General features: G+C 41.2%; 1 protein-coding gene and 3 long non-coding RNA genes across 5 annotated transcripts; 3 read left to right on the top strand and 1 right to left on the bottom strand.

Moving 5' to 3' along the window:
• Nucleotides 1-53601: 53601 nt before the first annotated feature.
• Nucleotides 53602-55566, bottom strand: LOC113972231. Of its 2 annotated transcripts, XM_027693083.1 has the most exons (3): nt 55030-55389; nt 54488-54919; nt 53602-54404 (listed from the first exon to the last, which is right to left on the bottom strand). In XM_027693083.1, the coding sequence occupies exons 1-3, from the start codon at nt 55181-55183 to the stop codon at nt 53707-53709; spliced, it is 1284 nt and encodes a 427-aa protein (XP_027548884.1). In that variant the 5' UTR covers nt 55184-55389; the 3' UTR covers nt 53602-53706. The 2 variants fall into 2 exon arrangements, with proteins under 2 accessions (XP_027548884.1, XP_027548885.1); XM_027693084.1 differs by lacking the exons at nt 54488-54919; nt 55030-55389 and adding an exon at nt 55407-55566.
• Nucleotides 55567-56420: 854 nt separating this feature from the next.
• Nucleotides 56421-92092, top strand: LOC113972232. The gene is made up of 3 exons (XR_003535813.1): nt 56421-56523; nt 87487-88127; nt 91985-92092. It is a non-coding gene; the product is annotated as an uncharacterized LOC113972232 (long non-coding RNA).
• A 1598-nt stretch (nt 92093-93690) lies between these two features.
• On the top strand, nt 93691-101324 carry LOC113972235. The gene is made up of 4 exons (XR_003535817.1): nt 93691-93975; nt 97447-97625; nt 98777-98885; nt 101172-101324. It is a non-coding gene; the product is annotated as an uncharacterized LOC113972235 (long non-coding RNA).
• A 15719-nt stretch (nt 101325-117043) lies between these two features.
• On the top strand, nt 117044-122669 carry LOC113972141. The gene is made up of 3 exons (XR_003535779.1): nt 117044-117155; nt 118511-118601; nt 122561-122669. It is a non-coding gene; the product is annotated as an uncharacterized LOC113972141 (long non-coding RNA).
• The last annotated feature ends 21510 nt before the right edge of the window (nt 122670-144179 follow it).

Genomic DNA, 144179 nt, shown 5'->3' with positions numbered 1-144179 from the left:
CTAACAAACACTGTTTCCCTGTCAATGCACATGGCAGTGCCAGCAGGCAGTGCCAGCCTGCTGCAGCTCCTCTACAGGGGTGTAGGATCAGACCAGGGCAGGCTGAAGGTCACTGCCAGTGATGAGTGGCAGATATTTTTCTTTCTGCTTACTGAAAAATGTGAGGTGGTAGCTTGAGGCCCTTAATACAGGTGGGGTTATTCTCCACACTGAAATTTGTGGGTCTGTGCAGTTGCCTTAAGATGAGGGACACTGGAGCATGTTGGGCACAGAAGCTGTGGAGAAGTGGCCTGAGGAGCACACAGTTGTCACCATTCTTTCCTTCTCCTGACTTTGTCCTTAATAGGCATTTTTTCTATTCTCACGACTATTTCCATTGTCTGTGGAGGTAAACACAGGATTTCACCAAAGGTGGCCTTGCAGCCAACTGGAGAGAAAGGCTACAGGAATAGACTGGAGGCTCAGGTGATCCCAAAAGTCATGGGATTAATCTTCATTCGTGATGACTGTGTGTGTGTGTAGTGTTAAAAAATGTAAGTGCTCCCAGGAAATTTATATCGTAGCTGTTTATTTTATTGGTCTTGTTCTTCAACTCTCTAAAGCTTCCTTGTTTTAACAGAGGCATTGCTTTTCCCACAGCTTCCTGCTTCTTCCTTAAAGCACCCTTAATGATAGGAAAAGGAGTTATAACATGGACAAAAAGAAAAAATGTTATGGTGGAGTATGTGAATAAACAGCATGTATCCACAACAAGTGGGTAGATGTGGATCTCAAGCAAAGACAGAATATTATGGGTAGACTATTGTGAAGCATATGAGAAGTTTCTCAGCAAATCAATTGGAATTTTTAAGTCATTAATTAGCGATTAAATAATTATTTTAAAGCAGAAGGCAAATTAAATTGTTTTATTTGCAATACAGCAAAATTTAGAAGATGAAATGCTTTTAAATGAGGCATTAAAGCTACAAAGGTAGCACTGGTTCTGCCCATTGCCTTGGGATCTTGAATATTAGATTCTGCTTTCCTTTCACAAGCTGCTGGGTTGAGTGTCAGATGCAATTTGGACTTTGTTTTGATGTTGGACACCACAGATGCTTTGAATACACAGTCATAAGTAGAACACAGAAGTAATGGAAGGACTCATTCATAACTTGATGTCACGAGGGAATACCTTGTGATGTACTAGCTGTGTTAGTAAGTCAAATGAAATCTGACTCATGAAAATTGCTGTGTAAACCCATAGAGAAAATTCAAATCAAACCTAAGTTTGAAATATCATATTTATTTTTCACTTCCTCTCTCATACAATCCTGAGACCAGAAAAACAAACTCTGATAGACAGAAGTTCTTCCCTAATTCTGGTTCATCAGAGCAATAGGAATCTTTCCAAAAAATCCTGTTCCTATGAGAATTTTAACACATTTTGCAGCCCTAGAAAGAATGAGGTGTTTCAAAAAAGGATTCAGCGAGCATCTAGCCAGCCAGGCAGCCTTCTGATTAGCAGCTCCAGTGGCTGATCTCTAAAACTTCTCAGCAGTACAGATGTAATAATCCTTATTTCATGACATGTATAAATACTTATTTCATGTCTCTTTGTAATTATTCTGGCTCTTTAGGAGATCCCAGCAAATGCTGCAAGTTAGGATATTATTGGAGGGAAAGGACCTTGTGGCTGCACAGCCTGCTTTAAGTTCTAGCATGTTTTACTGACATTTGCATAAACAACACTGACAGCCAAAATCAGAGTCCAAATTTGTAAACAGTGACCTACCTGCATCCCAAGTTAATTGTTTTATATGAAGAGCAGGTCCTATAATGATCACCTTCTTTTTTGTTTTTTTTTCTGCTAGTCATTCAAACCAGTCATGTTTGCAGACTAGTTTTGCTGTTGGTTTTATTGACTGCTCTTTCAGAATTTCTCCTTTGGCAAGTTTCTCATTGTTTCTTGTGTGCTTATCTATTAAAAACAGTGAGTGAAGTTGGAGGATGAGGATATGGCCTTGCATCCTGTTTTCTGGAGGTGGCAGCAGCCTTTGCCCCTGGCTTTACTGAGCACATGTCCTGAAGAGCTCCATCACAATGGCTCTGCATGGGTTGGCTCAGCAGTTCCAGCTTTTCAAACAGTACAGAGACGGGGTTGTAGTTTTCTGCTTTATATCACAACTCCCGCTGTAATAGCCAACAAAAAGAGAGAAAGAAATTTTGTTTTATTTGTCTAGAAAAAGTGGCTGAGCTACACCTTCTCTGTGCTGATATTCTGTCAATTGACTTAATAAAAATGACAGAAAATATTACCAGAGGAGAAAGTGAAAAGGTGTCATATAGGTTTAGTAGGAATAACTGTTTGCTCTGTGTAATCATAACTTAATCAACAGATCTGGAAAAATGTCCGTTTTGTGCGCAAGTTAAAGAACTGTGTGCTTTTAAACATCATTTTAAGTTTTCAATTAGTGTGCACAGATGGGAAGTGGATGTTTATTAGTGATAAAATAACACATTAATGGTTCTCTGGTGACACTGAGTAATCTCTTTGAGAGAGTAATACTCCAGTGAGTCATTCCACCAACACGGGAGTCAGAGATAGGTGGCTTTCTGGAGGCTCCTGTACCTCTCCATGGACAATTTAGAAAGTCAAAATATGTGACTGAGTCTTACTGGTTCATTTTTTTGATGGTGAAACTTAGGGAGGTAAGTTCTGTCAACTCCATGATGCAGGTCCTTAGATACTGTTAAGCTACCAAACAGATTTTAAAGTGTGCATTGAGTCCAAACTTCTTGCATCGGTGTTGGGGCATCTCTCGTGACTGCCTTGGGTATTCTGTGAACAGCCTGTTCCCTGCTGGGGTGTGGAGTTAAGCAGCCTTACTCTTTAGAATTCTTTGCACTTTTCCTGGGCTCAGTTTCAAGCTTTTATGGCTCTTTGCTTTCAACTTCTGCTTCCCTCATGTCTTGGTGATGGAGTTGTGCCACATCATTAACTGTAAGATGTATGGCTGTAAATGTTCAAAGAATGATGGATTTTATTACGCTGCCGCCACAGCCATGTTGAGGAGGCCGTCTTTAATACATTATTGATGCACTAAACCATTATTTTTAATAGCATTGTGCACTGGGAGAATGCTGCCAGTGGAATAGAAGCGTAGATGAAGATGAGTTCTGGAGCAATAATTTGGTAGGAAGTCAGTCTCTCTGAAGTGTCTCTGGCTGAGCATATGCACTCTTTTACTTTGAGCCATTAACTGTAGAGGAAGGATTTACTGCTGGAAATGCAGGATAATTTGACAACTATTAATTAATTCCCATATTGGAAGAAGTCACATGGATAGAACTTCACATGGTAAATGTTTGCTTCTTTGTCAGACTTACCTGAATGAATTCCCTGTGGCAGTCCAGCACTGGACATTGTAAGCACATGGCTTGCTTTGTTTGAAGCAGTTCATGCATGATTTCCTCCTTTGCCTCCATTCTTGGTTTGGATTTCAGTTTGATTTTCTTTTTCTCGCCCATTAAACTGAAAAATTAGTGTCTTTTCCAACTTAAGGTCTCTGTAGGCAATTGCAAATCTGGAGTTCGTTATGCCACCAAATATCTAAGCCTTATCTCCTAGGAATGAAGAATTTTCTCTCCAATTTTCTGTTCTCAAAAGTATAAATTTTCAAACATCTTCCTTGCCAGCATGAAGGTTTGAGTGGGTCTCACCTGCCCCCCAGGGGTGAGTGCACAAAATACGCTATTTCCACAATGACATCTCAAAGTCTGTGCCCAAAGGGGAGCAGGTAACCCCCTGAGATAGTGGAAAACTCATGAAAGAGATGTAAATTTTGGTTTAGTACCAAAATTAAGGCTTCTGCAGTCTTATTTAGCTCACCTCTTGCAAAGTGAAAACAGGGTCGGACATTGTTATTTACATGCATGTGTTGTAAATACGGTCAAAGAAACTGCAGCCTGACGTTACCCAGAGGAAATGAATCTGTTCCTCTTTTTTTGTGTTTTAAAGGAGAAATTCAGTGCTCTGTCTCGAGCTTTTCCCTTCAGAGGAGGTGTCTCTCAAAGGGCCCATAGCTGTCTGAGGCTCTGTGTCTGCACATGAAAGGCGAAGGGAGTGGGATATGACAGACTCCGCTGCTTGAGCCGGAAAGAAAAACCCAGTAAATTCCAGCAGTAAGAAGGGGGGCAGGAGGATAATTTCAGGCCAGGCTGGCGAATTTCACAGGCTCAGGTTTGATCGTATCTTCTGGCTGGTAAATTTAAAAGCCTGATGCATTACATGGGTATTAACACCTGTTCTGATCGGAGCCTGGTAAAGGCAGTCGGATAACTCACCCTGACATTAATGCTGGGATTTCACCACGTGCATTCCCACTTTTCTGCAACACTAACACAGGTCCTGAGATTGCAAAACATCTCGCTGATGTTTAAAAAAGTCAGAACTCCAATAACTCCTACAAACAGAGCATGACAGAACATGATAAAATAAGCAGGTGAATGTCCCTGTTAATGTTGCTTTTCTGTCAAATCAGCAAAGCCAAAGGCTGTTGGTAGCACAGGGGTGGATTACTTGGCTCAAGTTTGGGGTGTGTTTTCTTCAGGCTCTTTGCCTTGTGATTGCACTGTGACTCTTCCCAAAGCCTCAGTGTAAAACTGTCCTGCTTCCCACCACTGCTCTCCCTTAGTCTGTGCCAGCTCCTCCTGTGGGTAGAGAGATCCCAGCTCTGCTCCCTGGTTCCATCTCACCTTTCTCCATTAGGATTAATGATTTGGTCAAGGTTGAGGATTTTTCCTCCCTTGGTACAGATCAAGGAATTAGTACAGAACATGCTCAATTTCCAAAATAAAAAGATAAGTATTTTTTCTGGTGGTCACTGCAGCTGAAGGGCTAATTTTACCTTTATAAGTTCTACCATTCACCTGTAAATCTGCTGCTATTCCCTGGGCTCTGTTTAGTTGTTAATAGTATTTACACTTTATATTATACAATCTGTCTAAAATTTCTTTTTCCTTGTCCTTCAAAAAAAACCCAAACCAGCACAAAAATATTTTATAGGTATTTTATATATAAAATACAGAGTTCTAAACCGTGCTGCTACTCTTTTGTTTTCCATCCTTGTCAATAAGCACCGTATTTGTAATTTTTATTTTCTTTATTTCCCATCCTGAAATTCAGTCCCAGCAGCTCTGTTGTTAGATGAGAACTAGTGAAGTTAAAGCGAAGTTCTTGTTGGCTCAAAAGGAACAGAAAAGCTTGAAGATAATAGCTCCTCATTGACTGAAGTCGAAAGGCAATTTCGAGAGGTCTCTGATGTTCCTAATTAGCTTGTGTCCTTTAAAAAGCCGCCCCAGGAAGCTAAAACCAAACCATGTAAATGGAAAACAGCTGAAAATCCTTCTCCTCAAAAAGAAAGTAGCCTTCACTCCGTCAACACTGCAAACCCTGACCCACTGTTCTCCTTTTTTTCGGGCTTCTATGTAAAATTATGAAATATTAATTATTAGTCTTACCCACCAAGAGACTGATTTGTTCCCAAAATAATGAAATAAAGCATTCTTATTGAAACAAGCAAAGTATTTCCTGCTGATTGTTCTGCTGGTTTAAGTTTAGTGTTCTGTAAAAATGGCAAGAGTATATTCCAGGGTGTACCAAACAAAATCTGGAAGTGACAAATTTTTTCACAGAACTGAAATTCTCTCTTATGGTTAGCTCTCATCCTGAGAACCCTTAAAGGAAAGCCAACTGAGAAAGGAAAAGAAAGCACTGAAAAAAAAGCATGGATTGTATGGCATTTATTGTAAGTCTCAGGGTTTTTGTTAATGTACTGAATCTACTTAATTATAGGGAATTGAAGCTTTGGATTGGATTGTGTTTTTTGTGTGTTACATGTATTCCTTGCATGAAAGATGTTATGCAAATATATCATCAGCTTTGGCCTTGGCTCCTGTTTAAAAGTAAAATAATCTTTAAGCATGTTGGGATATGTGGAGAGAAAAACACACTTGCCAGCATGGTATTGGGACCAGCTCTCGAACTGGAGCACATGACTGTGTGTGCCAATAATCACTGTGGGTGATTAACGCTCTTCCTGCCCTCCCCTGCGGGGTCTTTAGCCTGTGAGGGGCTGATGGAACAGCTTTAACAGGGTGGCAGAGGCTGCAACCTGAGGAATTATCCTGCAGAAGGCTAAAAAATCCAAGAGGGAAGCTGAATCTTTTCTAATAAACTGCTCGCAGTTGCAGCATTGCGGCTTTCCTGCATTTGTATGGCCCATTGATCTTCTTCCAGGGGAATGACATTTTAATTGCTGTGTATTCATTTTCTTTTCCTGTCACCTCTCCAAAGGAAGCTGCTGCTGCTGCTTTGCCTGAGGAATTTCAGTCGTCTTTGTCAGCAGAGGCTCTTTGTTTTGTTGTTACAATTCTTTACCTGTCCGGTATCCGATACCGTTTCTCCTGGAATTAGTGGATAAGTGCCTCTGGTGTGCGTCATTAGTTCGGGGGCTGGTTGTGCTTAAGTGAATAAGCTCTGAGGGATCTCAGCTGAGCTGCAAGAAACCAGCTCAAATATTTGCATCCATGTCACGGTTAATCTGCAAATGTTAATTTGGATAAAAAGGAAAATGTATGCATGGAGAATGCGTCACCTGCCACGTTTGAAGTGACATTGGTGAAATGTCAGGGAAAGGGCAGTATTTTTGATTTAAGTGATCCATGTCTTTGAGTGAGGGTCTTCCTTCCAATATTACCTTCTTCTCTGTTACTCTGGACAAAGCCAACATAGAGTACTTCCTAGATGAACCAGAAAATCATAGCAAAAATCATGTTAGAAAAATATTTGTTAGGTTGATGAATTTCACTGAAAGTTCAGCCAAGTTTTAGGGATTTGAGTGGGTAACATCAGTCCTGAAACTTCTCCTTTATATGTTTTTAATTCTGAAATGTCTATTTTTTCTCCGCAGTTATCTTCTTTGTGTTTTTTTCCCCATTATTTTCTATTTCTATCCACGGCATGAAGTGTTGCTGTTAACCTTGTCACTTGTAAGCTGCTATACTACAGAGGTATATACTGAAATTTGTAGTGGAGGTGCAAGACTGTGGTGGATTTATACTCAGTCTCTTGCCCAAATTAGCTGGGTCAGTAAGAATCAGCTTGAGAGATGTAGATAATGTTTACTTTTCCTTTCCTTACAACTGTCCCTCCCGGGCTCAAGCCCTTACTGAAGAAGCTTTGCCTGAGAGGTGGAGTGGTCTTGAAGCACCTTCCTTGATTCACACCTGGAACTAGCAATAAATGAAATCTGAATATTTAAATTAATTTTTTGCCTTTAAAAAGGACATTAAGTTTGGAAAAATATTACTGGCATTTGGGCAAAACTGCTTCTCCTTCCATAAGTCCTTCGATGTGTGTAAGACAACAAATGGACAGAATATAGCCAAGGGAGCAGCTGCTCCTGTTACTCATTGTCTATCACAGCTTTTGTCTTTTTTTCCTTGAATTTAGTTGTTTGTCATTTCCTTTGAAAGATGGGTTAGTACAGCCCTTCCTCAGATTCAGAACTCTTAAGAATTATATGAAAATATACTAAATATCCCCTTTGTTTGATTACATAAAAGATATGTTTTAAAGCCAATAGTCTTTTGACAGTAAGACAGCAAACTAAAGCACATATTTTTGGGGGAAAACACCCTATTTACGTAGCTGTCATTAATCATTCAGGAAATAACGAGCTGTGAGGAACTAATGAAAAATGTTTTGGAGATGCTTTGTGTACAAATGAGACGGTGTGCATAATAACACAAAGATAAAGCTAATTTCATAAAGCATCTCACAGTCTGAATAAATAGTCATAAATCAGCTGCAGTAGTGAGCAAAGGCAATAACCACACAAACCCTTCTCATCAGATACTGAGACCTGTCTGCTGATTTCATTATTTGGCTTTTAGAATCTTAATATCTGTAATAAATTTGTGGAGTCATAGAAAAATACGTATGGAAAGGACTACAAGGTGTCTAGTCAATGAACTTAGGGCTTATGACCAAATAATTGAATGTAATTTTAAAAAGCAGTAGCAAAACCAAACCTAAAGAGAACAGGGGAAGAGGTTGGGACATGATGGCTGAGGTGCATGACCTTTCAAATCTAGGAAAGGAAGGATGAAAAGCCACCATTCATGAACTTCCATGAAGAGGAGTGTCTGAAGGGATTTTTCAGAAGTAGCTGTATATGTCATTGTTTCACTTAAGCATTGCAGTTGTACCTTATGCAATTTTAATTTCTGTTCTGAGGACGTTAATTGCATCTGGAGCTGCATCCAACACTGAGTTGTTACAGACTCATAAATATTCTGAAACTGCCAATGTTGCTGAGATGCTGCTGGAACCTTTTCAAGAATATCCATCTAATAACAATTTCCTTAGAAGGAAGTGCTTTCAGAAACCTGCCAGGGTCTGTTTAATGGGAAAGATTTAATAACATGCAGCAATTGGTGAGGCAGACAAATTAACAATGTGCATGAATTTGTATTTGCATGCTAAGTATGTGCCAGTGTTAAAATCCCTTAACAATAAGCTTGTTTTTCCACCTCCATAAAGCCAATTATTACCCACATTATGCTGCACTGAACTCTCTCAGTTCCCAGTCAGTCTTATACTTCACACTGAATGCCTATGTTATTTAAAGATCTGAAAATTTTTGATAATTTTGTGCCAGAAAAGAAAAGGGAAATATCTGACAATACACAAAACTTCTGAGTTTATGTAGTAATGAGCTTATGTAGTTTATGTATCTTCTGAGCAACGTAGTAACATTGTGTAATACATGAAAATAGTATCTGATAACTCCAAACACAAACGGTGTCTCTATGATCTTAACCAGGAGCAAAATTTCATCTCTTCTGGTCCTGTCGCAGTAACAAATTATCTTACAAAAAAAAAAAAAATGAAGCAAGTTCAGTATTGTAGATGCAATTATTTAAACTTGTTTGGCTGCTAAATTTTGGGATTAGGAATGCAGGGAGAACAGGTAGAGCATTAGGAAAGTAAACTCCTTTGAGCTGTTTGCCATGAGAGTAGAAGAGAGGTCACGAAACTGGGAAAGGTAAAGCATACAGAGTAGTTTTGTGCTCCCTTGTAAAAATGATGGTTTCAAAACCTAATAAATCCAACAATTGTTCCCATCTGCATGTGTATGACATTTTAATTAAGACAACACATTTGCTTGTATATTTAATGGTCCTTTACAGCGGTATTACATCACTAAGACGCTCTTGATTTTAAGGAGTTTCTTCCTACTCATCTATTTCCAGAAAAGTAAAGGGTTTAGCAGCTTGTGTTCAGGGCAGAAAGGTGAGTTCAGCCATTGGGCATGGTGATGCTTTGCAGGGAGATGGAAACAATCTTTGTGGCCTTTTTGTGTCTCACAGTTTCTAGGCACATCTGGACTCCAGCAGGTGTGCTGCTCTTGCTGGCCAAGAGCAACATGGGGCATTGACCCACCCCTCATTCCCAAGCACCACTGAAGCCTTCTTAGGTACCCTGGAGCAGAGCACTCCCTGTAGTGTCAGGTTTTAGAGAAACTCTTTTGGCAGGGCTGCCCTTGACAGAGCAATGCAAAGCACCTCTCTGCCCTCTGTCTGCTTCGTGCTTGGGGATGCGGCTGCTGCTGGACTTTGGGGATTGTGGCACAGTTAAGACGTGATCCCTTCAGGGCCAACTTGGCCCCTTTACTCTGTCATGGTCATACAGGGAATAAAGTCCTGCTTTTTGCTTTTGAATATGACATGAAATGCTGTGGTTTGTGGTTTCCGGGGCACATCAGCCTCATTCCTTCTGTGCCAGGGCTGCTTGTGGTGTCAGAGCGTCGTGGCTTAGGGTGCATGTGTGCAGTGGGGGTAGATTGGCACCTGAGTGGGCTCAGGGCAGGGCACTCGCTTCCCCTGCCCCAGCTCAGGTGTCTCCCTTGGCTTGGCAGGGCCCGTGTTTCTCTGCTGAACGCAGCCATGCAGTGGTGAAAGCATCTTCAAGTCATGACAGTGAACCCAGCCCCTGCTGCCTGACTGGGCATTTTGTTTAAACATTCTACTCCACATACTGCAGCAGTTGATGTCATTTCAAACTAAGAATGGCAACTGGTATCCAGCTCCTTAGCTGTGTCATGTTAGGACACCCCTGTGATATGCTTGAAGCAGCGAGGTGAAGCTTTTTTACTGCCTTTACATCAGACTTTCCTCATTTCTGTCATTTCCAGGAACTCTGATACAGCTGTGAGTGCTGATGTTGTATTTACCTGCTCCTAATTGAAACGCTTCTAGGAGGAAGCAGTCCCTGAAGCCCACTTTTCCTCTCTGTACTAAAACTGGATTAAAAACATGGGCAAATCAGGCTCCCTTGGCCTTTTTTCCCCAGTGGAAGCAAAGCCCAAACCCTAGTGCATGTCTACTGATGGTTTTACAGCTTAGAGCGATGGTTTTTTGTACTTCTCTACGGTTTTCTCTAGAATACTGACTTAATTTTTTGCCTTCTGCAGGCACTTCTGGTTATTTATTTGAACTCCACAGATCTTGTAACATTCACCCTATGGAAATGTGTTGATCTCTACTCTTAAGAATAGTGTCTGCTTGACTTCTTGTTGCTCACAAGGTGTTTTCACTATTTTGGACAGGCTGTTGCTTGTTTCAGAGGTGTCAGTGTAAAAATAAAAAACGCATCCTTAAAAAACAGTTTGCAGGGAGATTTTTTGGAACAAGTTTGTATGTGTTCAGCCATCTTATTCAATGCACTTTATTAACCTAAATAAGGAGTTTTGTGCCCACTCTGATAAATCCAAACTGGATGGGAACTTCTGTGTTCAGAACCAGCATGTTCAGTGGTAAAGTAACAGTAGAAAATCCTAAAGGATTTATGGATTTTGTAGTACTGAATGTGCAGCCAAAATTTAATCTGGTCTTCTAAAGCTGTGAATCATCAGAAGATATGGATAAAGTGGAAGAATCTTGAGTTGATGAATCATATTTGAAACTGAAATAAAGCTGAAACATCAGTTCCTTTATACCACCCATCTACCTTCACAAATACAGACACGCTTTAACTGGGAAGAACATCCAGGTCTTTGCTTCTGTTGCCAGAGAAAAGTAGTTTGCAGCTAATCCATATCTGGGCAAGCTCCTGAACCAAAGACAACCCTTGATATCTTTCACACTTGAGCATTTCTATTGCTCCTGTAATTCTCAATATATATTTCTTCCTTTATCTTTCTACAACAGTAATAATGATATTACATCTTCTATTATACCCTAACAACAAAAATTATCCTTATCTGGCTGATTTGGTAAGCTGATTTTCCACTTCTGCTTTAAGGGTTCTTGAACCTCTAAGTCAGGGAGGTTTTGCTCTCTGACAGTTTTAATGAGGGCTTACCAATGGCAACACATTGTCAGGTTTTGCAGCTACATTTAACTCTTAGTTTACTCCTCTCAGTAAGTTTTAGACACATTAGAAAGATATCTCTAGCATTTATTCGCATAAATGGGCAGATGTTCAGCTGCAGTAAATTGCCACATGGATTTACCCCATGTGAGTGTTGAGCTCTGATAATTAGCTTAAACAGTTTTTAAACCCTTGGATTTGTTTTCCTGAGGGAAAACTGAGTTTCTGTTAGATGAAATGTTAGTGGCAAAAGTGTTCTAAAGAGTATGAATATAAATGTGAATTTGAGTCTGCTTATTTCATAAATTCCTTATGTAAATTACGTCTATCTGCTAAGGGAGTAGATAAAATGCAGTGTGACCCTGAAGACAGTGCAGATGGCACATTACAGGCAGCAACTATTTGAAATATTAGTTCTGGTCAAAAAAATTGCAGGCAGAACATGTGCTGAGTTGTGTTCCTGTAAAATTCAAGCCTAATGAGAAAGTTTGCAAGTAGGCAAGGGACATAGCATATCTCCAGAATGGCCAGATCAGTCATTCATCCCAACTGGGAATGTGCCTGGAGAACACTTTTTCAGGGAGATTGTACAAGCAGAGGTGCTGCTGATGAATGCTGCTTCACATCCCACCAGAACTGAAAGGCAGTGGGGAAAGGAAGGAGCAGCCTCTGCTTGGTGTCCTTGACTGGGACAGGCTGTTGCAAATATAGGACTCCCTTGGACATAGGAACACATGTAGCTTAAGCAGGCTAGATATAATACCCTCTTTATTAATTGAAGAATTAATAAGTGTACAGCATGTCTCAACATCTCCTCAAACTTGTGAATGTCTGCAGGGAGACATTTGCTGATATTCTCTCATCCTCTTACAGCAGCAAGCTGAAAATCAAACCTTTAATTTACAATCTGAAGTGATACAGGTTAATAGGCACTAGAAAGATATCAAGCATACCAAGACTTTCAAAAACAGATTATCCAAAACACTAGGAAATGTAGCACTGATACACAATAGGAAAGGAGGAATGGATAAGCTTGCAGCCCAGAAAGACAACTGCAGCCCGGGCTGCATCCCCACAGTGTGGGCAGCAGGGTGAGGTAGGGGACTGTGCCCCTCTGCTACACTCAGGTGAGACCCCACCTGCAGTGCTGCCTCTAGCTCTGGGGCCCCCAGCACAGGAAGGTCATGGACCTGTTGGAGAAAGTCCAGAGAAGGCCACAGAGATGCTTTGAGGGCTGCAGCACCTCTGCCACACAAACAGGCTGGGAGAGCGGGAGGTGTTCATCTGGAGAAGAGAAGGCTCCAGGCAGACCTCAGAGCCCCTTCTGGTGCCTAAAGGGGCTCCAAGAGAGCTGGAGAGGGGCCTTGGACAAATGCCTGCAGAGACCAGACAAAGGGCAATGGCTTTAAACTGAAAGAAGGCAGGTTTAGATAAGATATTGGGAAGAAATTCTTCCCTGTGAGGTTGGGGAGGCCCTGGCACAGGTTGCCCAGAGAAGTTGTGGCTGCGCCATCCCTGGCAGTGTTCAAGTCCAGGTTGAATGGGGTTTGGAGCAATCTGGTCTAGTGGAAGGTGTTCCTGCCCACAGCAGGGGGTTGGATTTAGATAATCTTGAACGTCCCTTCAAACCCAAACTGTTCCATTATTTTGATATTGTCCACCCGATTTGGGTTTCCCTGACCTTCCCAGGAAAGCTGTCAAACAAAGCACCTGTCTAAGGGGAAATACTAACAGTGTGCTCTTTGGGTACTTTTAGCTCAGGCAAAGCTTTGGAACGTAGCCCAGGAGCCGTAGGCAAAAAGGCAAAGCTCTGTGGCAAATGTGTACATTTTCACCCGGCTGTAAAGCTCAGGTTTGCTTCACTGCAGTTCGTGCTACTGCTGCTCTGCCACCAGGGGAGCTAAAGGCGAGTCCTCTTCCTTGTGCTCCGGTGAAGAGCTCAGTTTAGGCAAGGGCCTGGACTTGCAGTTTAGTTCTGTGGAAGTCAAAGGACCTGTGGGACCTGCACGGAGCATCTATGAGTCTGCTCACGGAGCTCACTGCTGTGTGTTAGTGTCTCGTTTCCTTCCTCGTTGTACTGCCAGAAACTGCAGACCTTGAGGAGTTTATAGTATCTGAGGTTGTTTATAGTATCTGAAACTTTTACTGACCTAGTTATTTAGGATATATGACATAAGTTCTTGATGGAAGCAGCCAACAGTGAGACCACCAAGTTCAGTTTGTTTCTCTCTGATGGCAGCTCGGAAATGATGCACAGGTACAACTTCAGTAGGTATGAGGACTGCTATGATTTACTGTTTTAAGTAGATTGGGTACTTTTATGCAGCTAATGTCAAACTAAAAATGTGACTTCTGTGTTAAACGTGTCTCATAATATAGACATTGGATGCTATTTTGAATCCGCTAAGTAACAAAGAATCAGAACACCTACATGAGGTGGTTTTTCTAGTGCTTCCTTCTAATCCTTATTTTAAAAAAGTTCCTCCTTTGCAATTACTTTCAGCCTCCAACAGCTGCAACTTTTTCTGCTATTTTTAAATGGGAAGCTACCTAAAATCTTAAGTTGTTTTCCCATGGAACCTATCATAATGTGTTGTAAGCTGTTGTAAACCATAATCAAGTAATCTCTGTAACCTTTCTTGAATAAGCCAAAGTAGCCTGAGCTTCTCAGAAGTTTCACTGTGATGATTTCCAAAGGTTTTAATTTTTCATACACATACCTTTTTTATTTTTTTTTTATTTCTAAAGCACACACTGAAAAATAGGCACAGGACTTGGTTAATACTTTTTGCAGAAGTAATGGACTTTCTTTACCAATTTGATGTTCTTCTGGTTATATTTTAAACAATATCAGCTCTAGTGTTATTCTGGAAGGTAATTATTGATTCACACCTGGCAAGGCTCCTAAGAACTTGTTGGGGTATGGATTCTGTGTTATGGGGTATATGATCTTTCTTTTATTAGGACTCAGTGAAGTTAATCAATTCCTGGTACTCATTTAAGTGTTGACATTTGTTCTCTAACTTTTCCTCAAGATTGATTTCTGCTTTGTAAAAATTCCTTTTTAGAGATTTATGGGCCAGATTAATGACAACAACAAAATTAGGAGTGTGAGATCCTTAGAGCTCTGGGTTGTAGTGTGTAGGAGATCAACAGGGGCATGTTGTTCCTGAGTCAGGTGAGGTTGGGGTATCTAATACAGCACAGTTGGGAAACACAAGCAAGAAGGGAGCATGGAGGTGAAGCTTGGGTTAATAGGTGTGGGTCTTATACTTTAAAAGACTTGGGAGGAAATTCTGTATTTCCAAGTGATTTGAAAATAAATATAAAATAACAGGGTTGTCTACAATTTTGAACAAAGTTGCACAAAGTTGAGTCAGAATAATACCTGAGTCAGGGGAGCTTGCTTATTCTTGGTTCATGAAATAGTTCCAGCCCAAGGGAGAGGATAGACTGGGCTCCAGTGTGTCCCAGAGATGGGAGGGTGAGGAACTGAGGGTAATGAGTTTGCAACTTCCTGATCAGCTGAGAGAGTGCTGAAGTTGTGACTCTGGTGTATTCATGGAGGATGTTAGGAAGAGACCCAGGCAAGTTGTAGTGGCGGTCTGAAAAATAAAAGCTAGACACGATTCCAGTATGGGGAAACTGGAATGATTTATTGAACACGAGAACACAATTTTAAAGGCATCTGGGGCTGGACATGTTAATGAAGGGGACAACCTATGTTAATTGGGGAGTTACACAAGTTTTTACTGCAGTTTCCAAATAGTTAATTTTTCTTCTAGTAGGATTACATGGGGGATAGAGGGATTACAGGGGTTTAGACATCTCAAAAAGTCCTTTCTTAATTCTTCTTGGAGCCAGGTTTATATCTCCAGGTTGCACATTAACAGGTCTCAGGACAAGGGTCCAAACTTCTTGAATCACGAGATGTTTGTAGCCTTGTTTTCCTTTTGCTGAAAGCTGGGTTTGGGCTCCTACAACTTGTACTACAGAACTGCAGGTTGGCTGTCAGGGCTTCTGGATGCTACCAAGTCCAGGTCCATTTTCCAACTCCTGATCACTTTTACTGGTGTCAGTTTTCCACACTGGGGAAGTGCTTTACTGGGCAGAGGACTACACTCTTGTTTCCCCCAAACAGAATTGTCTACAAACTTCTTTTCTCTGGATTCTGGCTGGCTGGGAAGAATTTCCACCCTGCCTTTGCAGTCATAGGAAATATAACTTGTGCAACTTCATCTTTGGTGTGTTTACAACCTTTGGCTGTTTCCAGTAATAACACCTTCTTTTGTCAGTGTTTGGTTAAATCATACATAGTTGATTTCTTTGTTGCTGTTTTCTGAACTCCATCCAGTTTTTCTTTTTTGTTTCCTCCTCTTGGAAGTGTCAAGAAGTAATTATTCTGTCTTCTCAGGGACAATGGAGAACCCAGGAGGTAAATTGAAATATTAAAGTAAGAAAGAAGAATGGAAACAGGTTTAAATGTTGAGCTCTGCATGCATATTTCAAACCAGTATTTGTAAATTAGAAATAGAAATATTCTGCAGAGCTTTTATGGTACAGCTGCATCTATATCCTTTTCTAGACAGTATTTCTGCAAAAGGAGATGCAGGAACTGAGCACCACAGGGTCTCTGAGAAGCAAGGAAGGGGTACTGGGGCATCAACTAGAGTGAGGGAGGGAAGGGGGGTTTGGCTGGGTGAAGAAGAGGATTATGGCAATAAAGGTTCTTCTCAAATTGAATAACTTCATGCTGGCACTGGAGAAGTTTATGTGCAAGAGTTTTTTCTCATAGAAAGGGACCCATTTACTCATAGGTTACTGACAGGTATGGACACAAATATTTTCATGGTTTTTTGTTAAAAAAACCAAAAAGGTTTATATTTTGTAAGAGGTTTGTGTTTTTTAGTGAGGGCATTTGCTTCCCCAAGGAAATTAGTAATTGAAAGTAAAGGTGAGATAAGAAATTTCAGCTAAAAATTATTTTTGACAGATTTTCTTGGGATACTAAATAATTCTTTCATATCATCATTGGCTTCTCAGAGCAAAGATTAAGTACTATAAAAGGCTTGTAGAAACATAACTTTTTCACTACTTTTGGGGATTGCTTGTTAGCAAAAGAGTCCCTAGAATCATCAGATTCTTTGCCCTATAGTGTATTCTTACACAAAGTCAGCAGGACTGGGTAGACTCAGTGGTCCAGAAATGCTATTAGCCAAAGAAGATAGCTTGATTATCTTTTTTGGCTTCAGTACACTTCTGAAAAATGTTGGAAATGGAAGAAAACGGGATGTTTAGATTCTATGCATACAAGGATATATGTAGCTGTTGCTGGGTGTTATCTGCAGAGACAATTAGGAGAGAATGTCTGAAAAAAGAACCTTTGGGGCTTTCTGGAATACCTTTTACTAGCTAAAAAGTGTGTCATGTTGGCTGTCCCATGTGAAATCAATCGTAGGGGTCAGAGAGTGAGTGTCCACCATGAAAGCTTTCATTGGAATGTGTGTAAGCAGTCAGGGGCAGAGCAAGCTTGGTGTCTCAGTGCCCCAGGCAAAGACATGTAGAGCTCAGCCATTAAACAGAAGATAGGAGCCACATTCTCTGTGTGCTGGCACTGTGCCTATTCAAACAGAATGTATGAGAGTACCACACAAATATCCATGTTTTGTGGGCAGTCATTTAATCACAAAGTGAGGATTTCTGTGTTCATAAACAGGAAAAGCAGGAAAGCAGAAGGGGAGGGTTGAGGAGAAGAAGTCACCTTGTTTATCAGTTTTCAAATCAGAGGCCCAGCAGCATGTGCTTGTGCAGGGTGCCCTGCAGTCACCTCCACCCAGAAAAGGCAGTTCCTCCTGCCCAGAGCCCAGGTAATTTAGTGCTGCCCTGAACTGCCTGCTACCACAGTAGCAAACTCACTACCATAGCCCTGTCTGGGAATGAGGGTGATCCCAGTGTGATTTAGCAAGGTGGGGTGCACTGTCCCTGAGGAGCTGTTGGCTCAGTTCTGGTGGTGTATGGAAGTGTAACACTGCATTGTAACTCACCTGTGGTTTTCAGGTGTTAGATCTCAAGCAAGAAACTTCATATTTGCTCACCTGAATTTTATTTCTTCTTCTTTTTTTTTTTTTCTAGAGACTATACCAAAAACTCTGCTATACAGGTATCACTCTGTAGCCAGAGACATGAGCGTGGATGCACCTCTTCAACATGAAGATGCTTTGCTCTAGTGGAGTTTGTCTTGCTTGACAGGAGACATTGCCTCAAAAGATGTGGAATCTGTACCTGTGTGGTGGTTTTTCCCTGTTTGAGTCTATGTAAAGAAGTACAGTTTGACAGCACAGGTAAGCCATTTGTTGTGAGAATTCAGAGAGAGTGACTTTGTGTCTTCATAACACCGTGCTTCTCTAAAAATATACATGGACTGGTTAGAAATTGCTTCACTTCCTACTGCACCTCTCTGGAAGGAGCAGCTACTCAGTGATCCATCGTTCAGCACAAACCCATCGTGCCCTGACACTGTGCAGGATATGCCCCTACCAGGAAAGGCAGCGTAGCCCCCTACATATAGAGAAAACTGTGAAAATAGAAAAAATTGGGAGTATTTTATTTCAACATTTATCTTTATGTTTTCTAAAGCACAATAAGTTATATGTTTTTGGCAATCAAGTCATGTGGACCTAAAATGTATGACTGTTCTGAAAACTTAAATGTTCTGCTGTCACTGAACTTCAACTGACTTTTATTGTTCCTGTGATTGCCCTCAAAACATCAGTTTTGTCCAGCGCTAATTTTACATCTGTCCATCTCTGTGATTTCTTTAAGCTGTGAGGCAAACTGAGGCCAACACATGTATCATAAACAGCAAAGCATTTAATTCTGCTCTTCATTTGCATTCAGTTTCATATGCTTCTAAGCCCTCTGCAAGCACTCTGGTATCTATACATTTCAGAGAGGAAAATACAAATCTGCCGCGGACAATTTGTGGGAAACAAATCTTTGTAGAGCAATAACTCGACTGGAGATGTACCCAGAAGAAGCAATGTCACAGTAATTGTTAATGGCCAGAGCCTGGTAACAGTCGTGAGGAATGTTGTTCCAGTTTAAGAATGGATGAGAATATCATCAAGTAAATCAGATCTCAATAAACAAGAAGCCGGTTAAAAGCCTCATAAACAATTAATGAATGAGAAAAAGATTGTTGTGGAGCAAACAATTAACCAGAGACAGAGCTGAAAAGTAGTTAATGACACAGCCATAATAATCATGACTTCTAATGACAATAAATTTGGGAAGACAATGCTGTCTTGCATTCTAGCACGGAAACATTTAGAATTCATATTGTATTATTTTAATGCAGAACTTTTAGAACAGAATCTAGTCTTGCAAGGATATTTCTCTGTTGTTATGATAACAAAAAAAATCATGTTACAAATTTCTAAAGATGCAAAACAAAACATTCATTTGTCAGAACTGTGGAAAGCTAAATCCCTCGTGAGTGCCTTTCTCCTGACCCCCTCTTTGTCTAAAGTACTGGGTTTCTTACATATCCCCATAGTTATATTTTAGAAAATTAAATATAAATGAAAATATCCGAGCTTATTTGGAAACCTAGCTGAGGGGCAATTCATGAGCTAGAGCAGGGAGCTGGAACCTCAGTGGTTTACTTGCAATGGGCTTTAGGCTCCACTTCCACTGAAGGAGTATCTGGAAACCCAAGAAAACATGGATGAATCTTGGGCTTTATCTGTGGATCAAGACTACAGCTTTCTTATTTTTGGCTGTGGAACAGTGAGCAGCAAATGGAGTAAAACCAATTTCCAAGGCTTTTGCAGCTCTCTGGTTATTGGCATTTTCTTTTGATGTTATCAAGCAACCTGGTAGAAAACCTGACAGGTTTTTCATGGGAATTTAGAAGTCAGAATTAATCCTCACTACTGCATTTTGGGAACAGGGGGAAAAAAAATTCAGCAAAGCCAGTAAGTTGCCACAAAATGTTTTTGCTTCAGGTAAGTACTCTTTTTAACAAAACTGAGTTTGTTGGAGCATGCTCTGCCTTTAGGGTGACCAAAATTCCTCTTTTTTAGAAAATGAAATCACTGGTTACTATTGACTGCTAACACATACCCACTGAAGAAGGGATATTTTTACCAATTCAAATTTGTTTCAGTCTTGCTCTCTGTTTTGCTTATGCAGCCCCTCATTCATCTTTGCTCTTCCTTTTTATAAGGCACAGAGTAGAAGGCTCAAAATAAAGCTGTGCTTTGGTCTTTTGAGTTCTTAGGATACTCCTTAAGATGATGAGCTAGAAATAGAATTAATAAAGGTGATGACTAAAAATAATATTTAAGTGAAAAATTTGAGATGAGATCATAATGAGTACTAAAACCAGAGACCAGTGACATTGGGGCCCTGTGGACAGGTTTTTTGGCATGTAAAGAAAAGTGTTCTACAACTGCCCTCCCTTGAAGTTTCGTGTATTCCAGAGGGTAAAGTAAATGTATCTCCCCAGTAAAATACTGGACTCTTCTGTCAAGTCTGGAATGATGATGAACACCATGATGTAGCATCATTTTGTGTGTTTTCCTGAACTAAGAGCCAGAACAGAGCTGCTCATTCTGTGCACTGGGATGGGTCTGAGGAAATGGCTCTTGTGCTGCAACCTGCTGGTTTGAAGTGAGACTTCTGTTGCAGCCTGTGTGGCCACTTTGGGAAATACAGGAGAGATGGTTCATTGACTCATCACTTTCCTCTTGATGTAAACCTGTGTTTTTCAACCTTGTTTTTAGTAAAATGCAGATCAAGTTATAAATTCATATATATATATGTGTATATATAATATTAAAAAAATGATACCTCGAAATACTGCTTAACACTGGCTGCTGCTTCGAGCTGAAACATGAGAGAAGAATGCATGTCTGTTAAGAGGTTGACCTGCTTGTTGTTGACCTGTTTTGTGTCCCTTGCCACTTATAGAGGTCCCAGAATTTCATGAAATTAATTTTTTTGTAACCATTACCTAATGGGAGTTGGCTAGTCCCCAACGAGCAGTCCTGCTGAACTTTCCACAAAATTCTGTCCTGACTGTAACTCCTCTGTTTTCACTCGTTGCAGGAACTGTGCTGCCTTTGTTTCAGTCTATAATTGTAGGTTTTCACTGAAATCTTCTCCCACATTTGTGCTTGATCTGCAGGAGGAAAGTTTTCATTTATTTAACTGCACTATTTGGATATAACTGAATATATGGAGGGAGCTGCTCAAATGATGGCACTGAAACCACTTTCACATCGCTCCAGCTCAGAGAATATTGTTGCAAAATCTGCTAAATAGCAGCCTGAGTAAAACAGAGCACAATATTCATTTGAGGCCATTTCCAGAGCTTGCTGCTCTCAGGAACCTATGGATATTTACGGCAGAGTATATTTTGTTGCTCTTCATTGTGCTGTGCTCCCAGTCTCTTACCCTTTAGGAGAGAAATCGGTACCTCTGAGTGGATGAGGATCATGGGAAATTGTGGGAATTGCCAAGTCGGGGCAGTGCTCCTCCCTCTGGGGTGTGTGTTTGCTTTCTCAGCAGTAGTTTCTACAACAATAGTATATCAATACTTTATACTTCCAGAGCCATCTTCTGAAAGGTGAAACTAGAGTTTCCTACAAATTCTGTTAGAGCAATAAAAAGCTGTGGTGTTAGATCTGCTAATGAGAAAGTCTTATCTATTTAAACTAATTCTGGGGCTTTTCTCTGAAAAAACATTTTTGGTGTCTACCTCTTATTGAAAAATCTCCATTATAATCCATGGCTTAAATTATCAGTATTTTTAAAATTAGCTGGCTTGCTCCTCTCTTCCCATAAGGACAAATCCTATTTAATTTTTCCTAGTTTTCACACCAGGTGTGTTGAACTCAGAAGCTGGCTGTGTGCTGTATTTCCTTATTGATGGCTGTGATGGCACAGCTCACCCTGCTCACAGGAGGTGGCAATGCCACACAGTAGTGCCTGCAGATAAGGCTTTTTACCTCTTCTCCTGAAGCCTTTCCCTGTGGCTTCAAGGGGACTGGGTTTTGCATTTTGTATCCCAATGAAGGTTTTGTCCATTGTTAATCAAATGCAAGATGTTCAAACACTTGTCCACTTTTAAAATTTAGTTCATTTTTCTCCCCAGAAGGGGATGATTAAAAGTCACTGAATTTACACTAAATTTATGTGACACTGGCAATCTATTCTATTTTAAAAAAAAGAAACAACAAACAAAAGAACCAATACCCACCCCTGTTATTTCAGCCTTACATCGAAGTGTTGCCAAGTTCCTCCTTAGGGAGTTGGACCAATGCAGTGCTGTGTGCAGGCAGAGGAGAGGGATGGAGTCTAGAAGGAACAGATAGCAGGCTCATTGGACATGAATTTGTCATAATTCATTCTGGATTGAATCTGTCTTTCTGATTTGAATACTACGTGGGTGGGGGTTGGTTCATTTGTTTGTTTGTTTGTTTGTTTGTTTCCCACTGATGTGTCTAGAAGGAGAAAAGCTGCAAGGCATTCAAAACATGTTGGGGGAAAGAGTCTGTCAAGTTAAATACCATCAGGGCCATCTCAGCCATCAGGACTCATTTCCTACTTTGATTCACAGTGATTTTTGCTGTAGACATATGAGCAGAGGAGTGTTTAAATACTGGATCATTTCACTGTGTATCTGAGTATTTCTTGATTCTGTGATAGTGATCAGCTACCCTGTGGTCACTGCAAACACTAAGGCAGTTAATCCTTCACTCGGGTGTCTTAAGATAGATAAATAATATTTTCAAGAGTTGTAGCCCAGTTATTTAAGTGGGTTTTGCCAAAACCTTAATTTTATAGGCCATTATTAAGTTGAAATGGCCAGGTTGGATGGGGCTTGGAGTAACCTGGTCCAAGTGGAAGATGTCCCTGCCCATGAGAGGAGGTTGGAACAAGATGGTCTTTAAGGTCCCTCCCAACTCAAACTATTCTGTGGTTCTGTGAATATGTCTTGATTACTAAAGCTCAGGGGAAAAAGTAGTATTTATTAAAGAATATATTATAATTTATGTGTTTGAAGTACTTGCAACAAAGAAAAGGTTGAAAATATCTATGTGCCACAGCTGTGGCTACTGGGCAATGGGACTGGGAGAGGTCCAGGCTGAACCCGAGTGTTTTGCAGCTCTTTTGCAAACTGAGGTACAAAAAGGAGAAAGCTATCCTGTGACCACAAGGCCATGTGGGAGAGCTTTATTAAGCAACACTGCTAATGTGCTCTGCTTCACAGCTACTGGGTCAGCATGCAGGGGAATGCAGGTTAAAGAATTCAAGCTGTCTCTCAAGGCAGGGTGAGCTTGGAGGGAGCTGCAGTTTGAACAAATGTAGAGTTTCTGTGAATTCTTCATGAACGTCAATAAATACTGGAAGTAGGGGAATGCCTTAAAGGTTCTGTTTTAGTTCTTTTAAGGGATTTTTCCTTATCTTAATTCATGCAGAGGTAGAAATGCTAATGAAACCACTTCCCCGTTATGCTCAGTGGAGTGTAATGTGTCAGTGAGCATGTCTGTTAACTGAGCCATGGAGGAATGGCAGTGGAAGGGGCCCTGGCATGTCCAGTGATAACTTTCAGCTCATTGATCCAAATATTTGGCAGGTCAATTTGTAGGGTCCTGTCCCCTTTATTTTCAGCTGCCTACCCAATTTTGGATATTGTTAGCAATAATAGAAATCTTCATCTTTGATATATTCTTTGATAGCTCTATAGAAGAGCTGTTCTGGGTGGTCCTGACAATAACAACTTGATTTCTGGAAGAGAAATGTTGTGTTGAAGTTAGTCTACTCCCTCTGAAATCAGTGTCTCGCCTGGTTTGCACACAGCTCCAGCCTTTTCCTGGCCAGGGAATATCCAGCTGCCAATCTCTGCTTTAGGCTTCACTGGCTATGGAGCGTTGCCAGCATTCCCTGCCCAATACCTGGGATGTGACACATTCTAAACTGTACAGACTCCTCCACTCTGTCACATACTGCAGTGGCCAGGTGCAAAAGGTAAGAATCACTCCAGTTCCATAAATATCAATCCTGATTGAACCCTTTAATTCCATTTTTCAGCTAACTACTCCCTTTTCTCCACCTAAATGTTTCTAGTAGCTGTTTGATCCTTTTGAAGTCTTGTATTTTTAATTCAGTCCTTCTGAAGCTCATTAGAAGCAACTAGCAATCCTGGCCAAGCCCTCTCAAATAAACGAGTTTGAAAAGCATTTACTGTGCTCCTGGTAATGTTAAATTACTGTTTAAATAGGGCAAATTAGATCCAAGACTTAATCTCTCATCAATATCCTCTCATGTGACAGTGTCAGCTCAGGATTGCTTTAGTCATCGCAATTTCAATAACACTCGTATTTGGCAAGAAGGGCTCTGTTTCTGTTACAGAAGAGTTCATAGTGTTGGGCTGCCTTTATCAGTTGGTCTATTTGCATAGTAACTTGGTGCTCTTGGTAATTCTAAGCACCAGGGAAAGGTGGTTTGACAGCAAGATCAGATTTCCTGATAGGTGAGATCGTTTGTAGACACAACAAAATAAATGAGCCTTTAAAGAGAAGCGTTTTAAGTTTTGCCTGCCTAAAGAACTAGGGGGTATAAAATAAATTATGAAGATCCTTTAGAAAGGATTTTCCATTTTGAGTGTACTTCAGATTTCTCCCAATCTTTAAATAACCACTCTCCCATTCATAGTCACTGGCTGTATTTCTGAAATAGAGGACAGACATGAGTGTTGTGCCTTTGGTTACATCTTTAAGGCAGTGTGTTGGTCTTTGCTGGAGCCAGGGGATCAAAGAAAGCAGGCAGGTTGTGTGCTTATCCTGGCATTATTTTAGCAATGGTCCCATATTCTAGGAGTGTTGCAGCTCAGGGAAGGTCTGGAACACATAGAGGCAAATAGCTATGGGATAATTCATCCTAATGCATCCTTTGCTGTGAGCATTACCAGATCTTTTCTGACATTCTGGGGAGAATTTCAGGCAACAGCCAGAAATAAACTGAGTTCATGTGTGGGACCAGAGACTTCTGTAAATCACGGAGATAGGAAATCTCTAGGCTGATCCAATGGCAGCTCCTTAGGTCCTTTCTTCCATCATATGAGGACAGGCAACCATGAAGGAGAAATGGGAATCCAGCAATATGGATGCAAGCTTCATCTTGAACACCCGCTGTTGTGAAACACCCCCAAAGTCCTGCATAAAATCTGTTGTGCAAGAGCAGAAATCCCATTTGGATATTTGTGCCCTCCATGGGAAACAGAAGAGATAAAGGGCATCACTGATGTCAATGGGCAGCTGCACAGGCAAGGAATGTGTGAGGCAGGATTCCTGGATGATTCCCACGCAATGGAAGCGAATAAAATCCTTTCAGCATGTCTGACAATTCTTTATTCCACACTCCAGAGAACGAATCTATTCTTGGGAGCATGGGCAAGGTAGCCTACCCAAACACCTGAAGACTTGCCTACAGTGTGGAGTGGAAGCATATGTCACTCAGCCAGTCTCCTGGAAAGGAAAAATCAAGCAGTCCAGACCAGCCATGGCAATCAAGATACGTAGTGGAGGGGATGGTAGGAAGTAGGGGGTACATATGGAGAGGAAATAAACAGAATATCTCTAGCCTTTATTTGTCTAAGGACATTTTTCCTGATGATGAAGGAATGTATTTGGCTTGGATCAGAATGGTTTCCTGCTGCTTCTGCTTCTCTTCCACTCTGCTTCTTTTTGCAAGTTTGTGCCAGTTTTGTGTTACTTTTTTACGATGCCCTGGCAGCTACTGCTGTCATGTCAATAATCTGCTTCTGAACAGATGCACTTTGTGAAAGGGGCAAAATTCTACAGGAAGTGGATTTGCTTGAACCAAGTAAGCTGTCACCGAAAGATTGAGCGGAAGAGACAGAACTGGCAGGAAAGGAAAACATCTCTCAAACAGCAGCAGAAGGGACTGTTTCTGTCTCTTCTTAGTTTTGTGTCTTAAGGTCCTGTTTCTTCTGCTTTGTGTTTTAGCCCAGGTCTTTGTGTCTGCTGTCTGTAGTGCACAGCGTGGCCCTTTCCTGGGTCTGAGGCAGGAGCATGGGACCTGCTGCTGGGGTTTGTTGGCTGTCACTGTTGTGCTTTTGCTTTGCTACTCTGCTGAAACAAGGGTGGTGCTCTCTGAGTGGCCAAGCAGAGCAGTATGATACTCTGGCTGCTCTGTCAGATTATAAACTGGGCCTTTTTAAGCCCTAATTATTCTCTGTCAAGTTGTTTGTTTTTATTTTCTCCTTTCAGGGAAAACAAATGCCTCAGCTCCACAGGCAATAGCAGTGGTACAGCAGAGACAAGTTCTGATAAGGCATCTGCTGCAGCTTGCTGGGATCTTGCTGGATGATCACATGCACAGCTAATGGGTTTTCAAAGTACTAAATAAAGTTGTTCCTTTTAGTTGTTCCAAATAGGTGGGATCAATCATTTCATTCAGAAAGAGAAAAACATTTCACTGTAGTTTCTAACCAGTATAGTATAAATTTATGTAACTGAAACCAAGTGTTTGCGAAACATCTGTGTTGGACTCAGGCTGAAAAAATTAATGAATTTAAAGTATTCTGCCATTGGAGAACTTCAGTCACCGAACAAACAATTTGTTAACGAAAAACCTCTCTCAAGGCAAAATTCACTCACTAATTATTCACGGAGCTCTACTATAATGATGCTTCTGTGGGAAAAGTATGGCTGATGAATTGATCATGTGAGGCTTTTTTTCCATGATGTATCATCTAATGGGTTTTGCCCTGCAAGTTGTTGCACTCAAGGACTCACGAAAAGCAATAATGCTGGGCACTGAAATTTACAACCCAATTTACACCGCGGAAGGAAAAACAGATTTTCATTGAATTAATGGTTAATTATCTGAGATCTTTTCGTTGTTTCTTGTAACTGAATCGGTTTGTCACTTCTGTTAATTAATTAGACAAAAGAAAAAGCATCATCAAGCAACCTATTGCTCAAATTAGCATCAGCTGTGGGATTAGTACATGGTTTATTGCCCCATGAACACACATGGCCTGTGTTCTGCTGTCACCAAGGCCAGCATGGGCTCAAAAGCTGAACCCCTGCCAGCTCTGAGGAGAGAGGAAATGAGCCTTTTCATGCTTAGTCAGCTTAGGAATCTCTGGCTTTGTCTAGCTAGAGAGAAGCCCCGTTCCTTTAGCACAGTGAGCTTAAATACGTCAGCATTGGGAACTGTCTTGGCAGTCACTACCCTTGACTTTAAAGAGACTTATTTTGGGGCTTGCCATCGCTGCTGGCACCAGTGGTGATGTGAGGGTTGCCAAGGTTACCAGGAGGCCCTCAGTGATGTGCACTGACATTCTCATAGCAGCAAGCAACAAACTGAGTCAACAAAACAATTTTGGAAAATGGACTTTCAAATGATGATTTGCTCACCTTTCTTCCCTGACACCTGAGAGCTCCACATCAGCAATTTATGAAATTATTTCCCAAGGACACAGTAGGCTGGGGACGTGTCTTTCCTTCTGCTCTGCCTCACCTTCCTGTTGGGAGGGATGTTTAGCTGGGCAAAACATGGTGGAGTGCAGATAAGACATTGCTATATTTTAATCTACTCTGGAGGAAACATCTTGTCTAATGATATTTTTTTTCAAACTTCTTTTCCTTGAGCGATGAGTATGGAGAGCATGAGGTGGAGATGGGGGAACCTGTCCACACCTCCTCTCTCCACCCATCCTCAGTGTGTTCCCCCTTTGCCTCCAAATCCTGCTGGAAGAAGCCCTAAGGGGCAATGGGGAGAGATGGGCCTGCCTGGGCTCCACTCCATTCTCATTTGGGCTGTAAAACTGCCTGGCAGAGTTAAGTGAATTTACTATTTTCACTCTTTTTGGAAAGGAGGAACAGCTGAACTGGTTTGGGGAGAGTGTTTTGTACAGCTGTGATGGGAAGGCTCTAGAGGGATGGCAGCACTCCTTACATAAAGGAAACATCAACGCTATCCAGATCCCTATGAACTACCTAATTCCTGTTGATTTTATAGGATGTAAATGCCAAAAAAGGAGGCAGACACTTGCAGTCTCTTTCTACAGTGTGTCTGACTCTGCTCCCAAATGCTAATGGTGAGATTTTTTTAATGTATGAAAATAGCAGAGATAATTATTGGAAGGCAGCATGGAAGGGTTGGCTGGCAAGGCTTGTGTATAAACAGTATCTTGGGGTTTTGGGGAAGTTTTATAATCCCCTGATTTTCAGCTTCATTTCCTCACCTGCCAGTTTGTGTAATGCTGATGGTAAAAAACACTGGATTTACTTTTGTTTGTTTGTTTGTTTGGAAATATGAATGTTAGGAAAAATAATAGGGTGCTTCCCACTTTCTTAAGTGTTTGTTGTTTAATGAATGGGAGCATAAAACAGAAGCCCATGCACAATTCTCAGTAAATAAGTACCACTGTGGTGTGAATAGTACAGCGGTGGTTGAGCTCTGTACCTACCATTTAGAGAAATGATGGAAAATAGGAAAGTCTGAAATGTTAAATAAAACATGGGAATACATAGTAATGTTTAAGAAAGAAGATGAGAAAACCCGAAAGGAGAATCCCACTGAATCAAATAGCTTTTCTGAATAAGTATTCTGAAAAGACTACATTGCTGCTGTATTTAGAAATTTCTTAAAATTATCTTTAAAAGCCCTGTTCCAACATAGAATTGTGTGCATTTTAGGTCTCTGAATAAACCTCCCTGCTAGGATTCTGGATTATTCTCCTGGATACATAATATATTAGGATATTTCACATTTAAAAAGAAACCTCAGAATAAGCCTTTCATTGTCCTTCAAGTATTGCTGCTGCCACTCATCAAGAAACCATGGCTCTCCCTCCTGGTTTTGGTTCCACAGTTTTTCAGGAGGGTTTGTAGTGGTTTCAGGGTACACATGGAAAACAACAGCCTTGATTCTTAGGGAAGAATGTCAGACTAATTTGAGCCTGGCAGTCAGAAATACTCTTTTATCCTCCAGCAACTGGTGTCCCTTGGACTTGCTGAGGCTAAGATAGTTTCTTATGACTTAATATCAGTAGCTCAATTTGTATTAAATTTGTGTTTTCCCCTCCACCCTCTGCAGTTAATGCTGGTTAGGGTTCAAAACTCCTTGCACACGTCACTCCCAGTGACAGATGAGAGAGAGGAAGTGTCAATAGTGTGGTCCTGCCAACTGATTATCTAACTGGAGCCGAAAACTGAACTGGGATGGGTGGCCAGGCCTTTAAATGAAGGCAGGGAGAGCCTTGCTGCTCTGGAGGCACACCTGAATTGGGAGTTAGGGACTGTCAGTCTCTTTTCTAAACCAGGTGTAGGGTTGGAGAAGGATCCACGATGAGCAGGTAGCAAAGGTACTGAAGGTACTAAACTGGTGGAAACAGTTTGCTTTTTACTTGTGTATAATATTAGTTGCAAGTGCAAGTTTATGAGCTGTTCTCATACTTGGTGTGATGTTGTTCGCAGTCTCAGGGAGAAGGTGGCCAAGAAGGCTTTGCTTTCTGAGACAGACAAATAGACAGGCAGACTCATTTTGGGGAATAGGTATCACCTGCACTGCTCAGGTGCTACCTGTTCTCTTATGCCTGTTCTTTCTGCTGCAGCAGGAAGTTGGTAGAGCTTGGTACTTTGAAGAAAGGCAGGGGGGAGCCAGAAGCAGTTCATTCCTCCATTAAGTGTTTGCTGTCACAAGATCTGTACCAGACCACCCACCAGGATTTTTGTCTGTGTGATACCTGTGTTGTGGTGACGTGCCATGGAAAGCTTTGTGCACACTGCAGGTAAGCAAGCTGCAGGTTGGATCTTCCCTCCATGCCCTCCAAGTCCTTGAGGTGGAGGGTTTCCCCCTCAATTAATGTACCACTTTCACACAATTGTAATTTCTCAGACTTCAGTGGGTTTTCTTGTGACATGCTGGTGTCAAGTCAGATTCAGATCTCATAGATTTTGCAAATCCAAGTGGAAATAAAGTAAGAAAACAAGTTTTCTAACAACATTTGTAGTTTCTTATATGCAGCTTGGGAGTTAATACACCAGAAACCTTTTATCTTGTAATTTTCTTACTAGTGCTCTGATGATTCTGCAGAGAAAAACAAGGTGAAGAATTACACAGAAATGAAAATTGAGAAGCAAAATATATAGTCTCCATGCTCCTTTTGGGAGCTTTAGAGAGATGTCACTTTTTCAGTGGTTGGTGATGTGTGACTGTGTCTGTGTCCTAGTCTCAGCTGTGGTGCTGCAGGTGGCTTCAAAACCTGAAGGGCCCCAAATCCCTTCAGAGGTTATAGAAGTGTAAACCAGTATTATTAAGTTGGTGAAAAGTTGCATTCAAAGTATCTTGGATGTGGTTTTTGAGATGAAAGACTTGACAACAGCAGTGGCTGGTAAAATGAATCCAAAGTTCACGTATGCTGATAGTATCAGATTTTCATTTCTTGAATAATTCTGACAACAAAAGTAACATTTTGAATTGTAACTGAAATATGTATGTATTTTTAGGCACACATTAGCTGTCTGAAAAATGGCTTTTCTGTCTTCCACTAGCTAGATATTGAATGCCTTAGGGCATTTTAAATTGTGCTGGAAACCAGGTTGGCACAGCAGCGATTCAGGGATTTGCTGTGTTTTTCTGTCAGGGATATGCATAGCAACTTTTTTCAGATCACAAATAAAAATGTGTTTTTCAGGCTATTGTTGCAGCACAGGACTTGCTGGCTGAGAACTGAGCTGTGCTGCCTTTGCTCCCTCTGCTATCAGCATTGGGTAGACTGCAGTAACAGCCATGGCAAGTTTAGCCCAGCTGAAATCATTTCATGGCTTATTCAGCTGTTGTTGGCACAGCACCTATTGAGCTGGAGCAGCAGGGTCTGCACTGGGGATACCCATGCATGCCCTTGGTGGCATTCATGCAGCTTTTCCTCTTCCTACCAGGGCATGTGAGCAGTGTCCTCTGTTCTGCAGAGCCAAACCCGGGACCTGGGGATGTAAGGAGAGGCAGTACTGTGTGTGGAGGGTGACCACTCATATCTGGGGTGGATTACATGTGTCTGCAATAGAGGAAGAACAGTACAAAATGTGAACACCTACTCTGACTCTGAGGAGTGCATCTCTCCATTCATATGTACTCCTCTCATACTCCAAAATGCCCCTGCTGGGAAGAAGTGCTCCTCTTTGGGACAGTTTTTCCTTTTGGCAGATATCACACCATTAGCTGTTTGGGTGTTTGCTGTGATCTTTGGCACTGTATTTGTCAGCAGCAAAATCAATGCCCTGTCTGCCTTTTTAGGGCACCCATTGTCAAAAGTTTAGTTTCTCTCCAGCTCTCAGCTTGAGATGTCAGCACTGGCAGTCAGAAAAGTCAGCCTCTTCTATAGGAGCTGCTACGAGAAGAACAATAACATAAGCAAACAGGATGCTCTGATGTCATTTTAGATGCAGTTGCTGCTTCTGACTCCAGAGAGATGGGAATACCTTTGAAACAGAAATTCGAGACTGCCTTATTTTTTTTTATGGTTGCCTGTATTGTGTTGGACCTTTCAGCAGCAGTCATATAATATGCTATTTCCTGATCAGGTTTTGCCTCTGTCTGATAGACAGTATGTTAGTTTGAGGCTGCAGTAATGCAGTGCAGCAGCTTCTGGCTGCATTAAAATATGGGCATGGTAGCTCAGGTGTGCCCGCAAAAGGTGATGTTGGCATGCCACAAAGCAGAGTTTCTGCCAGGAAGAGATTTCACTCATTTGCACCCCTTGTATTGTATGGTAAATGCAATAAGCATAATAGTAGTTGAATTGTTAATAATATCACAGTGTTAATATGTTCACAATAGTAGTTGTCAGTATTATTAGGCATGAAACTCTCATGAGAATCCATTTAAGTGTCCTAGGACTGTCACTGCCTCCAAAGGTTTCCAGTCTAAGGGAGCAAGATACAGAAGCCAGTGGGTAAAGGGAGTACACATGGTCAGGTTTTCAGCTTCAGGAGTGAGGAAAGAGAGAGGTCTGAAGGGTCTCAGAGGTCATGAAAAGGTATAGGGATAAGTTAGAGTAGCAGAAAGTGGAGTACTGCAGGTTGGCTGGGTGAGGAGTACTGGAGTGATGGAAATAGAATGTATATAGATGTATTGGCCATTATACTGCCCAGACCTCTGAGTCATGGGACATGTTACATGGCTCAAAATGGGAATTATATGTTTGCTAGGACCTGCTGCTTCAGTTGATCAGTTGAGTTGTAATCCAAGCTGACAAAAACTCCACTGGCCAAAGATCCTGGAGAATCCCAGTCTGCCAGAGAGGCACAAACACCATCTGCAGACAGGTAGATATTTTAGAGCTAATGCTGTAATGCTTAGTTTGAAGAGCAGAATCAAAGATTAACCTCTGGGGTTAATACTCAAAGTGGTAAAAAAGAGGTTCTCTTTTGTATCGACAGGAAGATTTTACACAGTGCAAACTGTTCTTCTGTGATGGTCTAAATTATGCATTGGATGATGATTGTCTTGCACCACACATACAGATCATTCAACCATGAGATTGGAATCATGTTTGTAATAATTAAAAGTGTGTACTTGCTTTTGTGCTTGGATATCCTGTTCTGGCCTGTGATTAAAGTGTTTCAGTGTTAGGACATGAATTTTGACTCATTCTAGCAATCATTTGTGTAAAATCTTTCCTCTGGACGACGTACCTCCAGTTCCTCCTTACCTTGTGTAATGAGCAAAATCCATAACCTTCTTGGTGTTATATGAAAATAACACAATGAGATTGGAGGGTTTTATTTATGCTATAGTTCATTTTCTGTGACTGGTTGACATTTGCAGGAGCATTGAGACTTGAGACAGTTAGCTTTGTACTTCTTATAAATTTCAAGCAAGAAACTTCTTCCTACTGTAAGATATTTACTGGTGGGAATAGCCTCTGTCAAATCAGTCTTACGATGAGAGTGGCCAAGCACTAACTAGATGACCTCTGGATGTCCCTTTCAACCCACCTTTCCTGTGATTGTTTTTTTCTATTCTGGCTTCGAAAAGCCTCACCAGCATGGAAAGTCAGAAATCTGTCAGATTAAAACATCAACAGCAAAACAAACTGGGCCACTCAGAAGTCTGCAGCATTCCTAAATTTTACAGGACATGCAAAAATCTACTGAATAAGGAATTGTGTAGTAAAGGATACAAATTCCACAGAGAGACATGGCAAAGCCCAGAAGACTTAGGTTGGGCAGCTCACTGCCCATCATGTCCAGCCATGATGTTCTGATGGTCTGTAAGTGACTGGAAATGTATCATACTGTAGTATTTAAAAAGAACTGAAAAATCCCCTAAGAAATAATGTCACAGGGGATCTTAGAAGTGAGTTACAGAAGGCCCAGTGAAGTGGGATTTGCTGTATGTCACAAGCTCTAGCTGACTCCACTGAGTCAGTCTGTGACCCTGAAAGAGTTATTACATCATTCATACCAGAAAATGCAGAAATGGGCTTCCACTCTTCTTCCCCTCCTTGTTTTTTATTTTTGTTGGCAGGGAAAGCATTAGATGGGCAGCCTCTGTTCTAGTGCTCAGCATCTGCAGCAGCACTGAGCAAGGCTGAGCCTTGAGGGCAAAGTAATCGCGTTCGGGAAACTACTAAGTGAAAAGTTCCATTTCAGGACATGCACCCTGCATTATTTACATCCATCTCTCCAAGCCTGACACAGTGCATGGCACAGCTCAAAGTCTTGCTTGAAAATCAGAATGTAATTGCCAACTTAAATTGATACTCGCTCGTACTATCAAGGAGATGGTGACATACTCAGACACATCAAATGTATCTCATCTCCTTCCAAATATGTGTAACTTCCCACTTTTTTTTTCAGCTGATCTCAGGAAAATACACCTCTGAAGAGGGGTTTGGTTTATGGTCATTTCTTGAGTCCCTGCTGTTTGTGAATTGCTTCTCCTGAGAGTACCACATAGAGGTTTATATATATATTAAATTCAGGCAGAAATTCTGGGGCTGTGTGGTGTCTCCCAAGGAGTGGCCCTGGATGGACACAATGCCTTTCCACCCTGGGCTGGGGCGAGGAGGGGGCTGCAGCCCAGCTCTCTGGGTTTTGTTGTGTTGCTCTGCCACATATCCCATCTCCTCACTGACTGAAGACCTTGCCATGTTTGTTGGGATCTGGCAGTGAGCACACCCTGAGAAGTGCTGCCTGGCTGAGCTGGAGCTGCAGTTCCTGTGAACCACTGCTGTCACATGCAGCAAGTCCTTTGTACCTTGCCTAATCCTGTCGTGGTTATTAAAAACTTCTGTGACTGCTGCACCCATTTCCCTGGCCTCTGTCCTCTGCTCCCAAGCCCCTGGTTCCCTTGGGTACTGACTCTGTGTGTGTGGAGCACCAACAGCTTGCTGGCTGTTGTATTTTAGTCCAGTTTCTTGACAGAGGGTCTGCTGCCTCTGTGTAGGCCAATAAATCTCACTTATAAGACCTTTTTATTTTCAACTTGGTGTATTTTTGTGCAGTGTAGACTGCATTATTTTGGGGGGTGGTTTGGCACTTCTCTACCCCTGTATCAGTGGTATTTTATTGTTGTGCTCAGGGCTCCCCTGAGGAGCAGTTGGAGGGAAACCTGTGCCTGCAGCATCCTCTTACTGGGATGATACAATTTGATACCAGTTTGATAAAGTTACAGGTGGGCAATAGTGCACAAGCCTTCAAGGATTGTCTTTTTAAAGAACCTATAATTAACTTTTCTGATGAAACTCATCTTTCCACTGTCAACCTAAATGCTAACTTCATGGCAAAGTCTGATCTCCTAAATCCAATGAAGGACTAAAATAATTACCTGTAAACTTACAGGGATTTAGTTTTAACGTTTCAGCAGCAGAGTTTTTTGTTTTGGTTTGGTTTGGGTTTTTTCAATTCATTTATAATGCCTACATTTCTCTATGGATACAAAATTACAGCAGTAATTATTTTAGGATTCAACCCAGTTATTTTTTGGACTTGCCAAAAGACAGGGCTTTATTATACTATTGATTTTTTTTTTTTTTTACTTTTTTAATTAAAAAATTCCAAACTCTTGACAGATTATGTTCTATTTGAAAACCATGATATAATAACTCCTGGAATTTCTAAATCTGCAGCTAGAATTCTTAGATCCCCAGAGATGACACATTTGATTGTTCAAATATGTTCTTGTTGATCTTGTGCAACAATAGGTTTTCCCATGTGGTTTTAGAAAACATCAGATAAACCACAAGCAAGAGGGGAGGGTGTTAACAGGCATGAAAACTCAATGTTTCCTAGTTATAAGTAGTTATTAGTTTTGTTATTTTTAAGCAATAATAGTAGCTGCCATCATCCACAGGGTGATGTTCATCAGTTGAGTGAAACCAGAATTATTCAATAAAGCACAGAAGTAATTATGGGACTGAAAGAAAAATCAAAATATATGTTAACGTTGTTTTTTGCTTTAGTTGGTGGAGTGAAATCTTTGCAGAATATCCTGGGTTGTTAATAGGCATAAGATGTCTGTCATTGGAATTGCACTCCTTGGTGACCTAAGCATGGGCTCCTTTACTCTTTATTGCTGTACCTTTTGAGAGCAGAGCTGCCTTCCTTTTTATAAGCTGCTGTTCAGGCAGGGGGTTTTGGGGGGTTTTGGAGTGTCTTTTACACTGATATGTACTCAATGTAGTCCACTATCATGCCACATTGCATCATAAACCCCATCTTAGGTTCCAATGTAATTAATTCTTTGAATTTACTAATGCCTGCACTCTGAATGAGACGGTAAAGCAGAATGAATGTGCCATTACACTAGAACATCCTGGCCAGAATTGCCTCTTTTACAGGGTAAAAGATAACTATCTCTGTAATTAAATGTTCTCCTGCTTGCTTAATAGCTATAAACCAGCCACTTTGCTGGTGTAATTGCTGAGCAGTATTTAAGAATGCTCTGTGTTACCACCTGATGTGGACCTTTGGGAGAGTTGTAGTAGGAAGGAAAGCAAAAAGCAAGTTACTGTTTAAGAATGATAAATACAAGTATTAAGTATGTGGTTTTCTTTCTTGAAACTGTTTCCTACAAAATTAAAGCAAGGCTTCAGATATATTAATGTCAAATGCATGATGCTTCAAAAAAGATACAGCAGTAGGAAGAATTATGTTAATAAACTTACTTCTCATTTTTCCCCTTTCTGTGGTCACTTGCAAGCATCCAAACAGGTCATTCCTATCCATATATATGTAGTTTCATTTTTCTGAGGTGTAGACAATTGTATTTCTTTCCAAGATAACCATGATAGTTTGCCAATATGACCTTTTTTTGTGTTCAGTTTTCAAGTACAGATTTTATTGCATTGGCTGCTCTTGATTCCCGAGTGAAAGCAAAGATGCTGCTGCTTGTGTGGGTTGTCATATTGAAGGTTGCTTTATGCTACAATACATTTAATTGTGTAGTGCAGCAAATTGTTTATCTGTCCTTGCATAGTCATTTTACACAGTAAATATTCCTTCTTGTCTGATAAATGCTTCTTCTTCTGTATGATTTATGTTTCCTTGCAAGATTCTGTCTCTGCCTTTACTGACTGAATAGCAAAGCTTTGTTGATAACTGCTTTTGTCATTTTTGCCCTGGTTCTTTCCATTTTGAGTCAAAATAGTCTCTGTTAATATATATGTAGATCATTTTCTCAGCAGGCTGGTTCCTTTTTTGTTCCTTCTCTGATGTAAAATATTATGTTTTCCCATAAGTAATTCCCTTATCCTTTGATATTTTGTTAATCACTTTGAGGTAGTCTGTCAGTTGGTTTTGTTGGGTTTTTTTTCATTTGTTTGTTTTGGTTTTGTTTTTAATAGCTTCATATATTAAAGGTCTAATCCTGCTCCTGGTGGTGCTTTCACACATTTTTCCTTTGACTATAATGGTGGTATAAACATTAAGACTTTGGCATTCATACTCCTAGAATGTGTGGTATTTTCATGTGGGCCTAAATGCAGGTTGTATTTCAGAGTAGGATTATTCACTCACTAGGGCACAAAGACATAAAACAAGGGGAAGAGGGAAAAACTTTTGAGCACAAAACAAATACCTCACTTTTCTGAAATACGAGGGAAGAGGAAATCTGCCAGGGAAGCCAGAGAGTAAGGAGATGATTGTGGTACAAAACCAAACCAAGCTAATAAAACCCAGACCACCCCATCAATGATTTCTGCTCTTTGGTTCACTGTGGAGGAGTTTGAGGACAGTTGCTGTTCCGGAACCTTTCTTTTAGGACTCCTTATGAAAATCAGCATAGAAATAAATGGTAATTCTCCCCATAGAGAGATCATCAGTAGACAGAGAAGCCCAGTGGCCTGTGGTGATACGTGTGTTAAATGTGCCCCAAGTGACCCAAAAAGGAGCAGGGAGGGAGCAGGTTACACTGGAGCTATGGAGGTTTTTGAGTGAAGATGGGGACTGACTGGAGTGCTACATAAAAAAAATCCAGGTCTGAGGACCTGAGTGATAAAAGTGACAGATGAAACACAGGTAAGTGCAATGTGAGGTCCATGGAGGTGGTGAGGGGAGCAGTCCTGAGCTCTTCTTCTGAGCTGAGCATTATAACTCAAGAGCAAGGTTTGGGGATAAGAAAGATTAGCTGAATTCCCCACAGTCTTCAAGAAAACAACTTGCCTGCTTGGGTTGAGGAAGAGGAATGAAAATAAACCAGAAAGCATCATTATGACACTGCATGATGGTACTTCTGCATCTTGAATATTGCATGTAGCTCTGGCCCCATCTTCATAAAGGTACAACAGAATTGGAAAAGGCTCATAAAAGTGCAACCTAAATGATCAAATATACTGAGCAGGCTCTATAAAGGGAACAAATGGGATTCTCTTGCCTGAACAACAAATGCCTTAAGAGGTCTAGGAAACTGGGAGGTGAATATATCTTCCTGGGCAGAATCCAGCAGGAACCAAATGAAACTCAAGGGCTCTGGGTCAAAACAGTGAGGTTGTTCTTCACTGAGTTGGTGGTAAAACTCTGGAATACCACAAGATGTTATAGATGGCAGAAGTTTCCAATTGGGGAAAAAAAAGCTGAATATATTTGTAGCAAAAATTCCCTCATTAAACATTAAATAGAAATAGACTGTGTCTGGTTCAGGAGATTGCTACCAATCCCCCTTGTCCTGCTGGAGGCTGGTAGAGCACTTCAGTGAGGCAAAGATTTGGCAGATAAGCTCCTAAGCTGACCTGGAGATGTATGACTGGCAGTCAATCCCTTACTGCAAAACTCCAGTCCCGCTTTCATTTGGTAGGTTCTTCTAACATACGCCTTCTTGGGGTGTAGGTGTAGAGATTCCTCCCCTGAGCAGGGGTTGCCCCTCAAGGTTACTCCTTAAGGCTGAGTGAAAGAGAGATGCCCACGAGTGTTGGTATGGATGAGTTACATCAATCTCTGCTTAATAATTCTTTTTTTTTGCTAGCTTTGGTATAATTGCTTTAATGTAGTGCACTATATTAGTAGTTTTAGCTTCTATACTCTGTAGTAACTAGTTCTGATTAAGATCTTTTGTCTAATCATTTGTCATAATAAATAATTCATTTCATATAAATATACCTGGTTTGCCATCTTTAATCCTGTAGGACAAAGATGTACTTAAAACCATTGACCAAGTCTGGGGCTAAAATTGGATCCAGCACTGCCCAGGCTCCTCTCTGAGAAGGAGTTTAGAGAGCAAGGGGGACCTTTCAGCACCTCATGACTCAGCAGGAGGGCTTCTCTAATAACTTTGTCTGAAGCTCCCACTCCCATCTGTGACACCCTTCATCTCTTACAAAGCTGGAGGAAGGGTTGACTGGAGTGGTGGCATTTCAAGACAGCAGCTATCACAGCACTGGGGGGCACTTTTTGTCAGGTTTTTTAAAACTGTTGTATGGGGAAAGCTGGAGTTTTCCCAGAAGGAGTAATAAGGTTTAGGGAGAGAACTGATTATTAATTCTGTTAAATGTGGTCTGATTTCTTTTTAGGTTTTCAGGAAAAAAAATCCCAAAGCTCTTGTATGGTTTTTTTTTTCATCCCAGTGATTTATAATAATTTGGAGACAGTACTGTAGTCTCATGTGAGATTGAAATCTCACGCTGTGGAAAAGATTTTTTAAGCAAGTAAAAATCATTTCTTGAATGATGTGTGTTTCCAAATAGTAACTGTCATCACAGTTAGCTCCTTAGTGTGGCAGTGTGTGAGAGGAAGAATTACACAGGCTGTCAGCAGGCTTTCTTCAGTGCAGTAGCTGGGGACTCTTGCTGCTCATCCTTATCCAAACAGATCCAACACACCTACATTGCTCACCGTGGGGTTCTGTTCTGATGTGTGCAGAGAGCAGTTTTTGCGTCTGCAGACTCCTACACAGAAGGTGTGGTAATGTATGTATTTTCTTCTACCTGCCTGTCTTTTCTTTCCTGAAGATTTTTGTTGTTTCAAGGCTTAAAAAACCCCCCAGCAAAACACCTTACCTGGAGCCTCATGATTCTTCTGTATAAAGCCCAAACCACAGCTTCTCTATAGTAGTTGATCCCCTACATAAGTGCAGGAGGAGGGTACTTGCCGTTACATCTGTTCTCCCTCATGGTTTCAGCATAGATTTTACATCTATTTTACCTGCTCATGAACACACAAAAAGCCTCTTCTGACCTTCTTCTGCAGTGTTTGTGCTGTGAGTCAAGTAGGGGCTTCAGCACTGCAGAAGAAAAGTGGTATCATAGTTCTGTCACAAACTGTGGAGAGTTCTATCATGTAACGCACACCAGAGATCCCAGCTGTAATACCACACCAGTGCCACAATTTCTATTCTGTCTATTCAGAATTGCTTCTAATATAATACCTTTATCCTGTATTCAAGAATTGAGTAGTTGGTTGCTGTTGCTTATGCATAAACCAACCCCAATGTCAGCGAGGCGCCCTCTGTGCCGGTATCAAGGTAACCCATAAACCTGACAAGTACAGCTTTGTGCACAGCCTGCATTGGCATAGAGTTCCACCTAAAACCTGTTTAGAAAGAATAACTTTCTTGTTGAAACAGCTGGGCTGATGACAAACTGCATGTTCTGTAGACTTTGGGCAGTGCTTCCCCTCCAGAGTCGTCTCTTCCCAAGCAGGATGCAGCACATGCAGTGGAGTGATTGTTCTGCATGGCACTCACATCTGCCATGCTTATTCTTTCATTTTGTTTATTCACATAAACAAAAATTCCCAGGCTGAGCTAGCACACTGAATGCACAAAAGACTCTTTTTCCTTAATGAATACTTCTTTTTCAGTTAAAAAAGAAGCTATAAAAATGCATTCTTTTTTGGGGTGGAAAAATTAGAGGTGTTGCAGTCTCAGCATGGGAAAACCTGAGTTCTGTCCCCAGATCTCACACTGAGTGGGAGAGATCTTAATATTTTTGCTGCTTTCTCCACATTTAGTGGCTTCAACAATTGGTTTCCTCAGTGAAATTTCCCTGATCTTTCTTTTCTCATGTTACAATGCAAAAATGAGGTGTACCCTGATCTCGTATCACCAGGGTGGTGGGTGCAAGTTTCGATAAGACTTCACCACAATAAAAAAAATCTTGAAAAATTAAACAGATTTGTTGCACCATAGTTTGTAGTAGGAAATGGAGTTGTTAAGCAGATCAAAAGGAAATTTTATCACCCCAAGGAATAAGTAATTTTCAGTACAGCTTCTCTCATTCCCTCCTTTCAATAATTACTTCCTTCCTTTCTTTAATTACTTGTAAACCTATAACACTGGACATCACTGAAGGATGTGAAGCCCTCATGTTGTGTAGCTATAGCTGCATGTTTCGTGTTAGTGATTCAACAGGTTGGCATATCCCTACTTTAAAGTGAGATATTTGTATGTGTGAGGTACCCCAGGAGTGCCAATGCCCAGCAGTGTAGATAGGGCCTATAAATTCTTTCTCCTTCTATTTATTCTGTGGAAGGTCACTGCTGATAACACTGAAAGTGTCTCTCACACTGAAGCTGCAGTGGAATCCCACACAAATTACTGGGGAAAATCAAAACAGTGGGAGGGAGAGTGCTGTGCCCTGACATCCAAGTGCTGCAATACACTCTGCTCCTTGCATTAGGATGCTGTCATCTTACCTGGCAATGGAGCAGTACTTTGGAGTCCTTTGGAGCCTGGTGAGTTAAGACTTTAATGAAAAGATAAAATTTATATGATACTTGAAAGGGAAGGGGATAGTCTGACTTATGGACTAAAAGCATAGTTCTCCCTTCCTTTCAAGCACCTCTTTTAAAAGTACGATGGTAAAAGGAAAGGAGAACAAGGGAACACTAAGTTAAAAATAATCCAAATTATTACAGATTCTGGACTCCGCTGACTCTCCTGATGAGAAAGATGACCCACACGATTTGGTTCTTCCATGTGCTGCCAGGAGCCAGGCCCTGAAATAAGAAGCAGAGGTCTTTGATCTACATGTACAGAATAAGAAAAGATTGATGTAGAAAACTGAACCCACTGGACCTACATGGGGTTTTTGCTGGCTCTTGAAAGATGTGTAAGTCATTATAATAATGTTCCCACCTCTCTGCTGGTTTAAGCCAAAGACCTGTAGCCTGTTAACCTCTTTTTAATGCTGGCAAAGCGGTGGGGAAGAATAGGGAAACCATGCAGTGATGATTCCTTAAAATCCTGGATTATCTCCTGACAATCTGTACTTTGGGCACTTCTGAACCAAATATTGTGTCGCTGTACTCAATAGGCTTCAATGGATTTTCCTTTCTTTAATTTAATTTTGAAGCCCTGTCAATTTTTGACAGCCACAATGCTCTGTGCCATAGAACTTTGCATCTTCACTGTGCACAGCACAGAGAATTTTTTCCTGTGTTTTAATCCTGTGATTTAAAAATGTATTTTGATTGTACAGTGTCTCATTCTTTGAAAAGAGAGTGAACATTTCTGTTGGTAACTTAAAAATTGTTAGCATATAGTTGGTCAGCTTTTTCCTGAGGAGGAAAAGTTTGTCTGTTCAGTTATTCTTCATACAAAATCCGTTCTGTGCCTTTGATTGGACTTGTTGCTTGCCCCATGCCCTTTCCAAATCCATGGGAGGGTGTTGAGATAGCTGCTTTGGAATTGCAGGCAGCACTCAGGATGTAGGTGCACTGCATATTGATATGAGGAATCACAAGGTTTTCCGTGTTCTCTTCTGCTCCTTTCCTAATAACTTGGAGCACTCAATTCCCTTTTTATGACCTTTGCAGAGCATTGTGCTCAAGTTCTCATGGAGCAGCATATTCTAACTCCAGTATCTCAGAATCTACCACTATGTGTATAAATTTTAGATTATATTTCTTCGTGTGCACAATACTGCATTTATCTATGATGAATGTCAACTGTTCCTCCTTCCCACACTCACTCTATTGCAGGGCTATGGTGCTTGTGTTACCCAGGAGCTGATATTCCAGTGTTATCTGTGTCACTCACTGCTCTACTCACATGCATTTCCAAACCTGTTCACACACCAGGGCTGTGTTGCACAGGGTGTGGTGACCTTCCACCATGTACTTCCCAGTGTTCATCTTCCTGGCAGTTCCTTAGCTAGGTGAAAACCTTCAGTTCCATGCAGTGGTTACTCTGTGAGCTTTGGGGTAAAACATTTTAGTTGTGAAACTTTGTCATTGCGTGTGGTTATTTTTTATTAAGGGAAAGTCACTTAGTTTCATTGCTTACCCCAGTACCATTTTATTCACCATTAAGCATTGCATTAAAGGCACCTTAATCATTCCCTTCCCTTTTCCTGATCCCCTGCTTCCAGGTAGTGCTTTTGCCTTCTAGGAAGAAGTCTTGCAGGCTGCACCTTGTAACTTTCTGCCACTCATGGTCTCAGTGGACAAACCAGAAGTGTGCAGGTACAATGTGGGGCTCAGCACCACAGGAGGGGTCTACCTTACGTTGGCATTTTGCAATAGTTGCTCATAATCCTGGTCAGCTCTCCTATGTCTCTCTTGTCGTTGCAGTCAGAAAGTACTTGTCCTCTTGATAACAGTCACTAGATTGCAAAATTCAAAAATTAAGATAAACAGGACATGAGCTGTCAAACCAGTGGAAGGTTCCCAAAGTGGACTGCATACTGAAAAATTGGGCAGCAATGAACATGTTGTGATAACAGTTTTACTGTATGTCCATGCACTTGCTTTTTAGTATGCAGCAAAGGTCGATTGCAGTCTAGGAATTATATTGAAATGTTCATCACTAGAATGGCATCTGCAGGTTAGTGAATGTGGACTACATACAAAACTTTAACCCATGCAGTAAAACAGTACCTTCTGCCATCACCAATGGCAAGTGTGAGCAGAGCTGGAATTCGTGGTCTCCGTGCTCTTGGAAGAACTCTATATTCAAGAAGGAGATGGAGGAGGGGATCCATGACCAGGGTGTTCTTTGCAGCAGAATGTTCTGCAGGAGTGGCACCATATTCTGATCTGTGGTGGAGGACTTGGCAGGTGTTTTCAAACTGCACAGTTTACAGCTCAGTGGAATTTGGGAGTTGTTATTGCTCATTGCTCTCCATTTGAGATGAAATGAAGGCGGTGATGTAACAGACCCATTGCAGTTTATCATACGGACTGTGAGGCTGCCCCGACAGCCCTCACTGGAGCAGACTGGGGGGGTGTAACAGGGACATAACCGTGAAATGGAAACACTTCCAGAACTCACATAAGTTGAGCATGTGTGGTTTCACACAAAACCTCAGAGCCAAGGTGTGGGGACGTGCCCACGTGGGCCCTGTGCTCCGGGAGGGCAGGGATGGTCCCTGCCCCAGCCTCCGTGTCTGCAGGGAGCAGGGTCAGCACTGGACTGGGCTGCAGAGCCAGGAAGCAAAGGGCTGTTGCATTTCAGCTTTCCCAAGTCCCTCAACTAACATGTGCACAGCAGTGATGGAAGCAGGCAGATTCAGGCAGTGACTGTGAAGCACCAGGTGATTACTGTTGGACAGAAAAAGAACACTTCATTTCAGGATCACCGCCTGGGTTGGAGATGGATCTATCTATCTATCTATCTATCTGCTTTCATTGCCCCATGGGACTATGGGGGCATCAACTCTGCCTTCTCTTAAGACAGGTTTTTCTGAGCACAGAGCTGATACTGTAAGTTTATTTTCAGATAAACTTCAGGTGGTACTGAATGAGTAGGAAGGTAGTGGTTAGTTTTTAGCAAAGACATTTTTCATGTACGACATTCAAGGGAGAAAGGAAGTTGTCAGAGAAAATGTATCCCTGTACAATGAATATACAGGACAAGAAGGAATCTGCCATGCTAAGAATTTGGCAATAAGAATTTCCACCCTGTCTTTATATAACAGTTATACAACAGTTTTTATGGTCATTTACAGCTAGAACTCTGTAATATCAGGGAAGTTTTCTTGCCCAGTCCTGATGTTTACAAAATACTACATAGTTGTCCTACCCTATGATGTCTTTGCTCTGAATTACTCTCATAGTAAATATTTTTGTTAGTGAGAACCCTGCCCTGTGCTTAACTTTTAACTTAAAGACTTCATGAATTCTAATTAGAAGTTATATTGAAATTCTGAATGCTTGCTGGCAGGAGATGTTGATTTGAATAATTGCACTAGTATTAGATAACATTCCTTGAAAATATAAGGATCAAGGTTTCAAAAAGATTCTAATAAAACCCGAATTGAAAACCTGGAAATATCAGTGCTGGAGAAGTGTGGGAGATGGAAGACAGCCAAATAAACTGGAAGTTTCATTATTGTCCACTTTTATTATTTTAATACAGGTCTTAGACTATTTAGAGCTTTCTCTTAATGGTCCACTTCCTGGAATCCTGTAATTAGTAGAAAAGTAGATTTTAATTAAAAGTGTTTCAGGACCTCATTGACTGAAAATAATGAAATCACGGGAAAAAAATGGCAATAGCACACATTTAAACATAGAGGTGCTAGAAGGCAAATAATGTATTTTTTTTCAAAATGTGACTTGAAAGGTGTCACTTAATGCTTATTTTTAAATATATTTCAGACTTGTTTTGACTGAAAATTTTTTCTTAAAATTATGGTTTTCTCTGAGACACTCTTAATGTTTTCTTTAATTGAAGGTTTACAGTAACAGCCCTATAAATAACTGAACTCCCAAGTGCTTAGATTCTTTCATTGTGTTAAAGAAATTTTTACCAGTAAAACGAATACAAGAACACTCAGGCAATGTTCTATGAATGTTCACAGGTAGAAAGCATAAGCAAGTAAAGACTCATGAGATCACTGAACAAGTCCAAAGCCCAGTGACAGGACCTGTGTCCTCAAAGTTGTCACAGCCCTGAAGGAGCTGGGCCTTGCCTCAAAGGAATGAGCTGGCCAAGCTCAGGAGCAATATTGTTTTTTGCAGTGGGTGTTTTCAAGTGCCAGGTCCGTTACAATTTCCATTTTACTCATTCTCTGTTGGTTTAATCAAATGCAAACTCCAGTCCATCTTACTGTTAATTCATTAGTTGGTTATGGCTTTAGTTCAAACCTTGATTAGATTAACAGGGTTCAATGTCAGTCAGTCTAGTGTAACAATAACTTCATTTGCTTTCTTTTTATGCTCTTGCTGACTAATTTTCAGTAAAATTCACAAGGACATGCAAAACCTGACTTTCTCTGAGTCACAAGAACTGGCTATGCTGGGAAGGTAGGAGGGAATCCAAGGGAGACATCAGAGCTTCTGGCTCCCTACTCCTCTCTTATCATACACAACAGTTAATCTGTGGCTCAGAAAATCAGCATGTCATGTGGATGACTCACATAGAGGTGGAATATTTGACTTCAAGCTTGAAATGCAAACACGTTGCAGGTTCTGTACATACAGGTTTATCCTGTGTGAGAAAAAGTGATCATAATCCAAATATGGGGAGGAAAGAAAGGCCACCTTGGGCAAATCTATTCCTTCATTCTGCAGTTTTCTAATACCTCTGAGGATCTGGAAAGAGTGAGTTTATTTTCCTGTGAGCCGTTCTCCCTGTGCTGTTGCTTCCCAGTGTGCCAGCTGCATCAATTCTCACTGCAGCACAGGCAAAATAAACAGAGAAGTAAATAGCAAGATCTGCTGCAGGCAGATCCAAAGTCACAGATCCTATGCATGAAGTGTTTTCTCCTTTTAAGCAGTGGGAATTTTTCATTAACATGAATGGGGTCAGGAGTTAACTCTACAAATCTATACCTGCTTAACCTCCCAAATTTCCATTTGTTCAGAATGCTCCTATATAATTTTTCTAGAAGTGAATGAATGATCTGTAGTATTCTAAGGTCTCTTTGAGTGCAGTACAGCCCTGAGTAGTGCATAGCAGTGGGAATGGGTGGGGAAGATTGTCCTTCAGCAATGCTATTTCCCACTTGAATCAATGGGTTGTTGCAGTGAACTTGACAAGAAGCACCTTATTTCTTTAAATGCACAGAGTTTAAAGGAGCCAGGTTACTTTAGTCAGTCCAGGGAATATGTGTTGACCTTAGTGTTTTTAATTAAGGCAGAGGGGTTGTTCTGTGTAACGATTCAAGAGCCTGCCTCCTTCTTCCAGGGTTTCCCTGGATCTTGCATGTGTTGCCCAGAGTCACAGGTGGGAGAAAGGACAAAAGCCTTCACAGAATAAGCCTCTCTGTTATTTACATACGTTTTTGGTGTCACTCCAGAGGCTGCAATAGGCTGACACAGATGTCAGTGCTTGTGGAAGTGAGGGATTACGAAGGACAGGAAGGATCAGGCTGAAATTCAGAAGGGAAGGCTGCGGGGGAAGAATCAAGGGATTTCTGAGCAAAAAGGTCTGCTTGATTGCCCCTCTGAGGAGAGATGGAATAAAAAGGAGCAGGAGCAGAGGCTGGAAATGGCAGCAGGAGGAACATAGATGTGTTCCCCATATGTGCCTTTGAGGGGCCCACGAGGGTGAGGAACACATCTGGCTGCTGTAAGGGGAGATGGGGGTGAAGACACCTTGGTGAGATTGAGAAGAGGCTGAGGGGAGAATCGTGTTATGATTTAGTTTCTCACTGTTATAATGGAGAAGGCTGGATGTCCTTAGAGCAAAACCACTGCCTCGTGCACATTGACCTGGTGTGTAGTAGCAAACACATTAGCCCTGAGCAGACAAGGGAGTGCCTGTGCTTCCAGTCAGGGCTCTCAGTGAGGCAGCAGCCAAGAGCAAATGGAAAGCAAGCTTGCATTGAGATATTAATCTGCAAAAAGCTGTAATTCTGGAGCTTTGTGTGCTGCTCAGGCCGCAGAGTGTTTAAAGGCAAATGCAGAAGAATGGATGGAAGGCTTCCTGCCCCAGGAGAGGCTGTGTTCACACAGTGCTGGAAATTTGGAAGGAACTAAAAGCACTGGATGAAAACTCATCATCTACTGAGCACACAGGATTTCGTAACCAATGTAGTGCCTAAAACTTTAATTGGCATAATGATATTTCAATGTTAAATATGACATTTTCCTTTGTCTTCACTGGCAGAGTGTCTCTGATCATTAAGAAGAATGAAGGCAGTAGAAAAGAGGAAGGAATACCTACTTTGGGACCAACTGCAAACATTATCCCTTTCCATTCGCAGTATATTGCTACAGTAAAATATGAGCTTTTTTATATTTCATGAGTTTTTTTCAAGATTGATACTGTATATTTTACATCCCACGTCAACTTTTTTGTGATTAATGCTAGTCAGAAACTTTACAGAGGATAAAGCCTCTATCCTGTCATTTTATACTGTCACACTGGTCGGGGGAAACAGGATATCAATGTAACAGCTCAGGAGAGATACAATTAATATTCTTTCCAAATAGTTGAGATACTATGTAATAATTTGAGATATATATCTTTAACACCTCTGTTTACAAGAAAATAAAACCTTGGTAAAACAAAGGGATCTTGAAAATACTGGGGAAAAGAAAATGTGGAAATACTTGAAGACTTGCAAAACACAGATTTACTGATGAGATTAGAAATCTGAATATATGAACACTAATAAATGAAATAATTGAACCTTTGTACTGCTGAAAAAATACTGTAAAACTCAAAGACCTGATAGATTGATGAAAGGTAGGTACTATGTTAATTTTCAACAACAATTAAACAAATAAACCCAAGACAAAACACAAAAGAACCCCAAATGAAAAGCACAATAAATGCAGGAAGAAAATTAGACCTGAGAGTTGCTCTCTTACTAATGAAAAGGTTTTTTGGTACCAGGAAAATGTCATGAATGTTTCAAAGGCAAACCCAGCATAAATTGTTTATAAAGAATAAATACTGGAATTAACATACACGTTCTTATTAACAGAGTTGCCAAAATGCTTTTGAAGAATAAGCATATTAACTTGTTTTGTGCTGAATCAAAATTGATTTATTGGCTGTGGAAGAAATGCTTCTTTTTAGAATTTAAACAACTATAAACCTCCAGTAATAAAACTTGCTACAAGGACATGAGCTTGCTGACTTCTTAAAAATCTTTGAAATACTACATGGCACCAAGATGCAATTAAATGCAATGATGGTGTGGAGCAATGTTGTTCATCTATTTGATTTTTCTGTATTTTAGATAAAGGGAGAAAGACATTAAAAAAAGGCCAAGGTGACTTGTTGACTAACATAGAATTGTACATATGGACTGGAAAAGTCCCATGTATGATCAGGTTAACCTGTTTGTTTTTTTGTGCTATGGATAAATTATTCTCATTTCATAATGTATGAGGATTAATTTGAGGTTTTCCTCATGAATCCTTATAATATTTCAATGTCCAGCCTCAAAATTACCAGCCATGCTTTAACTGGCCATAAGAAAGTACTTGGGCCTGTTATTGAAATACTCATTAAACACAGAATATTCAGTATGGTCTTATGTAGTGGGCTCTGTGATAAGACACAAAGAGCATTATCTGACATTCATCAGAACTTGAGAGAAATATTGCTGGATATGGCAAAGAATTACCAAAACTGAAAAGGATTAACGTGGTACTGTAGAGAAAAGTCTCTTTACTTGGATTTAGAAATCACAGCACATATATAGCAAGCACCCACTTTTATATTCACTGCTGTGAGACCAAACTATACTATAAAGCATTTCCAAGAGAGGATTTTTTCACCTATTTTTTTTCTGACTACTTACATTTTGCCAGTATGCCAATCTCTCCTTGTTCTGGTATGATAAACACTCTGGGGTGAGCTATTAAAGATCTCATTTTTCTTTCTGTTTTTTTGCCTACCCACTGCCTGCTCCAACCTGAACATGATCCTTTTCTTCACTGTAGTGGTCAGTAATTTTTCTTGGTGTCTCTTGCCCTTCGTCCATTGGGAATTGTGTAATCTATGCCCTCTCTTAAAGAAATCTGGTGTGCTGTTCCAGCACAAACAAACAGAAACCCTCAAGCCACCCCATTTATACTGGTGAGCAGTTATTTCTCCAGGTAAGTGTGGCCAGTGGAATAATATTGGTGTTCTCCACACAGCAAGTTTTTCCTTCAGGTCTGGGACAGGTGAAACACCCTGTTGGGAGCCTTGTGAGTGAGGATGCAAAGGAAGGGAAATCCTGCCCCTGACTAAAGCCTTCCCTCTGCTCACTGTGTCCTGTGTCACTGCAGGTTCAGGAAACACTTTGCTTCCTAAAATAACAGGAGAAGCATCTTTCATATTTGGGTGTTGTGCCACAGTTCTTAAACCACAGTATAAGTAAAGAGCACCTTTTTTCCACAAGTTAGTGCAATGAGCTAATATTGATATTTATTTGGAGATGTGTGTAAAAGGCAGTTAATCAATATGTTTCGTGTACTGAGAGCAGAGCTGACAGTGTCAACTGGTGCTGTATGGAATATCTGATTTTATTTTAATTACTTATTTATTTCCTGTGTTCCATAAAACAGACTTTGCAGGCTTGCTTCCTTGGCTTAATTCCTTGTGGATGAAGAAAAATCAATATAAATGAAGGCTCAGCTTTGCAAATATCCATATTTGGGTTCAGTGTAGTTACTCAAATTCCTAATAATTTGGAAGAGCAGATCTTCATTTATAAAGTGAGAATGGATAATTTATTTCTATCTCAGCAAAAGCACACTAGGCGTCTTTGTCTATGAAAACCATGGCCATGATTAAGTATTAATTATACTGCTGGAGGTAACTGCAGGGGGTGAGAGGCTTGAAGTATCGGCTCTTTGGTAAAAGCAATGTTTTATATATGACATTATGAAGAAGATTCTTGTAGAACAAGCCCTTCAGAGAGGGACTGCTCCAAACCAAAGTGTCTTTACTTTGGTATTTTTAAAGGAAACCATGTTTTTTGGTCTGTATTTTTATTTTTTTCCCTTTATATTCTGGTATGCTGTTTTAGAAAGTGATATTTTAATGATTCAGAAATCGAATTGAGTCAACTCTTTGATTGTGACATGCAGACACAGGTGAGCTCTGGTCACTCTATTGCAAAACCTCTCTTTTTATTTTATAGGGTTACTGAGTGGGAACACCTGCAGAAGGTCAGGACCTGGTAAAGCTGTAGGCGCTTGGGGTGAAGTCAGGTGGGCTGTGATGAGTACTCAGCCATTTGTGTGGTTGTGGCTGCTCCTGAATGTTTTCAGCAGGATCACACTGCTCAGTGTATACCAGTAAAGAGATTTATCGGCCTGTTGAAAATAGGTGCTGATGTTTAAAGCTCTTTGGAAACATTACCTGTTTTTAAAAGCCCAGATCTAAGGAGAGGTAATTAGGCTTAAATAATACCTAGTGGTCAGATTATGGCCTCTTGGTTCATATCTGCATTACTAAAGGAAGTCTGAACACAGTTTTTGTTGTACCCTGTGTGTGCCCAGTGTTGTACTCGGTGATGAGGTGCCCTGTGCTTGCTTTTTGGTAGTGTTGGGATCATCCTGTACCTGGTGAGAAAGTTAATGGCAAAATAAATATAATGCCAAACCTGCTTATTTTGTGGCAGCTAATTTCGAAGGACTGCCTTGTTGTCTCTGAGGTCATAACCTCTACATAACAGGTAGGTAAGTGATTTCAGGAAGAGGAGAAGTGTGTCTAGTCTCTCAAGATCAGAGGAGGTTAAACTGCTACAAATTCAGGCTAAATGTAATTAATTGTTTTGATACAAAGTATTCAAGGAGAAGGTAACAAAGGAGGAAATTTCTGAGGGTTTAGGTAGGTTTGCAGTTGAAAATGACTTCTCTATCTTTACTCATTTTTCTTCTTTTAATCTCTTTCTTTACTGTTTCTTTAATATCTGGCATAACTTAAAACTGAGTGGGTTGGTTTTTGCTAAATTGTGTGGATTAGTGTGTGCTAAATAATAGCTTTGTGGAGTGCTCTATCTTGGTTGCATGTTACCCTTTTGAACTTTAGTGAAGATCCTTATTTTCTCCAGTATTTTAAAAGTAAAAGTGTCTCCTGAGAAAACATGTGCATCATGTTATCTTTACGCTACCCCCAGGTATTAAAGCACTGAAGGCTCTGCAAAAGTTTGGTGGGTGAAATTTTGGAGCCTTGTACATTTTTAAAAGTAAACCTCCTGGCTGAGGTTGTGGCTCCGTGGCTGGGGTCTTACAACGTGTGAGATCCTGCAGCCCTGAGTGCTGCAGCTGCTGGTGGCTTGTGTGTGACCAGTATTTCATTTGAAATGCAGAATTGATTATGTCAACAGGTTTGATATCCCAGTGTTCCAAGGAGGGGGATTAATTCACATGCTACCTCTATGGAACCATAGAAGCTGCTCTGAGTATTATTAATTTAGCTTTGAGGAATTCTCACTTGGATTAATAGCCTTTTGCAAGGTAAAAGAAGACACTTTTTTCTTTAAACTACCAAGCAGTATGTTTCATGTAGGCATTTGTGAGGATTTTAATGAGCTCAAACCATGCAGTGTTCTTCAATTAACTTTGATTATACTTGTGTATAATTTATTTTGACAATAACTGCAAAATTACTTTTCATTCAGGAAACAATTGGAGCTCACCACGTCTTGACCTCCTTTGCTCTCATGTAATTTTAATGAAGACAGAATTGAATTTTATTAGGGATGAGACCAATGCACTTGAGAACAGAATCTCTGTCTTTTCTACCCAAAAATGGCAATAAGAAGGGTGGTGATGAAAACAGACAATAACAATGGAAAATGAATCTTTTCATTATTATAAGATTTTATTTAAGATCGAGCATAAAGATATTAACAGCAATAGAAGTGTTTTATGTGCTTTATGTGACAATATTTTGAATAATAATGCCTGATAGAGAGCATTAGTTTCTGTGCTGCTGGGGAAGAGGAAGGACTGCTGGGATAACAAATAAGAAGGGATGGCATTTTCTGATGCTCAGTGCAGCACATTTGCTGCCACTGAGGTAATTCAGAGATATATGTAATAAAAGTCTATAGAACATGCACAGCTTTTAGCAGTTGTTTGCATTCACTGTTTTATTGCAATTACTGTTACTCCTGTTCTGTTTCTTAGTGATACTTTGGATTCTTCTTTGAGTTCCACCTCAGCTTCTCCATCTTGTTGGCACTGCAGGGTCTGATGTTCCTCACAGTCAGCTGCTGTTCTCACACACAGAACTGCTTCCCTTAAATACTCTTCTGTTTTTAATCTTTTTTCCTCTCATTAGGAAAGATTCTGGCATATAAGAAATGAACTTCTCGTCAGAGGCAGTATAAACCTCTAAAAGTATCTGAATGCTTTCTACCTGGAAAGCAACAGAATAGTGAACTAGATGTCATAGTGTGTTTGGTACGTGCACTTTGGGGACAAAATGTTTTGATAAGCTTTTTGTATTTTTGAGGGAATGGAGGAGACAAGACAGGTTGAAGAAAGATGCCTTGTGCAATTCCTGAGAGGGAGAGTGGTGTTCCTACAGTCTGTAAACTTACCATAGACCTTTGAATGCTCTTGTAACGGGAAAAACGTGCTTTTATTCAGAGATTTAAAAAAATCGTAAAACCCGTAACAACATATATTATCCCATCACAGATGCACATTTGCAGGAGAAGCTTTCTCACTACTGCATTATAAAGACACATTTTCAGCAAAATAATTTGTTCTGGATGTTGCATTGCTATTCTTTAACAGCAGTCTGTAAATTTAGTGGCCTCTGTCCTGGAATATAGGCTTCCTAGGCTGGAGGTCATTTGGGGTTTTTTGCAGTGACATATGTGGCTGCCTCGGGAACTTGCCTGCAGTGTATCAGATAAGTTAGAAGAAAATAAAATGTCCACTTGGAGAGCAGAGGTTAAATCTGGAGCTCATTGCTTATTTTGGCAGCATGCTGCTGTGATGTCTTTGTGGACACTTGATTTCTGTTGTTGGAAATTTATTGACTTAAAAAAATAATTAGGTGTCTGCTGTCAGCTTGGAAATGTCCCTAGCTGGGGAGGAGTGGTTATTACAGCACTTACTCTGAACAAAATCTGGATTTATCCAGTGATGGGAATGTGGTTTGCTCTTGCCTATATTCCATTCCTTCTACCTGCCTCTAAGGTATTGTCGCGACAAGGGAAGAATGAGACCCTTGATACGAGAATCAACAAGCTCCATTTATTATTTAAATAAGTCAACTTTTATACATTTTAGTTTGTTTTGGGTACATGCTTACAACAAGGTGATTGGATAGCTCAGTCTGTACACGTGTCTCATATCTCCAGTTCATTGGACCTGATGTTCTGTCCACGCGGCCTGACATCATTCTTGGCATGTAGAGGCTTTCATAATTAGGGGCTTTCTGAAATCTGCAGGTGTACTTTTATCTATACTTTCTCAAGGCTTTCTTGCTCTAAACATACTATGTTCTCAAACCTTATAATTAGACACGCGGCTAACAAGTATAAACATTACATATTTTCACATAGTCTATAAGTATAAACATTACAGCTTACAGCTTCTAAAGTCATGTCAAGCAAGGCCTACAGAAATGCAATAGAAATTGTTCACACAATTTGAATCCTGCCACAAGGTATAGCAGAGAAGTCAACTTTTTGCAACAGTTCTGTGTTCTCCCACAGGCACCCAGCACCTGGGGCGATGCTGAGCCATCCTCTGGGTCATCATGCCCAACCCAGCCCCTCATGGGGTGGGCAGAGGCTGCACTGAGGGACTGCCCCCCTCCCACTGCCCAAACGACCCAAGACAGAGAAAGGAACTGCAAAACCACTCTTTAATGAACTGAAGAAGAATGAGGGTGGGGCTGGGGGCCTGGATGCAGGTCACTGGCTCAGGGTGCCTTCTGGCCTGTGTGCTGTGTCACCGCTGTCGTCGTCTTTTTCTCGGCCGGGACGTGGATGTGGCCCTGCGGGAAGGTCCCTTGTTCCGTGGGGGTGCTGGCTGGCGCCGAACACGGGGTCTGGCTGCTGCCACCTCTCTCGTTTTGGGGTCCACCTGGGTGGTGGTGATGCCTGGTGGCAGCTGCAAGTGGTTCGTAACAACCTGGGGCTGCTTCTGCATTGTCTCCTCCCCCAGCTGGGCCACGCGGGGCGAGGGAGGCCGGGGGTCACTGAGTGGGCTGAGGGAGGGGGTCAAGTTGGGGATGGTGGGTACGGCATCCTCGCTGTTCCTTTGCTGTGCCTCCATTGCTGGCTCCTTGGGACAGTCGTCTTCCAGCAGGCATTCACAGAACTCGAGGAGCTCATCGAGGTCCTCAGCGGTCAGGCTGGGGGCGTTGGCGACCAAGGCGGTGTCCTCACTGTCCTCTTGAGCCACCTCCACTTGTCCCTCAGGGCAGCCACTGTCCGCCAGTAACTCAAAGAGGTCGTCCAGGAGCTCACTCAAGGTGGGGCTGTTGGGGGCATTGACGATGGTGTCCTCACCCGCCGGGGTTTCAGGCTGGGTGAGCAGGTGGTGGTTGGTGGTGTCCTCTGCCTGTTCAGGAATGACCTCTGTGCTGGTGGCTGGTCCCTCCTCGGGCAGATCCGTGGAGTTCCTTGGAGCGGGGGTAGTAACCACTGTTGAAAATGGAACCCCAAGAGATTGAAGTTTTCCTCAGCTAGACTGCCTACCCATGGGCTCTGCTACCCCCTAAACTCACCTTTGGGCTCCATCGTGGTTCTGCCTGCCAGGGCAGGTCGGTGGTGGACACACAACATACCAGAGCCCATGGGATACAGGGGCTCTCCCTGGACCACAGCCCTTGGCTGGTGGGGCAGAAGCGCCCCCATCACCAGCTGCTGTCCCCAGCCATAGGCAGAAGGCCAGGGAGGCAGTTGCACTGGCCAGGGAAGCTGCACCATGGGGAAAAGTGACAACACCTGCCCCGGGGCCCCCAGAGGCCCTGGGACCTCCTGCCTGACGGTGGCTGGGACCAACTGGTGGGTGCCGGTGTGGAGCTGGACAGGCCCAGAGCACAGTGGCAGCCCTGGGACAGAGGGCAGCTCCCAGGGAGCTCCCGGGGCTGGCCTGGCCAGGGCAGAGAAGCTCACGCTGGCCACCTTCAACACTGTCACCTGGAGAGGGAACCTCTCTGTTGGGGGAAGCAAAAAGGGGTGATGAGGTGAGATAGTGGGGGGTGTAGCTCGTTGGGGGTACCTGGAGGGCAGGACTCCCAGGAGGAGTGGGGGCCTGCTGCTGTACCTGCCATGGTGCTTGGCCAGTTTGGGGTTTGTTTGGGGCAGGCAAGCAACATTCTGGGGGTTCTGTCACCAAGGTAACTGTTTGGGACAAACAGGGTTCTGGGGATTCCATTGGGTTGGTTGGTGATCCCACCAACACTCACTCCAACCAGCATTGTGATGGAATGAAGAGCTGCCCACCACCTCTGGCATGAAGGTGCCCTCCGTTCCCTCCCCACTCTGTCCCCACTCCCAGCACCAAAGCTGTTGCCAGCTCAGGAACAGCAAACTGGGAATACCCTGTTGTTCCCAAAGGGAGCCGTTCTCCGTGGGACAGCCCAATCCCACCCAGACCCCCTCTGGGCACGGCACAGGGAGAGCTGCACCTTTCCCACTCACCTGCCGGGTCTCCATCAGCCGTTTTGGCAGTTGCCGGGTTCAGATGCCACATCCAAGGGCGGTTGCAGAGCTCTCGGCCCGGCCCAACTGCCCGCTGGCCCTGGCACTGCACCTCCACCCATTCCACAGCCCTGGGGTTCCTCATGGCCTGGCCACCCCACCCGAACATTAATGGTGCACACTGGGCACTGTTGATGCTCCACAACTGCTGTTCAGGAACATTACGGTGGCTCCAGGCCCAGTTCCACTGAAGTCAATTAGAAGCTTCCAAATCAATCCTTCCTTCCCCTCCTGGCGTTTGTGTGGGAAATGGAGTTGTTGGGTGGAACTGAAAGGGATGTGACCCTGGTCCAAAATTGTCTCTGTCATTTCGGGCCCAGTTTTCAGAGCTGCTGAACACAAGTCTGCTGAAGTTAAACGAAGGCTTTGGTGGTCAGTCACTCTGAAACCAACTCCAGAATTGGCAACAGCTCTCATTTTGTCTCACTCTGGTGTTATCCAAAATTAGGTTTCAAGCAGTGTGGAAGGGCATTTCAATATGTTCTTTCTGCAAATATTGCAGCAAAATGAACTGGTATGTTATAAAGTAGATTCCGTTTTATTTAGGTTTTATCTTCATGCCTTTAATGAAGTTAATTTTTAAATGAACCTCAAAGTTTAAATAACTCAAAGTGTCTTTCCTTGCAGCTAGAATATAGTAGGTCTTTAGTCTGATCTGCCATAAAAAAATTGAGGATAAGCTGTAAAATACCTTGGGAAATGTATTTTGGCTTTTCCTGTTCTGGGTGATGAATTGGGTAAATTCTGCTGTCGTTTGGTGCAGAAACCCAAGTTCAGATTTCCGTTGTACATCTGAACTTGCAGGAGGGTTTGTTTTATTTCATGACAGTAAAGAAAAACGAGTTTCATCTTTTTATGGGGTGGAGTTCGGTGTTTTGGTGGGGTTTTTTATTTATTTTTATTTTTATTATTAGTCTTTAAAACTCTTAAATCTTCGCTTCTTTACAAGTGTTTCAGCTGTGTGGTGCCAGCTGGCAGGGCAGAGCCCCTGCAATGACTGGAGTGCCTGGTGTCAGGGTACTGGTCTTATGTCAGCTCTGGGGTTTGTGTGACGTAGGTGGGTCATGGGAAACTGCTTTCAAGGCCTATCTTGGGGTGCTGCAGTGTCTGCTCAATGTTTCTTGTGTCTGAGGACTCCCTGACACTGGTGTCTGTGAGAGGAAGTATTGAGACTGTTTGTGTGCCCAGCAGATGGTGGGGCAGCGTGGGGGCAACCCAGCAGGGTCTGAGAGCAGCAGATCTCACCTCCAGGCTGTTACAAGCTCTGGACAGCAACAGAGCTGAATTCTTTGAAAATTGTGTCCACATCTTCTTTTATGACTAATAGGTGTCTGCTTAATAGCTACTAAGTGTCAGAACTTAGCTATTGAAGACTTACCTGGTATAAAGATAAATGCAGAGAATGTTTTGGAGTAGGCCATTCACAGCTGTGAATCTGTGGGTTTCCTATATTTTATTTTCTTGGGTTTTATTTCTGTTTTTTTCTTAGAGACAGAACTCTGTGAAAAGGGACTGGAGTGCAAATCCAATGAGGAGCAGCTCAGGGAGCTGGGGGGACTCACCCTGGAGAAAAGGAGGCTCAGGGGGGACCTTCTGGCTCTGCAAGTTCCTGAAAGGGGGGGGAACTGGGGGGTCGGGCTCTGCTCCCAGGGAACAAGGGACAGGAGGAGAGGAAACGACCTCCAGCTGTGCCAGGGGAGGCTCAGGTTGGATATTAGGGAAATTTTTTCATGACACATGTTGTAAAGCATTGGCACAGGCTGCCCAGGGCAGTGGTGGAGTCACCATCCCTGGAAATATTCACAAAATGTGTGGATATGGCATGTGAGGACATGGTTTACTGATGAACATGGTGGTGGCTGGGTTGATGGTTGGATTCAATGACCTTAAAGGTCTTTTCCAAGTTTAATGATTCTGTGATGATTCTAAAAAGATATAGAGTGCTGCCACTGTACCAAAGCAACGTTGGGATGGTTTATAAGTTATTCTTGGAAACACATCCTTTGATTTGCAAAGATGAGGTGGTCAAACATCTTTGAAAATCAAATCTGGTAGTTTGGATATCATCAGAAATTACTCTGATTTTCTGATGTCTGATAGTAAATTCACAGGATTTCATAACTGAAAATATTGTATGTTTAAAAGACTGTCATGAAAATACAACCGTGTAGGAATCCTCATCTATTGTTTCACTGAGTTGCATGTCAAAATTAGCAACTGTCAAAAGCTTAACTGTGAATCACAGAACTTACTCTGACATCAGGTAATGAGCCAAATTCCATCCAAATGCCATATACTTTCCCTGAGAATAAAAAAAAAAAGGCTGCCTGCAGCATTTTGCAAAGATCATGTCTGATGATGATGAGTGATGGTCATTTTTGATGATGGTGAGGTTGTGTGTGTGTATCTGAAATACTGGACTTTAGGATGTGTTTTACTAGCGTTGAAGGTTGTAACTCCAATGACAAAACTGAAGAGCTGCAAGTTTTAAAGGAAAACTGGTATTGTAAAGCAAGTTGATAAGGAAATTATGAAAATTTTGAACATCAGACCCTACAACACTATATTTAGATTGAGTTTATAACTGTTGGGATGTAGAAATAGGATCCTAGATCTCTGCCTTCTCTTTCATGTTGGAATTGGTTAGGAACCTCTAAAGATTGCAAAACATCTGTTTAAAGAGCTGACCTTCTGGGCCAACTCCAGGAAAAGACTTGGCTGTGAAGCCCCAAAAGGGATTGACTAAAATAAAGTCTTTCAAAAGGAACGAAATAGTCAAACAGACATGCAGCAGGAAGGGGTATTTAACAGCACCTCATCAAGTCTGGCAAACTAAGCATTTTATTCTTCTTTTCACCTCTACAGAAACTTTTTCCTTCCACTTTGTTTTCCTTCTCTGATCCTTCTAGTCCCAGAGTTTAATTCTTCATTCTTTGTGACAGCTTTGATTCCATGGTATGTGCCAGATCATCTCTGTAACACTAAGACAAACAATTCTAAATAGCACAGAACACAGCTTGTCTTATGTGAGTGGCCTTCACTGTGTTTTGGGAATTTAAAGTTCTGTAGACTTGTAACAGTTAGCAGAGTAAGGCCCTAAGTAAATACACTCGCAAATAGAAAAGGGATAAGGGAAATAAACTGACAGTGATAATACTGTGCACCACTCACAGATGGTTTCTTACAAAGAAAAAAGTGAGTAACTTAAAATTACAGCCTCCAGGTTTGCCTGCTCCTCATGAAAAGACAAATACAGTTGTGGTTCACTCAGCTGCAGATAGTTTTTTATTTGGTTAATAAACTGAAGTGTATCCAAAACTCTGGTTCAAACAGCAAGCAAGCCAAAAAAAAAAACCAAAAAAAACCAAACCCAAACAAACCAAGATATTCATGAACACTTGCCAGTAAAGCATTTATAATCTGATTTTTCATTCTATTCTGATTTCTGCAAATATTTTGATTATTGCAGAGCCTGGATACTAGTTTTCTAAATGTAAATTTTATGCATTAATTAGGCACCATTAAGCATTTCTCCCAAAACACATAGATTAAGCATTTCAATGTGCTTTTCTAATTACATTTAAAAAAAAATCAAGCTGTAAAATTGCCTGGAGTCAGTTTGTACCCACACATGCAGCTCTCATTAATGTCAGAGAGTGTTAAATGTAGAGGGAGAGAAAATTAGACTTGGGATAAACCTTATTAAAATGTGCGTAGGTGTTTAAACTTAAATCTGTATTGGTTAGTGGAGAAATGCCTAAATAATAGGGTCTGGTGTAGATCCAAGGCACAATAATAATTTCCCAAACTCGCCATGTGTGGGATTCATCCTACTTCACTTCAGGCATCTTCACTGGAGGCTGAACAAATGGCTTTCATTTCCCACTTTCATTTGGGGATGTGCCTCCCCCGGACCTGGCACAGGCAGTGTCCCCTGGGGTCCCTGGGGGTGGCTGCCCAGCCCAGTTTGGCTGGGATGCTCAAGAGGTGAGAGGGAGGTCAGGCAGGTAGGATGATGCCATGGGCCAACAACTTGTAGGATTGTAGGACTGACACCCCACACAGAGAAGAAAACCTGGGCAGATCCCAAGGCTCCTGGGCCTCTTCCTTGCCAGCCCTTTGCCCAAGGCCCCGAGGCAGAGGTGGGGCTCAGCCCCTGTGCAGGAATCAGGTACAGGCTGAGCCCCAGGGACACCAGATCCAGGCAGCCTGAGCTCTTCTTCCTGCAACATCTGCCTGGGGCAGCCCAGCCAGGCCTGAGTCTCTCCAGGAGGGGCCAAGCCCAGCCAGAGAGTCACCTCTGCCCCTTCCATCGTGCTCCCTGTCCTGGGCCTTCCAAGAGATAGGTCAGACACCCTCAGCATCTCCAGGGAGATGCTGCAGGGCAATTGCTCCTGCAAGAGCTTTCATTTGATCTGCCAGCTGAAGGAAATCCTGGTTTGGGGAAGAGCTGCCTGAGGCACCTGCCCCGCTGCTACCTGAAGAAGGACATTCTCCAGAAACAAGAGAAATAAAAAAATGTATGAAGACTTGGAAGAGGAGAATAATTTCTCCAGTAGACCATGAATCCACAGCTCCAGCAATGCTCTGGGTGTGCAGGACATAGCACAGCTGTCCTTGTGCACTGGAACATTCTCCTGCAACAAATGTTTTATATCAAACTGGCTTCATGAAATGAACATTCAAAGATAGGGAGGAGGTTGCAAAGTGTCTCCTAACCCAAGAGAAACCATATTCTGCCTGCTCTGGTGTCTTGATGCTATGGTGAAAAAGCCAATTGATTGCCAAGCCACTGATTTGTCATTCATGGCATGGCATATTTGGCTTTTTTTTGACTGTGGGAATAGTTGTGGGGTTTGTGGAGTGAAGCTGACCCACGTGTTTGTGTATTGCTGTGCTTAAACTGAATATGCTTTGTTCTGGAGTGTGATGTGGAAGTCTCAGCTCTGTAGCATTAGTGTTACCCAGGTTTTGCTTATCCTTCAGGAGCAGTAACCCCTGCTACCAACACCACAGGTACTGAAGAACCAACAGTATAATGTGCCTTCATCACACTTGCAGCTTTAGGCAGGTGAACTTATTTGTTTCCTAGCCAGATACATTACTCGTTGTGTTACTCAGATTGTGACCAGATTTGCCTGAGTATTGCTCAATGTCTCCCTCTTAAATTTGTACTCAAGTAGATGAAGTGCTGACTGTGCATTTCAGTAGGGGAAAGAAATCATCTACTTACATTCAGAAGCTCCAAAGCAAAAAGGGTGCTTCATCTCTGTCATCAGGGAGATTTGAGAACCCAAAATAGTTACTGGGCCTGAGCTGGTGGTGTAATTTTGTGAATGCAATGGGTATCGTGTGTCTTGTGTAATATCTCTTCCACTGGGGCTTCTGAATCCTCCCTAGATTCTTTGTAATAACAAGTAATACAGTTTATTAGACAGTATCAAGTTTGCAAATTCAAAATCAGGGGTTCTGTCTATTAGAATCAGACTTGCTGCAAACGCTGAGTGGGCTAACTAAAGGCCTGTAAGGAGCCTGTAACAGGATTGAGACTTGTGCCAAGACTTTTGGTTATTGGAAGAAAAAGAATTTTACCTTACCAAAGTGTTTAGAATTTGTCACATAAGAAAATAGGCAGCTCAGACAGAAGCTAATGAAAGGTAGATTTTCACAAAGAATGCAGAATTTCTCCTTTTCACAAGGAGTGTGGAATGCTGTCTGTCTTCCTCGGGCTTATTGGTGTAAGAGAAGGTAGGAGTTCACAGAAGATGACACCCAAGGCTCTTCAGTGAACAGATGCAATAAATATCCCAGCATCTTAATAAAGCTGTGCAGAGTGCAAAGGGTTGTGTGAAATACCTGACACAGCTTTTTATCAGAACATTCAAAAATACAGGCAAAGAGAATTAGGTTAGCATCAGGTGAAGGCTCGAAGGAAGAGGCTATCAGTTGGATGTTTGGGGATATTTTTTGTTATTATGGTTGTTATTCATTATTTTGTGTTGGCTGCTGCTGCCATCTACAAGGCTTCTGCAGCACTGGCAGTATCTGCACAGGAGGAAGGGAGTGTGGATAGAGGAGAAATACATGGAACTTGCAGCTCGTGGGCTCAACTTCAGGGAAAGAAGGGACATTTTCAGCGGAACAGAAAGCAATGGCTGAAAATCTGAGTTCCTTCAAGAAAGGCTTCTTAAGTGAAAAATAAAACTAGCAGTTGGGTGTGTTAAATTTGGCTGTTTCATGAACTAAGTGGGAGAACCAGCCAAATGGATTTACTCCCTCTTGTGAGTGGCAGGGAAAAGAAAGGAGCTTTTTGCTTTCATATGGAGGGGAAAAAAAAAGATAGAAAAAACACTTAGGTTGTTTAGCCAGCACTTCTTGCTGGCTACCAGAGAAGAAATGTTGAGAGATGTTGAGGACAACAATGTTTGGGTCAAGAAATCTGACAACTATCCTCAGAAAAGTGAAGCAAATCTTAATTTTTGTTCACTATCTGTACACAAGCTTTTATCTGAGCTGGAATGTTAGCGATGTCTATTAGGCTTTGTCCAGCACTTATATATGTCTCCAAATCACACCAGTTATGTTATGATGGAAATCTAGCCGTTCTAGTATCTGAGGAAATTGGGGAACAAGAGCAGTAACAAAGAAATTGGTGGATGACTCCAGTTAGTCCAGGGAAGAATTGCTGTTACTGAGTAAGAGAGTGGGTGAAACAAAAGCTGGAGAACTAACTAGAGAGGTTACTATGGTACTGCAGGTAGTTTCAGGTTAATAAGCTTACTCAGTAGTCAAGAAGGTGGCCAAAAATTTCTTCACTTGGTAAATTGAGTAGCATTTGTCTAGTGCAGGTTTGAATCTGCTGTGTGAAATATCATAATAGAGTTTTCTAAGAATCCAGGAATTTTTATTCAAGAAACCTCAGTCCTGAGGGCAAAAGAATCGAATCCTGCACAAAGCACAGTTTGGCAGGTGCTGGGTTACATCCAGAGAAAGTATGACCTGTGCTTCATATATCACTGAGTATCCAGCATCAGCCTAGCAGTGGCAGGGTTAGAAGGAACCTTTGTTCCATGTTGGTTCTGCATCAATCCCTGCAGAATATCAATATAGCCTGGGATAATGTGATTACCAGTAATAGTAATACTTGTGTCTTGGTGGAGAATATTCTAATGGGACAAAAGTTTAAGGCAGCTTTGCCAGCAAGTTCAGCTGATGTGTCAGATCTACGTGGTTCGCACGCTGTTATGAGTTAGGAGTGATGGCTGTGGTTCATCTGAAAGAGGCTGGGAAGAATAGCATAGTACCTGGAAATCCCTTTGGAGTGGTACCAGAATGATGTCTCATTCTATGTAAACACTGACACCTTGCCAATAGCATTAGAGATTGTCAGTGGCTGCTCTGGGGGTGGCAGTGCCAGGAGCTGCTCTGCTCTGCCCAGTGCTTGGCCAGGGGAGGGGTGGGAGGTGGAGGAGCCAGTTCTGAGAATCTGTTCCAGTGAAGGGAGTCCTGAATTGCTCCGTTGGATTTTGAAATGCAGGGGCTGAAAAGCTTCACAAGGCAGTTTTATTGTTTAATCAAATAAAGCTGTACCCTAAAAAAAAATGGAAGTGTAATTTTTAGTCCTTTTCTGTCTTGGAAAACCTAATTAGAGTTTCAAGAGACAGGGTTATTTCAGGAAGTTATAGGCAGGATCTTTTGTTAAAGAAAATGTTGTAAAAGATAAAATAGCATTGTGTAAGGACTGTGACCTCCTCCCCCCAGTTCTTCTGCTTGTTTGGAGCTGTGCTTTAATCAGAGTCAAAACACAGAGAATAAAGGAAGATTAAAACATACTGTCATAGAACAATGTGAATTTCACACTTTTATTAAGTGGAGTTAGCACAAAATCTGGATATTTCCAGCTCCAGGTTAAAAAAATATTTTTAAATCTTAGGTGGATATAAACAGCATCTAACTTTTTGTGTTGGACTTTGCTGAGGTGCCATAAACTGCTGCTGCCCTCTCCATTTGCTTTGCTTTTCACAAATACAAGGTGATACAAATGACAGAATTAGCAACCTGTTAAATTGCCACCTTTCAAATTTATTTAATTATTTTATTTTGGTATGGTGTTTCATGTTGATGCTTTAAATAGTAGTGGGGACATTTTGTATTCTTTCTCTGTAAGTCATTAACATTTAATCTAACTGCAAGTAGATACAGAACTGACATTTATTTGCCATGGTCAATTTAAATTGTCTGTAGCCCCATTGTTTCTTTTATTAACAAGGAACTAAAATAATCTTTAAAAAACCCTATAAACCGGTGAAGTTTACTGTTGGCAAAATCTCCCATGATCTTTGACTAGGATATTGTTATTTAAGAAGTAAAGTAACCCATCAAATAATTTTTTTCCCTTCAGTTTAAAGTGCAGTTAAGCAGCACAGTAAATATTAAATCCATTGATGTGTGCTTTATATTTTATCATATTCAAAGTGATCCATGCACAATTAGGTTTGCTTGAATTAAAGTCTAAGAATTATAGTGCTCATTTAAATGCAGTGCTGTCTATTAGGAAAAAAAAATCAGTGACAACCTAATGTTTTCTCATTCTTTCTATGTAGTTAATTTAATGCCTAATAAAAGTATATGTTTTTCTAATTTTTACAAATAGCAATTCATGACTTAGGCCCTGTGCTTGTTCACTGAGCTGAGCCAAGCCCTGAAATGAATCCCTGGAAGTAGAAAATGAGGTTTTTTTATAATTTTAAAATACTTTAAAACCACCAATTTATTTGTTTATTTTCTAAGCAATTACTTCAATTTGCTGAGTCAGATTTCTGTAAATTAACTTAGTAAAACAACTCACTGTGGTTTGCTGGAGGCTGATTTTTGGGAACATGGGACATGGCATTTGGGGGCGCTGTCAAACACGCCTTGTGACCCCAGCTGGTTTCTGAAGGCTGTGTTCTGCTGGGGTCACAAGCACTGAGGATCCTTGGGGCTCAGCAGGGACAAAGATGGACCAAGACTTGCCAGTGTGATGATTGGCAGATACCCAGGATGGATTCAAACCTCTGTCCTGCTCTAAAAGGATTGAATTCCAAACACAAGCCACTGTCTGGGAAGGCCTTTGCCGTGAGCATTATGCCAAAGAACCAAGCACGTGGTGGCTGAGGAGCCAGACTGGCTTGTCTAGACATGATTCCATGTGTAAATAATTCAAATTAATATGAATGTCTCATTCCATTCGTGATATGTATGTTTTTCAGAACACTATACAGGAGACACTATAATGCATCTTTGAACATAGTGCACAGGAGAGGAGGGGGAATATAGACATAGGTATTTCCATTTTTTTAATCACATGGATTGATCACCAATTCTGTTTCCTCCTCGGTTATTTAACAGTCACTTGTGAAATTGAAAAGGCTGGAGGGGACCTGCTGTGGGATCAAGGAATGTCCACACTGAGCGCACCAGTTTTGGGAACAATTTTAAGCAGAGCAACATGCTTTTACCTCTGAATTTTACCAAAATTCTTTTACCTCCGTTTTAACAGGAAACATTTTTCTGAGAACGGAATTAAGGAGTGTTTGGCAAAAATGTATTAAGTAGCTGTCTTCACCCCTCTTCCCAGAGTCAGTTTCCTGAGAAATTTCCCTGTTAGTCATGGGTCGAGACAATAAGATTTGCCCTTAATAAAAGCATAGACTTATTTCACAGTTCTGTTTGCATCTTCTCCACAGGCTTCATTTATTCTTTTTTCTGCAGAAACAAAATAACTGTGTTTTTCTGCTAAAATAAACTGACAAAATAGCTTTCCATAAATAGAATGGGTATTTAAAGCTGTTCATTTAAACTTATGCAGCAAAAAGTAGATGAATCCATTTAATCTTTTGGCAATTAAAAATGAATGTTAAATTAATTAGAAACACTGCTCAAATGAATTATTCTGAAATTGAAATAATGATCTGTACTAAAGTATTCCTTTTTAAAGTATTTATTTTTGATTATTTAATATTAATGCGTTTTTAATAGACTGCATGCTAAACAAAACAAAATAAAAAACCCCCATAGCATGTAAGTTCTGCAAGAATTCAAACATTTCCATTTCTTTCCATTTCTCTGCCACAGAATATATGTGGATTTGTGGGGTGCATTGTGCATTATTTACCCTGGTTTCAGTCACTGGGTGTTGATCATTTCTCTATCACTCAGTTCTGGTTGGTTCTGAAGGTTGTATCTAACAGGAGGTGGCAGCTGTAAGGTTTATTTCACAAGTGTTCTAGCAGGATGTGTGCAACTAGGAAGTCTGGGAAATGGCAGGTGATTTCCCTAAATCTCCTGGTACGAGGGTTTTGGTATCCATTAAGTTCAACTCAATATGGAAATGACACATCAGCTTGACTAAACCTCTTGACTAAGTCCTTTATTAAGAAAATGCATGATAAAAATAGCATGAATAACATAATAATTGGGACTTTCTGCCCACATTTCAGAGAAGGAGAAATATATGCATCTAATAGATCGTGACCTTTAGAAAGTACAAAATACTGCTTGAAGCAGCACTACTGTTCTTCTGAACCTTTTATTCAGCCTTTTTTTTTATTTTATGGATGGGTGCTTTGAGACAGGACACCCCAAAGGTCACCTCCTCAGTGTCTCTGGGTGGCCCATAGCAGGGTTTTGGGGCCAGGTGAGGAGTGGAGGCTGTGCCAGGTGCTGGCTGCTGATGGTCCCAGTACTGCAGCTGTCCCGATGAATGGCTGTGGGTGGATCTCTCCAGTGTCTAATTCCTTATGCACCCATTTGTGTTTCTGGCCTCCCTGACACGCTGTGACAAAGATTTTATGATTTTTGATGGTGTGGTATGAAAAAGTAGTTAATTTCATTTTTGCTCCCAGTAGTGTCTTAAAGCTCTTGTATCTTGAGAAAGAGTGAATAATGATTTCCTGTTCACCTTTTGATGGCTACAGTAATTTCATTGGCCTTTATAATATTCTTCATTGTCTTCCTTCATGTGTTTGGGTCAGAATTTATGGAGTTGCTTTAGGTCTGCACTTGTTCCTTACCTGTAGTTGTCCATATTGGTCGTCTCTACCTTTTCTTGCACTCTGCAATCTGTTCTGGTAAGAAGGCCAGAAAGCAATGCTGACTTCATACCTCTCACTGCAGTGAGAGGCTTTTCAAAGTTTTCCTCACTGGAATTGGGTCAGTTTTGTTCAGGCAAACGACAAGCTGGCTGCAAAATGAGCTTTCCATTTTACCAAGCAGCTTGTGGATTTAGATCAACATTACCGAAGGGCTTCATGTGGCAAAAAATAGTCTTTCCTGGACTAAACAATCCAGTTTTAAGTGATTTTTTTTCTTTTGTGACCCAAACGGGTGGAGAGGATGGACCACTAGACTCGGGTAGAGAGACCTAATATTGAGAAAAAAATAGGTTTATCTGAGTTTTTGGGAGAGGGCCTCTCATTTGCTAATGTTGAGGACCAGAATTGCAAATGGGGCCTAATTTTCTGCTTTGAGGGAAATGTTTGAACTAGTAGCATGTCTCTTCTGATCTTTAGGAGCAAAAAGCAGAGGGAGTTGGCTTCCAATTCTCAGTGGTATTTGCTGTAACTTTCTCTTAGGACAATTCTGCTGAGGTTAATCTAATCCACTAAGGTTCCATTCCTTTCTTTGTCAACTCTTTTTAACCCAGTCCCTGTGTTAACTTTAACAGTTCAAGGATCAACTCTTTTAGGAGATAATCCTGTGTGACTTCTGATAATCCTGTGTCAAAGCACACAGTAAATGCTTGTAGGAAAGTGGCATGGAACAATTACATTTGCTCTCTGGGATTATGTGCAATATGCTCTTAGAGTATGGGCTTTAAAATAGGAAGTCTTTAATGTTGAACAGCTCTTGTAAAAACAGTTTATAGTTCTGAAATTAGATTTTCTAAAAAATAACCACATAAAACCTTATTTCTATATCATTCTTCCCCCAAAAAAGGGAGGGGAAAAAGGCAATTTCTCCCCCTTCTGTATTTTGAATCAAATGATAAGTCACAAAGAACTTCATTAGCAGCAGTACATGCAAGACATGGACTATAGGCTCAATTTCCATAATTTCCAGATATCATTAACTGTATGGACAGGGGTAACATCACAGTCTTCAGTGGAGCTGGAGCAGAAAACAAGGCAAATTATTTTCTCCTTTTATTCCAACCCCAAGGTCCAGTGATCGTCCTCTAAACTCCATGAAATAACTTAATTTTAAAATACATATTTTTTAGTCACTTCCTACGTTACCTGCAGAAAAAAGTGATGTAAATAAAATACTTTTTAATTATTTTTTTTCAATTTAAATATTAATTTTGTGGAATGGCTTGACACTGTGTTGCGTCCCGACAGCAGTGCAAGGCAGTTGTCAGGCTGGCACAGCCACCTGTGTAATTCATGGGCAAGTGCATGGCCATGCAAAAAGTTTAAGAAGTTCCATGTGACCTGCAGGTGCAGACTTTTGAACTCCCATAAGCTTTTTGTATTAAACATACATGAAAGTACATATGAAACGTACGTAAGCTTTTTGTATTAAACATTTCAGCCTTAAATGCTGCACAGAGCATGCAGTGAGATGGAAAAGACTCCTCGGGGCACAGTGTAGACTCAATGGGACCTTTTAAAGTCTCCTCATTTAGATGAAAAATATTTTGAGATCTCAATAATCTGCTATTGCTGTAAATTTACCAGCAGCTGCTGTAATCTGTCATTCTAATGACACATAATCAATCTTCACTCTAAGATGGAAGAGCAGAATTACTGAGGTGTAAATGCCCATTATTTGTAAACAGCTCAGTGCCATCACAAACGTGTTCTCTTGCTTATTTAACACACTTTTGCATCTCAATGACTGTTGATCCCTCCACATTTGCTCATCCCACTCTCTTCTGGCCAGTGGTTTTTAGTGTTTTCTAGACTTAGGTAGTCTCAGCTAGCATTTCTGTTGTGATGGACATTCCCTATAATCTTCCTGTCAAACATGGTTGTGTCTTTGATCTATTCTAATAACATTTAATTAAAACCTGATGGGCATTCTCTTGCTGAATTTATCAACCTTTCCAACAAGTGACCATTTCCCTGTCATCTTTCTCCGTGCTGATGATTTGTGATTCTCAAAAGAATCAGAGTGTGTTTCATATAGATGCTGATCATATCTGCACGTGCATCCTGGTAGAGGATTAGATCTTGACAGGAACATTTGAAATTCTAAACATTCATATTTTCTCAAGTCCCAGCCTCTACTAATTTGTGGTCCAGGGACTCCCTGAGCCAGAGGCAGCAGTTTGATACCTACAAGTCCTGTGTGGGTTTTTATTGCATGACTCTTCTCATTCATATCTCCTGTGCTCCTGAGGTAAGGAGATCCACCTGGTGTGACATGGACACATATTTCCTTTGGTTTCTCCAAAACTCCAATTTTATTGGGTAGCTACAACTTCTTGCATTGGAAGAGACTGTGAGCAGTTGTTCCCTCATATTCTCCATAGTACTTGCAGTTTCTCAAATGTAATTAGAGATAACTGTAGATGTGGATTTTTTAGTTTGAATATTGTTGAATTTACCTCATTTCCGTAAGTTTATTAGAGACCTGTTCTCTAAAATTTGTAATATGTGCAAACTGAGTATTACATATACTTCAAAGGAAAGCAACTGTTTGTCTCAAAGTAGGAAACATGGTTTTTGTTGTGTAATGCTTCAGAAACAAGCACCCACTAGTTTTGTACAAATCTGCAAGAAAACTTAATGAGCAAAGTAAAATACTGTCATGTGATTAATGAGTCACAGGTGTGCATTCCTCTTATGCTGACATTACTAGATGAATTTCTCACTTAATGTTAGTCTTTATAATGATTATACTCTTTACTAAACTTCAGATATAATGGAAAAATCTCTTTTAGATTACAATTTTGGTCTCTCAAGTTGCTGACATGTATGAATTATTTTCTATTACATAAACAGTCCTCTGAAAAGTGAACTATGTAGCATATTCTCACTTCAGAATTCACATTCTGTTCTCTAGTTATTACACTCAGGCGTGATGTTTATGCTTTCTGATTACCCAAGTAGTTTTTAGGTAACTTCACTATTCCAATTACCATCTCTTTGTCATGTATTCAAATTCAAATGAGAAAAAAGCAGTCAGGGAAGAGGCAAGTGATGGCTGGAAGCTGACTAACTATCAGAGCTGGTTCCAAAATCTCTCTTTTCTTTATTTTGTTTATCTTTTTCATTGCTTACTCAGTAATGAAGAACTAGGCAAGCTAAAAGTGTTATCTTTTTTATGGGTATTAATTTATCTGATGGGGCTTTGTGTCTCATCTCCTTAATATATTTTACTTATGGCTCTTTTCTCACTTTTTTTTTTGCAGGTTTCTGCTGTATTTTTAACTTTGCATTCACTTTCTTATAAAAATTTTCTCTGCCTTGCCAGCAAAACACTAGGCAAAAAAAAGACTTTGTGGCTTTTCAAAATGGTAAAATCTTGGCAATCCAAAATGTGTGCCAAGTGAGCTGAACAATATTTTGCTCTTTAAAAAAACTGCGGAAAAAAGGACTATTTCTCTGAATTTATTTCAATACTTCCATTTTCTTAAGTGTGGACATTCCTTACAATTGGAAAGTGGCAGCTTTCTCACTGTTGGGTTTTTTTTAAAGTGTTATTTTATATGTTCTTCCTTCATAAAAAAACCACTTTTCTCTTTGCTGTTTCCAAATCCCTGATTTCAGAAGCGATGTTTGGGAACGGCGGAGTGCAGAGCTGACACAGGGAAACAGGGAGCTTCTTGGAGTCTTCTAGAAAAAGCAGCCCTTTAAGTGGCACTTAAATAATCCATCCTCACCAGCTGTGTATGCAGAGCCTGTCATCCCATATCAACACAGGGATCTGCCTGTGCTCCTTGGAATAAAGAAGTGTGTGTTTATTGAGGTGGTTTAGTACCGGGTTTGGCACCTTCTCTGTGAGCTGTGAACTGAGCGTGGTGTTTCTGTAGCATCTTGTAATTGATAGCACAGTTTATAGATTACATTATGCCAATTATAAGGACTGATATTTTTTCTTGGATCAAATAAAGTGAGCTACATATCATTCAAAAGCTGCAGAAAATTCCATTCCAGTACTAAACGATTAAAACTTGGTGCAGGCTGATCTTTAATCATTCATTTTTAGATAATCTTTGCCTTCAACTACCCAACCAATGGAAAATGATGGTATAAAAGAGAGCTACGATTATTGTGTAATAAAATGATTTTAAATTCTGGGGTTTCAAAGCTGGCAGCTGCAAGAACGATCAGAAAATAGTGAGGGCTGAGAGCAGCGGCGAAAACTTAGATAAGAATGAAAGTGACTCCTGACAGAGAGCAGATAACCAGGTGTGGTGGGGAAAAAAATGTGTTTTTCCCCCTGGAGTTAAAAAATGGTAACCCCTGAGGGAGTGGGGTCCCTTAGTGTTGAGCCTCGAATAACAGAGTCAGCAAATGCAATATGGGGAGTAAAGAAGTTATGGGATGTTGTAAATTGATTTATGTCCTGATTCTGCAGTAATTTACATGTGTTCTGTCTAATTTTGGAAGGGCAATTTTTTACAAAAACCTGATGGTAAGATAATCTACTTGGCTGAAAAGTTACTGGGAACAAGTTTGTCTCTGTTAGTGTTTATGAAAAAAAAGGGTACAAGGCAAAGCAGCATTGCCAAGTAAACAATATTACCTTTCTCATGGAGTATCTGTGTGCTCCTCATTTGCTCAGGACAGTTCAATCTCCAGTAAAATAGCTGAAGTGATTTTGAACTCATATTTGAGTATTACCCTTTGCCATGAGCTAATTCTCACAATGAAATCCAGGAACTTCAGATCCTGAAATAAGGTCAGAAGTTGAGGTAATTAAGTTAAAATACTCAATTCATTATGAAAGTAGCCTATTGCTTGTTCTTTTAATAATAGTGTTTTCTGTGACTGAGATGCTTTCACTGCACTTCAGGATGTTTTTACTGCAGTACAGAAAATTATATGCAATAGAGACATATTAGCAGTGATGCTTGTAAGTTGGGAATTTTAATAATTTTCAGATTTATTTTTAAATCTCTGATTTGTATTTAATTAGTGTTTCTTGTCTTTTACTCAGGCCATATGTAGCTTTAAAAGTATAAGCTCTGCAAGGGAGACAGTGGCAGGAAAAAGCCCTACTGTTTTTTTAAAGCAAGCAAGGACATCCATTCAACTGAAAATCAATATATGTTTTTCTTACTGCAGAATCTGTGTGTAATTGATGTGCATGCTGTAAAGTGGTAGCAATTGGAGTTAATATGCTTTAGAATTTGCTGCTAAAAGTTCCATGCAGAAAACACCTTTAATTTAGCAACAGGAAAACTAAGTTTTGCTGTATGAGAAAGAGAATTAAGTAGCTATAATAGCAAAAGAAAAAGCAGTACTGAGAAAACAAACACATTGTCAAATCTAAAAATTTAATTTACAGGAGTAACTTCCCAATTTTAAGTCTGTATTTAAGTCTCTAGAATATCTTATGCAAGGGCACTAATACCAAGCTTTGGCTTCTCCACATCTTTGCAAACTCCCCTTTTTGTGGTGGTTACTGTTAAGTCACAGTTTCCGAAACTATGAGTTCATCGCTGGGGAAATTCTCGTGTGGCCACCTGGGAAACAGCTGACAAACTGCTTTGGTGTTGGTTTAAGCAGAATGTTAGAGCCTCTGAATAAGCTTGTAAAAAGAGTATTTTATTTTTTTTCCTTGCTACATTTTCACATTTCTCCTGCTGACTTGTTGGGTTTTTTCCAAAGAATATTTACGTGGTACTGGTGCTTGCAAAACCAGGTCAGACTGGGAGCCGGATTCTGCTTACATGTAAAAATAAGTAAGAAAAAATCATTCTATGGAATGCTCATGATTTTCAGAATTGCTACTGGGAAATATTTCTTCTGCTTAGTACCATCCTCCAAAATAAGAAATACAAGTTCAGCAACATGTCATAGAGCAAACAAAATCAGGTCCAGAGCTATTGCTCACATCTGTTGTAATAATGACAGACATCCTTGGAGTTTCTTGGGCAAAGAGGATTTCCCAGTGGGAGGTCTGACAGTTCTGTACCAAAGGGGGAGAGTGTGAACACAACATTCCTGATTAGACCATGGCATTTTCAACTGTAACTTGGACTGGAGCAATACCTGTTTGGTTAAGTTTTTATCATCTTCAAAGCCTCATTATTTTTCTCCTAAGATGTTTCTGATTTAGTAGTTATTGCTAAGGAAAACAAAAAAGGGACCTTGGTATATGCAAAAGATTTGTCACAGCAAATGAATCAGAATTTGCAGAAACTATTTTAATTGAGGTTTTTTTTGTTTGGTTGAAAAGCAAACTGAGGTAAGAAAATATGAGGAGAAGCAAATGTGATTTCTTTGGGAATGGTGATTTCTCAGAGCCAGCTGCTCTTTAGGAGTCTATTCTGAGATGTCAGTGGTGAAAAGATCTGCTATTAAACAGTGATCCCAAGACTGAAAATATATTGATGCAAGATGAGTAGTGATAGAACAGCAGGATTAAAAGGTGACATCAAGGGTTCCTTGACTTAGAGTTGGGATCCATAGTATCATCTGGCTTCAGCATGAAATAATGTGCCATCATCCACTTATATGTGGTTTGTGTTCTGTGCATCTCCCAGAGGGTTTGCTTGAATGTCAGTTTAGCTAATCTTGGTTTAGTGTTACTGTGTTTCTTCTACAGTTTCTGACATTTTTCAAAAACAAAATTCCAAGTCCTATGTCTACTCTGATCAGAGACTGAGTTACTGATTTCTGTTTCACTGATGAAAATTAGGATTTCCTGCAACAATTCAGCTGTTGTTGTTTTTTGTTTATTTGGGTTTTTTTGTTCAACCAAACACTGTTTTGTGAAGTGCTTAAAAACCTGATTGATCTCAGTGTTGGGTCTTTAACAATATTTTTTGACATGTCATTGAAGTTTTGCTACATAAGCTGTCCTGATCTATGCAGAAGATAAATGTTTAAAAGTTACTTACTGCTAAATTTTAAAGAAGAGAAAGTAAAAGTAATAGCAATAAGTTCTTTTACCTGCTCAGTACTTCCTGAATTTTACAAATGTTATTTGAATCTTGGATAGATATGGGATACAATTGATGCTTTGATTTTACATTACCTGGCTGTTGAACTGTGCTTTGATTTCATAGCAATTATCTTCTATTAAAAATATTCCTTTGGGGATGGCTATCTTGCTTGGAACCAGCCCAAAGCATGTATTTATCCCTGAACACAGTGATGATGATGAGTTTTTTGTTTGTTTGGGCAGACACGAGAGGCTTGATTTTGGAAGTCTCCTTGTGTTTTGCAAACTGTTTCAGGACTTCAAACTAATGCTGTTCAACTCCACAGTAAAGAAAGTGATATTTAAACCTTGCAGGTGAAGGTAGCAGTGGTTGCCAACACCCTATTTTATTCCTCATGCACCAGGAATCACATTGGGTTGAACACATTGACTGTCAGCTGAGATTGTCTCCTGAGGAGAGGATTCATACTGGCTGCGTGGCTGAGCTAAATGCAAAGGGAAATGATTTTATGTAAAAATAAGGCTGTAATTTTCAGACAATAGAGTTCCTCTCTCTCTACATGATAAGAATGTAAGCATGGCTATCATACTGTCTTGAAGGAATTGATGACTGTAGACGTAAGAAACTACATGAAAAAGATGGGAAAGAGAAAAAAAAGAAAATAGGAATAAATTGAAGTGTAGGCACAACAAAGGAAAGTGAAATGTCCATCATGTTCAAGTACTATGAATATTTTTAAGATAAAAGAAATACTGCTATTCAAGAAAATGTGGTAAGTAAAAGCAGGGACAAAAGTTGGACTGTGTTATTATTTGTGTCAATCTGTTGGATGGGGCTTTTAGGTCCATCCTCCAAAAGTGGCATATATAATTTTTTCTGTCTAGATGAAGAGATTACATATCACAGGTTTGTGTGGGGAGATATTTCCAAGGGGAAGATAATCCCGAGGGTTAATGGCCTTAAACTGAAGTAGAGTAGGTTTAGATTAGAGATTACAAAGGGATTCTTCCCTGTGAGGGTGGGGAGGCCCTGGCACAGGTTGCCCAGAGAAGCTGTGGCTGCCCCATCCCTGGAAGTGTCCAAGGCCAGGTTGGACAGGGCTTGGAGCAACCTGGGCTAGTGGAAGGTGCCCCTGCCCATGGCAGGGGGTGGAACTGGGTGGGCTTTAAGATCCCTTCCAACCAAACCATTCTGGGATTCTGATAATACCGAAAATGTGGCTGCCAGAAGTGATCTTTTAACCGAGATCTGTGTGCCTGTGCATTACCAAATGTGATTTCAGATGGTGTAACATCACTGTTTTTAAACAGATTTTAGAAGGTCTTTTGGGCTCTGCAGAGTTAATTGCAAAATTATCAAAAAGATTCTCTGACAAGCTTAAACAGGCCAGGTCCATGCTCCTGTTTATACTGCTTGATTGCAGAGAAACTCTGATAAGGTTTCTGTACAGGACTGTCTGACTGGATAACCATCTTGCTAAAGTCAATCAAATTGTGAGTTCTCCCAAAAAAACCCACATCAGCAGAGGAGTTGACGAAGTGATCACAGTATTTGCAGTGTCTGTAGAAATTACTAAAGTGGGAATTAAAATTTCTGGGAGTTTCAGTATTCTGTGAGTCATGTTATATTCTTGTGAGGTGATTTCCGGTGAGAAGCATTATGCTAGATAGAACACAAAATAGCTTTGAATTGTCCCACAAATAATGAAAGATGGATTCTCTGTCAGAGTTATGGATGAAATAGGCTGTGGGGCAGCCAGAGGGTTGGATGGCATCAGAGGAAAGGACCAGCAGGTAGCAAATAAAATCATGGCCTGCTGGGAGCACTCACCCTTGCTGGCTGAGAGCAGCTGGGGTTCTGTATGATATTAATGATTTGATAACCTGGAACAACCATCAGTGAAGTACAAGAAGATCTTAAGTCCCATCTGCGAGAAGAACATTTTGGCATGAACCAGAAGGTATTTGGTAGTTGGCAGTGGCATCCTGGCAGAATGAGACAAGGAACTTCCTTATTCATTGGCATGTTAATTATCTCCTGAAATAATAAAAATTGCTTCTCCATTAGAAACTCTCCCTCATTTTTTATGTAGTTTATAGTCAAGAATACTCTAAACATTTGCTTCCAGAGCAGGGTGAGTGGTCCAGCAGCACATGCCATGTGAATTCCAGGTGTCCTGCTGTGAGGTGTTGAGGAGGAGGAGGAGAAGGGCTGCCTTATGCTGGCTTTTCCAAGGTGTCACTAAGCCTGAACAGGAGTTTTATCTTTAATAATGTGGGTAGTTTCCTTGAATTCATAAATACAAAGATGAAAGGTCAATTATGGAATAAATCCCTGCTGATCCAGGAAAAGTAACCTTTAATTTTATTATTATGTTCACACTTTCTCAAATCACCTGCCTCAATACCATGAATTTTTGAATCTCATTGTAAATTATTTCCCATGGAGAACCTGAGTAAAAATCTCAATTACAAAGCCAAATACTGCTTCTCCATGATGGAGCAAACCAGCCTAAATCATCTGTGAAAAATAAACATTTTGGTGAAGGACACACTCTATTTTCCTGAGTGTGATTATTCTTTTTTAAGTCACTGAGACCAGCCTTTAAATGAGCCCAGTATCTGTAACCAGAGACACTTCTTTCCCCCAGAAATAGTTTGGTTTCAGTAATATGAGAAGTAGCAAACCTAGTTGGATTTTGATGGGAGTTACAGGATTCAAAATTAGAAAAAGTACTTTCACTTTTAACACAAACTGTTTCTCAATGTTTAGGAGAGAAATATGGAATCTACCAGACCTCTGTCTCAAAAGTCAGTCTTTAGAGAAGAAACGCACTTTAAATAAGGAAAGAACCCCTGGTCTTGTTCTAATTATTACATAAATTGAAACATTTCCTATCTTGCCTACCCAACTGAGAAGCCAGCAGCAGTTAATAAGCTATATGTAGATGTAAATTAGTAATATAATTCAAATTAAATTGTATTTCTTTCATTTTTAATAGGCAATGTCATTTTTTGAAATAATCACCTTTTGTAGTTTTATGAATTGGAGACATGTCAGATTGAACATGCTGTAAAGTAATATTGAAACTAAGTATTCTCATTAAATATAGCAGTGGGGAGGTGGCTCAGGGTCTGAGGCGCTTTGTAAGGTAATGTCTAAGTTAACTCTTAGAAAAAGAAGTAAAGCACAAGTAAAGAACATTTCAATATTTTATGAAAACTTAATGTGGGAGCATGTATTTCGGATATATAAGAAATGCTCCTGAAGACTGCAGTTGCAATTAAGTTGAAATACACAGTTCCTTTCCAGTATTTCACAGATAAACAAAATTATTGTTCCACTGAACTAGAGCTGGATGAATGCAAGATAAAATTTGTGTCAATTGTATTATGCATTTATTCCATTATTTAGGGAGTCATTGGAATAGTGTGAAGTATACAATAGAATACATTATGGGATGTCATCAGTACACAGTGATGTTTGGCTATTGCTGTACTTCTGTGAGAGTGTGCTCCAACTTGTCCTTTTTGCTCCAGTTGGATTCTCTTGATGTAAAATCAGAAATCTGAGCTTGATACTGTTGGTTCTCATGCAGCTGCTCCAGGGAATGAGCAGGGGCAACCCTGCCCTCCCTTTTCTGTCCCCTCCACAGCTCTGTTTGGGTTTCATATGGATTATGTCTGGTTCCCAAAGGCTTTCAGCAGCACCAGCCTGCCCTGGGTGTAACAGGAAAACCTCATCAATGCAGGGTGTCATTTTGGTGCCCAGCAGGTGTCTCACCTTAGTGGTAGCTGTGACAGAGGTCTGAATCCAGGGAAGTTGAAGGAGTAATAAATTATTTTGGGGTTTTCAAGAGAATACTTTCCTTCCATTGGAAGCTGTCTCTTACCCTTGGCAGGGGTGTTGGAACCAGATGATTTCTGAGATCCCTTCCAACCCAAACCATCTTGTGATTCTGTGATTCTTCTGTGTCCTGTCTCCTGTCCCCAGCTGTAGCTGTCCCAAACACGTTGTCTTACAGTCACTACACACTTTGTCATGGTCCAGCCTTGTTAAAACAAGATTCAGTTTTGCAATTCCCTTGTCTTGGTGGCAGGAGGGCTGCATGTAATAGAACTCTGCACATACACATTATGTCCCTGGAGTGATTCCTGGATCCTACTCCTTCCAGCCTATCCCACACAGGTGGTTGCAGTAGTTCAGTGTTAAATGTAGATTCATGAAAAGGCAGAATACCAGAGTTTCGTTGGTAATGTCTTGAGGGTTGTGGGCTCTGTGTATTCCAAATGAATGCTCCAATGCTCCTCATATAATCTTAAAAAATGCTGTTATTGGATTGTTCTTTGGATATTTCTTTTTTAAAACCACACAGCTCCAGCTAGGAAACTACAATAAGATGTCCAGGTGAGGCAGGCCTATGTGTGGGACATATCCATCCATCCATCCATCCAATCCAATCCAAGGGTGCATCCACAATATTAGAGATTGAGTGATTACAAAAGACATGATCTCTCCATGAGCAAACACAGAATAATAATTACAGGCAACAGATTAATTGCAGAACTTACTGCAGGTTTTTATATTTGTCTTGTTTTGTGACTAGACCATTATTTAGACAGAGAGTAGGTGGGGCAGCTACAATTCAGTTTGAGATGGATTTTCCAGCCCTGAAATCATGACTGTCTTTAATGAGAGGGAGCAAGCATCACTTCAGGATATTAGGGCATTTGAGTCCTGTTTCTGTGGATTTGGTTACTGTTCCTTGTTCTGCTCTTGAGTGTGGGAGGGCTGTTGGTGTGCTCTGAAGCACTGCAACCAAATGTCCTGTTTTCAAAGTTTTAACTTTCAAGTTTCATTTGAAAAAGTTCTTGGAATCTCTAATTATCTTGTCCATTTTTTCCTTCTTCTCCTTTGTAGGATGAGGGAGAGGACAGCATTATAATTGGAGATTAAGGGCAGTGAGGCTGGCTTTGTTTGGAACAAATGAGTTTAAACTGTTTCTGTCATTGATGTAAACGCATAAAGTCTAAGATCTGTGTCACAGTGTAGCTGCTTAATGTACCTGATTCATACACCTACTGAAGCAACACCTTATTTTCAAGTCTTCTTTTTGCTGTGGCACCTGAGTTCACTTTTGTTTTCAAGTTTAATCAATGGCATTCAGTTTCTTGGGGTTTTTTTCCCTTGTCGGCAGACTTGCCAAGATCACTTTTAAAGTGTTAAATCATAGGGGCAATCTTAGAATTGGGGATCCAGAGCTGTGATGCACAATATATTGTAATATATGAAATAATCTAATGAATGCAAGTAGAAGCATGAATTCCTATTTCTTGTTTTAAATTATTACATTATAGCATTAACCTATAGTCCTCTCTTCTTTCTTCCTTCTTTTTCCTTCACTTCTTCAGCCAAGTGAATTAAGTGGGAGAGAATCTACAAATATTTTATTGATGATAAATATTTAGCTCCTTCTTTGGCTTCTTAAATTATTATTGTTAACCTTCAGTACTGGATACTCATACCACAGCTATGGAATTTTTGATTTTTGAGCCTTTCAATTACCTTCCTGAATTTAAGAGAGTGCTAAAGTGAATATCCTTTACACAGAACTTCCTGATGTCTCTTCTCTTAAAATGGTCAAAACACTGACAGTTTTTTAGAGGGATGGGTCACTCTGTGGTGGCAGCTGTGCTTGCCTTAATTTGGCTCAGTGAATAAGTCTATGCTAGCTCTTGTACCCCTGTGTTCTCCAGCTGAATTGCTCATTTTGAACAGATAAATTGCCTATTTTAAAGTAAGATCATGACATAGAACTTAGTGACTTACAGTGGGGAGTAGTTGGTCCCACATGGAAGATTCTGTAAAACTAAGCTGCCACGCTTAAATTATTTTCAACCTTGCACACTGGACAGAATTATTTTCCTCAGGAATTTGCATTTTTAAATCTTTGTGTTAACCAGGTGTACTTCCTGAAAATATTATAAAGCCTTCGAGATGGTTTTGAGTCTTCTTTGATTTTGTAATCCCCAGAGTGCTTTCAGTATCTGCATTAGGAGAGATGGTTTTCCAGAATTAATATAGGTTGTATTGAGCTTTGGTGGTAGAAAAGCCCCCGCTCAGAACGGGTGTTTTAGTGCAAAGGTAACCTTGGTCTGAGAAACAACCCTGCTTTGGATTGTGGAGAAGCAGAATATGCAGTAAATTGCTGTGGTACTCACCTCTTTGCAAAAAATTCATGTTGCAAAGACTTACACCATCATCAGACTGAAATACAGTTGGAGCAGGGGAAACATATTCAGAATTTAGTTAAAACCAAAAAAAAGAACCATTTTATGAGTTATTCTTACAAATATGAATTGGTAATCTCTGGTTCCCTTATGGTTAATGATCAGAAATAGATGTTTTGTGGACGTAATTTCCCATCCCACGCTCTCTATCCCATCAGCTAGAATATACTGGATTTAGGAGTGCCATCATCTATAGGTTACGAATTCAGATGTAAATGTCTCCATTGTAAGATCTTAATATCAGGAGAGATTAATCTCTAGGTCTGAACAGGGCCTGTTGTACCATCCTTTGCCCCACAGGTCTGTGCTGAGGCTCTGCTGGTGGAACCAATGCTGCCAGGGGTGATGGGGCACCTGGCTGTTCTTCCCACTAGCTGTGCTGAGCTGATTTTGTTGTATGCCATGGTTTTTGTTTGCCCTTAGGGAGTAAGAGATGGGCATTTAGTTTGTCCAACTGGATGATTATTTCTTGATATGCAAATATTTGCATTTGGTACCTTAAAGTGTAATTTTTAGCAGAGCCATAAGGACTAGACCTATAGTGTGACGTGATATTTTTATACAATTGTTTTAATAGCTCAAGAAAAACAGAAATTAATGCTTCCTATCGTGCATTTTCAAGTCTCTCATTAATTAAAAAAACTAATTACTTTTTCCATTACAGTAATGTTGATATTTTTGAATCAAAGGGCATTGCATTTAACATAATTATAATTATGTGAATCAAGACCAGAGAGGTTAAAGATTAGCTTGACATGTTTGCTAGGGCTTCTGTTGCATTTAAAATTTCTGTTTGTTTGGAAAATTTTTTCCATGAAAGCAGTATGTTTTAACATTATGACTTTTCTTACTTTCTGTCATCTTAGACCTTGCCAAGCTCTTACTCAGCTTGGAGCAATCATTTTTTGAGAATCAGTCACTCCTTGGGATGAGTGGACATCAATATCCACAGTTGCTATTATGAAATGGGGGTCTCAGTCCCTGCTTTTTTCCTGGTTGCAGCTGGGCTGGCTGACAAGGCTGGAGCTCCATTGCTGTTAATTATTTTAGTCAGGGGAAGACAGCCTCATTTCTCTTCCCCAAACATTCTGCAGGGGTGTTTTTCTCGTGAGGAAAATAATAAAGGCTAATATTTCACAGCCTGTAATTAAGTAGAGGGGAGCACATGATGTCTCGCCTGTCTCTGTCGGGATAAACCAGGGGAAAGAGGACAGTGTTTGAAGGGCCTCCCTCCTTTTAAAAGTGGCAAGATTCTGGAAGGAGAATGACTCCCAAGCCAGGAACACAGATAGGACTGTCTGACTGTGTCCATACTGGCATGTGGTAGGGTGCCACAGGATTATATCTGTTTTGGGAGGTTACTTAGGGCTACCACTGCTGTGGGCCCTTGAACTGAATTGACAGCAGCAGTGGGTGGAGCACACCTCGTTTAAGTTCCTCCAAAATAAGCCCAGTTCATGAGTTGTGAGACTTCTCCCTTGGGTGATCTGAGTGTGGTGAGTGGGGCACTTGTGGGGATTCCCCTCAACCCACAATCTTGTATGAACTAAAACAGTAATACAGATGCATTCTATCTATCTATCTATCTATCTGTCTATCTATCCATCCATCCAGACAAGGGAGAAGTTTTGAAACTCTCAATTGCTAGCAAAAATTTTGTGGCAGAAAGATTGCTTTTGAACTGCTTCCAAGGTTTCTTTTAAAGGTTTCTGCATTTAAGCAGCTGTGCTTTTAGCTGAGCTGGATGGAAGCAAGTCAACTGGCCTAGTGGGAAAAGCAGTGCAGGAATGCAGCCTGGAACACCGAGCAAGGCAAAGCCTGTGTCAAGTGAGATCACAGGAGCGACAGCTTTATTGCTGCCGGGTTTTAGTGTACAACAGACCTGAAAAACTGGACAAAAGAGAGATAAGGACAGACAAGTGTATCAGTTGTAGGCTCTGTAAAAGTCAATAGCTAACGAGGGTGTGCTGTGTGTTTGATCAGAGCTTAAACTCTGTCTTGAACTGAAGCCTAGCAAAGACATGGGTGGTGTCTTGTGAGTGCTGATTTCATAGAGTTGGCCTTTGCTGTTATCCTTTGAGTGTTTTTGTGGAGATAGAGTGTGTAAAGTGAAAGGCATTGCTGCTTCCTGTTTTCCTGCCTTTCTGTGAACCAAAGTACCCTAATATAGGAATGACACCATCCTGCATTCTCATTGGGATGGGAAAACAGGCTGAAAAAGGCCCTTTTCTCTTCTGGCCCACAGCTAGAAGTCCTAGAAGTGGTACTGCTTACTACTAAGTCACAACTTGCTTGGCATGAGAAGAATATGTTAGTATTGTAGCACTAAGCAATAAAGCAATTGCAGTAAAAGCATTTGCTGTGTGAATTTGGGTGTGGGACCCATCCGGGTGTCATAACAGTTGCCTGGTGCCTTGTTTACAAACTGTGTATGCTTCACTCAACCTGGCATGAATGTAGATTAATTAGAAGGGAAAAGTAATAGATGTTAACGCCTCTAGAAGAAGAAATAGAGTCAACCTGTACGTTAATTGACCTTTCTAAAAATTAACTGACATATTTTGTGTTTGTTCTTCCCTTGACTGGCACGCTGTTTTAGGACTCCATTAAGTGTAAGCTGGTCTGTGACAAAGAATGACAGTCTTTCCTGGCTGAGGGACAGCACTGGAGATTCAGAAATCATAGCCCTTCTTGGCCACAGAGTTCTACCTGGTTTCTGTCAGGATCCACTCTGTTTCAGTCAACAGCAATGGATATCACTTAACCACAGCAGTCTTAAAAGTTGGCTCCCTGACCTAAACTACCCATCTGGGTCCTCGTTATAGTCGACAGGGAGAGATTGGTACATGCAGAGAGTGATGAATCATGCTTGAAGACAGAATTGTGTTTGATTGTGGAGGTCTCTGCAGGTACCTTAGCCCAGACAACTTTTAAATCATTCCAGTTAGGAGAGATGAATGTTGCCCATAGTCTTTCTGTGGACTTCTGAGTGGCTCGGAGCAGGTATACACACTCTTCTCTCTGTATTTTCTATACCTGGGAAGATGAAGTTCTTTTTATCACATAAATTTACTCAGAGTAAACTAAAAAAATAAATACGAATTGTTCAGATAGGTTTGTTTTGGTTCGTAAAACAAATAGTAAATCAGAAAACGTGGGAAACAGCCAGCCTTGTTGGTGTACTGGTTACTTGTTGAAGTGCTATAATGTATGTGAGAGCACAAGAAAGTAAGAAAACAAACCTGGTTAGGGCTAATAAATACATGGGCTCATAACAGAACCTACCAGGTGCCTTTTGTACACAGTGTGCTCGAGACAGACATGCACCTCAGAATGTCTGTGCAAGCTTCGTTTTTCTTTTTTTGCTCAGTTCAGGATCAGTTTTCAGCATTAAGTTCCCCTGAGCTTGCATTTGAAACTATAACAATTTCACTCACATGCCCTGTTTCAGGTGCAAAATGGATTAAAGTCTCTGCAGAGCTTAGGCACAAGAACAGCAGCTCTGCAAGGAAATCTGCAGAGGATCCAAAAGAAGTTTCTCGGCTCAGTGGTTAACTGTTACTGACTTTGTGATCATGTCTCACAAATTCATCCTCATTAAATAAAGCCTATTTCTTGCTCCTGGCTTTTCCAACTTCTCCTCAAGTCAGTCATTCCATTATAAAAAACAAATGCTATCCAACTGATAGTTCTGAAAATAGTGGCTTAATTAGAAAGGAGAGACCATGATGAAACTTTTCCTTAAACTGCTTAGCAATGTTTGTATTCCATAAAACACTGAATTTAAGGGGTTTTTCAGTGAGTTTTGAAGAACTTGGTCCTGTTTCTCACTCTTGTCCTATTGGTCATATGCAGTACTGGCCTAGCTCAGAAAAGAATGCTTATGTTTTTTAATGGTATTTTAGACAAAATGAGGGAATTTAATTAGATTAATGTGCCAATAATACGTGTTTGATGGAATATACCAAAATACAGATGCCCAGAAACTTGCTGGCCCTAACTGGAAGAGAAGGAACAGCTTTATCAAAGCACATATTAGACTGCAGTGCACAGAGAAAACACTACTGTTAAATACTTCTACATGGATAGATAAGACATAAATACTCCATTTTTTGTCTGCAAATCCGTAGTTGTATTTACATCAAATCCATAGTCAGTAAAGATCGGAATAGGAATGATGGGGAGAGAAAGAATTATTTTTGCTTAGTAGCAATGGAGGAGTAGGGTAAAATAGATTGATTTAATCTTGCAATTTGTGCCCTGACATTTTCCTGGGGGAAAGAAGGGTATTGGATATCCAAAGGGGTTTTTTAATGGAATTGGAAGTCTTGATTTTGCAATGGAGAAAATGGGATCATGAAACAGATTGGACCATAAGGCACCACTCAGAGGAAACTCAGAGAAAACAGGGAATTTGAAAGCTCTTGTGGATTTCTTCATCTTTTTTTTTCCAAGTAAGATAGGAAATAAAGTAGATAGATTATTAGCTTACAGGCTGATAATAAAACAGCCAAAGCAGATGGTAAGAATGATAAAGGAAAAGAGAAGGTTTATGCATAGCTCGTTAACCACAGTTTGTACTTCGTTTGCAGATTTTTATGAGAAACTCTGCAACAAATAAAAGTCCAAGTTAAAAAATTAGACAAAATTAAAGGAGGCTAAAATCAGCCCAATTAAGACAAATATATAATACACAGTTGACTCAGAAAACTTAATTTTTTACAGTAAAAGTAAATGTTTATCAGTTTCTTGCAAGCCTTAAAGGTAGTTAAAAAATTGTAGTTGCTTGCTCTTTGATACATAAAACCCAGCGATGCTTTTAGAAAGTTTTCATGACAAAACTAAATGTGTGAACTTCAGGGAAAGTGATTTTATTTTACAGAATTTATTTGCCTCATTCTCATTCATTCTCACATCAGCATGATTTCCTAAAGCTCACAAACACTGGGACATATGTCCCCAGGTATCAGCCTGGGACTGTTTGGGACATAGAGAGGAAGGGATGCTGGAGCAGGTCCTAGTTATATCTCTGGAGTTCTTCTGGACTGGGAAAAATGGAATATTTCTTGTAAGTCAGTGGTTGATAGGAGATGGTGCTTTGCATCAGGGATTGGTTCTGGAGGAACTCTGCAGTTATCCTGGCTCTACACAGTTGCTTTTTCTTGGATTCAGTGATGCTGTCTCAATGGAGGAGAGGTCCCGGTTGGCTGGAGGCTGGTGAATGTTGTCCTGATTTTCAAGAAGGGCAAGAAGCAGGACCCTCAGGTGAGACCCCCCTGCAGAGCTGCTCCAGCCCTGGGAACAGCCCAGCAAGGACATGGAGCTGCTGGAGCCAGTCCAGAGGAGGCTCCAAGATGATCAGAGGGCTGGAGCAGCTCTGCTGGGAGGGAAGGCTGGAAGAGTTGGGATTGTTCAGCCTGGAGAGGAGAAACTTTGGGGTGACTGAATTGTGGCCCTCCAGTACATGAAGGGAGCCTGCAAGAGAGATGAAAAGAGACTATTTGCAAGGACCTGGAGTGCCAGGACAAGGGGGAATGGCTTCCCACTGCCAGAGGGTAGGGTTAGATGGGATACTGGGGAGAAATTCTTGGCTATGAGGGTGGGGAGGCCCTGGCACAGGTTGCCCAGAGAAGCTGTGGCTGCCCCTGGATCCCTGGAAGTGTCCAAGGCCAGGTTGGATGGGTCTTGGAGCAACCTAGACTAGTGAAAGGTGTCCCTGCCCATGGCAGGGGGTGGAATGGAGCGATCTTGAAGGTCCCTTCCAACTCAACCATTCTTTGATTCTATGATTTTGTAAGGATGTACAAAATAGGATAAAAGCCTAAGACTCTTCCCCGAGGAGAGGTGTTTCATTGTGTATTATCTTTGCTCAGCATAAATTTATCAAAAATTCCCTTCTAAGGCAAGAATTCTCATTTCTTTGCCAGAAGACTCTGTCCAGGCTTCCCTGTTACAACAAACATGTCGCATTGTACGATGTATTTTTGTTTGGATTCTGTTTACCAATTGCATCATGTAGGAGTTACTTCATAGAAGTTTCTGCAGCTGTTGTTACACTCTGATTTCCATCTAAAGGCCAAATCAAACACTGTAGGATTTTCTCTGCAGTTGGGGGATTTACCTGCAGTTCACTATAAAGCTGTGCAAACACCTGCTTTGGCAGCTCATCTGCTACATAGAGAAGCCTGAAGGGAAGTTAACTGCACTGTGCTGAGGCTGGCAGCTTTCCAGAGGCAGGTGGTGGATATTAATTAACCCAAATGAGAGGTGAAGTGTGCTGGTAGGAACCTATCACAAGCTCGGAGCTGCTGCCTTTCAGAAAGATGAGCTGTTGCTTGTGAGGTAACTGGTGATACCTGTGTTGGCTTGGAGCCCAGGGCCAAGCTCTCCCTGCCTTCCTGGGATGCTGTGCCTCCCCCTCAGCCCTGCACGGGCTCCACAATGGTCTGCCCTGGCTCTACAGTGTGCACTTCCAAATCTGCTCTTGAGCTCGTCCTACAACCTGGGTCACACAGAATCAGAGTCATCATGGTTGGAAGAGACCTTCAAGGTCATGCCACCACTTCCATAATCACCCCTAACCCATGTCCCAGGTGCCACATCCAGATGTCTCTTGATCACTTCCAGAGACAGTGACTCTACCACCTTCCTGGGCAGCTTATTCCAATGCCTGACCATTTATTCAGGGAATTATTTTTTTTTAATACCTAGTCTGAACCTCCCCTGCTACAATTTAAGGCCATTTCCTCTCATCCTCTCACTTGAGACATGGCAGAAGCGACCAACCCCCGTGCAATGGATAAAAGGAACACCCTGAAGTGACACTGCTATTTTTTGAACCTAGTTCTGATTATTTGTCCTCTCCCAGGTAAAATTATTCACTGTGTGTGAGCTCAGTGAGTTTATAGTTTGGGCATGACCAAACCTATATTTTACTCAATGCCTCACAAAAACCTTTGCCCCTTAAATTGCCCTGTGTAATGGTACCTGATGTGTCTGTTATGGAGTAGGAATCTTCCTGCTCTATTCAAATGGGTAGAAAACTTTTGGATCTCAATTTAAAGGCAGAGTTCTACTTTTTTCTTGTCTGGTTAGTGTTTTACTTGGAGGTCCCTCTGTGCAAAATGAAGGTCTTGTGATAAGCTATTCAGTTCAGTCTTAATTTAGAAGAAAATACTGGGACAGAATGTGCAACAATATGCACATTATGAGGAGAAGGGTTAATTTATGTGTCTGCAAAGAACAAGAAGGTGATGGGTATACTTGTGGCTTGCATTTCCAGTGCCTCTAATTGCTCACAGAGTCCCAAGTAAGGGGTTACAAAGATTAATTTGAATGAAGTGCTTGATTGAAATTGGAAAAAATTATGGTTAAATAGGCATGTGTAGGAATTAGTGTCAAAATTGGTTGGTTTGAAGCTCTCAAACTCATTATTAATGTCACAAAAGTGTTCTAAAAATTATGTGACTACCACGCAGAACACTGGAAGTAATAACCAAAATCTTCAACAAACCCAAAAGCCAGGAACTTCTGTAGAGTGAATTAAACAGCCAAATTATTCAGTACTATTTTTTTTCTGTAGATGAAGACAAAGTTGTAATCCTCTTTGTTATTTTTCTGTTGATAGCATCCTCCCTAGTTGTGATGGACTGAAACGTTGGTAATGTCTTAAACATTGTCAAAATCACAGAAAGACTTTTTGTCAAACTACAAGGAAGCCACTGCCTGTCTGGGACCACCGAAGCCTGACTGGAATTTGGACTGTGACTGGGGACTTGAGATAAGACTATTGTCTAATCATCTCACGTCTGAGGAGAAGTAAACAAGGCTCAGGAAAGAAGAATGTATCTGTGTTAAGAATCAGCCCCAGCTGGGCTCAGGGGGTGGTGGAGGAGAAAGGTTTTGGGTTTGTGATGGTGAAATCTTCCACACCAAATTGAAGGAGTAACACCCTGGCCCCCGAGAACACCACGTACACACAGGACATTTGTGTGAGAGGCAGCTGAGAAGGGTCATAAACCACCAAAGACCCCCAAAGCGCCCCCAGACTCATTCCTGAGGTCTTCCACTACCAGAGCACTGCATGTGATCCAACTGATCCAACAAATCCAGAGTCTGTTACAAGAGACTGGAAAGCTTCCCCCCTCTGCTCCATGGGAGGTGCCCGGGCATCTCCTGAATGCATATTAATCCATTGGATTCTGTGTTTTTTAGGAAACCCTCACCACCAAGGAGACCAGAAGAACCTGACCGAAGGGATGCAGCCAGGTTACACGGAGCAGTGATACTTTTTCTATTTTAATCTCTCTCTGTCACTCTCTTTCTTCTACCCCCTCTCCCCCCCGCCTCCTTTTTCCTGTTTCTTTCTTTCTCTCTCTGTCTCACATTTACCATTAAACAAAACCCATACTCTTGACTTTGGCATCTGGTCTCGTTTGTACCTTAATTCAGGTAGAGGCATTTCAAATAATTTTAATAACTGGATCATAACAATAGGAACACGATTATTGGGCAGGAGTGCCTAAGTTCCCAGCTTTCTGTGGTGAGGAACATCACAGGAGCATTGAAATGTGGTGGTGCAGGTGAAGGTGTCTTTCACTGTCACCCAATAAACCTTTTCATATTTACCATCAAAAAAACACAGGTTATTTAATACCAAAAGTATTTACTGTTGGCATTTTTAGCTGCTCTTGTTGTTTCTTAAGAGCAGATAAGTGTAAAAGATCTGCAGTATTTTGCATGAGAGGCTTACTGATATAAAAATATCAAATATTGATATAATCTTTGATAAGATTAGTGAGGACTGATGATTCCCTCTAGTGCTCTCTTAATTTTGCAGGAGAGAAAATATAATTTATTCTTGATGAAACTTGTCAAAAGTCCACAAGATGGTTGTTTAATCAAGATAACACAAAATCACGTTCAGAATTACCCTTGATTATAAGAGGTATCGTTGTCCTCCAGTAATGTTGTATTTTTTCCTCAAAACCACTTTTAAATTTTGACTACCTGCAGGATTTGTATCACATGGCTTAAATTCAGTAGCATACACAAAGTCAGATCACTAGACCATGGCTGTAACAGTGTATTTCTTAAACCAGTGCATCATTCCACAGTGATTAAAATAAAACTAGCCTTTCTAGGCTAGTGGTTTCTATAGTGCTATAGTGGTTTCTTCTTTGTTCTTCATCACACCTCTAAATATCTTGCCATTTCTAATTGCCAGAAGGTTTAGGTTCTGTGAAGAGTCATTCTGTCTCTCTTTTTATTTCCTTCTTTTTTCCTGAAGATATATTAAGCCTCCAGCTCTTGTAGTTGGCTTCAATTTACACTTTGGTTACTGAACCCGTGTTTGATAAATCATTGTCCACAGATGTTGTCTGCATTAATTGCTTAATTTTCCAACTGATGGATCAAAATGAGCAGATGTTTATTTTCTAACCAAGGCAGGGAAGAGAAAAAGTAGGCACAGGATAACTGAAGTCGGCTCGTGGCAGGATTGAGAGCACTCACCTTTCCTTTCTAATGAGTCTCTGCAGTTCACTGTGGGGTGAGGCATTGGGAGGGGTTTAGAAAGGCAAAATGTGAGCAGCAAAAGCTGGGGGCTGGGAAATGGTCAAGCAGAAGATGCTCAGTTCTAGAATAGGTTGAAAATTAACCTAATTGGAACTGGTGCTCAAACGGACCTGTGCAGAATGGGGCAGGTACCTCCTACCTGCAGGAGCACAGGTCCTGTGTCTGCAGCTCAAGGGGAGGAGACTGTGCTTGAGGAGTGGGGCAAGACACAGGAAAGCCCTACTTTGCTAAAAGCAGCAGGACCCCAAGGCAAAGTGTGAGCTGCAGACACAGGCATTAGCTGCTGGCAGTGAATTCCTTGCAAGGAGGTAATAGGACCGACTTCCTCCTCACTTTTTCTTCCTCTTGGTCTTTATCCACTGAGGGAGAGCAAACATCCAGCAGTGGCTTGGATCTACTGGGATTCAGGCAAAAGCACAATCTGCTGGCTGAGACCTCAGGAGATGATTTTTCTCTGAAGTGTAAATATGGAAATGCCAGCATGGGTTAAGTTTTGGCAAAAAAATCCAGTATTTTCAAAGCTATCAGAGGGAGCCCTGGACTTGAAATCCCAAATAAGAATTTATCACATCCACTGGGAAAAAACCCAACAACTGGGGCGGGGGATTTCTAAATAGAGTGGTTTGTTCCTGGTGAAAGCCCCAGGATGCATTTGCTGTAACTTCAGGGGCTTAAACCCAGTTTAACCTCTGACTAGTTATCCTGTAAACCTAGTCTGTAGTCTCTTTCCCTTAGCTTGTGCTCTTCATTCTGGCTCTTAAATTGCATGCCTAAAGTCAAAACACCCTGAACCCTTGGTGAGCACAGCTGGAGCCCTCCTGCAGTACCCTGAGTTAGTAGAGGCACTCCAGGAGCCCCTCTGATGGCCCACAATGTTTGCAGCTGTGTTTTCTTGCTTTATCTGCTGTTTTGCTAAAGCTCAAGGCTAAGTGGCCTGGTAGGTGTAATTTCCGGGGAAGAAATGGTCGTTCAGGCTGAGTTGTGTTAAAACTCATTGTCTCATATTTTGTTTGGGTTTTTGGGTATTATTTACCAATTTCTTAGCTTTGTCTTTCTTTCCTCACATTTTATGGGGCTTGGTCTATGTGAAAAATTCCCATTGCTGTTTTAGCAGGTGCTTGTCTCTTTCCTTGCTCACCTTTGTGGTAATCCTTGTTCAGGTGGTTGGCAATTAAAAATATTTTCTGAGGTTGCCAAAGCTGAAACATGAACTTCTGACAGCTTTCAGAGTGCATAGGAGAACTGAAGTCTTTCATGTTTTCTTTCTGCTTTCCTCTTGTCAAGTCTCATTGGAAAGCATCTAGTCACATGTGTTTGCTTAAAAATATTTTAAAGAGATTTGCATTTATCAGTGTAATCTAATTATGTCCTTTTATTAGGGTTGAACCTTTAAATGTTTGCAGAAATGTTGATTGACAGTTATCTTTTTTTATTCTAACACATTGTAATAGATATAATCTATTAAAGAGAACATTCCAGGTCATGTGTGTACTTCATCTCCTGGAGCAAATGATGTAATTGCTGTTCTTTTCCTTTTGTGATGAATCAAACTAGTAAATAGTCCTTTGCTGGTAATTTCTTTGACCTGTTTGTTTTTATTTTCTGGTCAAAAATTTTCCATGAACATTTCCATTTTATTGACTTTTTCCATTCCATAAAGCATTTCCCCAGTGATTTCTGCAAACAATATTTAGCTTCTAATTATTTCATATACAGTTGAGTGATTTCAATAACATGTTTTCCATGTGCTGCCAGATAGTGTGCCAGAGGGTTCAGGCTGCTCATCCTGAGCTACAGTTATCAAAGTGCAAGTTGTACTGTGATGTTACAGTCTTTGCAGTGAGACTGGGGGAAGGAGCCTTATTGTCCCTAAAATGAATTAATTTCCTAAAATCTGAGAATTTGGAAGTTTTTACTGCGTAAGTAAAAAAATATATAAAAAAGGAATTAGATGTTACTATGTAAAACAAATACTCTTTAGAGTTTGCATTCACAGTCAGGATGTGATCTGTAGGAAATCAGGTTAAAAAGGCCAGTTATTAAAATTATTTAAGAAAACAGAAGAAACTGAGGAGGTAAACAAGACAACTGCTGAACTGGGTTAACTCTACTGTCCTCTTACTCTTCAATTCCATTGAACCTTTGAATAATTTGAGTTTATTATTGCCATTTTTAACCAGAAAAAAAAACAGAGACCTTTCAAATTACCTTTAAGAGAATAAAAAAAAAAGTACTTTTTCCTAATTACTAAAACTTAGTTCATATCCATAACCCACTGAGAGCAACAGTACTTCTGATATATTTCTGTGACAAAAACTGTATTGAACAATACAAAAAAGAAATCAGTCCTTCAGAATTACAGTGTGTTTTTCATCAGCTGAGTGTATTTGCAGTTCCACTGGATTAGTCACAGAACAACACAATACTTTTTAAGTAATTTTTAGAACAAAAGGCTTGGAACAATTCCAGTGTTGAACCTCTGAAATAAGAAGAGCAATAGACATATACCTGTTTATAAGCACTTTTAACCTGGTTTTGTTTTTTTACAGTGGTTACCCCAATTGTTATTTCAGTATAAATACCAATATTTGTTGGGCTTCGTAGAGGAAGGGTAATGGAAGAATTAAGGTATAATTTCCACAAAATATACTCCTTTGGTGAAGTTTGTGTGCCTCAGCAAAGCTGAGTTTGTTCTCATTAGCCATATGTATCATTTGAGTATCACAGATTTCGCAGAATATTTTCACTTGGAAGGGACCCACAAGGATCATGGAGTCCAACTGTTAAGGGAATGGCCAATTTGGGGATTGAACCCACAACCTTGGTGTTATTAGCACCCTGCTCTAACCAACTGAGCCAATCTAATGTTCAACACACTTTTACTATAAAAGCAAGCAATAAATCCAGTCCTCAGGCATTCTGAAGGGTTTGTAACTGCTGCCTAAAATTGGTTCCCAGGAACCTGACTAGTGTTTTCAAGTTTGGATCCTATGAGATAAGCCTGTTGAATGGTATTAGTGTATTTGCATTGATAGATCAAGGTGGTAATTCTGCAGTTTCATGTGAAAGGATCTCTTTGGAACAAAAAGCAGATGTGGTGTCATGGCCTATGTTTGAGAGCTGTAAATCCTACTCTTGTCAGTTACTACCACTTGGGTGATTAAAATATCAAGAATGCTGGAAGAGATCATTGCTGTCAGTTTATTAAAAAACAAGCCATGTTGAGCACTTAGATTACTTGTAGAGGCTTGCATTATTTTCCAAGTATATCTGTACAGTTTTATTTTCTGCATGAAGAATATTGCGGTGCCTATGTGACCAGAGAGTTAAAAATAAAAGAATATCAAAAAGTAGATTATTAGGAATGCAGCTGAAGCACCAGTGAGATTGGGTTCATCGTGGTATGCTCTTTGTACATAGGTAATGCTGTCAAACAGACCAAAATAACTGTTATCTTTGGGAGGAAATTAAATTATTCAAGGGCTAGATGAATAGTGGTTAAAGATATAATTTTATAATATTTCTGAAAGAACATGCCCTTGCAATTTTGTTACTTTTTAAAATATGCATTATACTTAAAACAGGTGTTATGCAGAGCTCTGAGAAGATTCAGTTCCCAGTTTCAGTATTTACTTTTTTTTTTTTTTTGATGTACAACTATCTGTGAGAATATTGAACAGTGAATTTTCATTAAGTGGGAACAATTGGGAAGAAAGAAATATTAACCATAGAGGTATTTTTTTTAAATCTCATTCTCATTTAGTGTTTGCAACTGAAGAACTCTCACTTTTTCATTTTTTACTGCCTTTCATCCCATTTCCTTGTAACAGCAAAGATTTCCAGTACCTCCAAAGTATTCCTTAGAATACTAAGGATGACCTCTGAGTTTGTGTCATAGCAGATTTAATTAGCCCTCCTTTTAGACCATGGTAATTAATGAAAACACTTAGCAGGAGAAATTCAAGGACTCTTTAGGAAACTCTTTGATCAGCTTCTACCTATGTGACAGTTCCTAATTAAGCATGATTTTTTTTGTCTGCCATTTTATCACGTTTTTATGTTCTTGTGTTACACCTCATCTTTCTAGTTGTTGCAAAATTCCACAAGTCTCTGGGCAAACAAATCTGTTTATTTTTTAGTGATGAAAACTGTTAGATGAATGGAACTGAATAGGTGTTACCAAGAGCAATTTTACATATATCTCTATAAATATTTCCTTAAAAACATACATTTTATTCTTCCCTTCCTCAGTCTAAGGAAATTGAAAGCCACGTGTCCTGCTTGCTTGGAAGTTACAGGTAATACCAGCTTCTTGTGGGGCAAGGGCACTCAGGTTGGACTTCCAGAGCCAAGGTCCTGTCCCAGGGAGCACATGGTTGGTAACAGAGGAGGAGGTTCTAGGCAGGGCTTCCACCTGGAAAGCAAGGATAAGAGAGTCTTCCAGATAGCACTCCTGGTACATCTACCTGGAAAACTCAGCAGTCAACCTGGAAATAGTTGCTGGAATCCAATGCTCTGTCCTTTCTACAGACTTCTCCAGGTAAGAGCCCTGATCACAGCATAGTATTTTGGAAAAGAAGCTTTTCAAAGAGACTCCTGGGCTCTGGATCCGAGTGCTTGGAGGCCCTTGTGCCAGGCCAGGGGTGCTGCTGTGGGGCAGGGCCTGACGTGGCGTAGGTGGCTTCTGTCTCCTGGTCAGGGAGTTCAGGTCCTGCTTGCAAGGTTGTTTTGCAGTCTGGCTCTTCGAGTCTGTTCTACAAATGAGGCGTCTAATTTTCTTTGGTTTTCACTCATTTGATACCTTTAGATCACTGAGCTTGTTGGCGTGGTAGTGACAGGGGTCATGGGGTTTTTAACTGAACATCAACAACATGTTGTAGTACCTGACTGAGCAGATGAGACCTTTGAGCACAGGAAACAACCTGTAGAAACAGCAAGGTGGTATGATTTTTGAGCAACTGTTTATGATGCTGTTGGTGAAATACGTTACTTTGTTTTCAAATACATACTTTGAAAAGGCCTGCCAGAATGAGTAAACACTTGGGAAACTCAAGCTATGGAGTTCACTCAAAGTGAATATTGAAGTAATACAATCACTGCCTCACGTACCTTCCCTGTATATGGGAAAGGCTTCTGATAACAAAGGCTTGTTAGATAATGCCATAATGTGATCTGGAACTCTGGTAGCCAAATCCAGACAACTGGACACATCTTTTTATCATTGAGTGTACTAACAGAATCACAGAATCATTAAGGTTGGACAAGACCTCCAAGGTCATCGAATACAACCTTTGACTGATCCCCACCTTCTCACCCAGCCCAGAGCACTGAGTGCCATGTCCAGTCATTCCTTGCACACCTCCAGGGATGGGGACTCCACCACCTCCCTGGGCAGCCCCTGCCAAGGCCTCACCACCCTTTCCAGCAAGAAATTCCTCCTCCTGGCCAACCTGAGCCTCCCCTGGCACAGCTGGAGGCTGTTCCCTCTCCTCCTGTCCCTTGTTCCCTGGGAGCAGAGCCCGACCCCCCCCGGCTCCCCCCTCCTGTCAGGGACTTGCAGAGCCAGAAGGTCCCCCCTGAGCCTCCTTTTCTCCAGGCTGAGCCCCCCCAGCTCCCTCAGCTGCTCCTGCTGCTCCAGCCCCTTCCCAGCTCCGTTCCCTTCCCTGCACACGCTCCAGCCCCTCCGGGTCTCTCCTGTTGAGGGCCCAGCACTGGGCACAGCCCTCGAGGTCCCTCAGCGGTGCCAGCACAGGGAGGGCACTGCCCTGGGGCTGTGACACACCATGGCTGGCACAGCCCAGGGGCCCTCGGCCTTCTTGCCCCCCTGGGCACACCCGGACTCGTGTCCAGCCGCTGTCACCAGCACCCCCAGGGCCTTTCCCAGCTTTCCAGCCCCTCTGCCCCAGCCTGGAGCTGCAGGGGTTGGTGTGACCCAAGGGCAGGACCCGGCACTGGGCCTTGTTGAACCGACAGTTGCAGCTTCCCTGGGGAACGTGGCTGATTCTCCATCACTTGGAGTCTTTCAATCAAGCATGGATTTCTCTCTAGAGAGGGAGAGGCTTTTTCAACTAGTTGTAGTTCTGATACACAAATGAGTGGTGAAATTAACTTTTTTAAGACAAGACATGATTACATGTCCTAAATGATTACAATTGTCTCTTTTGGAAACAAGATAAAAGTCTGATTTATTAAAATTCAAACTTGTTTCGACAGGGAGGGCTTTCTTGGCTTGTATGACCTTTTGCAGTGCTGTTTTTCCACAGAAAGAAGAAAATCTGTAAAGAATCTATAATTAATGTTCACTTCTTTAGGCGCATGATTCCTTTCTACTGTTTGCAGGTGTTCTATATTTTGTCCTGCAGTTCTAGCTTCATGTTTTTTACATTTATTACTTAGCTTCATCCCAAAGTTTCCTGCTGCATATCTTTCTCTTAGCAGTTCTTGGGAAGTTGAGTTTACTATGAAGTGTTCTTTTCTCTCTCTGTGTATTGAGACACCTATTCCAAAGCTTGGGTGTCTTTCTCAGGATCAGATTATAATTTTTTTCTTACATCACTATTTCAGCCTCTGGGTGATTAGAAGTCCTTCTGCCTAGTGATTTTAACAGTAGAAAAGAATAGGCTCTTATCATGAAGCACTTTACATTAGTGCACCTGTGCAGCATTTGATCAAGCATATGGACTTCAGGATATAAAAAATTGTTCTACTCACTGACAATCACCGTGCCACTGTAGAAAACAAAGGCAACTTAATTAAGAGAAGAATTATCATCATATATATATTTGGAGGAAAGATTAGATATTTTTAACAGGTTTTTTCTGTGTGTTTTTTTTTATTTATTTTTAAGTGAGCTCTGTGTTATTTCTATGCTTAGTATGGTATAATATCTAACCGAGCCAATGAGATCCTTGAACACTAGAAACTGCAAGGTGGTACCTTACCTGCTGGCACAAACAACTAGTTGTCAAACGTATCTTTTTTTAGTTTTGTTTTCCTTTACTAGTAATCCCTCTCCTGCCTTGGCTTCATTAAGCAGCATTATGCTTTGTTGACTTGCACTTTGGTAAGTTTATTCCGCTTTCAAGAAAGTGCTGTGTTGGACATTACTACTTCCCTCAATTCTGTGTCAACATCTGCAGCTTCAGAAACTTGTTCTGACAGGACAGTAGCCCTCGCTACAGTAAAATAGTCATGTACTGCCCTGTCAGTGATGAGTACTTCTCAGAAGGTGGAAAGGTCATTTACCTTCTGCCAGCCTTTTCTGCTGTAAGGGAATTCTCTGTATTTAGTTATGGAACTTCCTGGAGTATCTCTGGGAAAACTGTGGAGCAGATAAAATCTCTCAACAGCTGTATTTCTGCATCAGCATTAACAACTTGTGAGACACTGGATTATTGTAATTAATCATTGGCTCGAACCAACTCAAGTGCGTGTGGTGGAAGGGACAGGTTGGATCTCACAGAGGTGGAGTGGTGCCCTGTCCCACACCCAGCCCCTGTGAGCCCCCTGGGGCAGCCTCGGAGCCGCTGTCAGTCCCTGCCCAGAGGGGGCACTGCCCACACCAGGCCCTGGAGCCCCTGACCCAGCCTGGGCTGTCTGGCACACGTAAATCCTCTCTGGGGGCGGGGGTGTGACCACAGGAGCCAAAACAAATCAAGGCAGAGCCACGTGCTCCCCGTGTGTTGGAACCCTGCTGCTTGGACACGGGGGATCTGGACTCTCACAGGATGCTGTTGGTAGCCATAATTTTCTCTTGTTTCTCTCTCTTTTCTTTACTTCTTCTCCTAACCTCCTTTCTTAGTATTTTGGATAGCTTGAGACCAGATAGGCTGGATTTTGCTGAATCATACAGGGTTAGCGTGTGCTAAGTCAATGCTTTGTGGAATGCTTTATTTTGCTTGCATGTTACCCTTTAAACTTTTGTCAAGTTTCTTTGTTTTCTGAAGTTTACCTCTAAAAGTATCTGTGGAAAAAACCTGTGCAGCTTTTCTCCTTTGCACTCTCTCTTAAGGTGTTAAAAGAACTGAAGGCTCTTCTAACAATCTGGAGGGCAGATGTTGTTGGAGCCTTGTATAATTTTAAAGTAAAACCCCCTCCGTGAGCTCGTCACTCGGGGCCCAGGGTCACAACTGGGACAAAGAAGTCATTCTCCTTTTCCAGTTTTAAAAGTGCAGCACTTTCCTGGCTCAGGTCAGTACCTCTAGTAGCTGAGATTCCTTATTGCTGGGTTCTTAACTCCTGTGGTTAACGTGGGGGCTGCAGGCAGTGGGGCTACACAGGTCTGGGGTATGGCATATGGTAGGTGCCCCCCTGTTGTGTGATGTGACATGTACCTGCTCATCAGTCCCTTGTCACAGGCACTAGGTGTTGATCAGGTAAGGGATTAATGTCTAAATGCATGCTGAGTACGGCTGGGTGGCTCTTGAGACCCTTAAGAGGAGTAGACACAACCATTTGTTGGTTGTTTCAGGGTACCAACCTCCTTTGCATACTAAAGCAAGCAGCCAAATATAATTGCATAAATAAATGAAGACAGCAGCTTCCTGGAGTGCTTGAGGAAGTTGCTGTATCCGGCGATGAAGGATACAGTAACGAAGGAAATGGATTCAAATGACTTTCTGATAGGGAACGTCCGTGAGCGAAATGCTGACAGCAGGCACATGCTTTGAGTCCTGCCTGCCTTAATGAGTTGCAGGCACATCTGAAGCCAGAGTTGAGTCTATATTTCTCATCGTAGTGTCTGTGCGAGCTTGTCACTGTTTATTACGTTAACCCTTTGGCCAGATGATTGCAGAAATACTGCGTACTGTCAATGCTTGACAGGATGCAGCCTTTGAATCATATATACGGAGTTAGCATTTGAACTTGTACCCTCTCTGATTTATTTGCTGCTGCCTCAGGAGTATCTGTCTGTCTTAAAATCATGCCTGAGTTATATTGGTACTGGGAGATGTATTATGGCTTAGTTGTTCTGTGGCTCCATGTTTCCTGTCCCTTATAGCTTGTCTTAATCACTCTTAGCTTAACTAATGTGCAGCTCACTGTTTTGGCTTCATTTCCATTAAACTTATGCCCATGTCATAAAAAAATCTGAAAATTTTCTGTGAAGCCAGATGCTGGGCAAAGTGAGCTGTACTTGTTTAGAATGAAACTGCAACATCATTAAATCATAACATTCATTTACTTACTGCCAGCTCAGACATGCAATGAGGAATACATCATCTGCTGTTCAACCACAGCCTTTGTATGGCTGATTTGTAAGTGCTTATGTGAAGTTCAAGACCAAATGAACATCAGTGAGCTCTTGCCAGAAGTATGAAATACGTCTGTTCACTATTCAGGCTCCATGATGTGATCACAAGTCAAACATCACCTGGCTCCTCTTTTGGTGTGGAACAGACTGGGCACTGGAACTGTTTCAAGCACAAGGACATAAATAGTCAAGTTAAGGTAAGACTAAGTATGGGTGAATTAGTTCAGCTGAAACCAAAAGTAGCTCATCCCCTAATTGGAGTTGACATTTTTAGTGCAGAAGAACATACGATTAAGAAGCAATGTTTGTGAAATATATTCTTGAGTGATGCTGAAGTTCAGAGCCTGATAGATGAGATATTCTGGTTTTCATCCTATTTCTTGAATGCTGGAAACACTGAGCCTCTTTTCAATGTTTCTCTGTACTCTTCCAAAGGAGGAAAGCCTTGGGGTACAGTGACTCTGACTTCCTGGGGTTTGAGACATAGAAAACGGCTACTGTTGGACTGCATTGTTTTAGCAAGAATAGTTGAGGTTCAAGTAGATTTTTTTAAACTGGGATCATGGATAGGATCACAGAGAGGTTTCTGAGCTGCAGGGAGCCTTTCGAGGACAGAATATAGGGGGGACTTGTGCCTCCTCTGTGCTGGGTTCCATAGGCTTTGTGTACCTGAAAACAAAACTATACCAAATATTGAAATTTTGGGTGTTCCCACACCTCTCATGGCACAGCTCTACTCGATAGTTACTAATTCTGCATATGTATCAATGATTGGAACCTAGTTTGTAACTGTGGCAGCTTCATAGCAGGGATCAAGATTAGGCAAGTCTTGGAGGTGCTGTGACACTAAGTTGGAGGCTGCAGACTTCCTGTGTCTGAGCTTTTACTTCAGGACAAAATCAGAACAAAGTTGACTGCTTATCTTTTTTGTAGCCTTTTTAAATTTTTTTTCCTCCAGCAGAGCTTCTTACAAAAATGTGAATCTCACAAATATAGAATCACAGAACCATTAAGGTTGGAAAAGACCTCCAAAGTCACCGAGTCCCCCCTGTGCCCCATCCCCACCTTGTGTCCCAGCCCAGAGCACTGAGTGCCATGTCCAGTCATTCCTTGCACCTCCAGGGATGGGGACTCCAAACCTCCCTGGGCAGCCCCTGCCAAGGCCTGACCACCCCTTCCAGCAACAAATTCCTCCTCCTGGCCAACCTGAGCCTCCCCTGGCACAGCCGGAGGCCGTTCCCTCTCCTCCTGTCCTTTTTCCCTGGGAGCAGAGCCCGACTCCCCCCGGCTCCCCCCTCCTGTCAGGGACTTGCAGAGCCAGAAGGTCCCCCCTGAGCCTCCTTTTCTCCAGGCTGAGCCCCCCCAGCTCCCTCAGCTGCTCCTGCTGCTCCAGCCCCTTCCCCAGCTCCATTCCCTTCCCTGCACACGCTCCAGCCCCTCCGGGTCTCTCCTGTTGAGGGCCCAGAACCGGGCACAGCCCTTGAGGGACCTTAGTGTTGCCAGCACAGTTGCAACAAAAAATGAAGCAGTTGCAGATGGGGAGAGTAAAGGAAAGGGGGCTGGTAACAGCATTTCCACATTAAAGCCATGAAAAAGGAGTATTGGGCAGTTTGTGGTATGCACAGCTACTATCCAAACGTATTTTGAGGTTTTATATGTATTATAAGAACAAGCAGGTGAAAATTACTGAAAGGAAGGAGAGGATGGGTATGATGTTGCTTAACTAGTCATAGCTCAGTTAGGAAGTGGTGACAACCTGAGGCCAGAAGGTCTATCACCAGGACACACAGCTTTCCTGTAATAATATGTCCCTAGTGAATAAGTAGGTGTCTTTTATCTTTTTTTATCCATGTTTATTCTTATTTACTTGAAAGGTAGGACTTTGTCAGAGGAAAGTGTCTTTGGGAAGACTAAACATGAGATAAATGGAATTAATGAGGAATAAAAGGAGTTAACTTTTGGCTATCACCTCTAGATTTTGCACAGTTTCTGTGAATAGTTTTAGTTGCTGTTACAAATTCATGGAGTCAAAAGAATTCCTTGGTCCTTCTACTCACTTCACAAAGTAAGAGGTTGAGGCTTTTGTGTATCCCTGTCTTCTGTTTCAGTTTCATCTGGTGCTGATGGTAAATTTATCAGTTCTTATCATTCCAGCATCTCCTCACTATTACTTTTGAGTGGCATTTTGCTGAACAGCTTTGCATAAAACGTCTTGTCCAATTGGAGTCCATATCTAGTAAGGAAACCAATTTGGCACGTGGAATGTATTGTGTTGTTTCTAAGCAAAACAGTGAAAAAGTGGATTACACACAGTATGTGTTAAAGACCACAGTGCCTAGCAAGTGAATGTAAAGGTGGTTGTTTTTTCTTAAAATTTTCTGTCATTATAATGAGTTAGAGTATTGGGTCCTGCAAATGTGGTTTTGTATTCCATGTGTCACTGTACAACTCTGTGGTGTACTTGCAGTGTTCTGGTCACCCAGGTCACAAGGCAGAAATAGGAAAGATGCAGAGAAGGCTGAGAAGAATATATAACAGCCTCTATACAGAAGAAAAACTACTCATCTGGATTGTCACTCTCAAAAACAAGGTAAGAGGAGAAATGAAAGTGGTCTAGAAAGTCATGAGGGGAGAAGGAGCAGATAATCTGAAAATGGTTTCTCACTGTTCCTTGGAGTTAAAGCATCAGGACAACCTTGTAAAATTATCAGGCATGTGGTTTAAAGCAAAGGAAACCCCACCCTATTTTGTCATGTCATACTTACATCATGTCCACGGAATGTTTTGGAGGCCTAAAAAATAAACATAAACAGAGGCCAAACATACTTCATGAAGGTGTGGGGGCAAGAGATGCTTGTAGAGAACACATGCAGTCAAATATTAAGCACAGGGCTCTGTACTTCCTATGACTTCAGCTTCAGAAACCCCCAGGCTACAGATTGCTGGCAGCAGGGAACAGTAATTCTGTATATTACTCACTTGTCTTTGTTTTGCCCTGGTTGTTCGCTGCTGGCCAGTGTCAGAGGTGACATTGGCCTGTGGTGGCCTGTGGCTTTACTCAGTGTGACATTTCTCATTGTACCAGTGTGGAAATGTACTGCTGCTCCAAGACCTTCCCATCTAAACAGGCAGCCCAAAAGGTGGGGGAGTGAAGCAGGTAAGGTGCTGTGGTCATGGCTCTGCAGGAAACAAGCCACATGTAGGTTTGGAGAAATATGTGTGAGTCTGTGAGACTTGTTTTCACTTTGGAGAGAGGAATCTGCTCTAACAAAAAGCCAGAATTTCTTACAAATCTGTGAGGTTTTATTTCTGCAGATGAAATGAGAATAATTTGAGACTGTTTTTCTTGTGAGAAATGACTCAATGAAGCAACTTTTCCTTTCAGTGATGAGTTTTCAGTTTAGATGAGTCCAGTCATTCGGGTATTACAACCGATGCTCTTTAATAAAATCAAGTCCCACTTCTCAAACTGATTATTCTACTTGGCTTTGGGATATAGAGCCTTTGGACAGATTAGTTTTAATGTTATACACCTTGCTAGGTTTGTGCCACCACATCACAGTGGTTATGAGTGGGGGTCTTAAGAGCTCTGCTATGCTGTTTGATTCAAATTAAATGCATTGGAAGAATTCTTCTTTCTTTCTGAAAAAAAGACTTGATTTCAGTGAATTGGGAATGTGAATTACCCACAGCTGGTGATGAAACAGTTTTCATTCTCATTTTAAAGATGATACAAACATAATCGTGCTGAGCACTGCAGACACCATTAATCCCACTGCAGTTTTTCCTCAATTTGATTACTTCCTAATCTTTTGGGTGAAAAATTGTAAAGACAATGACAGTAGGACATAATTAGGAGTCAGTGGGATTATTCATAATACTCCTGCTACAGTTTTCTGCCTACCTAAACCAATGGATTATTTCTCAGCTGTTACCAAACCAGAAAAGAACTGAGGTTCGTCAGCCAGTGGATGAATTTATAGAGTACAAAAATTATGGACATACATTTCTTGTATCTATGAGTTCACTATAAGAAGGTCTGCATGAGACTAGATGTTTTTATGTGGCAAACTCTCTCCTTCTGTTTAACTCTTAGTAATCTTATGATTCTTACAAGTACTGCAGCATGTAAAAAATGAAATAATGTTCTGTTGTACAACCTATTGGCTATTTGTTAATCATGTTACCTCTAAAATATTCAAGATTATGCATGTCACATGAAATTTCTCAGATTAAAGTCTAATTTTAGATCTAAAAATGAGTGCTAATGTTGTAATGGAAATGGCTTAATGGCAAGCTTCTTGATTTTGTGTGTGGTTTTGTTTGCTTGTTGTGTTGTGACCTCCACGTTTCCAGGAGAAAGCCCCTCGTACATTCTCTTTTCTGTCCTTTTGGAGAGGACAGGACTCTCATCTCTTCTATTGCCAGCTCTTTGAAATTACCTATTCAGTACAAGTTCTCTCCAAAATATTGCCAGATCAAAACAAGGAGAGTGCTGATAGGGCAAATAGAAATTATTTCCATGAGTAGCCTGAGCTGATGCTTTGCAAAGCCCAGTGCCATGAGAACCACAATTCTCTGGCCATTTACTGGGCAGCCTCTCCCTGCTAAGTAGCCAATGTTAATATGTGTGGTGAGCCTTAGCAAACTGCTGTAAATAGCATCAGGAGAGAGATGTTAATGTTCCCTCAGATGCAGTGTGGCTGCTGGATTTATGATGTGTTTAATCTCATCAGTTACCTGCAGGATAGACACAGGTGTCTGCTCTCTTAGTTTTCTTGCCCCTGGAAAGAACAGTGTATTTCAGAAGTGCGGGTGTAATAGAGGGGTTGGAATGTCTGGAGCTCACAGTTGGCCATGGCACAGTTGGGAATCTCTGGGACACGTGTCATTGTGGGAGTCTACTCTGGACCTCCCAGCCAGGATGATGACACTGATGAATTATTCTTTGAGGAACTGAGGAACACTTCCAAGTCAATTGTCCTTGTCCTCATGGGGGGCTTCAACTTGCCAGAAATTAACTGGGAGCATCACACAGCTGGAATAACCTGGGCCAGAAGATTGCTGAAAAACCTGGATGACAACTTTATGGAGCAGATCCTAAGGGAGCTGACTGGGAAAGATGCTCTCCTTGATCTGCTGCTTGTGAGCAGAGAGGGTCTTGTGAGTGGAGTGGAGATTGGGGCCGTCTTGGCCACAGGGACCACAAAGGGATCGAGCTTAAAATCTCTGTTGAGAGGAAGAAAAGTGCCAGGAAAACCTCAGCTCTGGCCATGAGGAGAGCAGACTTGAGGCTGCTCAGGGAAGGAACGAGGGAATAAGGTCCCCTGTGAAAATGTTTTTTGCAGGTGCTGGGGACCACCTGTGTTGGTCACTTCTCAAACCTCACCTCCTAAGGGCACAGGAGCAGCAATTCCCAAAAGTTGGAAGTCAAGCAGGCGAGGCAGAAGATGGCTTGGCTGAGCAGGGATTTTCTCTTGGAAATAAGGCAAAAAAGGAAAGTGTGTGCCCAGTGGAAGCAAGACCAGGTGATATGGGAAGAATTCAGAGATGCTGCTTGTCCCTGCAGGGAGAAAATTCATGTGGCTAAAGCTCAATTGCAGATGAAGCTGCCAGAAATGTGTGGGACAATAGGAAGAGATTTTTCAAATGTGTTAAGGGCAGAACAGAAATATCACTGGCCTGTTCCAGGATGGGGCTGGTCACTTCCCAAATAGGGACATGGACAAGGCAGAGGTGTTTAAAGCTTTCTTTGCCTCTGTCTTCAACAGGGGTGACAGACCAAGAGGGTCTCAGTGCCCTGAGCTGCAGGACCATGACTGTGAGAATGAGCAACTCCCAGCTGACTTTGAAATTGTGCAGGATCTGCTGCTCCAGCTGGATCCCTACAAATCTCTGGGCCCTGATGGGATTCATCTGAGAATCCTCAAAGAGCTGCTGATGTAATTGCAAAACCTCTCTCGATGATTTTTGAGCTCTCTTGGGAATCCAGAGAGGTCCAAGGTGACTGGAAGGTGAAGAATGTTGTCCTGCTTCTAGCAGGACCCTGGAAACTCCAGACCTGGTAAACTTCAGTGCCTGGTAAACTTATGGAGATTATTCTGGGAGGTATTGAAAAACACCTGAAAGACAACACTGTCACTGGTCACAGCCAGCTTCAGGAGAGGAAAGTCCTGCTTGTTGAACCTGATTTCCTTCTGTGACAGGGTGACCCACCTGGCTGATCAAGGGAAGCCAGTTGATGTGATCTTTCTGGGTTTCAGTGAAGCTTTCAATCCTGTCTCTTCCAGGATCCTTCTGGACAAACTGTCCATCCCACAGCTGGATAAACACATCCTGTGCTGGGTGAGCAGTTGGCTCTCGGGTTGGGCACAGAGGGTGACAGTGACTGGGGTGACATCAGGCTGTGACCTGTCACTGCTGGGATTCCACAGGGCTCCATCTGGGCCCTGTGCTCTCCAACATCTCCATCAATGACTTGGACACAGGACTGGAAGGGACACTGAGCAAGTTTGCAGATGACCCCAAACTGGGAGGAGCTGTTGAGTCCCTGGAAGGCAGGGAGGCCCTGCAGAGACAGCTCAACAAAACAGAGAACTGGACGATCACCAACCATATGAAGTTCAGCAAAATGTGAGAACATTTCCATTTTTTTAATTTATATCAAGAATATTAAATATTTCTTGGTATTTCCTGTTCAATTTTTGTTCAAATCAGTGAAAGAAAAAGCTCAGCTTCTCATACAGCACGGAGAAAGATTTAAATGAAAGATGTGGACACTGTAAATAAAACAAAATATTCCAAAACAATAATTTTTTTAGTCAGAATTAAGAACATTTCACTGATTTTGGTTGAATGAAAGCACACTTTTTTAACTCGAGTTCTGTGACACTGTTTGTATTGGTGACACAATTTTCTCTTTTCAGCTGACTCTGGAGATAGTATGAATTATTTTATTTTTTTTAATTAGGAAATGGAAATTTGTACTATCCAGGTCCACTTTTACACCTCCAATATAGGGTACTTTAAATATTCAGATTTTCAGTTGCTGTATGGCTTGTGCTTAAGGGTAGGCAGGTTTGAAAACTGAAATATGCCAAAGGGAAGTGCATGTAAAAAACCATATTGCATCCTCGATGTTGTAGGTTGGCATGAAAGACCAGGTTTATACATTAGGCTTTTGTATTATTTTGCCTTTCTAAAAGCAGGAATGCCTTTTCTCCAATTCATCTTAAATGTTGAGGGGGGGCAGGTGGAAATTTCAGTCACTTATGTTGTCAGAGCTGCTCTGGCCCAGTTTTATGTAGTGCTAAAGACAAATGATGGCTTTATCTCCCTTCTGCAACAAGACCATGAGCACACTGGGCTGAGTGTTCCAGGAAGGACCAACAGGGTAGTTTTGAAAGGTATGGATCTGGGCTCATTTTTGCCAGGCATGCCAGGGTTTTCTTACAGAAATGCTCGATAAAGAACGAGTTAGCTCATGAAAAATCACAGAAGAGTTTCCTCAGTCCTCATAATGCTGTAAATTACATTTGGCCAGTTGTGAAATACTGTCTGGGAGACACTGCAGGTCCTGATACACGTTTTCAATATGTTATTGATTCCTCCCTCTCCAAATGGTTTATCACCTTCAGTTATTTAACAGATAATCCTAACAGTAATTTAAATAATTGCCTTGAGGCTGTTGAAAGCTCACAGTGAGACAGCCACCACAGTGTGAGGTTTGTGTTGATCAGAGAGTATTGTCTGAAGCAAGACGACTTGAACTAAGAGGATTCTTTCTGGTAGAATGAATTCTCAAGAGTTATCTCTGATGTAAAGGGAGTACTTATTTTGGAATGTGGTTCAAGGCATTTTTCATGTTGGCAGTGAACCGTCTGTTGTGGGAATTAATGATTTTGATGGACTTAGCTTTCAGAAGACATCAGAAACCAAAATACTGGATTTGGGGCCTCTGTGTTTAAAAGAAACATGGTATCTTGCTTTAATTTCCAGATCAATTGTGTATTTCTGAGATGTATCTACTCTGGTGTATGGTTTAGTTATTATGTTTGAAAACTGCAGATTAAACTGGGACTGTGTATATGCAGTTGAGCCAGGTTAGCTGAGGACACTGTTTTTTTGCTCTCCTTCTTCATACTAGGGCAGATTGAGTTTGAGTGTAGCCCTTACATTTCTCAATTTTCATTTTGCTCTAATAAGTACAACAATTCTCACCTGCCTCTTTCAGTCCAGTCTGGAGTCTTTCAGCTCTAGCCGGGAGGTTTTTTTCCTTTTCCTTAAGAGTAAGCTCCCCCAAATCTGTAGGAAAGTTTTTTCCAGCAACAGAATTGAGAAACAGGTGGCAGAGTCTTCTTCAGGATGCTTTGGGGTGTACTGTGTCTCAGGATTTTAATGTGAAGGCCAGTGCAGAGAATCTTAGTGTTTCCCACTCAAGAGACGCCAACAGTTGTAGGAGAGAGGAACCAGATAATAATACTGGCTTCTTCCAGATCATCCCTGTCTGGTTAGAAAAAAAGAAATGTGTACACTTCAAGCCTCCTGCTGGTTCTGTAGTTCCCAGAGCATTTTGCAGTGAGGTGGTCAGTACAATCAGCAAAAATAACCCTGGAATTATTTGGTTTCTTCCACTATTGCTGTTTTCTAGCAGCAAAGGTCTGTTCCCCCAGGCTTCCATGGGCTTAGAGAGGCCATGTGTTATCTTGGAAGAGTAATCCAATCTGCTTGCCTGAAACAACCCCCAAAACATTACAACAGTCCCTTTTAATTGTTCTTTTTCACGTATTTGGTGTTGAGGCACTGTACCTGCTGTCCTACTCACCATGTTGCATCCTGCCTGTGCTCTTCTTTACCACCCTTTGGCACAGCAGGCAGTCATGGGAACAGCTCTCACATCACCACGTTGTTTCATTAGCTTGTTCTGAATGTGCTTTTAGCTGTGTTGGGGGAAAAAAACGAACATTATCCTTAGGTTCCAGTTTAAAGCTGGCAAAATAACGAGTTTCAGTTCTTCCTCATGAGCCTCGTACAACAACCTTAACAAGTGACACGACAACTACTTTGTATGCATAAGCCTAGAGGGTCTTGTTCACTGCAGCAGAAATTTGTGGTGAACAGATCTTTACAACACGAATTCTAATGTCATAGCAGCTTTACACTGAGTGGTTTAATTTCATGCCAGCTTTAGATAAGATTTTTTTTTTTTGTTTCATTCCTGTGGTGATTCAATAGCCTGTTGTTAAAAGTCAGCACTCGGGTAGGTGCCTGTTGCAAGCCAGAATCAGAAAACAATCCAGTAGTGCTACAGCAACGAAAAAGTTATCATAATCTAAATGCTACAACAAATAAGCACAATATTTGATGGGGACTCTGGTTATCTCTTTATGTCCTCTCAGCTTGTGCTCTTTGCTGTGACAGGAATTTATACATGAGGCTTAGAACCAATAAAAAATATTTAACTCTTCATAGTAATCCTTCTAGAGTCATACATTGCAGAGGATTAAGATTGTTAGTGTTTCTGTTTCCTTCCTCAGTGGTAATGTCTTAAAAGAGAGATTACTGTGGAAGTTTCCCTCCAACTAAGATAGTTTAGCTGCAGCTATGGTGATACTTTTCAAGAACATAGATCCTTTTTATTTGCTCAGTCTTTGTAATTTTCAGGAGCCCGTTTGTTGAAATAAAGACTATTTTGGAACCTGTCTACATATTATCAAACACAGATTTTGCTACCAAGTATACAAATAGGTGAATATTTACATACATAGTTTGTCCAGAAAAGAATCTTGCACATCTTTCTTATGCATGGATATTTTATCCTTGTTCCTTTTCTGAAGATTCCACCATTACCACTGGAGCTTTTTAATCCCTGTGCTTTGTGCACCTGCCTGGTGCTTGAGAAAGTCTGGAATGACTCGGTATGGAGAGCAAGGAGAAAATGTGGGGCTGTTTATACACCAGTCTGTGTGTTTACACATATATCAGCAAACACAGGAGGCTCAGAAAACTGAGGGAAGCAACAGGACTTGCTCTGAACCCATCGTTTGAGGCATGGTAGAGAAATAAGAAGTTTGGCCTTAAGATCTAAGATCTCTCCCCGGATGTAAGAGCCTGAGTACATCTTAAGAAGATTGGAGAGAGAGTCCTGATAAATGGAGCTGGAGGGGGAGTTTGGGAGGAAGAGATCAACTGAAGCTGACTCTGGTCAGCTCCCTGAGTGAGTAGTTGCCCAACCCCCAGGAGCTGGAGCTCACCTTCTTGTTAGGGACAGAGGATTGACTGCTAAGGATGGATTAATGAAGGGAGACACTGGGAGAGCAGGTGAGTCCCATAGGCCCTGGTGTGGTATCCTTCATACCTTCCACCCCTGGTCACCAACATCCTCCTGGAACTCTTGGCTAATAACAGCAATTACTATTTGCTTGTTACTATTCCAACAGAAGACAATTCAAAATTGCTTATGGCATAATGAATTTTGGGAGCCCTCCTAAAACACAGTGCAGTAGTTATCTGCCTATTACAAAGCTGTTTCAACACATTTCTTGGCTTTTCTTTTTTGCCTTGCCTGAAAGTTCAGACGGCCAGAATACTCAAAAGTGGGTTTCCTGTCTTGGATATGAAATGGCATTTGTAAAGCTTTGCTAAATGGTCGTCTTAAAAGGTTTGAGCCATAAGCTTTTCCTACTGTAAGGTACCATTTGGGAAATATGTCCTTTAGAATTTAGCTGGCATTTAATCCTAGAAACCTTTGTCATGTAAGAAATAGTGTTGGATTTATGGGGGGCTTTGGGTTCTCCCCCCCCCCCCCCCAAGGTGTATTAGCATTTTCACTTCAGTTAGCTTTAATTGGATGCTCCAGTGAATGGTGAAGTTGCTCAGTAGCAGTATGCTGGTGTAGTTGTAGTGAAGTTGTTCAGCTACATTAAAGTATTTTCCATTACTTACTTTATTCTCCTTAAAAGTTTCAATTTATCTGTATAACCTTCATTATAACTTTTATGTCTTTGGAAGCAGTCCCTTCAAATAGCTGTTAACCCTTCTTCACATCATGATTTTGAGTTTAAAAGTCCAGTTACTATTGTAAGATGCTAAGTACAGAAAATGGGGATCACAAATAATTTCATCTCTGTTCCTTCTTTTCTAATATATCCCTGCACATTCATTTGATTTCCGCCTCTCTGAATTTTCACAAAGTGTAAGTCAAGCCAGCACAGAGTGCTGCTGTTTATACTTTGCATTTAATCTGATAATAGGGCACTTTAGGTGTTAAGAAATTGAAACGACGTTCCTTCACCCAGCTCAAAGCTGAGCTAAAACACTCCACACCTTAAGCCAAGGTTGTGTGAGAAGTTGACCTTTAAAGCTTAAACTGCAGTGAAACTCTGCTTCTAAGCAGGTCTTAAAGTAGATGGGAAGAGATCAGAGACCTCCAGTTGGGATCCTTAATTTTCCTTCACCTTCTGCATCACAGAGGACTTTTTCCCTGTTCTAGGGCCTCAGTTTGCCATTTGAGGAGACATAACCTGTTGTGTTTGTGGTTTCCTTTCCTCACTGCATCTAGGGTCAGACAACAGAAGATAGTGAGTTTAATCTGTCAGGCCCATACATGAAGAAGTTCAGGTTGAATGCTCTGATTTTGGTATAGAGGCACTTCTGTGGCACGTATTGTAGCATTTTCAGAAATTTTCCTGTAGCTTTCTCTTCTTTTGGAGCAAGCTGTATATCCCAAATAGCCCAAATCCTGCAGGAAGCTTTACTTTCAGCAGATTAGTCCTTTGATGAAAGAATATTTAACTGAACTTTTCTCCTGGCTCTTCAGTGTTTTTACATCTTGGTGTGTGAGATGGAATAGTCAATGAGAAGTCCTTTGGAGGTTGTGCTGCTGGGAGTAGTTTGGCTTCTGCAAGGAGATCTGGTGTCAAAGGCTGGCTGTACCAGGTGGTTAAAGTACCTCAGTATTGCTGAGACTGCCACTTTCCTCCTCCTCCTGCAATTGGCTAGGCTTTTGGTGCTTTATATACAAAAATTTTATGAGAGTTGAACTTTGGGACAATTTTGATTGCCATACTGGAGACATATAATCTACCATCAAGCTGTTGAGATTTAAGAATTTAAAAATTTGGAAAAGTGTGAAAAATAAAGGTAAGTTCCCAGGAATTTAATTAATTTGCATCTTCTGCCTCTTTTCTTTCTTCTTGGGTTAAATGCCTATTAGAAGAACCAGGTGCCATTGTCTGGTTGTTGCCAGGTGCCACCAGAGGTAAGGAATGGCTGTTCCTAAAAATTACTATATTCTATGGGATAATTTGCATTAAGGGATACAGGGAGTTAACTGTATAGATCTCATCGATTTAAAATTGGAGTGATGATCTTCCACTCACTAACTCATCCTGCTGGAGTTTTTCAGACAACGTAATCAGGAATGGCATCTACTGTCATACTCTTAATATCCTCCAAATCACAAGAAAGAAGAGAAGGTGATCAGTGAGCACTATTTGCTGTGCCCAACATGATTTTAGAGCCATCTATCATTTCCCACTTCAGTTTCTTGTTCCCTGGCAGAAGGATGCTAATCAAATCATTCCATGGCCAGAAACAGTTTCTTTGATCATTCTAGTCACCCTCTCCATGATTTCCAACTCTGCTGTACTCCTTCGAGGTAAGGGAGTCAGAACCATATGTAGTGGCTTTATCATTTCTATTTGGGAAACCCTTCTTTGTCTAAGTTTCAAAACCTTAATTCATTTTGTATTGAATTGGTCTTGAACTTCATCAGCTCTCTCATAACTTGGCAGTAAGGAAGTGTCCAAGGCCAGGTTGGACAGGGCTTGGAGCAACCCGGGCTAGTGAAAGGTGTTCCTGCCCATGGTAGGGGTTTGGAATGAGATGGGCTTTAAGGTCCTTTCCAACCCAAACCCATCTGCTATTCTATGATAATTCCCTTTTGGAATAAGTGACATTGTGACTCAAGGATCAAGTCCATTGTTGACAGAGGAGGTATTACCTTCTGAAGAACTTGTGTGGGGAGGGAAGAACAGGAACAGAGAGGAGAAGAGGTAGGATCAGGCAAAAAAGCAGAGTGGCAACATTTGTGTTCACCATGTTCAGAAGCACGTGGAAGTTTCTGCAGTGCTGGGGGGTCCCAGGAGAGTCACTTCTTACACAGGAGCCCTACTGTGAGGGGCTGCTCTCATGCTCTGTGTGCAGCTACCTGTGAGGGGTCTGGCCATCCTGTTCTCTATCCCTAGCTTTGTAATGGAAACTCTATGGGATCCCATCAAAGCCAGGGTGTTGCAAGAAGCAGAAGAAAGAACAAAACAAAAAGCAGGTGGAGTCAAATAACTATTCCTAAATGCTGGAGGAAATAAATGCTGATGTCTGGCAACAAAATCTCAGTGAACAGCTCTCTGTAAGTTGTTTCCAAAAGGCAAGCTGAGCAGAATAAAACTATTTGTTGGCAGACAGTGATACAGACAACCTAGAGGTAATTGGATACACTTCCTGTTAGGAAATGCAGAGTGTGTTTTGCTGTATGAGATGGTCCAGCCAGTGATCCTTGTGGGTTTGCTTTGCTTTGCTAACAACACAACTGGACCAGTGGGAACTCAGCAGAAAGACACAGCAACAGAGAACAGTATTGCCCACGGCTTAAAATCTGTTCAAAAGAAGTAATGTCCAAATAAAAACCATCAAAAAACTTTATATTGCCTAGTTCCATTAGGGATAATTAGCAGCACTGGATAATAAAGTTTTGAAAGCCATGTTAGCCCACAGGAAGCACTTGACAGCTGGTGGTGTGCACGGGGAATATGGCAGGAGCTGTTCTCCCTTTCTGTGAGGGCTGGGAGTCTGCAAAGTTGAGGTGTTTGGTAATCAAGCACATTAATTATCTGCTACTTACTCCTGTAAGATCTTGGGATTATTTGATCTCTGAGGAGAAGAGCATTGACAAGTGAAGATTGTCTGGACAGTTGCAATTTTCTTATTTAAAGTTCTCCCCAATGTACAAATGCTTGGACAGCTGTGAATTTTCATCTGAGCTTTCCAGAGCGGACTTTCTAGCCCAATGTGTCCTGCAAGTCTGTGGGGAGATATGTGCAGCAGGGCTTGAGGCTTTTCACCTTCTCTGCACACACCAAAATAAAAGCTAAAACTTGTGTTAGTCCCACTTTATAACTCACACATTTGTTTCTTAGAAGCAATCTCATTACTTTCTGAATGTGACTTCTGGTAATCTATTTTTCTATGAACATGTACTTCAGATGTTTCTCCAAAACAGAGTGTGCCAGCACGCTGGTTAATTAAGCTTGTAAAGGTGAAAGCAGCCAGCCTTTTGCAGGAAAGCAAGTATTTCTGTCCAGCCACAGCTCGGGTGCTCTGTCTGTCTGCCACTGGGTGCAATAGTCTCCCAGCCAGCTGGAGAGGTACCATTTTACTCCGTGTTTGTTCACTGAATCTTTTCACTTTGTGGCTGTGGTTTACAAAAATGAAATAGGTTATTTAGTGTGTCAAGGAAAATCTACTCTCAACATAGATTTTGACTAGTTCCAAGGCAAGGCTGCACTGCAAAACTCATTAATCTTTCTTCAGGGCAGAGAATTTCTTCCCCTTTTTTTCGGATGTTTTGCCACTTCTCTGTCATTTTAAACTCTTTGGACCAGTGCATGACAGCTCTATATCTAAAAAAGAAATGTGTAAGGTGTTGCTATGACTCACATAAAATAGTAAAAAAAAAATTTGAATGCACAGTAACTGGCATCAATATCAGTCACTGTAGTCAAGGATCCTCTCTGTGCCAGTAGTCAAGTGTCAGATGTTTCAAATATATTAAAAAAAATAAATAACATTTTACTTATGCAATTATGTGAATTTTGCTGTAATTTTTCTTAGCCCAGATGCCTTGTTGATCTATTTTTTAATGTTCTTCATGGTTAGTATATTTAGAATAGCATAATAAGGAAATACCTTAGTGTTTTGAAGTTCTGCTCTGTTTTACATCTCGTTTGTAACTTGTGGCGTAGAATTTCAAAACTGAATCGTGCAACTCTATAAAGAAGATCTTTTTTTTATAAGCTGCATGTGGTGTTACATCTTAATTTTATCCATCACACCAGTGCTTTTGTTTGAAGGATAAGAACAGTTAATGAATTTCTCTAACTCACTATTGAAATTAAAAATTTCGAAATTAAACAGGTGCACACATGTGGAAAGGCTCTAAATATCTTTGAGGGTTTTGTTACCCTTCTGTGGACCTCTGCTATTTCTATTACATACCTTTCTTCTCTGGTGGTATCAGCAAGCTCTGGTCTTGATAGGTTGTCAGCTTCTCTAATAGCACAGTATTTCCAGTGCAGAAAACTGAATTTCTTTCTCAGCTACATTTTTTTTTTCCATTTGAATTGTCCTCTAGGTACAGTAGTTTAGGGTTATTTTTCCTTCTGTTTGCCTCCAGAGAACATGAGACAAACTGGCAAGCTTCCTTGTCCTTCCAATTTCAAACTGGTTGCTAATACCAGGAGTTCCAGGGCTGTCTGAAGGAGGGCATAGTTGGAGGGCACTACAGAGGTGTTCTGAACTTTGCTACAGCCTCACAACTCTTGTTTTAGCTGATGTTATTTGCTTATATTAGTCTGTGTTCAGTATAACAAACAATAGTAAATGATATTAGGCACTGATCTCTCTGTGAGCAGGGACAGGACCGAGGGAACAGCATGAAGCTGTGTCCAGGGTGGGTTAGGTTGGATATTAGAAAAAATTCTTCCCCCAGGGGGTGGTTGGGCACTGAAGAGTCTCCCCAGGTCAGTGGTCACAGCACCAAGCCTGACAGAGCTCAAGGAGCATTTGGACAACACTCTCAGGTGGAATTTTTGGGGTGTCCTGTGCAGGGCCAGGAGCTGTACTCGATAATCCTTGTGGATCCTTTCCAGCTCAGGATATTCTATGATTCTATTATCCTATATATGTGAGAAAACTCCCATCCTAAGAACATAGGGACTTCTCCAACAGAGATAAAGTGTGAACATGACGAGGCTTTCTGAGGGCCTCTGGAAACTGGAATCCTGGAAACAGGATGCTGACATGGAAGGAGAGCAGTAGGAGCTACAGGGCCTCACAGCCCAACCTGTTTGCAAAGCTGCAGTGCAGGTACTGCTCACACAAATTACCTCTCTTTCAGCAGCAGTTGCTTTTCTGTAGTTCTGAAGCCCAGGTGTTGTGAGGCTTCATTCAGGAGACACAAAAGGCACTGTGTGCCCAGTCACTGACAACAGTGCCTGAGGCATCTGGTCCCACAGTTAACATGTGAATGAGGTAACACAAATATTGCTGGGTGATGGAGAGCTCTGTGCAATGTGAATTTGAAGATACCAGCCACAGAGATGTCGGGAATGGCTGTTGATTCAGTATAGAAGCAGATAAAACCAGATATGGTAAATAAGCACTGCACCAGTTGCCTAGGATTTTTGAACTGTGTGGAATTGGCAAGAGTGCCTCATGGATGAAAAAGGACTATTAAAATGTCCAGATTGCAATGCAAATGCTCTAATTTTACACATAGTTTCTTTATTTTGGCTGGATATTTGATTGCAGATGCCCCTGCAGATACCTTTGAAAGCAAAGCTAACACTGCTCCTGAGAGTGGTGACAGGTCACCTGAAGTGTCTTAGAAGACCTTTGAACAAACTTTGTTTGCTGTGCAGGTGAGGACCTGTAGGAGAGCAACAATCTGAGAACAAGAATGACCTTCTCTTTTCCCAGTGCTCCAGAGTACCCAGCCATGTATTGAGTGTCTCCAGGTCACAGAAACAGAGAACAACCCAGGTAGGAAATATTATCTGGTCCAAACTTTAGTCACCACCAGGTCACTGGGGAAAAGGAATACTTTGATGAGGCTGTGGGTGGGCCAGAACAACAGTCAGTGCAGAAGGTGCCACATCTACCTCCAATTTCCCTTTGGTTCTCCTTGTTGTGTCCTTTTAGCATTCTCTTTGGTGTGTATACTCAACAAAGGAAATTATATGGTCTTACAACTGGCTTATATTTCCAGATTTAGGAACTTTACCTGGCAGCTTAGAAGGCCAGTGACAAAGTTTTTCTTTGCTTGCTGAGTCAGCCCAGAGGTCCCTCAGAGCAAAATTATATAGGTCTGCTAAATGAGATCTTAAAATGAGAATACAGAAACAACATTACAGCTTTCAAATCTTTCTGATTGAAAGCTCTAACTGTATATCCAGAGGGTGAATTATATTGCTTTCACACTATCAAGCTTTCAGGACCTATTTGAAAATTTGCTTGAAACAGGACCAGAATGACATCGTCTCTACCTCTTTTCAAAAGAAAGGAGGGGAATGCTGAGGTAGTTTAAAGTCACTGTGAGAAATAAAGTTAGGACTGGCAGGCCACAAAAGTGGGGGTTCATTATGCTCCCTTCTACTGTGCACAAGTCAGCAGCAGTCCCTGTGTGAGTGATGGGCTCCTGGGTTGGGAGTGCTCACCCTGCTCCAGGTGGCACCTGCTCTCCTCAAGAGCAGAGGCTGGAGCAGCTGCCTCCTACCTGAGGAACTGCAAATGAATGTCTTCAAGTGCTTTCTGAGCAGTGGCTTTCTTCTTACAGACTTCATGTGGTACTGCTGGAAGACAGGACTGTAACAGCATCAGCAGAAAACAGTGGGGCAGCACTCCTGTGTATTTAGATTCCAGCTGATCACACAATTCATAGAAATATTAGAAAAATAAGATAACCCTTGTGTAACTCTCTTTTTTAAAAAAGTGACAGTTCAAGTCAGACATGATGATTTGTATAACACAGCAGTTTTATGACCTTGGTCCTGATAAATACTGAAAATTACAGTCAGGGGGATGTTTCGTGCACAATTTTTTCCTTGATTTATTTAGGTTGGAAGAGACCTCTAAGGTCATCGAGTCCAACTGACTCATGGTGCTTCAGATGGCTGAGCACAAACCCAACTGATAGCTCCATTCTAAATGATGGATACCTGGATGAAAGACAGGAATTGTGTCTGTGGTTGCTTCAGGGAGCAGGAATGGTGAAGATCACATTCCTTTCCAGCATTGCCTGTGCTCCTTCAGCTATATTCATTATCCGAGTAAGAGAAAGAGAGTCAAGCCTTAGTGTGCTTACAGGGGAGAGCAATGCTTCCTCAAAAGGAGGGAAAGAGCTTGAACTAGTGCCTGGAGGGTGAGTGGGCTCCAAAATCTGTATTTAGTTGACCTTCAAAGTATGAATTTTCTTCGCTTCCCATGTGGGCAGGAAAGAGTTGTGTCTGTCATGCCATCAATTCTGCTGGTACCAAAAGCAGTCAGGTTTCTCCATCCAGCTGAGGATCTCTGTGTGGGTAAAAATGAGGAGAAGAGCAGAAAGGAAAAACAGTAGGGACCATATTTTCTGTCCCCCTGAATGACGAGATTAAAAGGGAAAATTATCTACAGGAATCTCCTGTCATGTTCTGGTAAGGCTGGTATTTCATGGGGAGGACATAATGCTTAAGGGTACACTATTAATGCTCTGTGTATTAGCAAATGGAAGAGAATTGCTCTGTCACTGCAGATAAAACAAATATTTGGAATTATGAATAATACAGATAGGCATTTTAGAGTCGGGTCCACCATGTACCAGAAGAAGCATCTCTTTTTGTAAATGACTGTGCTTCTTTTCAAACATTCACCCATAACTATTACCTTTCATTAGAGATTTGCTTTCTTTATAATATTCCATTTTTCCCAGCATTTTTGAAAGCCCAACCTCTTAATCTAATGGACTAAAAAAGCTACTTCCCTGAAGCAGCCCTTTTAGTTACTGTTTACTGCAGTCTTTTTATGCTTCAGTTTGCATTAGCTCTTTCTGTTCCATCCCCTGTGCCCCCATCTTTTTCTTTCCCAGCTTGCCACATTTTATTTCATGGGAAATAAAGTACATTTTTTGTTTTGGTTGGGCCCATTCAGAAGTTTTTAGGCCATCCTAGAATAAATTTTAAGTTGTGTCAAATAGAAAGTTCATGCTGAAGTGTTCAGCTTGGGTGCATTTTGCCATCGCTTTGTCTAAACCCATTAAATATACTGGAGGTTTAAAGCTTAAAATATCTTAATATAGGCTAGAGATGTAAGAGCTTAGAGCAAATCCTCTCCAACTTTATGAGCATAGAAAGAAGTTAATTAAAGCTAACCAAGAAAATACAAATGGTAGGGAAAAATCCACATTATGAAAAGCTACAAATTCAGAATCCGTAACTGTAAGTTTCCCACGAATGGTGTTGGAGCAGGTCCAAGTTAAAGTTTACATTTCAAAGTGAGTGTTTTTTGATCACAGAAATGATGTGCTATTGTGCCATGCCACAACTCCTCTTTGCCTTAGAACCCTTTTACTTTCAGCCCCACTCAGAATGTTTTACTGCCTGTCCAGTACACGGTGCTGTAAAGGGCCATTTGTATCAGCACAAGGCAGATGGAGCTTGGAGCTTTTGCTAAAGCAGAAGTATTCTGGCACACCTATTTTGCTGTTGTTTTATTTCTGTATATTATGTCTATTTTGTGTCTTCTGCCTTTGCAAATAGTTTTATTTCACTCTTGATACCTTCAGAAAAGGGGGTACTCTGAATTCCCAGAAAAATGGATGAGAATATGTAAAGCTGTGTGTGATACATCCCCAGTGTGATATATCCAGTTCTCTGTTTATTAATGTTATGTACTGTAAATGCAGTTTTTAAAAGAACAAACCTGGAAATTTTAACAGTAAATGTAAATATTCATTTTAATGTCTCCTTTTATCAGTTCATTGAAGTTACTAGCACTCATTATCCATGTCTAGGTGAATAAGGAGTCATTTGAGGTCTCTTAGCATCCCAGATTGGAGCCTAAGAAATTTGCAGAGCCAAAGCCTGGACGTTCAGCTGTGCAGAGTGAGTACAAGGCTCACAGAGTTTACTGTGGGGGATGCCAGGTGCTGGAACAGTAATGATTCCTTCTGTGCATCACAGGGAATCAAAATGGGAATAAGACATCTGTTGTAGTCCTAACTACAAATGTACTGATGTCATAAATTAGTACCTATGAACTTGACATCTAGGAACTGCTAATCTTCATGGTGAAGCTCTCTCAGAGAAGTCTTTTATAGCTCAGGCACAGAACCTCTGTGTCAAACTATGGAATCATAGAAATTTTTAGGCCTTTGTTATTGGTTGGGATGAAACTGCTCTAGGGACAAAAATGTAATGTTCATTTCAGAAACCTCCTCCCAAAGTTTACAATTTCAAAGTACTGTTTCTATGTTTTTTATCCTTTTTGGGACCAGTGACAGCACATAGAAATGTATCAAAAAAGGAACATGGTTTAAAAAAGGCAGTAAGTCTAGAAAAATATTTAGTACTACTTCAAACCAGTTGTAGCACATGCTGAAATACACTTGAGTGTGTGTGGACTGGCCCAGCAGCTGGATTGCATTAAATTGTCATGCCTGATGTCAGACAGGTTTGAAAGGGGGACAGACCATGTTTGAAATCTTCCCAAGCAGAGGTTGCTAAACCTGCCCATTTCTGAGTGGTTACAGCCTGTGTGAAAACTCCTACACCACTTAAAGGCAAAGTCAACCTGGAGAATTCCAAATAACATTTCATGTTTGACTCTGTGGTGGAGCTGCCTTCAAAAGTAGCCGAACAGTTGGAGTCAGGAAGCTTTTAGAAAATTGCTTGGTCACGTCTCACCTTGCGAATGACTTGAACTGAAATGGGCCAAAAGCAAATAGATGAGCTTAAGATTGCTGCTCTTTTTTCCCCCTTGTCTTTGCACTAAAACAGCAGCAGGTCTTAAATATTCAGGAGCTGCCAAAGGCAGCTTGGGAAGGCACAGTCCCTTTGCTGGTAATTACATCCCTCAACTGAGGCACTGTGACGCAGTGTTTGAGCACCCTCCTGAAAAATCAGAGAGTATGAGTCACTCACAAAGACCCAGTGCTGCAGCAGACTGAGTTATATTCAGTTTATGAAGGATTAGATTATTTTCTACAGAATTGCTGTCTGCCCAGTTGTTCTTGTCCCTGTATTTGCACCATGACTGTCCCAAGAGTAGCTCTCTCCCCTTATTCTTCCTGGAGTCCTTTCTTTTTGTCAGGATCTTTGAATGATTCGTGGTCTAAATCACGTGAGGCATTCCAGTGGTCTGCCATTGAATTAGATCTAATATGCAAGTGCATATTATAACACCAGTGCAGGGATACATAGACACTTGCTTCAAAATTTACCCTCTTGGGTGAAGTTATAGAGATTGTCTTCTAAATATCGTTTCAAAATCTTGGAGCTACGCTAGACAAGAAACAATTAGGAGTTGTTCCATTACCCAGAAAGGCCTTTTCTGTATTGCTAGGGTTTACCAGCTTCCTGGGATTTTGTACAGGGCAATGAGGAATAGAGTGAAGTTGCTATGGCCAGGATGACTAATAATAAAAAGTACCATACCAATGCAGTGTTTTGCTACTTTGAGGCTGACTGGCTTGGAAGGCAGATAGAGTGTTCCCTTTTCCCTCATTAAAGTTCTTCTCAATTAACTTTTCAACTAAGCAGTGGTTTATCAATGTCGATTGCCTGTCTAATTTTCTATTAATAGTGGAATTTTTTGCCTTTGGCTGAGGTTGGTTGTACTGAATACAAGCCTGTGCTTAGCTTCATATCGAGCGACTGTTTTACTTTTGTCATGGTTTGAGCAGCCTCAAAATCCAATTTTTGATTCCTAGCCCCCCTCCCACATCTCAACCCCATGTGAGATGGGTTTCCAGACAAAACCACAAGACTCAATATGGGGGGAAAGGAATTATATTACAAGACTGTACACATAAATAAATAGTATAATACATTACAAACAATCTTAATTCTATCTTTACCATGACAATAATATTTGCAATGGGCCAAATCTCTTCTCCTTCCAAATAAAAGTCCAGGAGAGAAGAAGAAGAAAAAGACCCCTTACAGTCTCTCAGCAGCAGGTCTCTCTATGCAGTAGGTCTCTTGTTCTTAGATGATCTTAGATGATGTCATTTTTCAGACCCCCAAAAATTCAGGTTCTGCACATGCCACAAAAGCATCTTGCAGCTGAGTTTAAAATTGATTGAAACAGTATCAGAAAATGGAGGAGGAGGGGAAATGATGTCCAGAGACTATGTGAAATGACGGAAAACTTCTGCTTTAGGATATATCAAATTAAGAATGATTTGGTATTAAAAACAGAAAAAGATGGGATGTGTATAAAATAACTTGAAATCCTTGTACATATACTGTCTCAGAGGAGCATAGTTTAGGATGAAGAGTTTTGAAAAACTTAGCAGGATAGTTCTAATCATAAATAAGAGTGCAGACATTCTCATTGTCCTTCTCAACAAAGAAGATGCTGAAGTCTTCTGATAAAATCCCAAGCCTTTCTATTAAACAGAATATATGAGTAGATGACATGATCAGTCTTTACTTTTCCACTAAGGTGTTGATTTTGAGTATTTGAATCTATCTTTAAAAATATGCTTCCTGGGACACTAGAAATGCCAGTCAGTCAGTGGATGTCCTGTGTATATAAACCATAAATTATTATGAAGGGATTAAACCATTTCCAATACAAAACATGAATCACTTGGCAGAAGGCACCAGCTCTCAAGACAATTGCATGAAAAGCCTTGAGAGATAGAAGAGACTAAATCCTTGGCATTTCAATTGAGTATGGCTGTAGTCTGGAATTTGATATAAGGGGAGATTGATATTTGAGATGGTTCCTCGAGCAGCCCAGGAAAAATACCTTTCAAAGCAGGTACAAAATGTGCCATGTTTGCCAGGGGTTGATGTACCTGATGCCACATCTTGAGAGAGAGCCTCTACTAAAATTATTGGGAGGAGCAGGTATTCAACAGTATTCAGCCCTGAGCATTTATTTTCTCCTGTAAAACAGAAAAGGCACATTGCCAGTGGGTGCTACCCTCATATCATTCCAAGATTCCAGCCTGCCCCCTGAATCCTCACGGCCTTGCAAAGTCAGCCTGGCAAGCCAAGCCTTGTGTCGGATTTCTGTGCAGCACAAATGGATTTGATGGGCTGATCTGAGGCTGTTTCATGTTTCCCTGGTTTTAGATCATTAGAGGCTGCTTTTGCACTTTCTCTGATTCCTTACAGCCACCACAGGATTTCTCATCCTTGCCAGGGCTCTGTTCCTGCTTCTCAAGTTGTCAAACTGACTACACAGGCAGTCAAAACTCATACATTCCTGACAAGATTTTAAATTATTTATTGTTAACCTCTCGCTGAAAATTAGGCTGCTTGTGTCTGTGCAGAAGAGAATAAAAATTAACACTTTACTGATTGCTAAAAAAGGCTTGAAATACAGACAGGAATTGCTCTTAGTTATGAGCAGAATAACATGATGCAATATAGACTTAATATTCCTTTTTTTCTTCCTAACCAATGCCATCTCCCTGGCTACCATTCTCTTCTCCCCACAGTTCCATAGTCTCTGACCCAGACATAGTCCTGCTTTACTGTTGCTACCAATGTAGTTCTCTTAGATTTCTCTACTTGAGAGATATAATTAATTATACATGACATAAACATACTCATAACGTACAATCATGGTCATGGACATTCTCTGCATGAAGAAGGTGGCAATACAGGAAAAGGGTTGTGCTGCAGTTTAAAGATCCATGGAACAAATCATAAAGGAAAATGTTGCTATAGTACTTCAGAAGTATTTAAGAGTAAGGAAAGGATTAAAAAAACTCATTTTAAATCAAATGGAAATTAGATGATATTATTTTTTGAAGTTGGTGGTATGAAGCAGATATGAAATAATCAATACCAGTTATATATGTGTCAGATTTCTTAACACACCACAGGTGTAAAATCATGGACATATATGCCACAGGATGCTGAGGAAATTTAGGAAACCACCTTCTGCCTCAGTGCTGCTGTGAACAGAAGCTGTTTTATTCCTCTGCAGTAGTCATGCAGGTACATGTAAAAATGAAATGGCTGATTTGTATTAAGGCTACATTACTAAGTATGTAAATTCATGTACTTACCTGTATTTGATTTACTTTATGTTTATATAGATGTAATAAAAATATTTATATATTTATTTATAAACATTTATATAAATATATTATTCATATAAATATATATTAGGTAATATATTTTGTACATAGCTTTACAGAAACCACTAAAATAACAGACAGAAATATAACAAGCATAAAGAATGTATGGTTAATCTTCTAAAATGCATGCATGCATGTTATGACTGTACCTGAGACTTGTGGGCCAGTGCAGAGACTGAGTGCTTGCATTTGATGCTTCTTGATTCCCAAAGACAGACCCTGTGTCTGTTTGCTCTGGGATGTGACTGCTGCCTGCATCCTGTTTAGGCCTGTCAACTGTTATTTCTAGGAAACAAAGAGTTTGCAGCTGAAAGAAAATACTACAGTGATCTGAATACTCCAAAAGTATGTCTAGAAGCTAGATTTTTATTTTTTTTGGAAGTTCACGAATACATTTTAATTAAACAGCAAAACGTAGGAAGATACAGAACCTGAAAACTGAATGCTAGGAACTTTAACAAATCACATGAACTTCTGTCTGTTGAGATTTCCTGTGAGCTGAGTCGTGATCTTCCTCTAGCTTCTGTGGAGTGGAATCCTCCAGAGGCCCCCTGGAGCAGTAAGTCTGTGTGGGCAGTGGCTGCAGAGACAAAAATCCGTCTTCCAAGAGGTCACTGTGTCCCGAGTGAACTATTCTGTTGGGAGAAATCATGTCAGAAGTTCCTGGGCTGACGATGCTTCTGCCTTGCAGGCTGCCACATAACACAGCTTCCTTCAGTTTTCAGTCCCCATCGTTACCCTTTGGATGGGAGATGCCAAAGCACTGAAGTGCAAGTTAAGGTTGTTCCCATGTACATCCTGGGTGCTGAGGTCCAGAAGAATTATTTTTCAGGGTCAGCAGTGTCAGCTTATTCCAGGTTATTCCTTCAGTGCTGCTGAAGTACCGGGAGCCCTAAAGCTCTGTGGCTGTGGTTTTATAGAGCCACAGCCCGAGTGCAAAGGCTGGATCAGAAAGCTGAGTAATTTAACTGCCTTTGGCCAAAGCTATTCCAAGTGCTTCCAGCGGACCTAGAAGTGAGCTTAGAGTGGCTGTGTGGGGACGATTTTGTCACAGGTCTGCTAGTACAGGACTAAGTGTTGTGTCAAGCCCTGGAGAGTTCAAAAAATGACATCTGTCAGGAACTTGGAATGTCAGATGGGAGAACGAGAGGAAGTTGAAAGGCAGACTGCTGCTTTTCTTCCCAAGATGTTCATTCTAGTGTATAGCTAGTTTTATATTTTCTATTTAATACAAATTAATATTTCAGCCTCTCAAGCTTCCTATTAAAATAAATTATATAGGCTTCCTTATTCATTCCTTTATGGAATTCAAGATATTCTGACATTGTCATAAGATAATATCTTTTAAAAGAAGGCTGCTTTTTTTGATACAGAAAGAAAGTGATTTTCTAAATCACAAGGTCAGTGAAAGTCCTGCACAAGACACACTTGGGAGCATGAACATTTCTCAAAGGGGTAGCTTAAAAAGAGATATTTTCAATAAGTACAGTCAGAGGATTTTAAAAAGCACAGAAAAAGAAGAAAATGAATTGCAAAGTACATTCTGTGTTAAATCATTTTGAATTCATGTAATAAGTACAGAGGAAAAAATATATGCATTAATCTCCTAATGGGTGTGGACGTGTCTTTTACTGGAAGGTTAAAAGTGGTTTACAGCTGCAGCTCTGGATCTGGGGAGACCTGTGACAGACTTACCAGTGACTTAAGCCAGATTAAATTGGTGATTATGATAGGCTGTCCAGAGGTTTGTGGTTTATTCTTGTGCAAGAGCCTCCCTGTGAAGGGACTCAAGCTAATTCCTTGGCAGCTCGTGGTATTAGGTGCAGAGAAACCTGAGGAAATCTCCAAATGAAAATACGGTAGAAACAAAAGTCTTCTGAAAATTCTTGTGTGAATGTGGCAGAACGATTGAGAAGTGTGCAAACAGCATTTGTTTCTTCATTAAAATGTAATAGCTTAAGAAAAATATTGGGAATTAGTTTATTTTTCTTTCTTGAGTGAGTTTTTCTTATCTTTTAATAGTTTTCAACTGACTGGGGGGGCAGCTCTGAAACTGTGTTGTAGTCCAGATGTAAGGAACACAATATTCAAACTAGAAACGAAACTGATGTTATTGGAGAGTTCAATTAAAAAGATGAAAATATAGATAATGTCTGATCTAAGACTGAGCAGACATTATTGCAATTTGTAATTGCTTGTGGAGGAGGACTTGGGAGCTTGCAGTTGACGTCAACAGCAAAACCCCAGAGATTTTGGAAAGAATCACAATTAACCTTTTTCAAAGTAATTTGAATTTTGAAAGCAAAGGAAGTTGTCTTGTCCGAACTGAAGCTACACAAACTTCAGAAGCTTTTTTGGCCTCTGGTTCCTTTTTCTACAGGTCTTTTTGTTTTCTGTAGTCTAGAGAACTATGTTTATTTTTTCCTTTTTTTTCCCTAAAATTAAAAATGCATGCAATTCCACAAGCCAAGAAAAGCTAAATTATACTTGGAGAGTGTTGCAAAGGTATAGCGAATCAGATCCTTTTGCTCTCAAATGTTTGTGTTGGTGTGAACAGAATACAGCTGTATTATCTGTAGCCTACAAACATTCTTCAGAGAGATGAAATACCTGTGGTAGGTAATGGGACACAGTTTGAGGGCACACTTTTAATTCATCTGTGTTGCCCTGCACGTTGAGACAAGGTTGTATTCTCTGGTTTTTGGCAGCAGGTGTCTGGCAGCTGGTTGATTTGTCATTTTCTAAGCCACTTCATCCTGATTTATGCTCCTAGAACAAGTTGCTGTGGTCCTGCACCCTTGGGAGTGCCCATAACTTAGAGGTGCTGTGACCTAAAATCAGCTCGCCCATGCAAACCACACCCAGGCATCTTGTGTAGAACTCATATCTTCAGTTAGTGGTGTATATGTGGATTTTAGAGTCTTCAGTATATTTATCCTCACCATTTTCCTCTCAAGTATATAAGGGAGAGGTGGTTTTATGTTAGAGCTGTAACAGGGACACAGGGATAGCAGTAGTCCCAGAATCACACAGAGGTGTGATGGGACACAACCTCTGACATGTCTGGAAGTCCCAGGCAAAGATCTCTACCAATGACTCATCTTTTATCTTCCAACTTTCCAGCAATTCTCGGAGAATCCCTGTTGTTTAATGTAAAGTATTAAAAATCAGACAGGATTTTTTCCCCTTTCTTTTTCATGATTTTTCTTTTTTTGGTAATCAAAGGATGCTCAGGGATCATCCAGGTCTCTGCTGTAAATTAGCACAAATACATTCAGTAAAGTTTAAACGAGCCTAGAGCTGTGTAATGTTTTTACAGGTCATGACAGTATAATTCCCTTTCCATCTGAGTACAGCAATGCTGAAGCCAGACTTGCTTAATGACATGATTATATCACCAGTTCTATTAACGTAAGTGAAAGGGGATCTGCCATTATTCTTGCTACGTCTGGTATGTGTAATTATAAATATCAAATTGCATTTTCCAGAACTATTATAAAATGTAAAGATTTGCAGGGTTTTTATATTGCTTCATGGAGTGGCTTTAAGCAAATGCTAAAAAGCAAAGCCACACACCAAGGGCACAGGAACTTTTCTGAGAGGGCATCATAAGCTTGTAACAGAAGGGTTTTTTTGGCTGCAGTTTTCAAATTACAGCATTCTGGGGACTCTTGCTCTGTCTGTCTCCCCATGACATGAATCCAAGCAAGATGAGAGTGGGGGCTGTGTCCTGCTAATATCCCTTGAGCTGGAGATCAGAGTGCAGGGGGGCTGGGTGAGGGATCCTCCTTTTCTCTTCCAAGTGGCTGTGGATGTGTTTGGAGGTGTGAGAGGGAAGTGCTGAGCTGGGTAGGGCAAATGGGAATGGGGTAACATTGTTCAGTAACCAGGCAGGTTGTGCCATGCAACCTCAATCTCCGAGAGCTGCTTTCCAGGGGAATGATCAAATTCTCTAACCCTTTGACAAAGGTGGATGTGAGTGGAAAGAAAATTCCTGTGTTTCAATTCTTCCTTCTGTGCCAGAGCCATAAATGACAAACCAGGTTGGCTTTAGCCATTTGATCAATCTGGTTTGGTTTGTTAAAGTATCAAGTAGTTTTATAGGTCTGTGCTTTTATTGCTGTGTGTGCTGAGTGGTTATTTTCATTGATTATTTTACTATAGAATTATTATATAACCATTTTGCACTGGATTGCGCTTTTTATAGTCATTTTAGGAAGCAGGGAATCAGATTGTATGTTTTTATTTATTATTGTACGATATTACAATGCTATCACTATAATTGTCTTGTTGAAATCTATTTTCCAGATATTCAACATTAGGAACTAATAAGAAAGTTATATAAGATAATGGGATCTTTTAGCAAAATTTCTGATTTTATATTTTAATTGTTGGTCCCTACTCTCCATTTATCTAAATTCATGTGTTTCATATGCTTGCTATTATCTCATTAAAATGAGAAGGAAAATTGTGAAGAAGGAAAATCTTTTGTTTGTAGTTCCGCTATACTACATCATCTATAATTTTCCTTCTGTGATTCTTTTTCCTTCATTGCCAATTTATCACCTGTATGATTTAGTCTTTTGAAAGTAAATTTTTAGTTCAGCTAAGCTATCATTAGAAGGCCCTTTTCCCAGGACTGGTGTGCTGAACAAATTTCAGCACATATATTATTGCTGGGGTTGTGGGTTTGGTTTTTTCTTTTGTTTCAGCACAGGTCTGAAATGCTGATTTTGTTAGCAAAATGCAAATCCCTCTCATAAACCAGAATCTTTATCTGTGTGCCTTAATATATTTAATAAATAGTCCAAAGTTAAACAGATCCAGATGCTTTCTGCTATTTTATGTGACAGTATTGCGACAATTGATACGTTCTGTTTTGTGAGAGCAGCCTTCTGCTCAGACATATCATCCTCCTCGCTGATTTTTAGTTGTGTCTAGGCTGAATTTCACTGTAGATGGAGCTGTATCACACATAAAACCAACTGAAAAATCTATTAAATTTGCCATTGGCAGTTAAGGGATCGAAATCAAAATGAAGAAAAATCTTTGATAATTGTCATCTTGCAGGCAGAATAGTGGAAAAGGCAAAGCCAAGAAATCATGTGAGTGGCCCCAGGAGGCTCTTCTGTGAAGGAATGCTGGTGTTGGGAATGCCCAGTAAGCAGATGTTATAGTGCCAATGCCACCAAATCTGCCTTTCCTGCTCAGAAACAGAGGGAATTGTGGAGCATCCTCTCACAGAAAAGAGACTGTGTTGTTGGGAGAGGTGAAAGTCACTGCAAATTACAGGCTGCCAAACCTTGTGTCATTTTAAAACCACTGGTAGATTACCTTCTTTGCCTTTTGGATAACAGGTGAAGTTGGGAGACTGTTAGAAGGAGGACTGCGTTTTCCTTTGGTTTATTCCTTTCAAGTTGGCCACTTACATGAGCACGTGTCAAGTTAAACATTGGCTGTTCTGATTTCATATTGCATTTACACTCCCTTGGCAGTGGTGAAATACCCACTTGAATTGGTGACACCAGATCAATCAGCAGCAAGAAAAGCTGGTTATGCCTCTCAGAAGTGGGGAGTGAAACAGAGGAAACATGGAATCCCTGCATGGCTGGTTAGGTGTCCTTTGATGCTGACAGTGTGGACTGGTTCTCTCCCATTTATCATAAGAATGGCAGTGATTTTCTGCTTGTATGGTGTAATCGAGGCATTTTTCTCATTCTGTCCCCTCTGAATCCCCAGGGTTTCCAAAACAACCCCACACAGTTTTAGAGGAAGCACTTGAAACAAAAAATTCTGGCACTTTGGACACTGAGGAGAGAAAGTGCAATACAGAGGAGAGGCAGTGGAGTAAGAAACTCAGAACTAACACTGCTATAAGACATAAGAAGTGTTAAAGTGCTGAAAAGAAATATTTTCTGACTACAGATTGAAAGCAGTAGAGAAAGCCAACTGTGTGCTAGGCTGATCCCCCAGTGTGGGCAGCAGGGCAGGGGGGGATTCTGCCCCTCTGCCCCTCAGGGGAGACCCCCCTGCAGAGCTGCTCCAGCCCTGGGAACAGCACAGCAAGGACATGGAGCTGCTGGAGCCAGTCCAGAGGAGACCCCAAGAGGATCAGAGGGCTGGAGCAGCTCTGCTGGGAGGAAAGGCTGGGAGAGTTGGGATTGTTCAGCCTGGAGAGGAGAAACTTTGGGGTGACTGAAGTGTGGGCGACCTGAAGGAGTCAACAAGAAATCTGGAGATGAACTGTTTCCAAGGGCCTGGAGAGTCAGGACAAGGGGGAATGGCTTCAAACCGACAGAGGGCAGGGTTAGATGGGATATATGGAAGACATTCTTCCCTGTGAGGCATGTGAGGCCCTGGCCCAGGTTGCCCAGAGAAGCTGTGGCTGCCCCTGGATCCCTGGAAGTGTCCAAGACCGGGTTGGATGGGGCTTGGAGCAACCTGGGCTAGTGGAAGGTGTCCCTGCCCATGGCAGGGGGTGGAATGAGATGATCTTTAAGGTCCCTTCCAACCCAAACCATTCTATGATTCTATGATTACACACAGAGAGGTCCAATCATCTCACTATCATCCTTCCCCCTTGATATAACTGTATCTGTTTGCCTATTTTTCAGCCAGACAAGTTTTTTCTTGAGCTTGACCCTCGTTCTTCCATCTTATTATATATTCATAAATGCTATGTTCACACTAACTGAAGTTTAATATTATAAAAAATTCCTAGTTCACTTTCATTTTTCAAAAGTCTTGTAGCTTAAATGTTTTAACTTTCAGATGCTGAAAATTCCTCAGGTAGAAGAGTTGAGCTTTTGTTTGCAACTCTGGCAGAATGGGCCATCTGTCTCTCTCAGCCAGTTCCCTCTAGAAAGTAGAATATTAAAGTTCCTGTGTCTACACTGGCACAGAAGAAAAACAAGATTTTTCTTTCTGAGACTTATGTTTTCTAAAAATACCGAAGTGGTGGGGATAAAAGCGGAGACTAGAAATGGCTTGAGAAGAAACTTGTTCTAAATATTTAAGCCTTGTGTTTTTCAGAGCAGAAACATGGACTTTAATCTCCTGTTATACTAAAACTGTACAAAAGTCCCTGCTTGCTTAACACAATCCTCATGCACAGTTGTTTAATAGCTGTAAAAAGGAAAAATCTCCTGGGGGTCTTAAAAATCAATAGTGTTCACTGGCCCAAAAGTCTCTGAGTTTCTGTCTCTGAATTTAGATATTCTCTTTTTTTGTTAATAAAAAGAAGTAGCACCCCAAGAAATGAGCTATCCCATGGGTTTCCAGGTGTTCTGTTTTTAAACATCAGCCATTTTCTTGTTCCAGAAGTGTGTTCAATTGTAGTGAATTTATTGCCTGAAGACATGACTACCTTGATTACTCCTTAAACGTGTGTTGATGCCAGGAGTCTGTGAACTGGTGGCTGAGAAAGTGTATCTTAGATTTTTGTGTTTATCACAGAATCCTGGAATGGTTTGAGTTGGAAGGGATCTTAAAAATCATCTAGTTCTACCCCCTCTGGTAGTTGATTTATAATTTTATGTCAGTGTGGTGCTCTCAAGTGGCTTCTTGAGGCCCCTAGCAGAGCAAGGGAAAGGGAACCCAGCCTTTCTGCTAGTGCATCACAGCCTGAGCATTGTCTTTATCAACATTGTGTTGCATTCATGTGGTTAGTGTTGTAAGCATGTTTTGAGATCCACAATCTGGCCCTTAGTACATTTGGGCGTTGGTTTTCCTCCCCCAAATGGGTTATTCTCTCAAGAGAGTCTGGAGGTTTTGCTTGCTTTGTTTTGTGTTACACTGAATTTAGTCTCTTTGATTTCAGACCAGTTCCCTGATCTGTGATTTTGGATTCTGTTCTTGTACTCCAAAGTGTTTACAGTCTGTCCCAGCTTGGAGCCATCCATAGGTTTTATTAATGTATTCTACATTCCAGCATCTAAGCCTTTGGCAAAACTGAGAACAGAAGTAGGGCCCTGTTTGAAATGCCTTTTGTCTATTAAGGCAGCTTAGGTGGCATTGCTTGTCTTGGAACAGGCTGCCCGGTGGGAAGCAGAGGTAACTTTAGGTGGAAGATTGAAAAGCGTTGACTTTGTCCCTCAATAAATTGGACAAATGAATCAGTTTGACTCACCATTATGTAGCCCCTATCTTAACCCTTTTTGCTCATGTGATTGGAGAATAAGTCATTATTTATGGGCATTTGACATTTTTAAGACCGGTGTAAGTGGTCAGCACGTGCTACACCAGTGGGGAGGTTCCCCAAACATGAGTGAGTGAGCAGCCAGCACTGCTGCCAGAGCTGTGGGTAGTGCTGAACACCAACCAGCCCTGCCTCTGGCTAGACCTGGCACTTCACACTCACAGTGCAGTTTTTCCTGGCATCTGCTGTGTGCTGGTGGTGAATCACATAGGTAGGAAGGTGCATTTTCTTTTTAAAACATATCAGACTGTACCTAAGCTGTTCCAAATGTGGAAGGCCAACAGCACTCCATTAAGTTACGTCAGCTCAAATTCACATTTTTACCTCTGTAGTGATTCACAGAATGCATTTTCCCCCAACTTTGAACTATTGATTTATACACAAGGTATGTTATGCTTCCAATATTTTTTTGTTGTCTGGCTTTGTTTCTGCCATCTGGTTTTGTTCTTGCTCAGTCAGGCGTGCTGTGGCAATCTGCAGGCACTGGAGTGATTTGAATGGCACGACTCCAGCAGTGCTGGTCTCACCCAGCACTGCAGTGGTGTGTCAGTGGGTTGGGTGTGCAGGTGCTGGCTGTTGGCACCTGTGCAAGGAGACTGATGGGTTCATTCCATGTTGTGTGCAGCCTGTTTCCATGTGTCACATGCCACCAGGCTGAGGCACAGCATGAGATCTCATTTTGCAAAGCCCAAAGATGGATTTCTCGTGAAGTGACGGGAAATGACCAAATGGAATGTCTCCATGGAAGAAAAAACTACTTGAGAATATTAGACTAGTTCTTGCAGCTACGTATTTATGAGATTGGTGAGTTACTTTAAAACTTTATACAATGTTATAGTCAAAGATTTACTGCAAACTTATGTATTAACTTCTATTCCTTTTAGTCCTGATATCTTATACCAATGTTTCCTTCAGCTCTCTCTTCACACAGTAGTTTAATTAAAATACTGTCATATTTTGACAACCCTTCCAAGTAACCCATCATTTTGTTTTTACTTTTGTTTATACTGAGCAGTTGTGAAATACTTAATTATACATTTTGTACGGCTTCCCCAGTTCTAACAGAAAATCTCTTTTGTCCTGTCTCTCTTTCAATAAAAGAATGCAACTAAGAGTAATCACTGGGATTACTATGATTAGCAGTGTGATGAGAATCTAATTGTAAGAAATATGCTAATGTTCAATTTGTTTTTACTGAGCCACTTTGACAGTCTAAAAGGCAATTTATATGCATTAGTAATAATAACTATGAATTTATGTTGCAGATCTGTCCAGAAGTCCTCTTTGGCAGTGGAGGTGAATTGTACTTGGAGTTCTATCAATGCTCATGTTGCATTTTCAGAGGTTTAGGTTCCAGTTACTGAGTAAACATAACTAAGCTGTAATTTTCCAGATTTGCAGCTCTATTCCCATTTTAGACATCTCTCTGGGAAGGTGATGTCTCTATACTGCTGCCAACCAGTGTCTTCCATGGTGAGAGTTAGCAGTTACCTGTTCAGGCCTTGATGCAGAGGTGAAGGAGCAGGGACTCAGGAGACAGAAATCTCTGAGGATCCAGGGATGGGATCCCAGGCTGGGGAGGTGGAGCCACATCTTAAGGGAATAGGAGAAGACATAGATGAGGAAGCTGGAGCCCCAGTTTAGGGTACACAGTGAGAAGAAAGGTTAAGTTGTGATGCTGAGGTCCCCTGTTTAGGAAGGGAAGAATTACAGACTCATCTCTCTGTGTAACCCTATACTATTAATTCAGATGGTCCTTGATCTTGCTTGTAAACACAGAAAAAAAAATTACTAGTATGAGTTTGTTTTATTGTTTCATTTGTTCACAAATGCCTCCTACAGTGACTGAGAGAGGAGATAGAAATTAAATATTTATCCAAGCAAACAGAACAGCTACTGCATTTCAGATGGTGTCACCCCAGTACTGGTAGGAGAATCTGAACCTTTGTATTTTATGTCAGAAGTTTACTTCAGGGTATATGAGCATCAGGGGTTTTTTGGGTGGCTTTGAGAGAAGCTGTTAACATCTTTGCCCATCTTCCTCAGGATGTGCACACACACTCACGCACACTCACCCCCCCCTGTGCACACACCCCCACATTTCTGAAATAGTTTTCATTCTGTTGCACATTCTAGAGGAATGACTTTCAGAAAGAGGACCTAGTAGGTGGTCCCTGAGATATTTGCAATCAAAGCTGTAAATAAAACCCGGGAGGTGAAGGTATGTTCAGGGATGAGGGGTTTCTGTTTTCCCTTCAGATCACAGGGGTGTCACTGCATGTGTTCACTGAGAGCTGGGTGTGTGAGAGAGGACAATAATGACCTTTCTTGCAATGTTGAGACAGAGAAGAACCTGATATTTTTTGAAATTTTTGTGTGAGAATTGCCATACATCCAGTGGAACTGAGCAATTGGCTTTTGCGTTTCAGACTTGTTTTCCCCTTGCTGTGAATGAAGGTAGTATGAAGTTGCTGGTCATATGTAGGATTACTGGGGTCTCCCCAGTGGAAGTGGTCTGAACTGGTAGGAATAAGCTGTTTCCTGTGAAAAGACAGGGAAGATAAAAGCACTGGAAAAGGTAACTCCAGGTGGGAAAGATTGTATCTCACAGTGCAACAGGATCTCGTATGCATTGCTTCCTTTGGGTGCAGGAGCCACTGCAGTTGACACTGAACAGGCAACCCAGAACTCCTCCCAGACATGTGTCCCAATAATTTTTCCTTGCACTGGCACTTATCTGACCAAGGTAATACTGGGCATGGTTACTGTCATGGTTTGAGAGCCCCAAAATCCAATTCCCTAATCCCTTTTTTGTTGGATTGGCTGACAGAAGCTAATCTCTGGGAAAACCTGGAGTGGCTGCATTTGCAGGAGGGTATCTTTGGAGCTGCTGGGAAGGAAGCAGTAGTGGGGACACCCCTTTATTAGCCTGTTCTTTTTCAGCAGCTAGCTATTAGATGGCTTAAAAGCACTGTTAGATTGTACACTCATGGTGTTCCCACACTGATGATGTCTTTTTTCTTCCCCCATTGGTTTCTTGGAGGGCAGGGTGTCCTGCCACTGCAATCCTGCTGCAAGGGCTGTCCTGAGTTTCTCAATTAGCTGTACTGTGGCAGGATATCAATCATAGAATGGTTTGGGTTGGAAGGGACCTTAAAGCTCATCTCGTCCTGCCATGGGCGGGGACAATTTCCACTAGTCCAGGTTGCTCCAAGCCCTGTCCAACCTGGTCTTGGACAATTCCAGGGATCCAGGGGCAGCCACAGCTTCTCTGGGCAACCTGGGCCAGGGCCTCCCCACCCTCACAGGGAGGAATTCCTTCCATATATCCCATCTAACCCTGCCCTCTGTCGGTTTGAAGCCATTCCCCCTTGCCCTGTTCCTCCAGGCCCTTGTCCAAAGTCCCTCTCCAGCTCTCCTGGAGCCCCTTTAGGCCCTGGAAGGGGCTCTAAGGGCCCCTTGGAGCCTTCTCTTCTCCAGGCTGAACAGCCCCAGCTCTCCCAGCCTGTCAAATACTGTCACCTGTCAGAGTTGGTGTTTGTCATCTTTGTGTTCTTGGGATATTTGTGTTCCTCTTGGTCTGGCTTATGTCGAGTCTCTGTTTTTTATCTTGTTCTCTACTCTTGTAAGTGCTTGGACAAACCGTAGCTTGCTTGTAAGAAGTGAAATTTTAATATATGTGTAGGTAGAAATGCCCAGTTAGTTGTGTGAGCAGGGATTACAGAGGTGGGCGTCTTGAGCAGACGAACGAGACAAGTGCTGGGATCATTCCCAAGATGCCTCAAGAGAAAAACAAGCATAAGAATTCACACTCTGACTGGTGACTAAATACAGAAAAGGAAGAGGGCAGAAGCAGGCACAGGTATTCATCACAATTTAAGTTGTATTTCTCTTGCCAAATTACTATGTCTCATGAAATTCAGCCTATTTCCCCCTCCTGGCTGTGTCCCCTATGTTTGTTGACAGATGAAGGATTAGCAGACTGTTAGCATTTTTCACATGTTTGTGTTATCGAGCCTGAGACCTGTCTGAAAACTCTGTTGTTTGTTTTTGCTTGGTTGGTCGGTTTTTGGGGTTTTTGTTTGGTTGGTTGGTTTTGTTTTGGGTTTTTTTGATTGATAGTCAGAGTCTCCCAAGAGTTTTCTGGGATTTCTAGTGCTTTCAGAACTGCTTCTGCCTCTTTGCTCTGGTTGCTGAGCCTACCTTGCCTCTCGATTGCCTGACATGATAGAGGCAGCTCAGGATTTTAATACTTGCTGTCAGCAAGAGGTCTGGAGAGCAGCATGCCTGGAGCTCCAAGAAATGTTGATTCTTCAAATGTCTTTTCATTACAAATTCTGCAAATGAAGTCTCTGACCTTCAGGGATGAAATTGTTCCAGGGGAAGGAAGGGTCAGCACAGTAATCTCATAGGTATGAAAACCTTCTGCAGGGCCAGTCAAAAATGACACTTTTGAAAAACGGGACATGTAAGTGTCAGGGATAATTATAGGCAGGACATATATATATATATATATATATATATAAGGAGTGAGCTTAGAGTCAACCACTTTTTTCCGTGTTTTCGTATCTTTAAAATAATGTTGAGACAGAAACACACATAACAGAAAAATACAGATTTTTTTAATATGTGTAGAACTGAAATGTAAGCATAAGTTTGTGTGAGTTAATGTTCTGTTAGAGTTACTGAAGTGTCTGAATTTCAGCTTTTGAAATACCCCTACGTGTTACGCTATCCTCAGATGGCTAAAAGCTGCTGTGCTTATTAATTTTGTGACTTGTGTAGCTCCTGGTGGCTTGGCTTCATATTTTTATTTAAGATATGGAAATTTTAATTGATGAGGGAATGTAAAGTATTTTGTGTTCTTCAAAAAATTGGTACTAAATGAATTCAATTATAACCTCTTCCAAAAGAAGTGGCAGAGTTATGTGCTTTCATATATAAGCAGACAAAGTCCTTCTGTTGGTTTATTTATGAAAACAATCTGGAGAGGAGAAGGGAAGTTTAGGCATGTAACAGATAACAGCAGACATTTGCTCGATTAAACATTTCAAAGCCACCTCCATCCACAACAGAATAATTCAATTTGAAGGGAAAAGCAACATATATTTTGAAGTTATACTCTACAATTCATCTAGGTGTAGGGTTGCCACGTAGGTTTTTCAATATGTTTTGCTGCTGTGAGTTGTTTTATGGCTGATGTGATGGTGCACATGAATTCCTGTGGGCTGTGGTTGGGCTGGAGGCACTGGGATAACTCAGTTTGCCTGAATGCTGGGTCTAGTCTGGCACAGACCCAAGACAACTGTGTCCCATTGACAGTGAGGTGAAGGCTGCTCTAAAGCTTCACAGGGGCTGTGAATGACCACTGACATTCATGGAAGCTGACTTCAATAAATCATGTTTTTAAAACAACAGAAAAAAACCAGCCTCTAATTTGGGATGCTAATTATAGTAGGAATATTCACACGAACCATGTTTGTAGAAGGTGTTCCTCCTGCTGCTGAGGCTGTGAGAGCCCGACACCAGGCAGGAAAGTCCTGTCAGCTGGTGTTTCACACGAATTCATCAGCAGTTCTGACACTCTGCTGATATAACACACAGACCCAAACACCCCCACAGTGTTAGTGAGTAGAGGTGCCACGTTTGTGATTTAGTAGCCCTGTATATCATCGTAGGGTCACCAGCCAATACCTGCTAGCATGACTTCTAGCAGGGAAGGACAGAAGGGATCTTTAAAGCAAGACAAAAGACGTGATGAAAATGAGCTGAAGTCTCCTATGGTTCTTCCACTTCTGTGAGTTATTCCTGGATACTGTGTATGAACATAGGATAAATTTTCCTTAAACATATTCCTTTATTCTTGTGTGTGGCTTAAACTTCTTCTGCATTAAGGTGGGAGAAAAGGTGGCAAGAACTGTGTTGTTGGTTACTGTGGAAGGGGGCAGAGAACACTTTTTGCACGCCAAGAGTGTGTTCAGTGACTTCACCAAGGTCTCACCTCAGCCTTTAGCACTTTCTCCAGGGAGCCTGTGCAGTCCCTACTAGCAGAGGGTAATACATCACTAACACGAAATTCTAAAAGTAAAGCAAAGGAACAAAACAACTCAGCAGCAACAGCAACAACAACAATCCCTGAAGTCGTGAGGCACCTATGTCAGTATCTACAGAACATGTTTTGTGCTCTCTCAGTGCTGCTGCCCCTGCTCCTTTCTCACAGTGCCATGCATTCTCTCTGTGCCCCAGCTGAGGCCCCAGCTCCCGACACACAAATGTGTGTTCCTTGGAAGTACATACACAGCACCCTCATTCCGGCCTGAGAGGTAGTGAGAGACAACATCTTGTATTTGGCATTCCATTTTCCCGGCCAAAGCTTTTGTTCCTCTCCCAGCAGAATGCTGTAGTGCACAGGGACGAGACAGGACATGGATGTGTAATCCTTGGAAGGGCAGCAAGGCAGTGGGAGGATTTGTGTGAGGATAAAGAGGAGGAGGATCCCTTTATCAGAGATGTTCAAAGTGGAGAAGTGGCACCTGTTCTGGCAGGCTCCAGCAGGAGACCAGTGAGGGACTGAGACCCCATCTAAAGTCAAAGAAATAGTTATGACCCTTTCCAAAAGATATTTTTTGCTTGTGATTCATGGTGATTTCAGCACTCTTTTGTGTCTGTGCATATCATAAAGGCTGTAAGACACATTTCACTCGAGTAGTATGTGCAGATAGAAGAGCTGGATCTCACTCCTGCTGTTCATTTAGTTTCCAAATAAGAACCGTGCCTCGTAGCAGCAAAGCTGTGCTGTGACAGGTTCTTTCCCCACCACCTCACTCCCACCTCACCCACATAACGAACCAGGATTTGGGTCAAGTGTTTATGAAGTCTGTTATCCATATGGATTGGATGTCTGTGGGAACATGAATGTTTAATCAGACATTTGTTAGCAAGCTAAAGAGGTGACATTATGCCAAGCACTGTGCTGTCAGAACATTCCCTGCCTGCTATTGCTATGGTAACAACCAACAAATACCTGCTTGTTTTGTGTTAGCATCTGAGCTGAAGGAAAACCTCCCAGCGATAAATTCCGAACATCTAGTGTCTGGAATGGAACCAAAAAAAGGTACTACCACTTTCTAAACCTGTTTGCCTGACTGACAGGTTTCTTCAGGAACTCTTTCTGTCGATCATCAAGGAGCAGAAATGGATAGCACATCAGTTAACCAGCCACATGGACTGAATTTTAATTGAAGTTGTTGGGCAAAAATATTCATCATTTCTCAAGAGCTGGCCCAAATATGTTCATTAAAAACTCAGTGAAGCACATATATATTTCAAATAGCAAAATACTGTGAGCCAAGTGCTTCCTCTGAGGAATACGTTGCTTCCAATATTAATTTGACTGGTTCTGCTGCTGAAGAAGATAGTGGCCTGGCTGGCCCCTTAGTAGCTATTCAACAAACCACAAAAGAAAGTCTGTTTCTGCTGGACTACTTGAAAATTCCCTCATATTAGTGTTTCATGGTATATCCAAGGAGGATTGGGGACAGGCTTGTATTAGGGATTCCTCTGGCAGAGCCCTACCTTCTCTAAAGGAGCCTTAGTCTCCATATAACCCACCTCCCAGCTCAAGATCACCCAGTGGACATTGCACTCGTGGGTTTCCAGGCCATGCCTGTATCCTTTGCATCAGTACCTTTTTTCCTTTCTCCCTCATCCTTGGAGTAACTCTTTAGAAGCATCTCAGGCAGAACCTTTCAGAAGAGGAATTAAAGAAGGAAGATAATTCCCAGTGGCCTCCCTGTCCTCCCTCCTCACCAAAGATCTCTGCTAGGTAAGAAGCTGAAGCAAGATGAATGTTTCCATCTTCCCCCATGTCCCCAGTCCACCTTCCTGCTTTTTTCTTGGGAAAACACACAGCCTTAGGGAGCCTTATCTCACTGTCAAGAGGGAGTAGTTGAAGGATTAGAGCCAGCTGGGTAAACCCTGCTGGGTCTGGTGTAAAGTTGGCAGGTGAAGCAGAGTTACCTGGGCCCCCAAGGAGATGTTGTGCTTTTTGACTGGAGTTTCAGGCCATGGGGAAAAGACACCTGTCTGTGGAGCCAGGCTGCTCTGTCTCACAGGTAGCTGTGGCTGGCAAAGCTCCCACTGACTCACAGCAGATGGAACACACACAGTTGCAGCAATTAGTAGGGGAAGCTTATCTTTAAATTTATATTTTCTGCAGATTAATGAGACCGAGAAGCCTTGCTGAGATACCTAAAGACTTTTAACTACTTTATCTTAAACAGCTCTTAAGATTTGTTCCTCCAGTCATATCTTAGTACATATTCTGCCTCTGGAAGGAAATTAATGGGTAGTGTTTTATTGCTAGATTGTATTGTTTTAGGCAGTTCTGTGTCATAACCTATCTTGGCAAGATTCTGAAACTAAGAGGGCCAGTTTCTGTCTTGTGAGTAGGATATGTAGACATGGTTTTGATCTTGGAGTGCTGCAGTGTCAGAGAAAACCTGGTGCACTGGCAGGGGAAGCTGTGAAGGCATTCAAGTGCTGTGCATATCTTATGTCCTCTGTCTTGGATACTTTTGTTTAATTGAATGTTAGTTATTTTCTTGAACTACACTGTACTGCAGCCCTCATTCTTTCAACAAAATCCCTCAGTATATTTGGACAGTATCGAACCGTTGATAATCCATTTAGAAAGGCAGAAGATGAAATTAAATGGAAGTGGGGTTGTGCAGACAATTTATCAGGCTGTCTCAAATGCTCCCTGAATAATCTCTTGCCAAGGTCATGTGCAGTTGAGAGGATCTTGTGTGATTCCAGGTTACATGCACTGCTATAATCTTGTGGCTTTTAAATGGTTAAGAGGCAGCTGTGGTCCTTGCTGGATATTAGGCTGGTGCAATAGTTCTTGTGGAAGTAAATACACGAGGGAGCTGGAAGGTCACTTTGATACAGGCAGACTGAAAAATACACATACTTCATCTGTCAAGATGAGGTAAACTGCCCTTTTAAGTAAATTTCAAATTAAAGTCCACTGTTGAGTACTACTAACTGGGTAGTTAATACACCTGAAAATGACTGCATGCTCTTTAAAATGGCTATTAAAAAAGAAAAATTCTGGAAAATAAATTTAATGGAGCTTTAGGTACTTTTTTTTACTATAACAATGTTCAGTCACAGGTGTCTAAATGCAGGTACCTAAATAAAGACCTATTCTGTTTCCATGGGAGTAAACTGACATTTTTTTCATTGCTCTGACCTGAAATTGCCACATTTTTCAGAAGTAACTTCAAAATGAGCTGTCAGTCCATAGCCTTTTGAAAAAAACAGGCTGATTACTTGATTGCCTAAATTTTGACACCCATATGGAACACCCTTGCTGTATTATTTTAACCATTAAAAGCCAGTCATTCCCAAAGAGCAGTGGTCGAAGCTGCACAAGGCAATTCAAAGCTGCTTCTCAGGAGAAACCAATTTCTTGTTATTTTCATTAAAAACTTGATAATGATAATGAGTGGTTCATGAAAAGGAGTCACGGAAAACAGTTCACAGCGTTCTCACCAAAAATTTGGTGAGATCTATGACCAGTGTATCAAGTTCCAACCTCCTTTTGATATGGCAGTATGAATACAGGAAGTACCTGCAGCTGTGGGTTGGCCAACTTGGCACCCAGAAAGTGTATTTTGGGAGGGAAGTGGAGTCCAAATATGACAGAAGGTGTTATATAGATCTGATAGCATTAAAAGCTGATCCCTTGCAGAAGTTCGGGGAAGTTTGTTGTTTGTGCCACACAGGAGAGGGATGAAGGCAAAAGAACTTGTTGCTGTAGCATAGCCTCATGAGAATTCCTATACATGGAGGAAACACAGGAAAAAGAGAATAACTGTTAATATGTGATTTCTGGACTTATATTTTTGATAAACCTGTGAGATTTACATGAAAATACATTTGACTGTTGGCCTGGAAAGATGAGGTGTGTCTATTCTACTGCACACAACTCTGGGATTTAAGTTCCTTACGTTGTGCTCTGATGGCTGTGACTGCACTAAAATTGAAAGTGAAGAAGAACGAGAAGCATCTGTTTTTTCACCCCAATCCAAGCACTGAATAAGGCAGATATTGGTGTATCATTTCACTGCTGTGAAGTTCTGTCACGTTTCTCTTGGTTACTCTGCTTGGTGCCGTGGTCCAGCCTGGCCTCCCCTCCTGGCTGTGACACGTGGCTGAATTCTGGTGTTTTCTGGCTGATTCTTGGGTACCCTCTGACTTACCCCTAATCCTAGGAAGTTGTGGTGGCTTAGTCCTGGCCTGCTGCTCAGTCTGCTACTTGAAAACTGTTTGAGAGACAAAACATGAGATGTCAGAGGGAAAAGGGAGAGTAGACTAGGAGCAGAGGCAAAAGATGGAGGAGAGGGAGCAATGTGTCCATGGAGCAGGGGGTTGTAGCACAGTTACCAGGGAGATGGAAAGCTCCTGTCGAGAAATTTAACATCAAAACCACACAGGGACCCAACAGCCTAACTGACAACTTTCTCCAGGAATAGAACTTCCAAGATCACATGTGTTACATCCCTAAGCTTCTGAGATGAATTGCAGTTGTAAATGAAAAACAAGTTAATCAAATAACTTTAATTGCTATTCAGTTATTATGGTTTTTGGGCCCTTTCCATTTATAATGAAAATTTTCCTGGAATCCTAGTGTGATATAACTATTGTATAAGTTATTAGTTCTACTTAACAACAGAAGTTACACATCATCACAGTAGAGACTTGAAGCGGATGTTGAACACATTTCTTACAAGCTGTATTTGTCATACTTGGTAATTCTGGATTATTCATTGCAATACCTAGTGCAGAGTTTGCATTTTCATTAAGCTCTTGTTACTGCCAGGGTGTTGCTGCTGATGGGTCTGTTCTACATCTTGCTGCACAGTTCATGGTGATGATGGGGAGAACATCTGCAGCCTTTTGCATGTCTTCAGGTTGTTAATCGATTCTGTTCAGGTGGCTGACCACTCTGTCACAGTCAAATGACAGCATTCTCTAAATCCTATTTTAAGTTAAATAGGATTGATTTGTGACAAGGCAAAATGTAAATGGCTGTTAGGATTTTTTAAGTGTGTAGCACAGTGTCTGACTGGAATAACCATAGCCATGGTTATTATAAAATAGCCATGCCTTGAGCCCATGTTGACTATTTCTATTAATTACTAAATTAATTATTTAGCTGTACTTTCTCATTTTGTGTAGCGGACACCTCAGTCGTTTGTTTTGATGCATCTCCTTCCTGCATTTTATAAAACCGTTTTCTTACATTTACACATAACTTAAGAAGGAGGGGGAGAGATGATGGCTCATTACATATTTTAAGAGACAGTTCTGCTTGGGCCAATCAGCCTGGCCTGTGGGGAAGGAATGTGCATAAATTCTGGGGGGGGACACACGAGGTGTTTCAGGTCCTTTCTCTTAGTTGCAGGTGTTTCACTGAAGGTGTTTGCAGGAGAGATTCTTTCTGGTGAAAAGAATAAGTGCTTTTCTGGGGTGATCTGTGGTTTGTTTGTAGCCACTGAATATTCTATTAATTTATCTCCCTAACACAATTGCCTTATATCCATGTGAAGCTGTTTTTATTCAGTTTCTTCTTTTCCTTTGTACTGCTGAAAATTGTTTAATGCGCTCTGGCATTTCCTATTGTTTCAGTTAGGCACTTATTATTCAATGAACTTTGCAGTCCTTGAGCCTCCTTCTCCACGTGGGTACCTGTCGGCTTGAGGATTGCTCTGCATTTACACCTTTCCACATAAAGAAAGATATCCAGCTGATGTTATTTGGTTTATTTTACTCTCCCTTTTGTATCACTTACCAGGAATCTTCTCAGAGCAGTTCTTTTGATCTGCTGTTGCTGTTAAATTCTGTCCTCAGATCCATATGTACAGCTGCAGCTGAGAGCCAGGAAAAACCATCATGTATATCAGACACTGAGGTTGGGTCCTAAGATGTGTCTTTTTGAAGCTATTTCAATGAAGCTATTTCGTGGTGTTCAGCCAGGATGCAACAAAGTGCCACTGAACAGACACACAACCAGTGCTGTGCTGACTTCGTGGGTCAGTTTTACTGGTGCCAACATGTGACCAGCAGAGAACAAATATTTCTCCTTCCTAGGACGTAGTTAAATGTCATTTTGTTTGCATCTTCTTTAGACTCTTAAAAGACTGTGGAAAAAAAATGAAATTGTCAGAAGAGCAATGGTTTTTTTTCCTGTAGTGTCATACACAGTAACACTTGGAAATGACCTGATTCAGGAATGCTACAAAAGCTGCTTATTTTGATAGTTTTCCAATAATAAGGCTGATTATTAGGTGTGAGGCTGTAATCAACATTTCCAGCTAGAAGCCAATTTTCCCCTGCTTTCACTCTTCATCTAGGTAATGTAATTTGTAACAACCAGGTTAATCTTTCCACTTCACACCCTTTCCCAGGGGGTTTGTGATGTGATCATGCCTTCAGCTGAAAGGTCCAGCGGTCTGAAGAGGGAGGGTGCGTACGAAAAGCTCCTTCCTACAGTGTAGGACGTGCAGAAAACCAGGGAATCACTGAGTTACTGGCTGCTCTGTCCATAGGCAGGCTTCCACAAAGCTGGATTGCATTTTGCTCCTGTTGGGTTGTGCTGTTATGCTTCTACATCAGGGATTAAGTACTGGCTTCATCAACCCAGTTACTTGTCATTGCCTATATCTGAATTTGGGTTGACCATTTAAATTTACCTTGAATTCTAAGTGTTCTCTGTAGATAACACCTTTGGGAAAAGAAACCCCCCATTGTCCCAGGGAGTAAGTTGTACCAGGAATAAGCTTGGATACTGGTTAGTGTTAATAAAATTGTCACTGTGTCTATATGTGGAGTATGGTGATACAGCATAGGACATATAATAAATTTTAAAAGATGCTTGCAATTACTGAACCAAACCAAGGATTCTGTTAGCAGACTCTGCCTCCAGCAAATACAGTGGAAAAATTGACCTGAAGAATAATTGCACAGTAGGAGCAGAGAATGGGAACTGTATCTTGCAAGGGGACTCACAAGGGGGACCCTATAAAAGTTCCACATAATTGTGTCTGGGGACGTGTAAGAGCACTGTTCCTGGGTGTTTTTTGGTAGAGGATGTAT

This window comes from Neopelma chrysocephalum, unplaced genomic scaffold (genome assembly GCF_003984885.1).
Source record: "Neopelma chrysocephalum unplaced genomic scaffold, ASM398488v2 Primary Assembly neopelma1_89, whole genome shotgun sequence".
Taxonomy (NCBI): Eukaryota; Metazoa; Chordata; class Aves; order Passeriformes; family Pipridae; genus Neopelma; species Neopelma chrysocephalum.
Note: the sequence above shows the minus strand (reverse complement) of the source record. Positions and strands in the feature narration are given on the sequence as shown.

Bases quoted from the DNA above. Each gene is read 5' to 3' on its own strand.
- LOC113972231 (XM_027693083.1), bottom strand. From the start codon at position 55,183: ATGCTGGTTGGAGTGAGTGTTGGTGGGATCACCAACCAACCCAATGGA. The intron at 54,920-55,029 runs GTACAGCAGCAG...TTCCCCCAACAG, and splicing joins CTGGCCAAGCACCATGGCAG to AGAGGTTCCCTCTCCAGGTG. The intron at 54,405-54,487 runs GTGAGTTTAGGG...CATTTTCAACAG, and splicing joins AACCACGATGGAGCCCAAAG to TGGTTACTACCCCCGCTCCA.